This window comes from Pan paniscus, chromosome 1 (assembly GCF_029289425.2).
Source record: "Pan paniscus chromosome 1, NHGRI_mPanPan1-v2.0_pri, whole genome shotgun sequence".
Taxonomy (NCBI): domain Eukaryota; kingdom Metazoa; phylum Chordata; class Mammalia; order Primates; family Hominidae; genus Pan; species Pan paniscus.
This window is the reverse complement of record NC_073249.2, coordinates 199,455,000-199,570,662: the sequence shown is the minus strand read 5'-3', so window position 1 is coordinate 199,570,662 and position 115,663 is coordinate 199,455,000. Positions and strand designations below refer to the sequence as shown.

Genomic DNA, 115,663 nt, shown 5'->3' with positions numbered 1-115,663 from the left:
TGATTTTCATTTGCTTTTTATCACAGCAACCACTAAAGACCCAGCTTCTTTTTTTTTTTTTTTTTTTTTTTGAGGTGGAGTCTTGCTCTGTTGCCCAGGCTGGAGTGCAGTGGTGCGATTTTGGCTCACCGCAAGCTCCACCTTCTGAGTTCATGCCATTCTCCTGCCTCAGCCTCCTGAGTAGCTGGGACTACAGGCAGCTGCCACCAGACCTGGCTTATTTTTTGTGTTTTTAGTAGAGATGGGGTTTCACCACGTTAGCCAAGATGGTCTCGCTCTCCTGACCTTGTGGTCCACCCGCCTCGGCCTCCCAAAGTGCTGGGATTACAGGCATGAGCCACTGCGCCCGGCCAAGACCCAGCTTCTTAAAGATGACATCATCGAAAGGATTGTGGCATAATGTAATAATGGAACTGTGAACTACCTTGAGCTAATAGTTCTCTCATTAGCCAAAGATGTTGAATATCTTTCAAAATATCCTACTTTGCCCCCTGTGAATTTGCTGTGGGTGCCCTCAGGCACCTTGATGCACAGTTTGGGAACTATGGTTTAGTCTGTGGGAACAGCAGTTCCACTACTGAAACTACTGAGAGGTCCTGCCAGAAACACAATAGGTGGTATTATAAAACAGATACTGTGGGCTGGTATCATTCCTCTGTGTACCCAAATTAACATCTGCAGAAGCTTCTTGAAGGCATTTCCAGACCAGGCAAAGGAAGGACAATGTTCCAGACCAGGGAGTAGTGCAGAGTCTCAGGTTCCTTCATGAACCCTGAGTGACTCCATCTGGCTGGATTGTAGAGGGTAGACTGGAGGAGCAGTCAAACTGTGAAGGACTTCCTATGCCTGGTGAGAGACCACAGACTCGATCCTGTAGGCAAGGGAGGCATTGGAAGACTTCACGAGGGTCTCCATTTCATTTGGAGTTGGTACTCCATTTTAAAAAAAATTAATAGCCTTTACTTTCTAGAGCAGTTTTAGGCTTACAGAAAATTGAGCAGATAGTATAATGAGTTTCATATACCCCTCTTTCCCCAGCTCAATTTTCCCAATTATTAACATCTTGCATTAGTGTGTTGTTGTAATTAATGAACCAATATTGATACATTATGATAACTGAAGTCCATAGTTTACATTACGGTTCACTCTTTGTGTTGCAAAGTTCTATGGGTTTTGACAAATGCATGTCTCGTATCCACCATTACATTGTCATAGAGAATAGTTTCACTGTTCTAAAAGCACCTTGTCCTCCACGTATTCAGCCCTCATTAGCATCCCCCAAAAAAAGTACTTAGGAATAAATCTAACAACATATGTACAAGGTTTGTATGAGCAAAACTACAAAACTGATAAAAGAAACCAAGGAAGATCAAGTAAATGGAGAGATGGTCCATGTTCACAGATAGGAAAACTCAATATTAGGATGTCAGTTCTTTCCAACTTGATCTATAGCTTCAATGTGATCCTGGTCATAGTCCCAGCAAGTTATTTTGTGAGTATCACCAACTGATTCTAAAGTTTACATGAAAATGTAGCAGACCCAGAATAGTTCCACTGTTCCACCTCCTTCTGCCTCTCCTGGTGCCGTTTGTGTGCTCATTCATTCTGTGCAGACCTGGTGCCTCATTTGTGAAGCAGCAGCTGAGGAGACTCCAGCACTCGTGTGGCTGATGAAAAGCCCAAGGAAGGAGTCAAGACTGAGAATAACAATCTTATTAATTTGAAGGTAATGGGGCAGGATTGTTCCGTGGTGCAGTTTAAAATTAAAAGTCATATACCGGCCGGGTGTGGTGGCTCACACCTGTAATCCCAGCACTTTGGGAGGCCAAGGTGGGTGGATCACCTGAGGTCTGGAGTTTGAGACCAGCCTGACCAATATGGTGAAACCCCGTCTCTACTAAAAATACAAAAAAATAGCTGGACATGGTGATATGTGCCTGTAGTCTCAGCTACTTGGGAAGCTGAGGCAGGAGAATTGCTTGAACCCGGGAGGCGGAGGTTGCAGTGAGCCGAGATCGCGCCACTGCCCTCCAGCCTGGGTGACAGAACGAGATGCCATCTCATAAAAGAAAAAAAAAAAGAGTCATATACCACTTAGTAGAGTAATGAAAGTCTATTGTGAATGACAGAGTTTGTCAGTGAGGCAGATCAGATTCTAATTTGACAGGCAACCAGTCAATGAAACAGACACACCTGCACAGTTGGAAATGGAGTATGAAGATACAATTGATGTGTTTCAGCAACAGACAAGAAGTGTCTACTGAAAAAGGAACCTGCTTCTTTACTCTAGAACTTTGTTCTTATAGACCAAGATTACATTCTCAATTAGAAAACTGCAATTTGGTTCCACCACATCATGACTATTACTATAGTACAGTTTTCTCTGTTCTTTTATTTTTCCCTTACCCATTCCCTTATTGTACATAAAATAATGGGTGTATGTTCACAAGCATTTTGTTGTTTTAAATATTAAATGGCCAATGACATCCACTTGATGTCAATCAAAACATATCCGTGGGGAAAAATACCGATTCTTGAAAATTACCTCCCTTTCTCCATCAGTGGCATGCTCATTCAACTCTTATCTTACATTGCAATGTTATTTTGCTCTCACTATTTTAACAACAACAAAAAAATCCTTGCATACCTTATTCAATTGGAGAATTTTAATGTTTTTCATTTATCATTGTAAAACCAAGGACAATTTTATAACTTTTCGTGTATATAGCTCTTACATGTAGGGCAATCTGTCTTTAACTAGAGATAAATTACTCTTCACAAATACAGTCAGCTGATCTTTGACAAGGCAGTAAAGTCAATTCAATGGAGAAACGATAGTCTTATCAACAAACAGTGATGGAACAACTGGACATCCATATGCAAAAAAAAATCTAAACACTGACCTAACACTGTTTACAAAAGTTAACTCAAAATAGATGACAGACCTCCTAAATTTAAAATACAAAACTATGAAACTTCTAGAAGATAACATAGGAAAAAATCCAACTTGATCTATAGCTTTAACATAATCCGAGTTGCAGTCCCAGCCACTTATTTTGTTGGATTTGGCAATGAGTTTTTAGATACAACACCAAAACCTCAATCCATGAAAGAAAAAAATTGGCAAGTTGGACTTCATTAAAATAAAAAATTTCTCAGTTAAAGACACAGTGGAGAGAATGAAAAGAAAAGCCAAGGACTGGGAGACATATTTGTAAAACACAGATAAAGGATTTGTATTCGAAATACACAACTTTTTTTTTTTTTTTTTTTTTTTTGAGACGGAGTCTTGCTCTGTCACCCAGGCTGGAATGCAGTGGCACAATCTCAGCTCACTGCAAGCTCCGCCTCCCGGGTTCATGCTATTCTCCTGCCTCAGCCTCCCGAGGAGCTGGGACTAAAGGCACCCGCCACCACATCTAATTTTTTGTATTTTTAGTAGAGACGGGGTTTCACCATGTTAGCCAGGATGGTCTCGATCTCCTGACCTCGTGATCTGCCTGCCTCGGCCTCCCAAAGTGCTGGGATTACAGGCATGAGCCACCGCGCCTGGCCAAGAACTCATAAAACTCAACAATATGGAAACAACCCAATTTCAAAATGGGCAAAAGATCCAAACACCACACCAAAGATGACTTACAGGTGACTAGTAAGCATATGAAAAGATTTTTAACATTATGTCATCAGGGAATTGCAAATTAAAACAATGAGATACCGTTGCACATTGCACACTTACTAGGATAGCTAAAATGTTAAAACTGTCCACAGCAAATACTGACAAGGATGTAGAGGAACAGGAACTCTCATTCATTGCCAGAGGAAATGCAAAACAGTACAGCCACTTTGGAAGACAGTTTGGCAGTTTCTTACAAAGCTAAACATACTCTTACCATACAATGCAGCAGTCGCTCTGCTTGTATTTAACTAAAGGGGTTGAAAACATGACCATGTAAAAACCTGTACATGAATGTTTATATCAGCTTTATTCATGATTGCCAAAACTGGAAGCAACCAAGATGCCCCTCAAAAGGTGAATGGAGGCCAGGTGCGGTGGCTCACGCCAATAATCCCAGCACTTTGGGAGGCTGAGGCAGGTGGATCACTTGAGATCACGAGTTTGAGACCAGCCCGGCCAACATGGCGAAACCCCGTCTCTACTAAAAATACTAAGATTAACCGGGCATGGCGGCACATGCGTGTTATCCCAGCTACTTGGGAAGCTGAGGCAGGCAAATTGCTTGAACCTGGGAGGTGGAGGTCACAGTGAGCCAAGATCGCGCCACTGCACTCCAGCCTGGGCGACGACAGAGCAAGACTCCGTCTCAATTAAAAAAAAAAAAAAAGTGAACGGATAAACAAACTGATACAGCCATAAAATAGAATATTATTCATGATAAACAGAAATGAGCTATCAAGCCACAAAAAGATATGGAGGAAACTTAAATGTGTATTGCTTTGTGAAAGAAGCCAGACTGAACTGGCTACATCCTGTATGATTCCAACTAGATGACTTCCTGGAAAAGGCGAAACTACAGAGACAGCAAAAAGATCAGTGGTGCTCCATTTTTTAAGAGTGTCCACATGTGTGATTCATCCAAAGCATTCATGAGCCCTGCTGATAATAGAGTCTGGGGCTCAGATGAGCCCATACTGTGAATGTATAGTAAAGCAGAGATTAGAAATAGGGACTTCTGCATTTGTGGAGGGCAAGTGTGGCCCCAGAGGGCTGCTCCTGTCTCTGCTTAAGAGCATGCCCAAATATTGTTGCAGAACTTAAAAGGTGATGAGAAGTCATCTCGCTCAGAGGCTCTCAGCCCTAGCTATAAATCAGAATCACCCAGGATGCTTTTATAACTTTCCATGCCCCACCCCAGAGATTCTGTTTTAATTGGTCTGAGGTAAAGCCCAGGCATCTGTCCTTTTTTTTTTTTTTAAGAGGTGGGGTCTTGCTTTGCTGCGCTGGCTGGAGCGCAGTGGCTGTTCACAGGCGCTCCCACTACTAAACAGCATGGGAGTTTTGTCCTGCTCCATTCCTGACCTGGGCTGGCATGCATTGTTTTAAATCATCCCAGGTTCATTTTACTGTGCAGCCAGAGATGAGAACCACTGATCTAGCTCTATCTCCACATTGTACAGATAGGGACCATGAGTTTCAAAGAGGGGCAGGAAAAGGGATGGGCTTGCCTGAGGCACCCTAGTGAATTAGAACCAAAGTCAGGACTGGATTTCTGATCCCTAATTCCTAGTCCAATTCTTTTTTTTTTTTTTTTTTTTGAGATGGAGTCTCACTTTGTGGCCCAGGCTGGAGGGCAGGACGCGGTATTTCGGCTCACTGCAACCTCTGCCACCCAGGTTCAAGCAATTCTCCTGCCTCAGCCTCCCGAGTAGCGGGAATTACAGGCATGTGCCACCACGCCCAGCTAATTTTTGTATTTTTAGTAGAGATAGAGTTTTGCCATGTTGGCCAGTCTGGTCTCGAACTCCTGACCTCAGGTGATCGCCTGCCTTGGCTTCCCAAAGTGCTGGGATTACAGGCGTGAGCCATCACGCCCGGCCTAGTACAATTCTTTATAAACCATTTTCTTATAATAGGTCACAATACTTTTTTTTTTTTCTTTAAATAGAGACAGGGTCTTGCCATATTGCCCAGGCAGGTCTCAAACTCCTGGCCTCAAGTGATCCTCCCGCCTCAGCTTCCCTAAATGCTGGTATTACAGGTGTGAGCCACCATGCCTGGCCCATGATACTTTTGAGCTCCTACTCTGTGTCTGGCATTGGGCCAGGCATTGGCATAACAAAATTGTACACAACATATTCCTTGCCTTCCTGGAGTCTCCAGATTATCTGGAGGAATAGCAAATACAAGGATTGTACAAGGTTGCTGAACACTGGATTTTACTGTGAAATGTGAGTCCTCCCCAGTATATTCTGCCATCATTCAGTGCCCCACACGTGCCAGGTTCTTTGTCAGGTCTAGGGATATTAACATGTCTGGCAGGGGTGGCGGCCCGAAGAAGGAACGTGCCACTTGGTTGCTCTGCCTCCTGCTCCCACCCAGTTCTTTTTTTACATATAAAATAAGGTCCTGGTCCTAATGAGGCCATAGTTTACCCCTATTTTACAGTGATTTAGAGACTCTCACGCTGGTCTCCCCTCATCACTCTAGTAAGTCCTAAAAGGGGTCGTCACCAGGCCAAATGTAGTGGCTCACACCTGTAATCCCAGCACTTTGGGAGGCTGAGGCAGGAGGATCACTTGAGGCCAGGAGTTCAACACCAGCCCAGTCAACATGGTGAAGCCCCATCTCTACTAAAAATACAAAAATTATCCGGGCATGGTGGTGTGCGCCTGTAATCCCAGCTACTTGGGCGGCTGAGGCATGAGAATGTATTGAACCCAGGAGGCAGAGGTTGCCGTGAGCCAAGATTGTGCCACTGCATTCCAGCCTAGGTGACAGAACAAGACTTTGTCTCAAGAAAAAAAAAAAAAAAAAAAAAAACCTTAGGAACACAAAGAAGGAGACAGACACTGGGGTCTGCTGGAGGGTGGAGGGTGGGAGGAGGGAGAGGAGCAGAAAAAATAACTATCAACATCCAGGCTTAATACCTGGATGATGAAATTAATAATGGCTCACTGGCCAGGCGTGGTGGCTCACACCTGTAATCCCAGCACTTTGGGAGGCCGAGGTGGGTGGATCTCCTGAGGTCAGGAGTTCGAGACTAGCCTGACCAATATGGTAAAACCCCCGTCTCTACTAAAAATACAAAAATTAGCCGGGCATGGCGGCATGCACCTGTAATCCCAGCTACTTGGGAGGCTGAGACAAGGAGAATCACTTGAATCTGGGAGGCGGAGGTTGCAGTGAGCCAGATCGCGCCATTGCACTCCAGCCTGGGCAACAAGAGTGAAACTCCATCTCAAATAAATAAACAAACAAATAGTGGCTCACTGCAGCCCCCGCCAGGCTCAAGCAATCCTCCCGAGTAGCTGGAGTAGCTGGAATTACAGGCATGTGCCACAATGCCCGCCTAATTTTTTTTTTTTTTTTTTTTTTTAGTAGAGATGAGGTCTTGCTGTGTTGCCCAGGCTGGTCTCAAACTCCTGAGCTCAGACAATCCTCCCCTCTTGGCCTCCCAGAGTGTTGGGATTACAGGTGTGAACCACCACGCCTGGCCTATTTCTCATTTTAGAGAGAAGGAAACTGATGCCCTAACAGGTTCTGCTACTTTCCTAAGGTGCGACAGATATTGACAAAGCTTAAGTTCAAACACTGAGCTGGCTGACTCCTGAGTCCACATGTGTAGCCATCATGCTTTCCTGGGCACCCCAAAGTGGGAGACTTAGATTCTGGTCCTAGCTGTGCTTTCTATAACCTTGGGTAACTTAGCCCATCTATAAAATGGAATGGAGGCCGGGTGCAGTGGCTCACGCCGGTAATCCCAGCACTTTAGGAGGCCGAAGTGGATGGATCACTTGAGGTCAGGAGTTAAGGCCAGCCTGGCCAACACGGTGAAACCCCGACTCTAGTAAAAATACAAAAATTAGCTGGGGCCGGGCGCGGTGACTCACGCCTGTAATCCCAGCACTTCAGGAGGCCAAGGTGGGCGGATCACCTGAGGTCAGGGGTTCAAGACCAGTCTGGCCAACACAGTGAAACCCTGTCTCTACGAAAAATACAAAAATCTGTAGGCATGGTGGTGCACACCTATAGTCCCAGCTACTCAGGAGGCTGAGGCAGGAGAATCACTTAAACCTGGGAGGCAGAAGTTGCAGATTGCTGAGATAGTGCCACTGCATTCCAGCCTGGGCGACAGAGCAAGACTCCATCTCAAAAAAAAAAAAAAAAAATTAGCTGGGCGTGGTGGTGTGCACCTGTAATCCCAGCTTACAAAGAAGGCTGAGGCAGGAGAATCACTTGAACCCGTGAGGCAGAGGTTGCAGTGACCCGAGATGGCCCCACTGCACTCCAGCCAGGGTGACAAAGGGAGACTCCATTTCCAAATAAAACAAAAAAATGGAAAAGGAAGTCGTTTTGTGAACTCTGATGTCTAAAGGACCAGTGGGTTTGCTCTGAAATAGTTTATTGCACTGAGTTGGTCCCCTGAATCTCCTCCCCACCATGGGAAGGTTTGGAGTCATAATGGAAAGAGGCCCAGCTTCCAGGGGCCAGAGAGGGCAATGATGAAGCTGAGCAGAAGAGAGTACGCTGTCCTCCCACATGCTACATATACTGCAGCATGCCCCTGGCTCAGGCTCTTTCCCTGGATTGAGGTGATTCTTCCCCAGAGCCCTTAAGGAGACCATCTACAGTCAACAAATAACTCCAGTGACATTACCCGAGCACTTCCTCTCTGCCAGTTGCCTAGTTGGATACAGGGACCAATAGATCCAGTTAGTCCCCTTCTCAAGGAGTTCACAGTCTCTTGGGAGCGACAGACATGTAAACAGCTAATGCTAATGCAAGTACACATGAATATTCAATAGGTGGAAACACAGCCTTCGTGCTCTGGGAGCAAAGAGGGAGCATTTGCCTGAAACCTTGAAAGTAGTGTAGAAGAGGAAAGGAAGGACATCCCCGATGAGGGAATGGTGTGAGCAAACACACAGGGTATGAAGTGCAGGACTTGTTCTGTGAAGGGCAAACAGGCCAGTGAGGCTAACTCCAGGCAAGTCCCGAAGGAGACTGTGAGAAATGAGGCTGGAAGGAAAATTTGAGGGCATCATTAGGGGCCTTGAATGCCAGGAGCGAGATATCCTGAAAGAGGAGATTTGTGAGTCCTGGGGACTTATACATGGGGCCAATTGAGGGGGTGCGCTGACTCCCACCAAGAGAGGAAATGCCCCAAGCTCACCCTTCAAACAAGCAGCATCTTACCCTCAAAGGTTTCCCAGCTTGACAGTTTCAGCTCTGGCATCCTTCCCTCCCCCAGCCAAACCCATAAGTGGATCCAGATGGTCATTCCTATTTTAGGTTGGGGTGTGTGTTGGGGGAGGGATAGCTCTGAAACCTATCAATCCTGTCCCAAGCTCAGCCATAACAGGAGCTTCCTCCAGGACCCTGCTGTGATCCTGTGAGCCTGGAAGGAAATATTAGTCTTTGATGGAGATTTCCCATCTGTTTATGGGTGATAAGGAAGCAACAGCAGAGGAGTCCAGGGCACAGGCCAGACTCCTGGGTGAGAGAGCCAAGGTGTATATGTGAGAAGGAGTGTTCTGCAGGGATGAATCCATTATTTAAAAAAAAAAAAAAAAAAGGCCGGGCGCGGTGGCTTATGCCTGTAATCCCAGCACTTTGGGAGGCTGAGGCAGGTGGATCACAAGGTCAAAAGATCAAGACCATCCTGGCCAAACATGGTGAAACCCCATCTCTGCTAAAAATATAAAAATTAGCTGGGTGTGGTGTTGCGCACCTGTAGTCCCAGCTACTCGGGGAGGCTGAGGCAGGAGAATTGCTTGAACCCAGGAGGCAAAGGTTGCAGTGAGCCAAGATTGTGCCACTGCACTCCAGCCTGGTGACAGAGTGAGACTCTGTCTCAAAAAAAAAAAAAAAAAATCTTGTGGATGGGTTGTGGTGCGGGGCAAGCCTGTGGGACAGGCCCTAGAGGATCTGGCTTCTACCTCCAGGTACCCGGCCCTCCTCATGCCACGTTTCTGCAGCTGCCTAGGCCAAGGGTAGGATGACGTGGACCTTAGGAAAGGAGCCAGGGCTCTGTCGTCTGATCCTCTGCCTGAGCACTGTTCCCACCAACCCAAGCCCATTAAAAAGGTTTGGGACACCAAGAGGTAGCAGGTTCCTGCGTTTAGACTGTAACCAGCACGTGATACCAAGCCTGTAAGTATTTGCCTTTCATTCAATTTAACAAATATTGATTAAACAAATACCATGTGCTAGGCACTATACTGGGCATTGGGTATACACACGTTAGCAAGACAAATAGAGTTTCCAGTCAAGTGGGGGAGGCAAATAGTACATAGCTACAAAGAAGCTATGAAGAAAAAGAACAGGAGATTAACGGGGGCTTTCTCATTTAGATTGGGAGACCAGGGATGGGCTGAGAAAGTAATATTTGATCTGAGACTGGAAGAATGAAAGTTAGCCGCTTTAAGTAGGTAGGAGTAGTATTTCAGGCAGAGGGGAACAGTGTGTGCCAAGTCCCTGGAATATGAAGGAGTGCATGAGAGGAACTGAAAGAAAAGGCCAGGATGGCTGTAGTATAGTAAATAAGGAAGGGTCATGGGTCCAGATGGTGCAGGGCTCTGTGAGCCATAGTAAGATATTTGTGTTTCATACGAAGTGCAACGGGAAGCCATTGAAGTTTGGCAGATTAAATGTGGTAGGTGTATTAGTACTACCAAACTTGTGGCAGGCCCTGAGAGACTTACTTTGGTTGTTTATTCATCAATACCTACAATAAATGTTTAAAGGGTACCCAGCAACCCTGTGCTAGAATTATGGGCTGACAGTCATGGTAGGGAGATGTCTAAGGCACAGACCTTCCTCACAGCCTGTGGTCCAGAAGAGATTAGATAACTACAGTGATTGAATCAAGAAGTCATGTAATTTATTCTCAACAACTGTAAACTACACACCTAATCTATTCCAAACCCTGTGCTGGATGCTGGTTGTTGCCCTTCAGGGATCACACACTGCACAGGGGTCAAGGAGAGGTACAAATGTGCTCAAAGAATTTGGAGTGGGTTAGAATCATTTTCTAACCCACTGTAATCATTATCATGCCTGCGAATCTGTGAGGTCTTTATAAAACATCCATTTATTCAATCACCTAATAAATCAGTAAACATCTAGTGGGCATATGCTTTGCACCAGGAACTGTGCCAGCTACTGAAGTCAAGGACCTTAGAGTTCCATGGCAGAGACAGACATCCCCCACAAAAAAACATGAAAATATTAGGTGCTACAAACAGGACAGCAAGCTCTCCATAGATCAGCATTGAGGGAGGGTAATTCAGTGGAAGAAGGACCTTCCCCAAATGGGAAGCTCCTAACTTCCTGAGTGCATTTGTCCATACCTTCCTTTACCTGATTACTCTTTTTATTCTTTTTTTTTTTTCTTTAAGCCTGATTTTTAGTGGCAGCCTTCCTTCTGACTTTGGGCTGTCCCCCACTTCCCCTCCCCACCCCAGTAGACCCCAGTAGACTTCATTTTCTTTGTCTTGACATCCTTTAAAAAGCCAAAAGTCTCCAACATTTGAGCCTGGCTTCTCTCTAATTATGGTTGTGTGTGATCTCAAACAATTAACTTCCCTGAGCCCGTTTTCCCATTTGTACAATGAAGGGATTGGATCACATCTAAGGCTTATGATTTACTCCAGTAAGTATTCACACTTTTGCACACACTGCTCTGCACGACCTTCCTTTCTTTGTACCGCTGCACTCATACTTCCACTCCTGTGCCACATGGCAAACATCAAGACTCAACTCAATAATATCCTATCTTCCAGCAAGTCTTCCCTGTATATACAACAAAATACACACACACACACACGTGCGCACACACAACTGTGTGTGTCTTCCTTTATGCTACCACTACCTCGTGAGAGGGCCACAGAATGAAAAGGGCAAGGGAGGTATAAGACTTGGGTTTGGGCCAGGCGCGGTGGCTCACGCCTATAATCCCAGCACTTTGGGAGGCCAAGGCGGGCGGATCACAGGGTCAGGAGTTTGAGACCATCCTGGCTAACATGGTGAAACGCCACCTCTACTAAAAATACAAAAATTAGCCAGGCGTGGTGGCACGCGCCTGTTATCCCAGCTACTCGGGAGGCCGAGGCAGGATCGCCTGAACCTGGGAGGTGGAGGTTGCAGTGAGCCGAGATTGTGCCATTGCCCTCCAGCCTGGGCAACAAGAGAAAAAATTCCGCCTCAGAAAAAAAAAAAAAAAAAAAAAAGACTTGGGTTTGAATCGTGGTCTCTCACCTTTTGAACCTCAGTTTCTCACGTGTAACAGGAGGGAATACCTAATTTGGATGTCTAATTAGTTTATGGGGATTAGAAACAATTCATGTCAAGTGCTTGGCACCTAAGAAGTGCTCAATAAATAGCGACTGTACCACACCTCCTAGGAGCCCTCAGCGTACTGAATTAGAGTTCTTTATAAGTCTCCGGCGCTAGACTGCGAACTGCCTGAGAGCATCCCTTCTGCAGCCGCGGGGCGTAAGCGGCAAAGACTCGGGGCTGGCAGGCGCATAGGGAGTCGGGCGGGGCTGGCCGGGCCCAGAGGAACGCGGCTCGGATTCCCGGGGGAAGGCCAAGCGGGGCGGACCCCATCTCCGGGAAGTGACGCCATGGGGACGAGCGGCACCAGAGCCGGGGCCAGTCGGAGCGGGGCGCGCGCCGCGCGCCGCGCGCCGCATGGCGGAAGCGGAAGGGAGTTCTCTGCTCTTGTTGCCGCCGCCGCCACCCCCGCCCAGGATGGCGGAAGTGGAGGCGCCGACGGCGGCCGAGACGGACATGAAGCAATATCAAGGCTCCGGCGGCGTCGCCATGGATGTGGAACGGAGTCGCTTCCCCTACTGCGTGGTGTGGACGCCCATCCCGGTGCTCACGTGAGTCTCTTCCGGCATCCGCCTGGGGACGAGGAGGGCCCAGGGAGAGCCGGAGTCGGGCCAGGCTAGCCTCCGGCCCCGACGCGCAGCAAGCCTTTTCCTCGGGTCTGGCCCGCACGCCTCGCCCAGTCACCAGAACCCCGCCATCCATGTAGTGCCAGTTTGTGCACACGGCTGGGACACGCTGCCTGCTCTCAATACACCTGGTGTAGCCGGGGAGAGAGTTGTAGGCCAGCAGGAAAGGGCAAGTGGCTGGGAGACTCGAGCTGTGAGTGTGTAGAAGAGGGAGCCCCTTATCGGATCTGAGGAGACATTTTTATTAATTCACTGGTTTATTCTCTCATTGAGCAAATGCTTACTGGTCGCTTACCATATTCCAGACATACTGCTGGGTCTGGGAGCAAGAGTGGGAGTTTGGTTGGGACCACACGAGATCCTGGGATGTCAACATTGGAAGGGCCCCCAGAGATCTGAGAGTCCAACCCTTTGTCTCACGTGCCATCTCAGTTGCAAACTGGGTTTAGATCCCAGGTTGTCTGCCTCCCAGACCAAAGTTCTTTCTGCAACATCAGCCTTTGTCAGGGGAGAAGCAGGTGCTCTGGTACTACTTGGCGCCTTTTGGGAGGAGCTCTCACATGGGGAGAGGTGGTTTGCCCTCCTGCTTCAGCCTTGACAGCTGATAAACGTAACCCCTCCTCACCGTGCTGGACAGTTTGCCAAGCTCTTAAACACCCATTTTATCAGAATTAAACATCCATTTTCTAAGGTAGGTTATCTTCTCAGATGGTGAAGCTGAGCTGCTTGTAGCATTAAGTGTCTTGATCAGGTTCGCACCCCAATAAGCAAAGGCATGAAGAGCTCAGTCTTCTGATCTAACTTGCTCTTTGCACTACATCTTATCCACTCTCACCTGATGGGATAGCTTGTTCCGCTATCAATAACAGCCAGTGGTGATGTGGAGAAGGGATCATTTGGGGCCTTAGGTGTTGCTGATTCTAAAAAGATCGTAGTTTTTGAATTATGTTAAAATACTTGAATTATTTTGTGTTTTCAAATACTTATGCATATAAGAGCATCCAAATCTGTTCTTTAAAAATAAAATATTGGGACAGGCGCGGTGGCTCATGCCTGTAATCCCAGCACTCTGGGAGGCAGTGGAGGGTGGATCGGTAGGTAGTTCGAGACCAACCTGGCCATCGTGGCGAAACCCGTCTCTACTAAAAATACAAAAATTAGCTGGGCATAGTGGCACGTGCCTGTAATCCCAGCTACTCTGGAAGCTGAGGCAGGAGAATCGCCTCAATCCAGGAAGTGGAGTTTGCAGTGAGCCGAGATTGCACCACTGCACTTCAGCATGGGCAACACAGTGAAACTCCGTCTCAAAATAAATAATGAAATAAAATCTTAGGAAAATGTGTACATTAATTCATTCAGTGTTCTTCTAACACATGTGCTGAGTGACCCCTGTGTTCCCAGATAGTTCTAGGTGATGCGAATATACAGTGATGAATAAAGGAGATATGGTCTTTACACTTTTGAGAGTTTAAGTCATAGTGGAAGGAGATAGACAGTAAACAAGTAAGCTAATAAAAGAGCACCTGATAGTGATTAGTGCTGTGAAGAAAATAAAATATTAGTGTGAAAATAACAGGGGCCGGGCGTGGTGGCTCACGCCTGTAATCCCACACTTTGGGAGGCCCAGGCGGGCGAATCACCTGAGGTCAGGAGTTCAAGACCAGCCTGACCAACATGGAGAAACCCCATCTCTACTAAAAATACGAAATTAGCCGGGGTGGTGGCACATGCCTGTAATCCCAGCTACTCAGGAGGCCGAGGCAGGAGAATCGCTTGAACCCGGGAGGTGGAGGTTGCGGTGAGCCAAGATCGTGCTTTTGCACTCCAGCCTGGACAACAAGAGCAAAACTCCGTTTCAAAAAAAAAGAAAATAACTGGGTGGGATACTCAGGAAATGTATTAGTTTTCTTAAAACCTGTCTTGTGATCCTAAACTCTCTTTAGCCTTTCTTATTCTCAAAAACACCATCTGTGGCGTGGTCCTCTGCGGAGAATGGTAGCAGCGTGAGGTGGAGGCACCACAATCCCTTGTCACCTGGGCCAAAAGCAGCTCATAGCCCATTTCTATTCAGATCTGTGTACAGGTGTTCATAAGACCAAGATGAATAAGACACTGTGTTCCTGTCAAAGGGTTCATGTTCCCTTCTGTGTTAGTCCATTCTTGCACTAATACTTGAGACTGGATAATTTCTAAAGAAAAGAGGTTTAATTGACCCATGCTTCTGCAGGCTATACAGGAAGCATAGTGGCTTCTGCTTCTGGGGAGACCTCAGGAAGCTTCCAGTTATGGTGTAAGGCAAAGGGGGAGGGAGGCATCTCACATGGCGGGATTAGGAGCAAGAGGGAGTGAGGGGGGAGATGCTACACACTTTTAAACAACCAGATCTTGGGAAAACTCACTATCACAAGAACAGCACCAAAGGGATGGTGCTGAACCATTTATGAGAAAACCAGCCTCATGATCCCACCACCAGCCCCCACCTCCAATATGGGGACTACAGTTTGACAGGAGATTTGGCGGGGACAGATCCAAACCATGTCACCTTCAAAGGACTCACCTCCAGCAGGAGGGAGAGAAAGGTCAATTAGCCATCGTAGTATTACTGTATAGTGATGATTGCAGAGCTAGGCATAGATGTGGCGCAAGTAACTGTCACCTGTCTTTGGAGGAGAGACCAGAGGAGGAAATGGAACCCAAAGATCTGTCTGCCCCCTCAGAGATGTTGGTAATTCTGCATGAAAAACCAGTTTAGTGCTCGCCTCGGCAGCACATATACTAAAATTGGAACGGTACAGAGAAGATTAGCATGGCGCCTGCGCAAGGATGACATGCAGATTCGTGAAGCGTTCCATATTTTTGTCTCCCTGGACTTCGAGCAGGAGATGGCCACTACCACATCCTCCTCCCTGGAGAAGAGCTACAAGCTGCCGGATGGCCAGGTCATCACCATCAGCAACAAGCGGTTCCAGTGTCCGGAGGCGCTGTTCCAGCCTTCCTTCCTGGGTATGGAATCTTGCGGCATCCACGAGACCACGTTCAACTCCATCATGAAGTGTGACGTAGACATCCGCAAAGACCTGTACACCAACGTAGGGCTATCCAGAGGCACCACCGTGTACCCGGGCATCACCGACAGGATGCAGAAGGAGATTAACGCCCTGGCACCCAGCACCATGAAGATCAAGCTCATTGTGCCCCCAGAGTGCAAGTACTCTGTGTGGATCAGCGGCTCCATCCTGGCCTCACTGTCCACCTTCCAGCAGATGTGGATTAGCAAGCAGGAGTATGACGAGTCAGGCCCCTGTATCGTCCACCGCAAATGCTTCTAAATGGACTGCGAGCCGATGCGTAGCATTTGCTGCATGGGTTAATTCAGAAGTATAAATTGGCCCTGGCAAATGCATATACCTCATGCTAGCCTCACGAAAATGGAATAAGCCTTCGAAAAGAAATTGTCGTTGAAGCTTGTATCTAATATCAGCACTGGATTGTAGAACTTGTTGCTGATTTTGACCTTGTATTCAAGTTAACTGTTCCCCTTGGTATTTGTTTAATACCCTGTACATATCTTTGCTTTCAACCCTTAGTACACGTGGCTTGGTCACTGCGTGGCAAGGTAAGAATGTGCTTGTGGAAGACAAGTCTGACTTGGTGAGTCTGCATGGCCAGCAGTCTCCGATCTTTGCAGGGTATTAATATGTCATGGCTGAGTGTTCTGGGATTTCTCTAGAGGCTGACAAGGGCTCCTGAACCAGTTGTTTCTGTCCTGCTGGTCTGTCAGGGTTGGAAAGGCCAAGCCATAGGACCCAGTTTCCTTTCTTAGCTGATGTTTTCCTGCCAGAACACTGTGGGCTGTGACTTGCTTTGAGTTGGAAGCAGTTTGCATTTACACCTGTAAATGTATTCATCCTTTTAATTTATGTAAGGTTTTTTTTTGTATGCAATTCTCGATTCTTTAAGGAGATGAGAACAGATTTTGGTTTTCTACTGTTATGTGAGAACATTAGGCCCCAGCGGCATGTCATTGTGTAAGGAAAAATAAAAGTGCTGCTGTAACCAAAAAAAAGGGAAAAAAAAGAAACTAGTTTAATAGCTGCTGCTACTAATAAAAACAGCTAAGATTAGATGCTTACTCTGTCCTAAACATTGTATGTTCACTCACTCAATCCTAATGTCAACCTATGAAAGTAGATACTGTTGTCCCCATTTTATAGATGAGGAAGTAAGGCTTAGAAGCCAGTGTGGTGCGCTTTTGCTGAGTTAGCCTACCTTCCCAGATTGAGCTCCAGGATGAATGAGTCATTTATTCATTTATTGTATCTTTATAAAGCACCTATTATGTACTAGGTCCTGAATAGAAGGTAGTCCACAAAGCGGCTCTGGAGCTGCCTTCCTGGAGCTTCCAGGCTGACAAACCACTTTGAGGGTTTCTTCTCTGGGGCTTCCAGCCTTTACTCTGATTTCCATCCACTGCTGCCAGCACAGCTGTGGCGTGTGGAATCCTGGTTGGACCCAGACTTCCTCCCAAGCAGATGAAAGGATTAGGGGGCAGAGATGGGGGTGGAGGGCAGTCCTGAGATCAGGATGAGCTACTTTCCCATAATCCTGAATGTCCATCCTGTGGCCTATGGATCTTCTGCAACTTATTGTATGTTAGTGCAGTCAGTCAGATAGTGCTTATGTATTAAACACCTCAAGATGACAACATTGAGCAGCTGCCAAGTGGAAGGCAGAGTCCTAGGCACTGTGTAAATGGATAAGTCTATCCATTTAATCCTCGCAATAGCTCCTCATTAAGGTAATTTTTACTATCCACAGAGAGATGGGAATTAGTAACTTGCCCAGAACAAAGGCAAGCCTCAACCCAGATGATATCTGAGCATGACTTCACTCTTGGCATTTGTTTGTTGTTTTAAATTTTTATTTATTTATTTATTTAGAGACAGAGTCTTGCTTTGTCACCCAGGCTGGAATGCAGTGGCGTGATCTCAGCTCACTGCAGCCTCCGCCTCCGGGGTTCAAGTGATTCTCGTGCCTCAGCCTCTCGAGTAGCTGGGATTACAGGCACATGCCACCATGCCCATCTAATTTTTGTATTTTTAGTATAGACAGGGTTTCGCCATGTTTCCCAGGCTGGTCTCGAACTCCTGACCTCAAGTCATCCACTGGCCTCTGCCTCCCAAAGTGCTGGGATTACAGGCGTGAGCCACTGAGCCCAGCCTTGACTCACTGCAGCCTCAACTTCCTGGGCCCAGCCTTGGCTCACTACAGCCTCAACTTCCTTGGATCAAGTGATCCTCCAACTAATTTTTAGATTTTTTTAGATACAGGGTCTCACTGTGTTGCCCAGGCTGGTCTCAAATTCCTGGGCTCAAGCAATCCAACTGCCTTGGCCTTCCAAAGTGCTATGATTACAGGCGTGAGCCACAGCACCCAGCCCCAGACTCTACTCTTAAATGCAGGATGTTCATTCATTATTTAGTCAACAAATATTTAGTGAGTTGCAGCTATATACAGGCACTGCCGTAGTAAACAAGAAAAAATCCTGTCTCTCTTGGAGCTTATGTTCTAGTGGAGAGACAGCATGTAAATAACCAAGATAATTTTGGATGGTAGTAGATACTATGAGGGAAGTAAAGCATTGTAGTGGGATCTCGGATTGGGTGGCTGTGCTGGAAGACACCGTTCAGGCAAGACCTCCGAAGGTGACAGTGAGGCTGAGGCCTAATCAGTGAGGAGTCAGCTGTGCCATGCTCTCTGGGAAGAGTGTTCCAGACGGAGGAGAGGGCAGATACAGAGAAAGCATGGGGTGGGAGGGTTTGGCGTGTTTGAGGCCACAAGCAGGCAGTGTAGCTAGAGAGGGGACTGAGATGAAGTTCAAGGGATAATTAGCACCACAGTGTTGGAAGAAGTTCGAAGTGTATTATAAGTGTAGTAGGAAGGCATTAATAGGTGTTGAACAGGGGAATGATGGAATCTGAGTTCAATTCTCAAAAGACCACTCTGGCCCTACCATTGTCTCAAGCGCTCAAGCTGTAGACCTGGAAGACCCCCATCCTGTCAGTCGTAAACTCTCCAGTCTTCACTTGAAAGATCTTTTGAATCCATGTGCTTCTCACCACCCTGCCCCTGATCCTCTAGTCAGGACCTCCATCATCTCTTGCCAGTGGTACAGCAGTAGCCCCTGAGCTGGCCTCTCCCCCTTGCGTTCTTCCAGGCACATGTACCACTTTCTTGCTCTGCAGTGTTGTTTTCTGCCTGTTGATGTTGTGTCCTTTCACAGGTCAAGGTTAAAAGTCACCTCCTCTGTGAAGTCTTTACTGGCTCCACCCCAGCCCCCTGTAACTGCTTTTTTAAACTGCGTCTCTGGAGGCTTGGCCTCCACCCCTAGCCAGGTGCTTTATGCTCGTGCCCAGGCAGCATTGAGGCCAGGACTCGGCCACTGGCCCTGTGAGTTCTCCTTAAACTGGATCGGTCTCTCCAGCACCCAGGTCCTGTAGGGCCATGGTTCTCAGAACGCAGACAGGTCTAGGGTTCCTATGTGTGACATATTGGGGTGCATCTGAGATTTATTGTTGTTTTTTAATGCCCATGGTTTTTTAAAAAAGGAACTTTTATTTCCTGGCATACACCATGCTTCTGTTCCAATTTCTACCCTTGCACATTCTGTTTCTTTGTTATTTCCTCAGGGAAGCCTTTCCTGAACTCCCCCACCGACATTGGTGTCATGTCCGCCCACCTTTTTTTTTTTTTAACTTTCTTATTGAGGTATAACTTATGTACCAAACGGTGTGCGAATCTCAAGTATACAGCAGGAAGAATTTTTGCATATCACACACTCATGTAACCGCCACCCAGACGGGGGCTAGAAAGCAATGCTAAGACCCAGAGGACCGCCTTGTGCCCTCCCAGTCAGTTCTACCACAGATTCCACCCCGCTGTGGACCTCTAGCCATAGATCAGTTTTGCCTTTTCTTGGACTTCATGTAAACAGAGTGCTATGTTACGTACTCTGTGTAAGATTTCCTTCATTCACCCTTATGTCTGTGAAAGCCTGTGTTGTGTGTAGCAGAAGTGACACTGTTTTTCATTGTTATGGACTATTTCAATGTATAACTATACCACACTTATTCATCGTACTGTTGTTGAACATTTGGATTCTTTCTAGTTGTTTTTATCAATTTTATTGAATTATAGTTTACATATAATAAAATGTACACATTTTAAGAGTACAGTTCAATGAGTTTTGGCAAATGTTATTTCCCAGGGGTGAGGGCAAAGAAGGTTGCAAAAGTGAAACTGCTGAGGCATTTAGTATAGTGCCAAACTGTTTTCCAGAATGGTAGAAACAGGCCGGGTGCGGTGGCTCACGCCTGTAATTCCAGCACTTTGGGAGGCCGAGGCAGGCAGATGACTTGAGGTCAGGAGTTCGAGACCAGCCTGGCCAACATGATGAAACCTCATGTCTACTAAAAATACAAAAATTAGCCAGGCATGGTGGTGCACTCCTGTAGTCCCAGCTACTCGGGAGGCTGAGGCAGGAGAATTGCTTGAACCCAGGAGGCGGAGGTTGCAGTGAGCTGAGATTGTGCCACTGCACTTCAGCCAGGGCAAGAGAGCGAGACTCCATCTCAAAAACAAAATGGTAGGCCAGGTGCAGTGGCTTATGCCTGTAATCCCAGCACTTTGGGAGGCCAAGGCACGTGGATCACGAGGTCAAGAGATCGAGACCATCCTGGCCAACATGGTGAAACCCCATCTCTACTAAAAATACAAAAATTACCCAGGCGTGGTGGTGCACACCTGTAGTCCCAGCTACTTAGGAGGCTGAGGCAGGAGAATTGCTTGAACTCGGGAGGCGGAGGTTGCAGTGAGCCAATATTGTGCCACTGCACTCCAGCCTGGGCGACAGAGCGAGACTCCATTTGAAAAAAAAAAAAAGGTAGAAACAGTTTATCCCTCCCACCAGCAGTGAATGAGAGCTCTGGTTGTCCCTTGCCCTCACCTGCATTGGTGTTGCTGTCGTTTGAGTTACAGCCATCCTGGCGGGATGCTGAGGTATCCCATTGTGCTGTCGGTTTGCAGTTACCCTTGTCTGTGCTTCCCCAGCCTTCTGGACCACCCTAATGGCCACCTGTCAATGAAACGTAATATTCACATGCTTCTGTACTGTATGAAGGGTCCCCAGCATCCGTCTAACTGGCTGAAAGATCCCCTAAGCTCTGTCCCTTCCCCGTCCTTTTCCTCACAGGTGGTTTTTCCCCATCATCGGCCACATGGGCATCTGCACATCCACAGGAGTCATTCGGGACTTTGCGGGCCCCTACTTTGTCTCGGTGAGTCCCCATTCTGCCCACCCGGGGGGTTCCAAGGTTTAAGTGGAAGGCTGTCCTGTCTTGCCTGCAGGCAGGCTTCGTCTCCCCAGACCCAGGAGAACGTAGATAATCCGCAGTCCTGGCCCTGGCCCTCTGCCCCTCACCAGTGTTTGACCCCTTTCCCCCTTCTCTTGCCTCCAGGACAGGCCGGGAGGGCAGTGTGGCCAGAAGGATTCTTAAGTAACTGACCCAGCCCTTTGCCCCCACCCCTGGGGTACCGAGACATGGGTAGGGATTAGAGGCAAGAGTGGAGAGTCAGACCATCCAGGAACCACATCTCTGGACCTTCAGAAGGTGGGAGTCAAGGTGGGGGGACAGGGGAGGCTGATTCGGTTCCCTGGGTGTGGCCATGGAGAAGAGGGGGTGGGGCTTTAGAATGAAGCAGCTGTGTTCTCAGGTCTGTTCCCTGGGGCTGTGACCAAGACTGGTCCAGTGGGCTAGCAGCAGAGGAGCATGCATCATCCTGTCTCCAGGTGTCAGAGGCTGGACTGAAGGGGTGTGGTGGCACCAACCTGTTTATATTAATAGTTGTCATGATCATCTTAACACGACAAAGGTCTGTCACTTTGTACTTAAAAATACTTTCACATCCATTACTTTATCATATGTTTTTATGGTGATTAATCATTGACCAGGTCTGTCAGCAGGGTCTCCCTGATCTGAACCCAGAGTCTGTCTCTGTGTAAGTCCTGTACCCCAGGAATAATGTGATGAGTCTAGGACTTCACTGCAGTGTCTCCCTCACAGGAAGTCCCTCTGGGCCCAGCGCCCCCGCCCTGCTATGAATGCAGTCAGACTGCTGGGCGCGGAGATGGTCTCCATGTGGGCCACCACTGTTGAGTCAGGAGGCCAGACCATGATGGAAACCTCCTGCTGGTCCTCAGAGATCAGAGAAGACTGACCAGAGAACTTGGAGAAAATGAGGCCCAGAGAGGGCAAGAGAATTCCTGGGTGCCACACCAAGGGACAGTGGCAGCTGGAGCCCCAGGTCTTTGGTCTCTGATGCAGTGCTCTGTGCACTTGTGCCACACTGCCTTCTTCCTGCAGAACAGCTGCTAGCTCTTTAGATGCCATGCCAGCCCCGGGGCAGGGCCCAGGCCCCACTTCTGGCCCCCCCACCCCCGACATACCCTCTTCTAAGTCACTGCACTTCTGCCACCTACCCAGGTTTGTCATCTGACCCAAATGTAAGTTCGTCACTGACCTCTGCTTTTGTCCCTCAACAGGAGGACAACATGGCCTTTGGAAAGCCTGCCAAGTAAGTGATGAACACCCATGTGACTGGCTGTAGAGGCAGGTCGCTCCTGCCCTGGCGGGCCAGGCCTTCTGGGGCACAGGAGGGGCCAGCACCCTGAGAATAGAGTATTTGGGGTCGGGGGAGAGGTCAGCCAGGGTCCACCAGAGCATGGCAACCCCATACAGAGTGCCTACCGCACCAGCCCCTGGCTAGGGCCTTTACCTGTAGACCATCTGGGCCTTGCCACAGCTCTTCAGGTTTGTATTTTCAACTCCATGGCAAGGGTGAGGAAAGGGAAGGGACTTGGTCAAGGTCACACAGGAAGTGGCAGAGCTGGGACCCACACCCAGATCTGTCTCCCTCTAGACTCACTCTCCTGCCCTTTGGGAACAAATGAGGCATGGAAGGTAGAAGAGAGGCATTGTTTGGAGCTCTGCTGGAAAGTTCTGGTTGGAGAGAATAAAAACCGTTCAGCTTTCTGGGAGCTATTGCTGGTTTGGTTTGGGACATTTGGTCTTCATCTTTGCAGTCTCAGGTGCCCACCTCAGCTGTGGGCCTGGTGAGAGTGCCTCAGTCATCAGTGTCCTCAGGTGACCTGTTGCCCAAGGCTGCACTGGGAGGAGGGACTGGGCTGAGGAGGAGTTGGTGTCCCACACAGCTGTGATGGCCTGGAGCAGGGCTTCCTGCTGCCTGCTCTGGCTTCCTCCGGCAGGCAGCAGTGTAGTCCAGGAGTCTCTGGGCCACCAGGTGTTCGCTGCCAGACTGCTCTTCAAGGACGGTTTTAAGGGCATCATTTTCCAAGCAGTAGCCCCTAAGCGGCCCCAGTCCAGGCCATGGTCTCTAGACTCCTCCACCAAGCCATTCCCCTATACAACAGCCAGGGGGCGCCCTGACCTCCCAGCTCTCCTTGGCCTGAGACCCACCAGGCACTCTGGTGCTTGGAACAGCAATTCTCACCCACCTTGAGGTTTATGGGCTTTAGCACCATCAGCTTCCCTGCCACTCACCCTGGCAAGCTGCTTGGGAGACTAGGGGAGAGTGCTTGCTGCTGGGTAAACTCCCCGCATGATGTGGCCTCACCTACATCTCCAGCCTTAGCTGCCAGCATTCTATCACCGTGTTTCTCTTTCTGCATCCTCCAGGAGGGCTCAGTCACTTCAGTTATGGGACATGCTGCACAGTTTTATGCCTGTCACTTAGCTTAAGCTGTTCCCTCAGCCTGGAATGCCCACCTCTTCTTTCTATGCCTGCCTAACCCTCTTCCTTCAGACTGGACCCAGGTGTCACCTCCAGGAAGCCTTCTCACACCCCATCTTAGTCCATTCTGGCTGCCATAACAAAATCTCATCAATTGGGTATCTTAGAAACAACAGAAATGTATTTCTCACAGTTCTGAAGACTGGACAGTCCTGGGTGCAGGTGCTGGTAGAGTCAGTGTCTGGTGAGGGCCTGAGGTGCCTTTCCACTGTGTCCCCACGTGGTGGAGGGGTGAGGGGTCTCCCTCAGGGCTCTTTTATAAGGACACGGATCCCATTCATGAGAGCTAATCACCCCATGGCCTAATCACCTCCCAAAGGCCCCACCTCCTCATACTATCACCTTGAGGGTTAAGATTTCAACATATGAACTTGGGGACACAGACTTTCAGAGCATAGCACCCCCAATTTCATTCCATATCCCCCCAGGATGGGACCGGCCACCTCACCCTGTGTCACAGTTGACTGCTACATAACACTTGCCCCAGATCTGGCTTACTGTACACCTCAGCACCCAGCTCAGGCCCGGGCACAGGGCAGGCCTCAGAGGACGTGCATAGAGCTGAGGGCACAAAGGAGCCAAGCAAGTGTCCAGAGCCCTTCTCTCCCCCTAGGTACTGGAAGTTGGACCCTGCTCAGGTCTATGCTAGCGGGCCCAACGCATGGGACACGGCTGTGCACGACGCCTCTGAGGAGTACAAGCACCGCATGGTAGGTGGGCCAGGGCGGCACCAGCACTCCCCAGGTGGGGACCAAGGGGGAGGCTCCCCTGCAGCCCATCCTGACCAGCCCTTCTGGTGCCTCCAGCACAATCTCTGCTGTGACAACTGCCACTCGCACGTGGCATTGGCCCTGAATCTGATGCGCTACAACAACAGCACCAACTGGAATATGGTGACGCTCTGCTTCTTCTGCCTGCTCTATGGGAAGTACGTCAGGTGAGCTGCCCTCCTGCCCGCCCACCCACACACTGCCCAGAGGCTGCTCTCCCAAGGATCCTAGAAAGACCATTCCTAGCGTCCTTCAGTCAGCCGGGACAGTTGGAACAGATGCCAGTTGGAGCCATGGTGGTTCTAGAGTGACGAGCTGAGGGCCTGATGGAGAGGGAGGTGGCTGTGCTGAAGTCCAGCTCCACCTGGGCCCCAAATGCAGCTCTGGCACGTGCCCGCTGTGAGACCATGGGCAACTGCCTTGGTCTCTCTCAGCCACAGCTGTCTTTGGTGAAATGCGGGCAATGATTCCCGCTCCTCAGGGAGGCTTCTACGGATCCCTGTGCTCCGGTAAAGTGAGCAGATAGATCCTCTCATAATGACTGCCCCACAGGTCCCTTCCTAGGCAGAGAGATTGAGTGAGTCGCCCATGGTTGCCACAGCATGGACACAGCAGAGCCCAGACTCGTGAGCCAGCATAGGTTAGTGCTGATCTGGCCGCCTCTCCAAGCTTTCCTCTTAGCCATGTTCATCATTAAGAGCTTCTGAAAAGAAGACTTTTAGGGATATTTTTAAGTACTGCATGGCTTTTAGAAGTCCCCTGAGAATAACTGTGGTCACACAGAGGTTGAACCCAGACCCGTGGCTCCCAGCTGCTTGGCTCCAGCCACAACACTGCTGACCCTTGCCAGCCCCAGAGCTCCCAGTAGTCCCCATTATGAAGTCCATAGGCAGAGGGCACACGTGGCTTCCATACCCAAACTGCAATTCCTGGTCCTCTTGCTGGAGACCCTAGAGGTAGGTGGCTATAGATGGAGCCAGTGAGGCCTAGAAATGGGGAGCATGTCTCCTGTTCCCAACCAGCGAGGTGTCAGTAAACCACCAGGAGCGCGGAGCAGCCCCTGCCCGGGACCATAGCTGGTGATCCCCCATAGTGGGCAACCACGCCCAGCCTGCTTCCTTGATTGGCCAAGTTTGGGATGAGGGGGTGGTTGTAGGGTTTTCCTTAGGGATGGCAGCCCTATTGGGGTCTGTCGGTGCTCAGGGCTGCGGGCCGTATGCCTGCTCACCAGGCCCTGCCCACTTATGCTCGCTCCTTTCTCTCTGTCAGCGTTGGGGCCTTCGTGAAGACCTGGCTGCCCTTCATCCTTCTCCTGGGCATCATCCTCACCGTCAGCTTGGTCTTTAACCTCCGGTGATGGCTGCTCGGTGGCCCCACACCCACCAGGGTCCCGAGGAAACAGCCACCATCCCTTTTGGTTCCAGATTTTTTTCTTCTCACCCCAAAAGGCAGGGTTGGGCCTGCTGTTGTGGACCGGGGGTCGGGGCTGGCAGGATGGAAGGACTGAGGACCAGCATGAAGTGGGGGTTTGTTGTCTCCCTGCCTCTCAGAAGCACCCTGTCCCCTCCTCCCCAGGCCTGTGACTCCGGCCCTGGAAGCCCCTTTGTTCTTCTGTTGAAAGGCTTTGGCTTCCCTCTGTAGAGCTGCTCCCGCCACCACCTGCTGGGGTCCTGCCTCAGCACAGTGCCCAGTATGGGGAGAGGAGGACATTTGGGCTCACCTGTCAAGGTGGCCCTGGGACCAGAGCTGGTCCCAGCATGGGGTGCACCGGGTACACTTAACGTGTCTCTATAAGCCAAGTTGCTTCAGAACCTTCACCACTGGCCTCTAGAATGGTCCAGAGGGGCTGGCTGGGTCCCTTTGTCAGACTCCTGCCGGCAGCTGCCCTGGGGGACGTGTGTGCCCATCTGGCATCCTCCAGCCCGTGCAGTCCGCTCTTCACTGTTCCACGGCCTCTCAGTGCCTCCCAGCGCCTCCCAGCATTGGACCCATCTCCCCCTGCAGTTTGAGGCCAGAGAGGTGAGTGGACCTGACGAGTGCCAGAGTAACCGTGTAGACAGCACTCAGCCCCAGCCCCAGGTGTGGACCTCATGCTGGTGATGGCTCCCCTGGGTCCAAAATACGCTGGTGATGGCTCCCCTGGGTGGCCTGCCAGCACAGCCAGTGCCATCAGGGAGCTGAAGGGGCTGTCCCCCACCTAACTCCAGCTCCCCCTTACTTCACGTTGTCACCAAGGCCCTGTGCCGCCCGCCTCGCCCCCCTGCTCTGTGGATTCCTTTGGGAAGGGCTCCCTGGGCAGGACAATAAAGAGTTTTGACTCCAGTTGGTGCCCTGTCATTGTTTTCTCCCTCTCTGGGGCCCCCTTGCCCCTTAGCTCATAGCGTCTTGGTATTCTTGGGACCTTATTACCCTTGACAAGGGTCTGGTTGTCAGCGCCATGGTTGAGTCTGTGTCCAGTGCCTGGGGACATCAGCATCCCTCAGGTATATCCCGCCTCTGCAGTCTGGGGATTCCCTGCCATTCTCCATTCCCCATTCCAAAGGCAGGTGGGCATTGAAACCCCTTCCATCGTCCCTGTTGGGAAGGACTTGTAGGCTTGGGGTTAGGGCTGAGTAGAGCCTCCACTGCTGTCCCCACCCCCCCCCCGGGGTGCAGAGTTGGGGATGAGCCAAGAGCACTGCCAGCCTCTGGTCCCTGTATCCATCCAGCCTTCGCTTGCCTCCGATCCTTTCCTCTCCACCATCCCTCTCATGGCAGCCCTGCCTAACCAAGGCCCAGCTTAAAAGCCACTTCCTCCCTGAAGCCTTTCCCAACCCTGTCCATGCATCACTTCAGTTGAACTAGCCAAGGATTTGGTCTTGAACGTGGCCTTGAGGACATGCTCTAGCAGCTGGCCATGGGGTCCCTGGTCAGGCATCTGCCAGCTCACCCCAGATCCTGCAGTGCTGTGGTCTGCAAGCCTGGGACTTCTCCAGGGCAAGGCAGAGGTGCCCTCTCCCCACTTCAGAGCAGTTCCATTTACTTTTTTTTCTTTCTTTCTTATTTATTTATTTATTTATTTTTTGGAGACAGACTCACTCCGTTGCCCAAGCTGGAGTGCAATGGCACGATCTCAGCTCACTATAACGCCTGCCTCCTGAGTTCAAGTAATTCTCGTGCCTCGGCCTCCCAAATAGCTGGGATTACAGGTGCCCGCCACCATGCTGGGCTAATATTTGTAGTTTTAGGAGAGACGGGGTTTTACCATGTTGGCCAGGCTGATCTCGAACTCCTCAGATGACCCGCCCGCCTCAGCCTCCCAAAGTGCTGGGATTACAGGCATAAGCCATTACGCCTGGCCCCAGCAATTCCATTTTCAAAAACCTGTTTTGCATATTGGGTCCATCCGAGAGTTGGTTGAGGGGGACAAATTCAATACCGAAGACAGGCCGGTTGCGGTGGCTCACGCCTGTAATCCCAGCACTTTGGGAGGCTAAGGCAGGCGGATCACGAGGTCAGGAGAGCGAGACCATCCTGGCTAACACGGTGAAACCCCGTCTCTAATAAAAATACAAGAACTTAGCCGGGCATGGTGGCGTGCACCTGTAGTCCCAGCTACTTGGGAGGCTGAGGCAGGAGAGTGGCATGAACCCGGGAGGCGGAGCTTGCAGTGAGCCGAGATCGCGCCACTGCACTCCAGCCTGGGTGGCAGAGCAAGCCTCTGTCTCAAAAAATAAATAAATAAATAAATAAATAAATAAACCAAAGACAGCCACAGTAGAATAGATAGAAAAAAGGTTTAAGGCCCGCGTTAGCCTAGCAGAATTTAAAATTTGCCTGGGGGAAACAGGACATAAAATTGTGCCATAGAAGTCACCAACAGGGTCAGCCACAGTGTCCAGCACTTTGGGAGGCCAAGGCTGGAGGAGGGAGGGAGCCCAAGAGTTTGAGACCAGCCTCGGCAACAAAGTGAGACCCCATCTCTACAAAAAATTAAAAAATAAAATTAGCTGGGCATGATGGTGCGTACCTGCAGCCCCAGCTACTACTCAAGAGACTGAAATGGGAGGATAGCTTGAGCTCAGGAGGTCAAGGGTGACAGAGCAAGACCCCGTCTCTCCCTCTCTCTCTCTCTTTTTTTTTTTTTTGAGATGGAGTCTTGCTCTTGTCACCCAGGCTGGAATGCAATGGCACGATCTCAGCTCACTGCAACCTCCGCCTCCTGGATTTAAGCGATTCTCCTGCCTCAGCCTCCCGAGTAGCTGGGATTACAAGCACCTGCCATCATGCCCGGCTAATTTTTGTATTTTCAGTAGAGACAAGGTTTCATCATGTTGGCCAGGCTGGTCTCAAACTCCTGACCTCATGATCCGCCTGCCTCGGCCTCCCAAAGTGCTGGGATTGCAGGTGTGAGTCACCATGCCCGGCCCAAGGCCCCGTCTCTTAAAAAAAAAAAAAAAAAAAAAAAGTCACCAACAGTTAGCGAGTGCTTGTTCTGTGCTAGGCCTTGTAATAAAATACCATCTTAGCCTCACAACTGCCCTGCAACAAGGTAGGTGCCATCATCCCATTTTACAGATGAAGAAGTAAGCAGAGAAGTAGTGATTTGCTCCAGGTCACAGAGGTAGGAAGAGTGGAACTATGGTTCAAACCCAGCAGCTGGGCTCCAGAGCCCCCACTCAGAGCCACCCTGTGCAATGGCCTCACTGGAGCACAGGAGTGGAAATGAGAGGTGCTGTGATGCGAAAGGAGAATGGCTGCGGAGGTGAAAAACAAGCTCTCCTGACAGCAGCAGGCCTGTGAGATGGCTATTGTCCCCACTTCATAAAGGAAGAGAGTGAGGCTTACAGGGATTGTCATTGATCCCAGGCCACAGGGAACCATGCGGCAGAGCCAGATTTTAACCCAGATCTGCTGGCCTCTAGGACCCTGCCTCTTAATGTCCCTCTTAACAGAGGGATGTTGCCTAGAGACTGGCTGCAGCGCAGGGGCACTGAACTCTGGAGGAGGCTGAGCTAGTCCTGGAGCTGGGGAAAAGTATTCCCGCAGGGAGCACAGAAGGCCCAGGGGTGTTGAAGGACAGGAAATAGCCCACAGCTAAGGCTCTACGGGTATAGGTGACGAAGGGGAGAAAGCCAGAGTAAGGGCAGCAATCCTGAGGGTCAGGCTGAGGACCAGGCTGTCCTGGGAAGTGGTGAGACTTCCATCTCAGGACGTGTCTAAAGGGGCCTGGACTGGTTTAGAAATGTATGAATGGGCCCGAGGGATGGCCTGGCTGTCTGCTGGCACCTTCCAAACCAGAGGATGACAAAGAAAAGTACGTTTGAAAGTTGTGCAACATAGGGCCAGAGTGGCCTCGTGTGGCCGCAAGGAGGCAGGAGAAGAGGAGGCTTCCAGAAGAGGCTGAGCGGGGACTGAGACCTGGGCAGGGGGAGGACAGCAGAGACAGACAGATGGGAGGGCACCTGGAGTGAAGTGTGGACAGCATCTGGAGGTGGCAGGAAGCAGCAGGAGGCCAGGGGCCAGGATGATGGGGGCTGGTTACAGAGGTGGAAACTTGGAAATAGGTTTCAAGTGGGGAAGAGGCCAGAGGAATGCAGGTTGAGACACAGCAGGAGAGGTGGCTGGAAGTATCAGCGTCAGGGAGTCACAGCTATAGGAAGGACAGAAGAGCAGAGAAAGGAAGGGAAATTTAGAAACCCGAAGACCAGATAATGAAGTTTCATGCCTTCCAGGAGGAAGAGCTGCTAAGGAGGTGAGAGGAGGGCAGAGAAACATCCTTGGGGGCGCCAGGACCAGGATGGCAGGAAGGGGTGTGGATGTTGTTGGCCACTCTCCTTCCATTTGGAGGGCCTTAATGGAGGAGGCAGCATCACAGTAATAGTCCCACAGCAGCTGCTCAATGGGTATTGCATGTGTGGGTGCATAAATGCATTAATCAAGAGTACTGGGGTCTGGGCAAGGTGGCTCACGCCTGTAGTCCTAGCACTTTGGGAGGCTGAGGCAGGCAGATCACATGAGACCAGGAGTTCGAGCCCAGCCTGTCCAACATGGTGAAACCCCATCTCTACTCAAAATACAAAAATTAGCCAGGCGTGGTGGCGGGCGCCTGTAGTGCCAGCTACTCGGGAGTCTGAGGCATGAGAATCACTTGAACCCAGAAGGCGGAGGCTGCAGTGAGCCAAGCCAGCCTGGGCGACAGAGCAAGACTCCATCTAAAAAAAAGAAAAAAAAAAAGTCTGCAAGGATCTCACTGAATTTTAGTGAAAACCCTCTAAGGAGAGATTATTACCCCCATTTAACAGATGAGAAAAATAAGATTAATCTGCAAAAAATAAGTAGGGAAGCCTCCACTGTGGGCTGAGGTGGAGGAGGGTCCTCTGTCTCTCAGTGGTGGTGGGAGTCGGTTCTGATTACAGGAAGGAAGAGTGGGTGTTTAGTTTGCTTTTCTTTTTTTTTTTTTTTTTTGTGACAGAGTCACTCTGTCGCCCAGGCTGGAGTGCAGTGGTGCGATCTCGGCTCACTGCAAGCTCCACCTCCCAGGTTCACACCATTCTCCTGCCTCAGCTACTCGGGAAATAGCTGGGATTACAGGCGGCCGCCACCACGCCCAGCTAATTTTTTTTGTATTTTTAGTAGAGATGGGGTTTCACCGTGTTAGCCAGGATGGTCTCGATCTCCTGACCTCGTGATCCACCCGTCTCGGCCTCCCAAAGTGCTGGGATTACAGGTGTAAGCTACCACGCCCAGCCTTGTTTGCTTTTCTGAGATGGAGTCTCGCTGTGTTGCCCAGGCTGGAGTGCAGTGGTGCGATCTCGGCTCATTGCAACCTCCGCCTCCTGGGTTCAAGCGATTCTCCTGCCTCGGCCTCCCGAGTAACTGGGAGTGCAAGCACCTGCCACCATGCCTGGTTAATTTTTGTATTTTGAGTAGAGACGGGGTTTCACTATATTGGCCAGACTGGTCTCAAACTCCTGTCCTAGAGTGATCCGCCCACCTCGACCTCTTAAAGTACTGGGATTACAGGCATGAGTCACTGTGCCCAGACTGGTTTTGTTTAGAATCCACCCCTTGTCCTACCTCTCCCAGGGGTCTATGAAGAGCCCACTAATCTTTAATCCACGGCCCTAGGTTCAGGGGAGGGGGTCGGGCCAGGGCAGGCCATGGGAAGTGAAGTGGACTTGGGGGGAGTCAGAAAGCTTTGGTGTGGCCTCTTGTGCCCAAGACAACCCAGGAGGTTCATGGTCCTGAAGCCAATGTAATCTAGGGCCCAAACCTTCTAATCTCAGGGTGGGCAGAATCTAGGTATAGAATGGGGTGAGTTCAGGGGGGCTCCCCATAGACAGAGGGTGTGGGACCCTCACCTTGGCACTAGAAGAGTTCAGGCCTCCTCAAACAGATGGGGCTCAGGACAGCAGAGGGGACAGAGAGGGCTGCTCTGCCAGCATGTCCCAGAAGTGCATGTGGATATAGAGGGCAGCAGCTGCTGAAATGGCCGTGGGCATTAGACTATGCTGGAGTGGGGACACCTCACCCCGACTATGCCAGCTCGCACCGGGCACTTTCACTTCCCTTAGTATAGGCTCCTTGCACTCTGCTACCCACAGTTTGCATCAGAAGAAATGGAAGAGACCTGCTTAAGGTCACATCACACACCCACTGGCAGAGCAGGGACTCTGCGCAGGGTGGTCTAACTGCAAAGTCTGCCATCCTTCCATTCCCCTTGGGGCTGGAAAAGAAAGGTTTCTAACTTGCTTTCAAAGCGAGTTCCTATCAGCCCCGTTGTGGGCAAGGTGGGGCTGCTACCCATTCTAGAGGGCCTGCTCAGTGGAGCTGGGGCCAAGCTGGGCCTCTCCAGTCAGCTGCGGGGGCGCACCCCGGGGCGCTAGGAGTCCAGGCCCGGTTTTGCGTCAGGCCCTGCCGAGGTGTTTCCTCCTCCTCAGTGTGGGGCAGCTGCTGGCTGGGCTGCCTGTTGAGTCAGCCTTCTTCCCTCACGGCTCTTCTCCCAGTCCCTGAAACTCGGCTGCCAGGGGAGCTGGAGCCACCTGTGAAGGTGTCCTCCCATACTGGACCCCTACAGGTAACACGTGTCGGTGCCAGGGTCCCCTGCCAGGGTCCAGAGACGCAGGCACTGCCACCTGGTATCCTGAGCACCCTCCAGCACCTTGGGGTTGGGGGAGGTGGGCGCATGTCTGGAACTGGAACAGCTGGACAGATGGACAGACCCTCCTCTTGACCAATGGGTCTGTCCCACGGTGTCAAAACAGCAGAGAAGACCAAACACTTGATTCTGCCTCTGGTAGGAGAGGGGACTTCAGGGAGGGGGCACTGCTGAGGACGCTGGGCTGATGCCCATGGCCCAGCTCAGGCAGGCCTGAAGGACAGAAATAGGCTCAGTTCTGCCGAACGTCCCCCCGGCCTCCATCCACACTCAGACACACACACCTGGTGGCCCCCAAGGCACCAGGGGACACCCCACAGCACACAGCCCAGTCACACATACAGCACAGGAGGAAATGCACAATGCATACTGTACACACCCCACACGGCGCTGTCACCTAGAAAGTCACTGAACACACCGCACAGACAATATAGTCACCATGCAGCATCACACTGCAGCAGGACACAAAGACACACAGCAACTACACAGCTCACAGACTCACGCTACGCAGACATGCCCACCAGACTCGGACCCACACAGCCACACAACAGGGCACAGAGAGGGACGTGGGCTCACACCCCAATCCACGGGGGAGGCCGAACGTGGGCTCACACCCCAATCCACAGGGGAGGCCGAACTGTGCATTTGCAAGCCCCACACCTTGGCCACAGAAGTTCAGGGAAACTGCTGTTGCGGAGCACACAGGTATCCACAGAGTGAATGCACACCGTGCAGCCATGCTGAGGCCTTCTGCTTCTGAGGGTGTCAAGAGGGATCGCTGGGGCTCGGCCACTGACTCAGCTGGGAGGGGACAGAGCATAGCAGGCGGCGGACACAAGCCAGGACCTGCCGGCCAAGCTGCCTCCGCCGGTCTCAGCCCCACCTGGAGCCGTGGCATGGAAGGGGCGGGGAAGAGAGGAGAGGCTGCCCAGTGGGCTCAGGACACAGCCCTGACCAAGTCATGGGCCCCTTGCCACGTCTACATGCCCCTCAGCGCTGGGCAAATGTTTTCTTTTCCGGAGTCACTGTGGTACCTGAGCATGGGCTGCTGTGCTAGCCTAGGCCTCCACCGCCGGGACCCCAGCCTGGTCTGGGGAGAACTGTGTGGCCAGAACAGAGGGGCCCGGTGGCTCCAGGCAACGGGGCAGGGCTGGCGGCAGGGGCATCCCTGGGTTGGAGGCCTCCGTGGGAGTGGGTGCGGCAGTTACCTCAGGAGAGGAAGTTGGGGGTGTGGGCTGAGGAGGAGGTTGCCTCAGACAGGAAGGCCAAGTGGGCCAGGGCAGGGTGGAGGTGGTGGCAGGAGGGGACCCAGGCTGTGAGGTTCCTGGTGCGGGGGAGTGAGCAGATGTGTGTGTGTGTACGTGTGTGTGTGTGTCTGTCTGTCTGTCTAGGTGGGTGGTTGTATGTGTGCATTCCCATGTGTGTGCAGGCATATTTCTGCATTTAATTAATCAAACTTTTACCAACCATCTGTTGTGTGCAAAGTAATGGCTTTGAGGGTGACTCCCTCTCCCTGCCTCCAAGGAGCTCACAACCCAGTTAGCCGGGCAATGTATGTGTGCCAAAGTCTGTATGATTTTTATGTACATCTTTATCGAGGGACATATTTGTCCCCAGACTTGTTCTTGTCTAGGTGAACCCATCCGGGTGGGCCTATCCCCATTGGTGTGCATATGCTGTGTGCAGGTTTTTTTGTTAGTTTTTGTTTTGAGACGGAGTCTCACTCTGTTGCCCAGGCTGGAGTGCAGTGGCGCCATCTCAGCTCACTGCAACCTCCTTCTCTTGGGTTCAAGTGATTCTCCTGCCTCGCTTCCCAAGTAGCTGGAATTACAGGCATGTACCACCATGCCCAGCTAATTGTTCTTTTCTTTTCATTTTTTTTTTGGAGGAGTTTCACTCTTTTTGCCCAGGCTGGAGTGCAATGGTGTGATCTCGGTTTACCATAACCTCTGCCTCCCAGTTTCAAGCAATTCTCCCACCTCAGCCTCCCGAGTAGCTGGGACTAAAGGCATGCACCACCATTCCCGGCTAATTTTGTATTTTTAGTAGAGACGGGGTTTCTCCGTGTTGGTCAGGCTGGTCTCAAACTCCTGACCTCAGGTGATCTGCCCGCCTTGGCATCCCAAAGTGCTGGGATTACAGGGGTGAGCCACTGTATCTGGCCATAATTTTTGTATTTTTAGTAGAGACGGGGGTTTCACCATGTTGGCCAGGCTGGTCTTGAACTCCTGACCTCAGGTGATCGGCCCACCTTGGCCTCCCAAAGTGTTGGGATTACAGGCATGAGCCACCGCACCTGGCCACTGTGTGCAGACTTAAGCAAATGTGTAGGGCCAGGCGTGGTGGCTCACGCCTGTATTCCCAGCACTTTGGGAGGCTGAGGCTGGCAGATCACGAGGTCAGGAGTTCGAGGCCAGCCTGGCCAACATGGTCAAACCCCGTCTCTACTAAAAATACAAAAATTAGCTGGGCGTGATGGTGCGTGCCTATAATCCCAGCTACTCAGGAGGCTGAGGCAGGAGGTTTGAACACGTCAGGCGGAGGTTGCAGTAAGATGAGATCGTGCCACTGTACTCCAGCCTGGGCAACAAAGCAAGACTCCTCAAAAAAAAAAAAAAAAAAGAATGTGTGTGCATGTCTCTCGTGGGCATGGGTTCGGGTCTGTGTCTGCAGAGGGCCCTTTCTGGGGGAACAGCTGTGCATGCGCCTGTCTTTATGCAGGTGTCCGTGTGCATGTGCAACCATATCTATGCCTACATGGACCCGCGTGTGCACATGTGTCTGTGTGTTCCATCGCTGCAGTCCTGTGTGGCCCTACCTCAGGGTGTGTGCATGTGTATCTCTTGCTTCTTCCACTGTGTCCCTAAGTGTGTTCAAGGGCTAGTGTATGCATGTGTGCATGAGTGTCTCTCACCCCACCTTGAGCTCAGCCGTCCTGGGGTGGCACCCTACCCATACCCGGCCAAGTGTTTGGGGAGAAAAGGGCTGTTGGTTCTAGGATATGCCAAGCATTTGTGCAGGGCTTGACCTGACCCTCGGTCTGCCCCCAGGAAGCTCCGTGTGCCCAGCTGGGGCACAGCCCCAGCTGATGCCCCAGAGGGGCCACCCATCGCAAGAGGGGCTTTGGGCTCTGCCCTCCCTCCCCATGGCGCATGGGCCAAAGCCTGAGACTGAAGGACTGTTGGACCTCAGCTTCCTGACAGAGGAGGAGCAGGAGGCCATTGCTGGCGTCCTCCAACGAGATGCCCACCTGCGCCAGCTGGAGGAGGGGCGGGTCAGGTAAGGCAGGGCAGACCCTGGCCGGGGAGCACCAAGAGGCTTGAGTGGCCCCCATCCTGCTCCCTACCGACACCACTGCCTGTCAGATGTCTGCGTGGTTCTTGGTTTCGCCCTTTAGTCTCCTCTGGCCTTGGCCAGCTCACAGCTCATCACTTCTCCAGGGGTGACTGCACCAGCTTTCTCACCAGCCTCCCTGCCTCCAGGCTTGCCTCTTGGCCCCACCTCCTGCAGCTGGTGCTCCCCAGATCTGTCTTCTTTTTTTTTTTTTTTCTTGAGACAGAGTTTCACTTTTTCGCCCAGGCTGGAGTGAGGTGGCACAATCTTGGCTCACTGCAACCTCCACCCCTCCGGGTTCAAGCGATTCTCCTGCCACAGCCTCCCAAATAGCTGGGATTATAGGCACATGCCACCATGCCCAGCTAATTTTTGTATTTTTAGTAGAGATGGGTTTTCACCATGTTGGCCAAGCTGGTCTTGAACCTCTGATCTCAGATGATCCACCCGTCTCAGCCTCCCAAAGTGCTGGGATTACAGACGCGAGCCACCGTGCCTGGCCAGATCCGTCCTTAATATCCCCACTGAAAACTTCCCCTGGCTCCCCAGTATCAAGGGCAAGCTCCTAGGCATGGTCCACTGGGCCTCCCTGGGCGGTCCTTGCCAGCCCCCACCATCTCCTCTTTCACCATAACTCCGACCCGACACACAGACACAAAGTGACCCCTCCAGCCACTCAGGTGCTCCCCAGTCCCTGAACCCACTCTTCACTTCTATGCCTATGCTGGTACTTCTTCCTGGAAGAGCACAGTTGTAGAAGAGCATGGGCGTTACAAGCAATGTTTGGGGACAGACACTTCCTAGCTATGTAGCCTTGGCAACTCACCTGACCTCCTTGAGCACCATGCTCCTCGTCTGTAAAATGGGGCTAAGGAGTCCTACTTCACTGATTTAAGAGGAATTGGCCAGAGATAGTGGCAAAGCCTGTAATCCTAGCACTTTGAGAGGCTGAGACAGGAGGATTGCTTGAGCCCAGGAATTCAAGACCAGCCTGGACAACACAGTGAGACCCCATTTCTACAAAATATAAAAAATTAGCCTGGCATGGTGGTGTGCGCCTGTAGTCCCAGCTATTTAGGCAGCTGAGGTGAGAGGATTGCTTGAACCCAGGAGGTCAGGCTGCAATGAGCCATGATCATGCCACTGCACTCCAGCCCGGGCAACAGAGCAAGACCCTGTCTCAAAAAAAAATAATAAAATAAAAAGTATAATAATTATTATCCTTCTCTACCTGGAGAGTTCCAATTTGTCTTTTAAGAAGAAATTCAAGGCTGGGCACAGTGACTTACAACATTGTGGGAGGCTGAGGCAGGTGGATTGCTTGAGTCCGGGAGTTAGAGACCAGCCTGGGCAACATGGAAAAGCCCTGTCTATACAAAAAAATATATAAAAAATTAGCTGGGCATGGTGGCACGTGCCTGTAGTCCCAGCTACTCAGGAGGCTGAGGTGGGAGGATCACTTGAGCCTGGAAGGTGAAGGTTGCAGTGAGCCGAGATTGCGCCACAGCACTCCAGCCTGGGCATAGAGGGAGAGTCCATCTCAAAATAATTAAGTAAATAAATAAATAAAGGCAATTCAAATGTCACCTCCTCTGGGAAGCCCTCCTGGATTCTCACAGGCAGAGCTGGCTCTTCTTACTTCTATCACATCATCCACCTCACTATAGTGTACTTGTCTCTTCTGGACTTGGTCTCCCCAGCAGCCCGAGCTCCTCCACAGCACAGATCAAGTCTGATTTGCTGTTGGGTCCCTGGCCCCTGGTCCCAAGCCTGTTACAATGTGGGTGGCAGGAATGTTGCTTGGGTGAGTCATGACAGCCACACCCTCCCCCTTCCTCCAGCAAGCTCCGGGCCTCAGTGGCAGACCCTGGGCAGCTGAAGATCCTGACAGGGGACTGGTTCCAGGAAGCACGCTCCCAGCGGCACCACAATGCCCACTTCGGCTCTGACCTTGTCCGAGTGTCTATGCGCAGGAAGAAGAGCACCAGGGGTGAGAGGAGATCCTCGGGGCAGGGCAAGCCATGTGCCGTCCAGGGCGCTGGCTATATGTGGACAGGGAGAGAGGACCACTAGGGCTCCAGTCCTGGCTGCCCCCAGTACTGTGTGTCTTTGAGTGGGCAATGCCCCTCCGTGGGCATGGGGTGGGTGGGTATCTCCCAGGGCCTCTCCCGAGTCACAGCCAGGCTTCCTGAGCATGGGGGCTCACAGAACTTCTCACCTGCGCCCAGGAGACCAGGCTCCAGGCCACGACAGGGAGGCTGAGGCTGCTGTGAAAGAGAAGGAAGAGGGGCCAGAGCCCAGGTGAGGAGGAGTCTCAGGAAGGGGGAGACGGTGCCCACCAGTCACCAGGGTCCATCCCTCTGAGAGCGTCCTCTCCCTACTCCTAGGCTCACCATTGATGAGGCCCCTCAGGAGAGGCTCAGGGAGACTGAGGTAAGAGTGAATGAGCCAACATGTGAGTACAGTGTCCTTGGAGGGGAGGTGGAATGTGCAGGGGGCCGGGGGGAAAGAGCCCTAGCCTGGGAATGGGGAGACCCTGGAAATGTTCCTTCCTGTGTCTGCACCTCATCACCTCCTGGGTGGAACAGTGGTGAACGGTGGTGAACGGTGGTGAATGGTGGTAAACAGTGGTGAACGGTGGTGAACAGTGAGTGGTATATGGACCCAGCCTCTAAGGGAACTTCTGAATCTGGCTATTAAGGGGTGAAGTGGGGCCAGGCGCGGTGGCTCATGCCTGTAATCCCAGCATTTTGGGAGGCTGATGCGGGAGGATCGCTTGAGCCGAGGAGTTCAAGACCAGCCTGGGCAACATAGCAAAATGCCCCCCATGTCTATAAAAAAAAAAAAAAAAAAAAAAAAAAAAAAAAGGCCGGTCGTGGCAGCTCACGCCTATAATCCCAGCACTTTGGGAAGCCGAGATCACCTGAGATCAAGAGCTCAAGACCAGCCTGACTAACATGGAGAAACCCCATCTCTACTAAAAATACAAAATTAGCTGGGCATGATGGTGCATAACCTGGAATCTCAGCTACTCAGGAGGCTGAGGCAGGAGAATCGCTTGAACCCAGGAGGCGGAGGTTGCAGTGAGCCAAGATCACACCATTGCACTCCAGCCTGGGCAACAAGAGTGAAACTCTGTCTCAATTAAAAATAATAACAATAAATTAAAAAAAAGAAAAAAGGTTGTCTACCAATGGGTCAATATAAAAAATAAAAATAAAAAAAGGAGTGAGAAAGGAATGGGACTGGCCTGGCCTGGCAGAGGTGGAGGACTCAGGTACGAATGACCCCACCAATGGGAGCAGGGAGTCAGGCGGCACAAGCCCTGCGGGGTGGGCTGTGAAGCACTGGTCTCACCGCTCCTGCAGCTGGCTGCCAGCCCTGCCCGGAGGGCTGCCCTAAACCTGAAACTGGGGTAGCTGGCTGGAGCCCTATGACCTCTGACCCCAATATGACCTTTGACCTCTTCCTCACCAGCCCCCGTACTGTGACCTCTACCCCTTTCTTCCTTCAGGGACCTGATTTCCCATCGCCTTCTGTCCCCCTAAAGGCTTCAGATCCTGAGGAGGCGTCCCAGGCCCAGGAAGGTGAGTGGGAGCGCCTGTTGGGGAGCACGGAGAGGTTTCGCGGGTCAGAGGCAGCTCTAAGGGGCCCCAACCACCTGTGTTCACCCTCGTCACCCCCACTCCCACCCCGCGTCGGAGGTGGGGACGATCCCAGGGCAGCACCGGGGCCTGAATCTGCAGCTCGCTGGGGTTGTAAACCAGTTCCTACAAATTTGCTTAGGGGCGGGCAGGAGAGGGCTCGCTTAGCATCTCGTGCCCCACCCCAGATCCTGGCCAAGGAGACCAACAGGTCTGTGCCAAGGAGGCTGACCCGGAGCTGGAGCCCGCGTCGGGGGGAGAGCAGGAGCCGCGGCCCCAGCAAGCCCAGGTAGGCGGGAGTGGCCCGTGGCTGCTCTCAACATCCGGAGCGGACTCCGGGCGGGGAGCGCTCCTGCCCAGGGCTGCGAGCCGCCCGCGACCCAGGGCGCTCGGGGCAGGGGCGGGGAAAGAAGGGGCGCCCCGTCACTTGCCCCCTCTGCAGACCAAGGCCACGTCCCAGATCCTGGAGAATGGGGAGGAGGCCCCGGGGCCCGACCCCTCTCTCGACCGCATGCTCAGCAGCAGCTCCTCGGTGTCCAGCCTTAACTCCTCCACGGTGAGGCCGGAGGGAGGGGACCCGGGCGGCCGGGGGGTGGACCCGTTCCGATGCGTAGCCCCTGCCTGCCCCTCCCTCGCCGCGGGACCCAGCGCTGCAGCCCCCCAGCCTGCCACCTATGACCCGGGTCTGAAGCCTCTGCGCTGCCCCCGGCCCCGACGTGAGCCCTGTGAATGGCCCTGACTCCCACCCACTCCCGTCCGCAGCTGAGCGGCAGCCAGATGAGCCTGTCAGGCGACGCGGAGGCGGTGCAGGTCCGCGGCTCCGTGCACTTCGCGCTGCACTACGAGCCAGGCGCCGCCGAGCTGCGCGTGCACGTGATCCAGTGCCAGGGCCTGGCCGCCGCCCGGCGCCGCCGCTCGGACCCGTGAGTGCCCCGCCGGCCAAGCGGGGCGCGGCTGTCACAGCCCAGCCCACCATTCACAGGGTCTCGGCCTCCTCGTCCTCATCTTCAAAATGGGAACAACAGCGTTATTGGGAGGCTTGCGATTAAGCCAGACAATCCCTGTAAAGCGCTTAGCACGAGGCCTGGCACGTGTTCGGGGTGGTGGCTGGGGGAGCCCACAGGCAGGGGAGAAGGCTCTGGGAGGGCCCCTCCTCACCTCGGGTTCTCACCTCCCCAGCTACGTCAAAAGCTACCTCCTCCCGGATAAGCAGAGCAAGCGCAAGACGGCGGTGAAGAAACGGAATCTGAATCCGGTTTTCAACGAGACTCTCCGGGTGAGGCTGTGACCACGATGCGGTTCCCCGTTAATGAACTGGACGCCCCTTCCTGCGGGGCTAGGTGGCAAGGGCAGCCAGTAACGTCATTGCCCGGAGGATCGGCGCGGGGGGGCCCATTAACTCGTTATCCAGTGCTGTCAGCCTCGTGGTGGACGTGGTGATAGTGCAGGCCCCCATTAATGCCCTTCGGGGCTCCCCAGAATTCCATCATCGTAGGAACGCGGTAGGACCCGCCCCAGCCAACTCGCGCAGCCTCTACGCGGGCCACCAGCAGTGCTCCACTAAAGCGCACCTCCTGTCCTCAGTACTCTGTCCCGCAGGCCGAGCTTCAGGGCCGCGTGCTGAGCCTGTCTGTGTGGCACCGCGAAAGCCTGGGTCGCAACATCTTTCTGGGTGAAGTTGAAGTGCCCCTGGACACGTGGGACTGGGGCTCTGAGCCCACCTGGCTCCCCCTGCAGCCCCGGGTGAGGCAGCCAGGCCGCGCGGGGAGACCTGCGGCCCGGGTCTCCTGCATTTACCCCACCAGGCTCTCCCGCAGCCCCCTCACACCCCGCCTTCGACAGAGCCTCCCCTCAACCTCTTAACCTCACGGCCCCAGGCGAAGCCCGGCCGGCTACGGCCCCTTCCCCGAGGGCGCTAGGACCCCTAGGTTCTGCCCCTGCAGGCCCCGCCGTCTCTTCTAGCCGCACCCCATCCGGGTCTGCAGACCCCACCCTCCTGAGGCCCCTTTCCATTAGCCCCTGCTCCACGATAAGCCCGCCTCTCGCAGGTCCCACCCTCTCCCGACGACCTTCCGAGCCGCGGGTTACTCGCCCTGTCCCTCAAGTACGTCCCCGCCGGCTCCGAGGGTGAGTGACAGCCGGAGAGGCCAAGCTGGACACGCCCTGAAAAGCGGGAGACTCCTGTCCCCGGGTTTGGGGGCGGTGGACTCCATCAGTGTGCAGGCCTGAGCCGAGCCTCTCCGCAGGCGCAGGACTGCCCCCGAGCGGGGAGCTGCACTTCTGGGTGAAGGAGGCTCGGGACCTCCTGCCGCTGCGGGCAGGATCCCTGGACACTTACGTACAATGGTGAGGAGTGCTGGCCCTCCGGGCTTCCCCTTCTTTTGCCTGCAGTGGAGTGCCCAACCTCGACAAACCCTTACTAATCAACCTTTGATCACGCAGCCTGGGCTTTCACCACTGAGCAGGGGTGAAGGGGACGGTTTGAGCAAAGGCCTGGAGTCAGGGAAGTTGAGGACACCTTTGAGGAGCTGCATTTCAGCGTGACTGGCGCCTATAGGACTTGTTGAAAAGCTGAGGCTGAGGGCTGCAAGGGTCCTTCCATAGAGAACCTGGGAGGCCAGGCTGTGGGGCTTGGCTGGGAACTTATAGTTCAGTGTAAGCTTCTAGGGGACTTCTAGGGGTGCCTCCAGGTGCTGCCCCCACTCTTAGAGAGTGAAATGGAGGTGGGCGGGTCACTTCTGGGTGTCCACCCTGATGCAGCCAGAGGCTGCAGTACAGAGGTACTGTACTTCTGAGCAACACTGTATTTTTCAGAGGGGGTTCCCAGGCTTTGAAAACCTTGGAAACAGGCCAGGCACGGTGGCTTATGCCTGTAATCCCAGCACTTTAAGAGGCTGAGGCGGGTGGATCACCTGAGGTCAGGAGTTTGAGACCAGCCTGACCAACATGGTGAAACCCCATCTCTATCAAAAGTACAAGAAATTATCCGGGCGTGGTGGTGGGTGCCTGTAATCCCAGCTACTTGAGAGACTGAGGCGGGAGAATCACTCGAACCCGGAAGGTTGCAGTGAACCAAGATCACGCCACTGCACTCCAGCCTGGGCCACTGCACTCCAACCTGGGCAAAACAGAGCGAGACTCGATCTCAAAAAATAAAAAAAAACCTTGGAAACTGCTTGAGGAGGGGTGGTGGTGGAGCAACAGGGAGATAATAAAAGTCACTGAGCCAGCGAGAATAGCAGAACTGCATTTCAGAGACATTGCTCTGCAGCCCTGTGAATAGGAGTTGTAACTTATTATTATTATTATTATTGTTTTTGAGACGGAGTCTCGCTCTGTTGCCCAGGCTGGAGTGCAGTGGCACCATCTTGGCGCACTGCAAGCTCCGCCTCCTGGGTTCACGCCATTCTCCTGCCTCAGCCTCCTGAGTAGCTGGGACTACAGGCGCCCGCTACCACGCCCAGCTAATTTTTTTGTATTTTTAGTAGAGACGGGGTTTCACCATGTTAACCAGGATGGTCTCAATCTCCTGACCTCGTGATCCGCCCGCCTCGGCCTCCCAAAGTGCTGGGATTACAGGCGTGAGCCACCGTGCCCGGCTATTATTATTTTTTTTAAGATGCAGTCTCACTCTGTTGCCTAGGCTGGAGTGCAGTGGTGTGATTTCAGCTCACTGCAGCCGCAGTCTCCTGGGCTCCAGCGATTCTCCTGCCTCAGCCTCCCAAGTAGCTGGGATTACAGGTGCATGCCACCATGCCCAGCTAATTTTTGTATTTTTAGTAGAGATGGGGTTTCACCATGTTGGCCAGGCTGGTCTCGAACTTCCGACCTCAGGTGATCCACCCACCTCGGCCTCCCAAAGTGCTGGGATTACAGGCGTGAGCAACCTCGCCCGGCCAGAAGCTGTAACTTTTAAAGCCAGGAGACCTGAGAGGAGGCTGGTGCAAAGGTCCCAGGGCAGTGAGGGTCTAAGGCCAGGCAGGCAGGAGCCAGGGGACATGGACATATGTGAGGGAGAATGAGTGGGACGTGGTGACTGGATAACTCTAGGGAGTGTGAGGGGGGTCACCTGATGCCAGGCCACCTCCCGCACAGCTTCGTGCTGCCTGATGACAGCCGGGCCAGCCGCCAGCGTACAAGGGTTGTGCGACGCAGCCTCAGCCCTGTGTTCAATCACACCATGGTGTACGATGGCTTTGGGCCTGCTGACCTGCGCCAGGCTTGTGCCGAGCTCTCCCTCTGGGACCATGGGGCCCTGGCCAACCGCCAGCTGGGGGGCACACGCCTCAGCCTGGGCACCGGTAAGTGGGACAGCACCCTGAGACAGGCCCTGGGACAGGCCCTGGGAGATGGGGGCTCAGTGTGTGGCCCTGGATACCTCTCTGTCCTTTCCTGAGCTTTGATATCTACTGAGAACTGAGGGTGGTAACGGGGGACAGTGCATAATCTGGGACCAGGCAGGTGTTTGGGGGCCCCAAGGTGTCCAGTGTGATCATGCCCTCAACCCCTGCCCACCCACATCCAGGCAGCAGCTATGGGCTGCAGGTGCCCTGGATGGATTCCACACCTGAGGAGAAGCAGCTGTGGCAAGCCCTCCTGGAGCAGCCGTGCGAGTGGGTGGATGGCCTTCTACCCCTCAGAACCAACCTGGCCCCCAGGACGTAGCCCCACCAAGCCTCTCTCTCTGGACCCCCATCTCAGGGCCTGCCCTTGGCTAAAGTCAATAAAGTCTATTCTAAGAGCAATAAAAGGCTGGTGTCTGCTGGGGCAGGGAGGAAGAAAGGTGATTGTAGGAAAGAGCCAGGGAAGTAAGAGGGGCCAGATTAAGGAACTTCAGACTCTGCCACAAAGACTTCAGAGAAACCAGGCACAGTGGTTCAGGCCTGTAATCCCAATGCTTTGGGAGGCTGAGGCAGAAGGATTGCTTTAGCCCAAGAGTTCAAGACCAGTCTGAGCAACATAATGAGACCCCATCTCTATAAAATTTTAAAAATTAGCTGCAGGTGGTGGTGTCACATGCCTGTCAGTCCCAGCTACTCAGGAGGCTGAGGCAGGCAGATTGCTTGTGCCCAGGAGTTCGAGGCTGCAGTGAGCTATGCCACAAAGCGAGATGCTATTTCTACAAAAAAAAAGTTTAAAAACTAGGTGGGTGTGGTGGTGCACAGCTGTGGTCCCAGCTACTCAGGAGGCTGAGGAGGAAGGATCGCTTGAATCCAGAAGCTTGAGGCTGCAGTGAATATGACTATGCCACTGCACTCCAGCCTGGATGACAGAGTAAGACCTTGTCTCTAAAACAAGTTTTGTTTTTTTTTTTTTGAGACGGAGTCTCGCTCTGGAGTGCAATGGCGCGATCTCGGCTCACTGCAACCTCTGCCTCCTGGGTTCAAGCGATTCTCCTGCCTCAGCCACCTGAGTAGCTGGGATTATAGCCACACGCCACCACGCCTAGCTAATTTTTGCATTTTTAGTAGAGACGAGGTTTCACCATGTTGGTCAGGCTCTTCTCGAACTCCTGACCTCATGATCCACCCACCTCGGCCTCCCAAAGTGCGGGGATTACAGGCATGAGCCACCGCACCCAGCCTAAAAACTTTTTTTTTTCATTTATTTATTTTTTTTTTTTGAGACAAAGTCTCGCTCTGTTGCCCAGGCTGGAGTGCAGTGGCGCAATCTCGGCTCACTGCAAGCTCCGCCTCGCAGGTTCACACCATTCTCCTGCCTCAGCCTCCCGAGTAGCTGGGACTACAGGTGCTCACCAGCACGCCCAGCTAATTTTTTTGTATTTTTAGTAGAGACAGGGTTTCAGCATGTTAGCCAGGATAGTCTTGATCTCCTGACCTCGTGATCTGCCCGCCTTGGCCTCCCAAAGTGCTGGGATTACAGGCATGAGCCACCATGCCCGGCCAACAAAAAAATTTTTTTAAAAAAGACCTAGGGGGCTCTTCCCAGGATACCCCTCCCACCATACACCTCCAAAATTGCCAGGACAAAGGTTCAAAAGTGTTCTGTTTAATATGCTTTGTCTGGTAGTGCTTGGGTGCCTGTGGTTGGTTTCTCTCACTGGAACCAGTCCTGGGCCCCACTCGCCTGGCTTCCTCCAGTCGCCCCAGGTCCTGGGGCTGGTGTGTCAGAAGCTGCCTTTGTCCTCTCCATTCATCCATCCTTGGGCCTGTCTGGCCTATGATGCCCTCATTCAGCTCTCAGGGTCCAGGGGTGACTGGTGTGGATCCTGCTCGCTGTGCCAAGATGGCCCTCCAGATGCGGCATACCATCCCTCCCCTGGGGGTAATGGACTCAGTGTGGCTCAGCCAGAAGGTGGCCCTGGACTCTCTCTTGCACCCACTGTCTGCCCAGTGCCCCCTCTGTCCCTAGGGGACCCAGGTGCCCCTTTGGTTTCCAGGAAGGAACCTAGGCAGGCCTGCAGTTGGCCAGGATGAGGCCATATGCATGGTTCACACTTGGGGGGCCCAGGATGTACCTGATGCGGGTGTAGATGAGGTCATCTCGAGTGGCATAGGTGAGCAGAGTGTGGAGGGTGAAGCTATGGTTCAACAGCTGGATGTGGTCAAAGACCCGCAGAAACAGGGAAATAAGAAATTACAGAAAGATGTGTCGAGACCCAGGTACTAGCTCTGCTCTGTTGCCAAAATACTGAGGCAGATCACACCCTTCTGGGCCTCAGTTTTCTCATCCATACAATGGGACGAGAATACTAAGTGTTCTTCTGGTAGTGAGATTCTCTGCATCAGAGGGCACAGTGAGAAGAGCAGGAAGATGGACAGAGATGGAGGCTTTGGCTGGTGAGGTCAGGGATAGCCAAGCACTCCCCGACTCACCATTTGGATGGTGCCTGAATCCACATTCAGTTCCTGTAGCCACTGCACCAGGCCCTGGTCCGTTGAAAGAGCAGCTGTCAAGAAGCAGTCAGGTGATAAGCCCAAGAGTGCCTCCTGCTAGAAGCTGCCTCGAACCCACCGATAGTGTTCTCCAGCCAAGGCCCGCTCAGGTGATGAGCCCAAGTCAGGTGATGAGCCCAAGGGTGCCTTGTGCTAGAAGCTGCCTTGAACCCACCAATAATGTTCTCCAGCCAAGGCCCACTCACTTGGAGGCTCTGGGGCCAGGGCATAGGTCCGGGCTTCCTCATTCAGCCGCTGTAGAGCCCGCTGCACCAGGGCCTGGTACTCCCGTTCCTTCCCCGCCAGGATTTCGCGCAGCCTGTGGGGCGCAGAAGAGTAGAATGGAGCGGTGAGTGGTGAGTGGGTTGAAGCCCGGCAGAGGCTATGAGCGATTCCAAGGGGCTTTACCGATCAGTCTCTGCCCTCAAGAGGCTCAGCTGCACCATCAGAGGAGCGGGGCCCTGCTCGGGCTCCACCGGAAGCGGGCTCTGCTGGCCTGGGCTCTGCTGGGAGTCCCCTTCTTTACTCAGCTCCTCTGACCTCGGTGAGACCGCCTCCTTCTCCACCTCTGCAGCCCAGTGCGGTGAACTCAGGCAAGGCTACAACGCCCGTTTGGTAACCCCAGACCCCAAAGTGCGGGGGTAGGGTGCCCGGCTCTGGGCAGGCCCCAGGCGGTGCCGGTATGGGAGATGTCCATTTAGTCACGCCCCCACCGGCGCCTGCCTGCCCCTGTCCTGCCTGGCCCCCACCGGCCCATTCGATGTTCACCACGCCCAGCAAGCACCACACCCTCGCTGGCAGGAGGCCCGTGGCATTCCCCTCCTACCCGGTCCTAGCACAGCCAGGGCTGCCCGCACAGCACGGCTGAGCAGTGAGTCCAGAACGAACATCCAGTGTGGACGGATCTGGCGCTTGCGGAGGATCTGCTTCACCTGCAGGGGGAGGGAGGCGCCGCTGAGACAGCTGAGCCTCAACTAGAGGCAGGGCTTGAGTTGGAAAGGCCTAGAAAGTCTTCGGCGGGAGGCGAGTGGGGTGGGCGGGCTTGAGGTCCAGGGAAGGCCTGGGAAGCTAGGACTGGGCAGACGGTTTTTTGCTGCAGGCCTGATCTTCACAGAGGAGACAGGGAATCTTGGAACGTCAAGTCCTGGCACCTCACCAGGCACGGGGAGCTCACTACCTGTTGTTGGGCAGCTCTAACTACCAGAAGGCGCCCTCACCGCATCCGGGAAGGCAAACAGCGGTCTGTGCAGAAGCGCAGGCCCAAGGCCCTGGGCCCTCAGCCGTCCTTGCAGCGCCCGCAGCTCCTGGGCCAGCTGCCGGCGGTTGGGAGTGTGGATGTGTGCCCCGAGGCAGCGCAGCAGCTCTTCCACATGGTTTCTGCCCAGACGGGCCCCCTGAGAAGGAAGAGAGGGGTTGTCAGCGAGTGCTCCAGCCAAAAGAGACGCTGCCGCGGAGGTGGGGGGCGGAGACATCAACAGGTGTCCTGACCCTTTGCGACCACCAGGGGGCGCTAGGGTGGGCCGCCCACCTGCTCTTGCTCCTGCTCCTGGTGCAGATTCTCCGCCAGCGCTGGCAGCTCCTGCTCCAATACTGCGGCCAGCATGGCCCGACGCTTGCTCTCCTGGTGCAGCAGGCTCAGCCCCGAACTCTCCTCCGGAGACGCAGGCTCCTCGGCCGCAGGCTCCTCGGGCACCCTGGGCACAAGGGCGAGCTGCTGATTGAGGACGGGCAGCAACCGGCCAGTCACCTCTGTTGCCGGGTTTGAATCCTGGCTCTCCTACTTTTATGCCTACCTCACAGGCATGAACATAGATAAACCCCGCACTGAGAGGACACAACAAGTCCAAGTTACAGTTGCCAGAACAGGGCATGGGGAGGCACCAAATGCCACATTCACAAGTGGTCAAGGTGCCCAGGTCCCCAGGGAGGGCTTTTGTAGGAGAGGAGAAAAAGGCAAAACCAGGCAAAAGGAACCCATCCCAGGAGCCTAGGTCTCACCGGAGCTGGCTGGTGCCCCCATAACTGAGGCAGCGCTTCGGGGGGCTGGGTGGGTGCTGAGAGGGTGCCTGAGGGCACGGGAATGTCTGAGACTGGGTGGTTGAGTTGGCTGAAGGAGTGGGACTGGCGGAAGGGGCATCTGAGGGAGGGACAGAGCCATCAGCTGGGCTCTCCTCCACCCTCACAGCTCCACAACTCCTCTGCCCTCCAGTGTGCCCATCCCGCCACCCGCAAGCACCTGAGGGCCGTGGAGCATGTCGTGGGGAGCTGGGGCTGCGGCTCCTTTTCCCAGGCTGCAGGAAGGGGTCCCCCAGCAGTGTCTGGGCGCTGGCTCGGAGGCGGGGGTCTGGCTCAAAAGTTCGGAGGAGAAAGGCTTGGGCCTCGGCCGACAGAGAGCTGGGCATTGGCGGATGGACCTTGTACATACCCACCTGTGGGGGGAGGGTGAACAAGGGTGACATTCAGAGGTGTCCAAGGCCCAGGCTGGCCCTATGCCACTTCCATGGGCCAGGCCCAAAGAGGTCTCACCTGAAACATGGCAGCCTGTGGGCTCCCTAGCTCGTGGAAGGGGGGGCGACCTGTGGCCATCTCAATGACAGTGCAGCCCAGTGACCAGATGTCAGCTGCTTTCCCATACCCACGTGGGCCCTGGTCAATGATTTCTGGGGCCATATACTGCAGAGTTCCTAGGACAGAAACAGGAGCACCAATGCCCATCTAGGCTTCATCATGGGGTTGGAGCAGGGAGGGGAATGCCATCATCCTCAGGCCGACTGCACCCATACTGAATCTATCATCCAAAATATACCTCAACACCTATCCTGGTCATCAAACATCTATCCTGAGTTCCATCACCACCCTGGGCTCCATCGCCTGCCAAGGCTTCCGTCATTCATCCTGGGCTCCACCACATTCACAGACTCCATCACCCACAGTAGTGCTCCAGCACACATCCTGGATTGCCTTGTCCCCCTGAACTCCATCACCTGCTTTTTCCTCCAACTCCCACCTTGGCCTGCATCAACACTCCTCAAGTGCTAAAGTCAATTTCATCACTTCTCCAAGCTCCAGTTCCAGATGCCACCACCTCAGCCCTGGCCCAATCACTCACCCTGGGTTTCATTCCCCATTAGGACTCTAACTCCATGCCTAGGAGAAACCCCCTTCCCTGGAAAGTTCCAAGAGATCTTCTGCCCCAGGTCAGCATCCCCACTCACCACCCCCACACCTTGTTACCTGTGAAGGTCTCAGTGCAAGGTGTGATGCCTGCCAGCCGCTTGGAGGTGCCGAAGTCAGAAATCTTGAGCAGCCCACTGAAGGTGTTGATCAGCACATTGTCCCCCTGATTGATAGCCATTAGTGGACACTGGTCTGGGCCCCTGCCAGCAGAACTAGACCCTCTTTCTGGGATCCCATCTCCTGGAGATCCCAGCCTGGTCCTGCCTCTGTCAACACTCTCCCCTTGCCATCCCACTTATATGCCCCTCTGGGAGCTGACAATTGGTTTGGCTTCAGAGCTGAACCTTTCCCCTCCTTCTCTAAGGAGCCTCCCTGATGAATTCCCTACCCTTGGCAACAGGTCTGCTCACTTAATCTAAACTGCCAGCCTGCGTCTGGGACCATGTCTCCTTCCCCGCCACCCCCAGCAGATGAGGGCGGGCCAGCCCCAGGGCTTACTTTGATGTCCCTGTGCACGATGTGGTTGTCGTGCAAGTAGCCAAGTCCCTGCAGGATCTGGCGGGTGTAGAAACTGATGGTGCTCTCGTTGTCCTTCAGGGGTCCCCACACCGACCGCAGCAAGGAGGACAGGCTGCCTGGGTGGGGACAGTCCAAGTTCATTCTTCCCACCCACTGGCTCCAGCCCACATCTCTCTGCTCAAGGCCCAGACACACCCATGTTGTAGCCCAACTCCATCACCCAGCGCCACTCCTCAGCTAATTCTAGGCTACACCACCCACACGCACTAGGGTGCATTTCCCCCTAGGGCTCTCTACCCCTGCCTGCCTCGGTCCCATGCCCCACACCTCGGTTTCATTCCCATCCCACACAGGGCAGGTACCTCCAGGCACTTCCTCCATGAAGATCTTAAGGTAGCCGCCCTGGCTAGCTGAGCCCAGATAGCGCACTATGTTCTTGTGGCGCAGGCGTCTGTGAAGAGCGATCTCTTCATGCAGGGGCTGAGAGAACCTGGGGGGAGGTAAGGGAGAGAGGAAAGGGACCGAGGTGGGCAGAGAAGCCCCGCCCATCCCACGCCAGCCTGGCCCCGCCCCAAGGACCCGCCCCGCCCACAAGCCCTCTCCGACCTTCCCCACCCTTACTACCCTGCCCACAGGACCCTCCAGACCTCAATCCCGCCCGCACGGTCCTGGCTGTTCCGCCCACGGGCCCAGTCCACAGGGCTCGAACTCTCAGGTCCTACGAGCCCGCCCACTAGGCCCCGCCCACAGGAGCCGCTCCGCTCGTGGCCCGGCTCACTCGGCCCCAGCGAGCCCTCAGCCCCACCCGCGCTGCCACGCACCGCACCTGCTGTCCCGCTCCGGGATCTCCTTGATGGCGATGCGCACCCTCGTGTGGCGATCGCGGCCCGCGTACACCACCCCATACGTGCCCTTGCCCAGCACCAGCCGCTCGCCCGTCTCCGTGTACTCATAATCAAACTGCCGGGCGCGGGGTGAGATGGGAGTTCAGCAGGGCCCGCGGCCCCTCGCCCTCCGCGAGCTCCCAGTCCCGCGTCCTCACCTCCAACATCTCCCCCACGCCCTCCGCCTCCTCCGCGGGTGCCGTGGAATCCGGGTTCGTCACCCAGGCCTGGATCAGGCCGCAGAACCTGAAGGTGGGGGAGGTCAGACCCGCGGGAGGGGCATCTTGGTCCCCACCTAAGCCGGAGCATCCAACGGACGTCGTCCCTTTCTTTCCCCCACTCCCCCCCGGGCATCCCGGCCCTCAGAGTACCCCGACCATGAAAGGCTGCGCACCACTGGCAGTGCCCTACGCTGGGGAAGCACAGCTGGACGTCCTGAGCCGGGGGGAGTGCATAGAGGAAGCAGCAGCGCTCGTCGCGCTTTGAGGCGCTGGGAAGGGATGAAGAACCCAGTAAGCGTCAGGCTGGGTGGCAGCGACCCTCACCTCCCGTCTTTCCAGTCACCCCAGGTCCCGCCTATCACCTGACTCCGCATATGGAGGCGACTGGGAAGGTCCAGCTGGAGGGAATGTCCTGCAAGAAGAAATGGGGTGTGATGGGGCGTGCTGGTGACAGGAGAGGGGTCTGAGGATGGGAGAAAGGCTCCACAGAAAAGGTCGTAGCAAAGGTGAGTGAGGGGCCTCAGCAACGACTTCACCTGGGTCTCAGGCTCCAGCAGGCTCAGGGTCACTGTGCTTACTGGGTCAGTACCCCGAACCTCAAGCTTTGCAGGCAGCAGCACCTTGTTCATCTCCAGGACCAGCACCTGCAGGCAGTTGGGGAGTGGGGTCAGTCAGAAGGGGCTTACCCCTTTCCCGGGTCCACCACCCCTACAGGCCTCACCAAGCACTGGTCGCCCTGGGCACAGGCTGTCTTGAATGGTTGGCAGGACTGTAGCAAGAAGTGGAGCCAGAAGTGGGCACGGCGTGGTGGCCCTCCAGGGGGCTCTGGCGTGGGCCTGAAGTGCTGGTAGAGCAGGAAGGTCTCCATCACGGACACCAGGTACCTGCATGCAAAGCCACATCCTCAGTTCAGCCCAGGCACCAACCAGCACTGCCAGGGAGAGGAAACTGGCCTGGATATAGCTAGAACGTTGGCATGGGGTGCCACGGGCACTGGTCTAAAAGCAGCCAGGTCATTGGCTCAGGGTTCAGTCTAGCATGCCAATGGACATAGGTGCAGGAGCTGACAGCCCAGGTCAGGCCAAGAATGCAGAGGGGGCCACCTACCATATGGGGGCATTGAGCTTATACAGCTGCTCTGCAGCCAGCACCACCTGGGTGGGGTCATTGGCGAGGATCTGGGCTCCCAGGTAGAAACCCACATCCCAGTAATACTGCATCTTCTCCACACAGCCTTTGCGGGCCAGCAGGCAGCCCAGCTTCATGCCTGGGGGAGAGGGGCATGGGCTCCAGTGAGTGTGGGTGCAGGGGTGAGTGAGGCCCACCATTTCTGTGGGCCCGAGTGTGGACATGAACATAGATATGAGTAAACCATTGAGTATGGCAAGATCTTGGGTGGGAACAGGAGCTCAGGCACAGGTATATGTGGAATTCAGGATGTAATGGACACACAGATGTGAGTTTGGGAACATTTGTGGGTTTGAGGGCTCCTGAGGGCCCAGAACAGGTATTAGGACCCAGGTGTGGGTATGGGCAGGACAGTCCAAAATGGATGAGCTCATCCTAGCTCTTGCCCAGTGTGCTCTCTCCCTGCCCTCTTCCCAGGCCCCTCGGAACCCCTGTGGGTGACGAGACAAGAGCCAGGATCTGTGCTCACCTATTAGCCGGAGCTCCTTGGAATCCTCAAAGTGCTGCCCGGCAGCAATGAGGAGCACAGCTGCATTGATGCCTGAGTGGAGGCTGGGCTCTACGTCAAAAGCCTTGCGATACCTGGGGTGGGGGTAGGGGGCACAGGGCTGGACTGATGCCCACAGCACCACCCCTCATCTCACAGCTTAGCCCACCGGCCACTCACTGTGCTCTTTACCAGTGATAGGCCTGCTCCCGGTGCCCAGCATCCTGGAAACCCGAGCTGAAGAACATGTCCTTGTAGATACGGCCACACATGCAGTACAGATCGGGCGCCACAGAGCCCTCAAGCTGTACCAGCGGCAGCAGCACAGACAGGGCCTTCGCCCGGTCCCCAGGTCTGTTCCTCCTAGGGAAAAGATGGGCTCAGGCCCTCCCTGATGGCCCTGGCCTACTCTGTCCAGGGACCTCTAGACACTGAACAGCAGGGACCCTTCCAGGGGCCTGACAATAATGACCTCAAAATGATAGTGACCCTGGCCAGCACTGACCTCTCTAGTGACCTCAGATGGAAGTGATTCCTAGATGCGATGACTCTTAGGAGCAGTGATCTTGGACAGCGGTGACCATACCACAGGCAGCACCACCTCCCCCACCCCGACCCAGGCAGCAGTAACTCAGAACAACAGGGACCTATTGACATCAGTGACCCTGGTCAGCAAATTCCCCGAACAGCAGTGATCCCAGACAGTAATGGCTTTGCACGCAGAGACCTAGGTTTCGGAAACCTTTATGTGGCTATGACCTAACCCTTGCTCTGCCACTCACCGGTTGAGGGCAAAAGTGTAGTGGAAGCAGACATTATGCTGCTCGGCCACATCACAGGTGGGCAAGGCCTGCAGCGTCTCCACCAGCTCAATGATGGCCGAGTAGTCCTGCATCAGGGAACGGCAAGCACTGGCATCATGGGCCTCCAGGCCCCAAGGAACCTTGAGCCAGGGTCCTGTCCCACTCCTGACATCCCACCCAGCCACCATCTTCTGCACGCCTCCCTCAGGCCCAGCGGACACCACACCTCACAGGGAGAACCTACTGTATGCCCCATGCTGGGCGTTCCCAACCCCACAACTGCCCCAGGAGGCAGCGACATGCTCATCCTCTCTAACAAATAAGGAGGCCAACACTCAGAGACATTTGATAATTTGCCCAAAGCCACCAGTGAGCAAGTGGCCCAGCCAGGAACTGAACTTGGGTTTGTCTGACCTCAAATGCCAGCTGCCCTACTGCCTCTCTGAACACCACGCACCTGCACATCGCGGTAGGAGAGCAGCAAGTTCATGATGATGTCGGGGCTCAGCAGCTCCACGCTGTCCAGTCTCCGCTGCAGGCGAGCCAGCTCCTGCCGCAGCTGTGGCCCACTGAACCGCTCCCGCGCCTGCCGGATGTCCCGCCGAATGGTCTCCCGGAAATAGCCACTGATGCCCAGGGTAGGGGAGGCAGGGAGAGAGAATGGTGGGGCCTGTACCTCAGCCCCAGCCCACCGTACCCTCACCAGCCCCCTCCTGGAGCACCCTCCCTGGGGGCCCTCATTACCAAGAGTCTGTGGGTGTGGCCTCCAGCAGGCGGGCAAGCCGGCCCACCAGGGGAGTGAGCAGGGCCTCGGTCCCTACTCCAGCCTGTACCAGCCCATCAGCCAGGCCCCGCAGAAGGCCTGCATCACCACACAGCACCCGACCAGTGGCCGTCACCACATAGGGGATCAGTGTGTAGCTGCCAACGCAATCCTGGTGGGAGGGAGGCAGGAATCAGTGAGGTCAGAGGTCAGCACAGGGCTAGACAAGGGGAGTGAGAGCATCAAAGGTCAGCATCAGTGGGAATTGGAATCGCAGGAAAGGGGCACCCGTCATGAGAGGAGGCAACAGGAAACAGAGGAATACTTGGGATGTCGGGGGGGGGTTAGGTGACTGAGGAGGCCAGGAGGATTAGTGGAGGTCAGAGGTCATAGCGGAAGTCAAAGGGCACTTTTGAGTGAGAGGTGGATTCTGCTCACCGAGTTCTTCTGGAAAACATCCTCCTGCAGGAGGCAGACAGTCAGATACTGGTGTTCTGTGTAGGCCTTACCCCAGCCCTGTGCCTGCCTCCACCAGCCCCAGGCCACCTACCCGCAGGGCCTGCAGGTCAGGGAGGTCGGCCTGGGAGCAGAGGAGCACGTTGTTGGTCATGCTGAAGCTCTCACGCACACCAAGGTGGTAGAACAGGGAGGGCTGTACCAGCGAGCTGCTCACCTCCAGCACCACCACATCTGCAGGCACAGAGGGGGTGGCGCTGATCCCTGAAGCCCAGCTTGATGGGGAAGGAGTCGGGGTCCATCCTGGCTTGACCTGCCTTGCTGTGGGACTCCAGTAGGGTCTGGCTCTGCTTTGGGCTTCAGCCGGCCCTTTTTAGGGTTCCCCTGGCACTTTCACAGAACTGATCTCTGTAGTGTTGCAGGAGAGGAGTTGGGCTCACAGGGTTGGGACCCTCAGGCCACGGTTCAGAGCCTGTGAGCACCTGGCATGGGGGAAGGGAGGCTGTGGACCAGTTGAGTCTGTTACAGGCCATTTAGGAGGTGGGAGTTGCGCAAACATAGAAGTCCCCTCCCTTTGGTCTTCAGCACAGGCTCTTGAAAGGGGCTACCATCAGTGTGCATAGACAACGCTGTGCCTAAATGTATGTATGTGTATATCTGTGACATGTATAGCTTACTATGTCTGACTGTATCTGTGTGTGTGACAGCGTCTGCTAGGGCCTGCATGAGTCAACATGTATGCGATTTGTGTCTTTCGATAATTGTATCTTTGTGTCCGAGTGGTCGGGTCAGCCTTCATTTTAGGCTACGATTTCATGGACATCCAGGAAGCACAGCTACTGGACTCTAGCATAAGCAAGTAAGTATGGGGGCCGAGCATCCGGGCTGGCTGGAGGGAGGAGTGACTCGCGGGGGAATAGCCTCCTTCTGGCCCCGCCCCTGACCCATCCTTTCCCGCCCACTTCCCCGCCCCTTCCCCGCCCATTCTTTCTTGGCCGCTGAGGCCACTTAACCTAAGCTCCCTCACCCAGTATCCAGTCCCGTCGGGCCCCTTCGCTTCTCTTTTTGCCTCTCCTAGCCCGATCCTTGGAAGTAGTATGCTAGGACTCCTGAACTCCAGCCTCCCGGCCCATTTCCCTAAGTCCAAGCTCCTCTCCCAGTAATTGTCCTCAAGAGATCCGCGTGACATTCTCCTGAGGGTGAGGCTGAGTTCTCCAACCCCACCCCTGAGACACCACAGCCCCGCGCCGCTCCCCGCCCCGCCCCAGAGTTCCAAAGCCCCTCCCCATCCTTGCCCCGCTGGCTGGGCACCGCTCCGACTGAAGGGTGCCTAAGCCCCAACCTCGAGCCCTAGAGCCACGCCCGGATCCCTGTCTCGTCCCGAGCCCGGCCGCGCCCCAGATCCCCTAAATCCACTTTTTTCACGGCCCTGTCCCAAGCCCTTCAGCTTTAGCTCACTTTAAGTCCCCTAGACCCGGTACCCCTCTCGGCCCCTCCCTTGAGCCTTCGAGCCCGGCTTGGTCCCCTCCCAGGACCCTGAGTCCCGCCCGGATCCGGCCCCGCCCCCAGCGCTCTCACCCGCGTTGTAGAAGGCATCCAGAGCCGCGGTGTCGCCTAGCTCCAGCGTCCCGAAGGGCAGGCTGCGCAGCTGCGGGGGCGGCCGCGGCCGGGGGACCTGCGCGCAAGCCTCGCGCAGGCAGCGCAGGGGCAGCGGCTCCGCCTCGGTTCCCTCTCGAGGCTCGAGCCCGGGCTGCGGCTCCCGGGTCAGCACGTAGACCACGCTGAGCGGCCGGCTCCGCGCGCAGCCCCGGCCCGGGGGCGCCGCGAGCTGCCGGCCCCGGCTCAGCGCCACGGCCAGCGGGTCCTGCCAGCAGCTGCCGGCGCGCTCCGCCCCGGACCGGGGACACGGCCCCGCCATGCGGGGGCGCTCAGGCGCGGGGCGCCGCGCACTGGGAACCGGGGGCGGGGCAGGAGCCTGGGCCGGCAGATCAGGAATCTTGGGATCTGGAATCCGTTCGGAATCGGAGAATCTCCCACGAGATCTAGGGATCCGGAATACGGCCTGACGTCCCGTTCCAGGAATTTAAAGTCCAGGGAGAAATCCTAGCTCGGACTTGCAAGGTCCTGAGGTTCTGAAATCCGGGATTGGGTCCCAGGAATCTGGGGCATCCGGTGATCGGCAGCTCAGAGCCACTTGGGGGATCCTGGGAATCGGCCCGGAGGTGCCCGCCACCTGGACTTCTCAAGGGAGCGCCCGCCAACGCTGCCCTGCCTTCACTTGTAGGCTGAGCCCAGCCCTTTCCCGGCCGACCCAGAAAGCTCCACCCTCGGCCCTGGGGCAGAGCCGCTCCCTAGCGGCTTGAGACTCAGCCTCTCCCCTCCCTTCTCTCCCGCCAGAACTTTGGAGACTGGCGGCTTCCGGAACAGCCTGTGCCCCTGTGCACGCCAAAGACTGTGGACTGCTCACAGCAAGTGCACATAAAATGTGTGAGGAGGCCAGGGCTAGGGAAAAGGTTCGATATGCAGGCCCTGCTCTGCAGGTATCTGTTGAATGAATGGCTCTCTAGAGACATCAGGGTGCGCAGAGCATGATGAACAATGGGTGTCCTCCCGGGCCCAGTGAGCGCAGGCAGGGAGGGACTGGGATAGGGGAAACCTACACCCTAGGCCGCTTGCCCGAAAGCCTTCAGTCCTGGAGTGGGACTTGGCATCTGAGCCTTAACTGTCACTAGGGGGCTGCTTTCCCCAGGACCCAACCTGCTGTGGACCCCCGCTGACCTTTGACTTCTAGGCAGAACGTGGCCATGGGACCTGAGAAGCACTTCCTACTCTAAACAACTCTAAACATTTCTTTAGCCACCCCTTGAAGGAGTCAACCCCAGCCCTTTGCACTACAGCAGCTTCTCAGCTTCAAATCCCCAAGAGTCCCCAACTTTCTTGTGTGAATTAATGAGTGAGGCAGCAACCTGGTAGAAGCCTCAGTGGACCCTGAAACCAAGAACTGGGGACTTAAGTTGAATAACTTGTCCAGTATCACTCAGCACATGACAGCAGGGTGCAAACCCAGGACCGCCTGTCAGACTCTTAACTATTTAATTCTGCCACTTACTAGAATGTGGCTTTGGGCAAATAAACTGCTTAAATGCTACTCAATGGCTGTTTCATTGCTCTGTTGCCTTGTGGAAGAAAAATGTACCTTCCTTGGTTTGACCTTGGATTCGAACTGACACCCAATGAGACAGGCAGGAAGTGGTAGAGTTTGAGAACTTGGCCTGCAACAGAGGTTGGAGTGGAAAACAGACAACTTACAAAGGACAGGCATGGGCAACCGACAGGCTGAGAAAGCTGTGCAATTCCCAGCCGGGGCGGTGGCTCACGCCTGTAATCCCACTTTGGGAGGCCAAGATGAGTGGATCACGAGGTCAGGAGTTCGAGACCAGCCTGGCCAACATGGTGAAACCCCGTCTCTACTAAAAATACAAAAAAAAGTAGCTGGGTGTGGTGGCATCTGCCTGTGATCCCAGCTACTTGGGAGCCTGAGGCAGGAGAATCACTTGAACCTGGGAGATGGAGGTTGCGGTGAGTGGAGATCGTGCCATTGCACTCCAGCCTGGGCGGGGCGACAGAGCAAGACTCCATCTCAAAAAAAAAAAAGCTGTGCAATTGTGCAATTCCTGCCACAAAGCCATCCACTTGCAGGACCCAGAGGGCCTCGGGAAATTGTCAATGGATGCTTGAATCTCCTCTAATCCTTCCACTGTATGCCCCTCTGGCTCATTGCACTCCAGCCTGGGCGGGGCGACAGAGCAAGACTCCATCTCAAAAAAAAAAAAAAAAAAGCGGCCGGGCGCAGTGGCTCACACCTGTAATCCCAGCACTTTGGGAGGCCGAGGAGGGCAGATCATGAGGTCAGGAGATTGAGACCATCCTGGCTAACATGATGAAACCCCGTCTCTACTAAAAATACAAAAAAATTTGCCGGGCGTGGTAACGGGTGCCTGTAGTTCCAGCTACTCGGGAGGCTGAGGCAGGAGAATGGCGTGAACCTGGGAGGCAGAGCTTGCAGTGAGCCAGGATGGTGCCACTGCACTCCAGCCTGGGCGACAGAGCGAGACTGTGTCTCAAAAACAAACAAACAAACAAAAAAGCTGTGCAATTGTGCAATTCCTGCCACAAAGCCATCCACTTGCAGGACCCAGAGAGCCTCAGGAAATTGTCAATGGATGCTTGAATCTCCTCCAGTCCTTCCACTATATGCCCCTCTGGCCTTGTCTTGCACACCTCCAGAGACAGAAGCCTCACTACTTTAGAGGCTGTCCTTTCCATCTTCCTGACTGGAAGGAAATTCTTCCCTGAATGGAGCTGAAACTTGTGTCCCTGCTCTGCCCTCTAGGGTTTTTTCCCAGTAACTGGAAGAGTCTTGAAAGGGCTAAAATGATTTTATTTTTAAATGTGGGCAGGCAAGCAGAGGTGGTTGGCAAAAGCAAGGTGGCTGACGATCCGGAAGCTGTACAGGAGAGATAAGGGCACTGGCTGCCAGAGTGCCCTATCGAAGCATCATCTGAACCCTGCGGTAGGGGTGGCCCACACCACGGCCTGAGGCCCAGTCAATGCCATATTTGTGGGCGGCAGCCTCAGACACTGCATAGCGACCATTGAGATTTGATCGGTAACAGGATGCATACCACCAGGCACCGTGGACAATCACTGCACAGTTGCTGTTGCTTGAATCGTGGTCAGCGTCATAGGTGGTAAAGGGCCTCCCACTGTGGTGGCTCAGGGAATCCCCTAGCAGGGAAGGGATGGAAAGCACCTTGGTGCCCAGCACCATGCCTGGCACCTTTGGAGATATAATGCCATGGGAGTCTCAAAGCAACTAAGAGTTGAATTTTATCAGGCCCCACGAGCAACACCAAGGGGCCAGGTTGTTTGCGCAGGGTTACTCGGCTGGTTGAAGCAGCGGCAGGACTTGAACTCGGGACTGTCTGGCTCCAAAGCTCCCAGCTTTTCCCCCTGTCTTACCCCCTCCAGAATCCCCAGCCCCCCTCTAGCTCCTTTGTCTTCTCTCAGCTCCCATCCAGTCTGAGCAACTCTGCTAGGAAAAGCTGGGAGGAACCTCTTAGGTGCCTGGCCAGGAAAGGTGGTTCCCTGAGGCACTCCCTCATAACCACTTCCCTCTTTTAAATCTCTCCCCAACAGTCACTGTTTCTCTGAAAGAAGACTTCCGTGGTTCCTCTTCCAAAGCAGAGAACACTAACACTCAACAGAGCCTCAGGCAGCACCCAAAACTTCCTCCTTGCCTCCCTGTGCTCCCCCTGCCTTTTTTTTTTTTCTGAGATGGAGTCTCGCTCTGTCGCCCAGGCTAGAGTGCAGTGGCACTCTCTTGGCTCGCTGCAACCTCTGCCTCCCAGATTTAAGTGATTCTCCTGCCTCAGCCTCCCGAGTAGCTGGGATTACAGGCACCCTCCACCACGCCCGGCTAATTTTTTTGTATTTTTAGTAGAGACGGGGTTTCACCATGTTGGCCAGGTTGGGTTTGAACTCCTGAACTCAAGTTATCTGCCCGCCTCGGCCTCCCAGAGTGCTAGGGTTACAGGCATGAGCCACCGTGCCCGGCCTCCCTGCCCATTTTATAGAGGAGGAAACTGAGGCTCAGTGGAGGGGTAGGACTTGCCCAAGGTCACATAAGTACTAAATGGCAGAGATGGATTCAAACTCAGGTCTGTTTGCCTCCAGATCCCAAATTCTTCACTGTTGCACCATCCTGTTTCATGATTGCCATTTCTCAGATGCGGAAACTAAGGCCCACAGAGGAGACAGGATTGCCCTGGGTCATTCATGGGGGCAGTGGCAGCACTGGGAAAGGATCCAGCCTCCTTCCTCTGCTCCCCTTAGGCTCACTCACCTGCAGTGCCCTCTGAGAACTTGCCCAGTGCCAGCTGGTAGTGGTCTACCTCACCGAGGAGGCGGAAGGTCGCATAGTGGGCGAAAGTACAGTTGCCATTAAAGTCTTCCAGCTCTACCCGCAGCTCCCAGTTACCTGGAAAGAAGGGGAGGCAGGGATGGAGGAATCCTCAGATCTTGGGGGTGGGGCAGGGATTCAGGATGGCAGACAGTAACCCCCAGACTCCAGGACCCTGCTGGGAACTCACCCTGGAGAGTAAGCTGGTGCAAATTCTCATTTCCCAGCCAGAATTCAGACTCTTGGTTCCCAAAACCTGCTCTGTAGGAGGACCAAGAGCGGAAGAAATCCACAGAACCATCCTGGCGCCTCTGAAACACCTGGGGGAGGGGGGGCACAGCAGCTATTACTCCAGGCTGGGCACTGGCAGCTGAGGATGCAGGAACTGTGAGGGGTAGGTGGATACCCACTCTCTCTTTGGATTGGGGCCTGTTGATAAAATGGGGATCCTTCAAGTTAGCTTTGAATATTTCTATGAACTCTACATTCCCTTGTTAACTTTTACTGACACTCAACTTCATGCCACAGCCTTGCAAGCCCTGGGAAGACTGAATTGACAAAACACTGTCCCCACCCACAGGAGATGGCCAGCGCTGCTGGGTGTCAGTCAAAATAACCCAATTTCATTTACTATAAGAACCAAGATATTTGGCCACGCCTGGTGGCTCATGCCTGTAATTCCAGCACTTTGGGAGGCCGAGGCGGGTGGATCACTTGAGGTCAGGAGTTTGAAACCAGCCTGGCCAACATGGTGAAATCCCATCTCTACTAAAAATACAAATATTAGCCGGGTGTGGTGGCTCACACCTGTAGTTCCAGCTACTCAGGAGGCTGAGGCACAAGAACTGCTTGAACCTGGGAGGTGGAAGTTGCAGTGAGCCGAGATCACACCACTGCACTCCAGCCTGGGCAGCAGAGCAAGACTCCGTCTCAAAACAAACAAACAAACAGAAAAACCAAGATATTTTACATTAGAGGCCACCCCCACAGCCCAAGCTGGACCCCTGGCCTTACCCTGATGTCTTCCACCTCCCCCTCCAAGCCAAGCAGGCCCCAGGTCCTATAGAGTTGTCAACCTAAGTACTTCTATTTCCATTGCTCCACTGTCTTATTTTATTTATTTATTTTTTTGAGATAGAGTCTCACCCCCTGTTACCAGGCTGGAGTGCAGTGGTGTGATCTCGGCTCACTGCAACCTCTGCCTCCCTGGTTCAAGCAATTCTCCTGCCTTAGCTTTCTGCATAGCTGGGATTACAGGCACCTGCCACCATGCCCAGCGAATTTTTTGTATTTTTAGTAGAGACGGGGTTTTGCCATGTTGCCCAGGCTGGTCTTGAACTCCTGAGCTCAGGCAATCCACCCACCTCAGCCTCCCAAAGTGCTGGGATTACAGGTGTGAGCTACTGTGTCAGGCCTGCTCCACTGTCTTTACTGCCTGGCTCCTTGCTGTCTTCCTAAACTATGTCCCTGCCTCCACTGGTCCCCCAACGCAGTGCATCTTTCATGGTGTAGCCCAAATCATCTTTTTAAAACAGAAGTTCTACTTGGCCCCTCCCCTGCTTAAAACTCTCCTGGGGCTACCCATTGCCCTGCACACTCTTCTTTTTTTTTTTTTTTTTTAAGACAGAGTCTCACTCCATTGCCCAGGCTGGAGTGCAGTGACTCAATCTTGGCTCACTGCAACCACCACCTCCGGGGTTCAAGCAATTCTCCCACCTCAGCCTCCTGAATAACTTGGATTACAGGCGCCCACCATCACGCCTGGCTAATTTTTATATTTTTAGTAAAGATGTTGGCCAGGCTGATCTCGAACTCTTGACCTCAGGTGATCTGCCCGCCTTGGCCTCCCAAAGTGCTGGGATTATAGGCGTGAGCCACCACGTCCAGCCAACCACTGCGTCTGGGCGCCCTGCACACTTCTTAAGTTGATCATTTAGTGCCTTCCATGAACTGGCCTTTACAGAGGTCCTCAATCCATGTTCCGTCAGTGCCGGCAGACTTTAGCCGACACCCACGCCTGCTCTCAGCTCACTCACGCGTTCCCTGCAAACCTTTTACTCTGCTGCCTCCCTGAGTTTATCTTTACTTCTAGCTGGAATGCCCCTCCCTACCCTATTTTTTTTTTTATCTTTTTTTTTTTGAGACAGAGTTTCACTCTTTTCACCCAGGCTGGAGTGCAATGGCAAGAACTCGGCTCACTGCAACCTCCACCTCCTGGGTTCAGGCAATTCTCTTGCCTCAGCCTCCCAAGTAGCTGGGATTACAGGCGTGAGCTACTGCACTCAACTTAAGGTCTTTTCAAATGGCACCTCTTCTGTGAAGCCCTTATACTTCTTCAGGTCCCACTGGGGGCTCACTAAACATTTGTCAGTGAATTCCTCTAGGAAATGCCTTGCTCTGGTGGGTTCTGGCTCCCCTAGGGGCCAAGGGGGAGAAGTGACCAGTGGGCCTGGCCTGTTAGCCCATTTCTCAGACACTCACCAGCCAGCCACCCCCCTCGGTGTCCATGTCACAAAAGACTGGGAGGGCCCTGCCTTCAGGTAGGCACAGATGGTACCAGCCGCTCAAGGTGGCGCCCTGGCTCAACAGCTCCTGGCAGTTTCTGGGGCCTGGGAAAGGGGAGACGGACTGGGGGTGGTGCCCAGGTTATTCCCTGACCCCCACCCCCAGGCACTGGAACAAGTATGGGACCCTAGGGACCCTCTTGGCTCCTTCAGGTCCCTGAAGAAGGGTTCTGAGGAGGCTGTGGGGAGGATCTTGGCCACACTTGGGGGTCTGCCAACACCCAACACCATGTGATCCCAAGTTCCTGGTTCCTGCAAGGGCTGCCTCACCTTCCTGGCACCGGAGCAGGTTCACTGGATCTCCTGCCCCAGAGAAGGGATGAGTGTTGGCTCTGATGTCTCAGCACCCCAGCGCTGAGCCACCAGTGGAGCCGGTACCCAGGCCCTTTTCCGAATCCTTCCCACTCCTCCCAGCCTTCCACACCCTGTAGGAGGGCCATCATAGGGTACCCAGGCCCTTCTCCTAATCCTCTCCACTCCTCCCAGCCCTCCATCCCCAATAGGAGGGCCATCATAGGGTAGCCAGGCCCTTCTCCTAATCCTTCCCACTCCTCCCAGCCATCCATTCCCCTGTGAGAGAGCCATCATAGGGTAGCCAGGCCCTTCTCCTAATCCTTCCCACTCCTCCCAGCCATCCATTCCCCTGTGAGAGAGCCATCATAGGGTAGCCAGGCCCTTCTCCTAATCCTTCCCACTCCTCCCAGCCATCCATTCCCCTGTGAGAGAGCCATCATAGGGTAGCCAGGCCCTTCTCCTAATCCTTCCCACTCCTCCCAGCCATCCATTCCCCTGTGAGAGAGCCATCATAGGGTAGCCAGGCCCTTCTCCTAATCCTTCCCACTCCTCCCAGCCATCCATTCCCCTGTGAGAGAGCCATCATAGGGTAGCCAGGCCCTTCTCCTAATCCTTCCCACTCCTCCCAGCCATCCATTCCCCTGTGAGAGAGCCATCATAGGGTAGCCAGGCCCTTCTCCTAATCCTTCCCACTCCTCCCAGCCATCCATTCCCCTGTGAGAGAGCCATCATAGGGTAGCCAGGCCCTTCTCCTAATCCTTCCCACTCCTCCCAGCCATCCATTCCCCTGTGAGAGAGCCATCATAGGGTAGCCAGGCCCTTCTCCTAATCCTTCCCACTCCTCCCAGCCATCCATTCCCCTGTGAGAGAGCCATCATAGGGTAGCCAGGCCCTTCTCCTAATCCTTCCCACTCCTCCCAGCCATCCATTCCCCTGTGAGAGAGCCATCATAGGGTAGCCAGGCCCTTCTCCTAATCCTTCCCACTCCTCCCAGCCATCCATTCCCCTGTGAGAGAGCCATCATAGGGTAGCCAGGCCCTTCTCCTAATCCTTCCCACTCCTCCCAGCCATCCATTCCCCTGTGAGAGAGCCATCATAGGGTAGCCAGGCCCTTCTCCTAATCCTTCCCACTCCTCCCAGCCATCCATTCCCCTGTGAGAGAGCCATCATAGGGTAGCCAGGCCCTTCTCCTAATCCTTCCCACTCCTCCCAGCCATCCATTCCCCTGTGAGAGAGCCATCATAGGGTAGCCAGGCCCTTCTCCTAATCCTTCCCACTCCTCCCAGCCATCCATTCCCCTGTGAGAGAGCCATCATAGGGTAGCCAGGCCCTTCTCCTAATCCTTCCCACTCCTCCCAGCCATCCATTCCCCTGTGAGAGAGCCATCATAGGGTAGCCAGGCCCTTCTCCTAATCCTTCCCACTCCTCCCAGCCATCCATTCCCCTGTGAGAGAGCCATCATAGGGTAGCCAGGCCCTTCTCCTAATCCTTCCCACTCCTCCCAGCCATCCATTCCCCTGTGAGAGAGCCATCATAGGGTAGCCAGGCCCTTCTCCTAATCCTTCCCACTCCTCCCAGCCATCCATTCCCCTGTGAGAGAGCCATCATAGGGTAGCCAGGCCCTTCTCCTAATCCTTCCCACTCCTCCCAGCCATCCATTCCCCTGTGAGAGAGCCATCATAGGGTAGCCAGGCCCTTCTCCTAATCCTTCCCACTCCTCCCAGCCATCCATTCCCCTGTGAGAGAGCCATCATAGGGTAGCCAGGCCCTTCTCCTAATCCTTCCCACTCCTCCCAGCCATCCATTCCCCTGTGAGAGAGCCATCATAGGGTAGCCAGGCCCTTCTCCTAATCCTTCCCACTCCTCCCAGCCATCCATTCCCCTGTGAGAGAGCCATCATAGGGTAGCCAGGCCCTTCTCCTAATCCTTCCCACTCCTCCCAGCCATCCATTCCCCTGTGAGAGAGCCATCATAGGGTAGCCAGGCCCTTCTCCTAATCCTTCCCACTCCTCCCAGCCATCCATTCCCCTGTGAGAGAGCCATCATAGGGTAGCCAGGCCCTTCTCCTAATCCTTCCCACTCCTCCCAGCCATCCATTCCCCTGTGAGAGAGCCATCATAGGGTAGCCAGGCCCTTCTCCTAATCCTTCCCACTCCTCCCAGCCATCCATTCCCCTGTGAGAGAGCCATCATAGGGTAGCCAGGCCCTTCTCCTAATCCTTCCCACTCCTCCCAGCCATCCATTCCCCTGTGAGAGAGCCATCATAGGGTAGCCAGGCCCTTCTCCTAATCCTTCCCACTCCTCCCAGCCATCCATTCCCCTGTGAGAGAGCCATCATAGGGTAGCCAGGCCCTTCTCCTAATCCTTCCCACTCCTCCCAGCCATCCATTCCCCTGTGAGAGAGCCATCATAGGGTAGCCAGGCCCTTCTCCTAATCCTTCCCACTCCTCCCAGCCATCCATTCCCCTGTGAGAGAGCCATCATAGGGTAGCCAGGCCCTTCTCCTAATCCTTCCCACTCCTCCCAGCCATCCATTCCCCTGTGAGAGAGCCATCATAGGGTAGCCAGGCCCTTCTCCTAATCCTTCCCACTCCTCCCAGCCATCCATTCCCCTGTGAGAGAGCCATCATAGGGTAGCCAGGCCCTTCTCCTAATCCTTCCCACTCCTCCCAGCCATCCATTCCCCTGTGAGAGAGCCATCATAGGGTAGCCAGGCCCTTCTCCTAATCCTTCCCACTCCTCCCAGCCATCCATTCCCCTGTGAGAGAGCCATCATAGGGTAGCCAGGCCCTTCTCCTAATCCTTCCCACTCCTCCCAGCCATCCATTCCCCTGTGAGAGAGCCATCATAGGGTAGCCAGGCCCTTCTCCTAATCCTTCCCACTCCTCCCAGCCATCCATTCCCCTGTGAGAGAGCCATCATAGGGTAGCCAGGCCCTTCTCCTAATCCTTCCCACTCCTCCCAGCCATCCATTCCCCTGTGAGAGAGCCATCATAGGGTAGCCAGGCCCTTCTCCTAATCCTTCCCACTCCTCCCAGCCATCCATTCCCCTGTGAGAGAGCCATCATAGGGTAGCCAGGCCCTTCTCCTAATCCTTCCCACTCCTCCCAGCCATCCATTCCCCTGTGAGAGAGCCATCATAGGGTAGCCAGGCCCTTCTCCTAATCCTTCCCACTCCTCCCAGCCATCCATTCCCCTGTGAGAGAGCCATCATAGGGTAGCCAGGCCCTTCTCCTAATCCTTCCCACTCCTCCCAGCCATCCATTCCCCTGTGAGAGAGCCATCATAGGGTAGCCAGGCCCTTCTCCTAATCCTTCCCACTCCTCCCAGCCATCCATTCCCCTGTGAGAGAGCCATCATAGGGTAGCCAGGCCCTTCTCCTAATCCTTCCCACTCCTCCCAGCCATCCATTCCCCTGTGAGAGAGCCATCATAGGGTAGCCAGGCCCTTCTCCTAATCCTTCCCACTCCTCCCAGCCATCCATTCCCCTGTGAGAGAGCCATCATAGGGTAGCCAGGCCCTTCTCCTAATCCTTCCCACTCCTCCCAGCCATCCATTCCCCTGTGAGAGAGCCATCATAGGGTAGCCAGGCCCTTCTCCTAATCCTTCCCACTCCTCCCAGCCATCCATTCCCCTGTGAGAGAGCCATCATAGGGTAGCCAGGCCCTTCTCCTAATCCTTCCCACTCCTCCCAGCCATCCATTCCCCTGTGAGAGAGCCATCATAGGGTAGCCAGGCCCTTCTCCTAATCCTTCCCACTCCTCCCAGCCATCCATTCCCCTGTGAGAGAGCCATCATAGGGTAGCCAGGCCCTTCTCCTAATCCTTCCCACTCCTCCCAGCCATCCATTCCCCTGTGAGAGAGCCATCATAGGGTAGCCAGGCCCTTCTCCTAATCCTTCCCACTCCTCCCAGCCATCCATTCCCCTGTGAGAGAGCCATCATAGGGTAGCCAGGCCCTTCTCCTAATCCTTCCCACTCCTCCCAGCCATCCATTCCCCTGTGAGAGAGCCATCATAGGGTAGCCAGGCCCTTCTCCTAATCCTTCCCACTCCTCCCAGCCATCCATTCCCCTGTGAGAGAGCCATCATAGGGTAGCCAGGCCCTTCTCCTAATCCTTCCCACTCCTCCCAGCCATCCATTCCCCTGTGAGAGAGCCATCATAGGGTAGCCAGGCCCTTCTCCTAATCCTTCCCACTCCTCCCAGCCATCCATTCCCCTGTGAGAGAGCCATCATAGGGTAGCCAGGCCCTTCTCCTAATCCTTCCCACTCCTCCCAGCCATCCATTCCCCTGTGAGAGAGCCATCATAGGGTAGCCAGGCCCTTCTCCTAATCCTTCCCACTCCTCCCAGCCATCCATTCCCCTGTGAGAGAGCCATCATAGGGTAGCCAGGCCCTTCTCCTAATCCTTCCCACTCCTCCCAGCCATCCATTCCCCTGTGAGAGAGCCATCATAGGGTAGCCAGGCCCTTCTCCTAATCCTTCCCACTCCTCCCAGCCATCCATTCCCCTGTGAGAGAGCCATCATAGGGTAGCCAGGCCCTTCTCCTAATCCTTCCCACTCCTCCCAGCCATCCATTCCCCTGTGAGAGAGCCATCATAGGGTAGCCAGGCCCTTCTCCTAATCCTTCCCACTCCTCCCAGCCATCCATTCCCCTGTGAGAGAGCCATCATAGGGTAGCCAGGCCCTTCTCCTAATCCTTCCCACTCCTCCCAGCCATCCATTCCCCTGTGAGAGAGCCATCATAGGGTAGCCAGGCCCTTCTCCTAATCCTTCCCACTCCTCCCAGCCATCCATTCCCCTGTGAGAGAGCCATCATAGGGTAGCCAGGCCCTTCTCCTAATCCTTCCCACTCCTCCCAGCCATCCATTCCCCTGTGAGAGAGCCATCATAGGGTAGCCAGGCCCTTCTCCTAATCCTTCCCACTCCTCCCAGCCATCCATTCCCCTGTGAGAGAGCCATCATAGGGTAGCCAGGCCCTTCTCCTAATCCTTCCCACTCCTCCCAGCCATCCATTCCCCTGTGAGAGAGCCATCATAGGGTAGCCAGGCCCTTCTCCTAATCCTTCCCACTCCTCCCAGCCATCCATTCCCCTGTGAGAGAGCCATCATAGGGTAGCCAGGCCCTTCTCCTAATCCTTCCCACTCCTCCCAGCCATCCATTCCCCTGTGAGAGAGCCATCATAGGGTAGCCAGGCCCTTCTCCTAATCCTTCCCACTCCTCCCAGCCATCCATTCCCCTGTGAGAGAGCCATCATAGGGTAGCCAGGCCCTTCTCCTAATCCTTCCCACTCCTCCCAGCCATCCATTCCCCTGTGAGAGAGCCATCATAGGGTAGCCAGGCCCTTCTCCTAATCCTTCCCACTCCTCCCAGCCATCCATTCCCCTGTGAGAGAGCCATCATAGGGTAGCCAGGCCCTTCTCCTAATCCTTCCCACTCCTCCCAGCCATCCATTCCCCTGTGAGAGAGCCATCATAGGGTAGCCAGGCCCTTCTCCTAATCCTTCCCACTCCTCCCAGCCATCCATTCCCCTGTGAGAGAGCCATCATAGGGTAGCCAGGCCCTTCTCCTAATCCTTCCCACTCCTCCCAGCCATCCATTCCCCTGTGAGAGAGCCATCATAGGGTAGCCAGGCCCTTCTCCTAATCCTTCCCACTCCTCCCAGCCATCCATTCCCCTGTGAGAGAGCCATCATAGGGTAGCCAGGCCCTTCTCCTAATCCTTCCCACTCCTCCCAGCCATCCATTCCCCTGTGAGAGAGCCATCATAGGGTAGCCAGGCCCTTCTCCTAATCCTTCCCACTCCTCCCAGCCATCCATTCCCCTGTGAGAGAGCCATCATAGGGTAGCCAGGCCCTTCTCCTAATCCTTCCCACTCCTCCCAGCCATCCATTCCCCTGTGAGAGAGCCATCATAGGGTAGCCAGGCCCTTCTCCTAATCCTTCCCACTCCTCCCAGCCATCCATTCCCCTGTGAGAGAGCCATCATAGGGTAGCCAGGCCCTTCTCCTAATCCTTCCCACTCCTCCCAGCCATCCATTCCCCTGTGAGAGAGCCATCATAGGGTAGCCAGGCCCTTCTCCTAATCCTTCCCACTCCTCCCAGCCATCCATTCCCCTGTGAGAGAGCCATCATAGGGTAGCCAGGCCCTTCTCCTAATCCTTCCCACTCCTCCCAGCCATCCATTCCCCTGTGAGAGAGCCATCATAGGGTAGCCAGGCCCTTCTCCTAATCCTTCCCACTCCTCCCAGCCATCCATTCCCCTGTGAGAGAGCCATCATAGGGTAGCCAGGCCCTTCTCCTAATCCTTCCCACTCCTCCCAGCCATCCATTCCCCTGTGAGAGAGCCATCATAGGGTAGCCAGGCCCTTCTCCTAATCCTTCCCACTCCTCCCAGCCATCCATTCCCCTGTGAGAGAGCCATCATAGGGTAGCCAGGCCCTTCTCCTAATCCTTCCCACTCCTCCCAGCCATCCATTCCCCTGTGAGAGAGCCATCATAGGGTAGCCAGGCCCTTCTCCTAATCCTTCCCACTCCTCCCAGCCATCCATTCCCCTGTGAGAGAGCCATCATAGGGTAGCCAGGCCCTTCTCCTAATCCTTCCCACTCCTCCCAGCCATCCATTCCCCTGTGAGAGAGCCATCATAGGGTAGCCAGGCCCTTCTCCTAATCCTTCCCACTCCTCCCAGCCATCCATTCCCCTGTGAGAGAGCCATCATAGGGTAGCCAGGCCCTTCTCCTAATCCTTCCCACTCCTCCCAGCCATCCATTCCCCTGTGAGAGAGCCATCATAGGGTAGCCAGGCCCTTCTCCTAATCCTTCCCACTCCTCCCAGCCATCCATTCCCCTGTGAGAGAGCCATCATAGGGTAGCCAGGCCCTTCTCCTAATCCTTCCCACTCCTCCCAGCCATCCATTCCCCTGTGAGAGAGCCATCATAGGGTAGCCAGGCCCTTCTCCTAATCCTTCCCACTCCTCCCAGCCATCCATTCCCCTGTGAGAGAGCCATCATAGGGTAGCCAGGCCCTTCTCCTAATCCTTCCCACTCCTCCCAGCCATCCATTCCCCTGTGAGAGAGCCATCATAGGGTAGCCAGGCCCTTCTCCTAATCCTTCCCACTCCTCCCAGCCATCCATTCCCCTGTGAGAGAGCCATCATAGGGTAGCCAGGCCCTTCTCCTAATCCTTCCCACTCCTCCCAGCCATCCATTCCCCTGTGAGAGAGCCATCATAGGGTAGCCAGGCCCTTCTCCTAATCCTTCCCACTCCTCCCAGCCATCCATTCCCCTGTGAGAGAGCCATCATAGGGTAGCCAGGCCCTTCTCCTAATCCTTCCCACTCCTCCCAGCCATCCATTCCCCTGTGAGAGAGCCATCATAGGGTAGCCAGGCCCTTCTCCTAATCCTTCCCACTCCTCCCAGCCATCCATTCCCCTGTGAGAGAGCCATCATAGGGTAGCCAGGCCCTTCTCCTAATCCTTCCCACTCCTCCCAGCCATCCATTCCCCTGTGAGAGAGCCATCATAGGGTAGCCAGGCCCTTCTCCTAATCCTTCCCACTCCTCCCAGCCATCCATTCCCCTGTGAGAGAGCCATCATAGGGTAGCCAGGCCCTTCTCCTAATCCTTCCCACTCCTCCCAGCCATCCATTCCCCTGTGAGAGAGCCATCATAGGGTAGCCAGGCCCTTCTCCTAATCCTTCCCACTCCTCCCAGCCATCCATTCCCCTGTGAGAGAGCCATCATAGGGTAGCCAGGCCCTTCTCCTAATCCTTCCCACTCCTCCCAGCCATCCATTCCCCTGTGAGAGAGCCATCATAGGGTAGCCAGGCCCTTCTCCTAATCCTTCCCACTCCTCCCAGCCATCCATTCCCCTGTGAGAGAGCCATCATAGGGTAGCCAGGCCCTTCTCCTAATCCTTCCCACTCCTCCCAGCCATCCATTCCCCTGTGAGAGAGCCATCATAGGGTAGCCAGGCCCTTCTCCTAATCCTTCCCACTCCTCCCAGCCATCCATTCCCCTGTGAGAGAGCCATCATAGGGTAGCCAGGCCCTTCTCCTAATCCTTCCCACTCCTCCCAGCCATCCATTCCCCTGTGAGAGAGCCATCATAGGGTAGCCAGGCCCTTCTCCTAATCCTTCCCACTCCTCCCAGCCATCCATTCCCCTGTGAGAGAGCCATCATAGGGTAGCCAGGCCCTTCTCCTAATCCTTCCCACTCCTCCCAGCCATCCATTCCCCTGTGAGAGAGCCATCATAGGGTAGCCAGGCCCTTCTCCTAATCCTTCCCACTCCTCCCAGCCATCCATTCCCCTGTGAGAGAGCCATCATAGGGTAGCCAGGCCCTTCTCCTAATCCTTCCCACTCCTCCCAGCCATCCATTCCCCTGTGAGAGAGCCATCATAGGGTAGCCAGGCCCTTCTCCTAATCCTTCCCACTCCTCCCAGCCATCCATTCCCCTGTGAGAGAGCCATCATAGGGTAGCCAGGCCCTTCTCCTAATCCTTCCCACTCCTCCCAGCCATCCATTCCCCTGTGAGAGAGCCATCATAGGGTAGCCAGGCCCTTCTCCTAATCCTTCCCACTCCTCCCAGCCATCCATTCCCCTGTGAGAGAGCCATCATAGGGTAGCCAGGCCCTTCTCCTAATCCTTCCCACTCCTCCCAGCCATCCATTCCCCTGTGAGAGAGCCATCATAGGGTAGCCAGGCCCTTCTCCTAATCCTTCCCACTCCTCCCAGCCATCCATTCCCCTGTGAGAGAGCCATCATAGGGTAGCCAGGCCCTTCTCCTAATCCTTCCCACTCCTCCCAGCCATCCATTCCCCTGTGAGAGAGCCATCATAGGGTAGCCAGGCCCTTCTCCTAATCCTTCCCACTCCTCCCAGCCATCCATTCCCCTGTGAGAGAGCCATCATAGGGTAGCCAGGCCCTTCTCCTAATCCTTCCCACTCCTCCCAGCCATCCATTCCCCTGTGAGAGAGCCATCATAGGGTAGCCAGGCCCTTCTCCTAATCCTTCCCACTCCTCCCAGCCATCCATTCCCCTGTGAGAGAGCCATCATAGGGTAGCCAGGCCCTTCTCCTAATCCTTCCCACTCCTCCCAGCCATCCATTCCCCTGTGAGAGAGCCATCATAGGGTAGCCAGGCCCTTCTCCTAATCCTTCCCACTCCTCCCAGCCATCCATTCCCCTGTGAGAGAGCCATCATAGGGTAGCCAGGCCCTTCTCCTAATCCTTCCCACTCCTCCCAGCCATCCATTCCCCTGTGAGAGAGCCATCATAGGGTAGCCAGGCCCTTCTCCTAATCCTTCCCACTCCTCCCAGCCATCCATTCCCCTGTGAGAGAGCCATCATAGGGTAGCCAGGCCCTTCTCCTAATCCTTCCCACTCCTCCCAGCCATCCATTCCCCTGTGAGAGAGCCATCATAGGGTAGCCAGGCCCTTCTCCTAATCCTTCCCACTCCTCCCAGCCATCCATTCCCCTGTGAGAGAGCCATCATAGGGTAGCCAGGCCCTTCTCCTAATCCTTCCCACTCCTCCCAGCCATCCATTCCCCTGTGAGAGAGCCATCATAGGGTAGCCAGGCCCTTCTCCTAATCCTTCCCACTCCTCCCAGCCATCCATTCCCCTGTGAGAGAGCCATCATAGGGTAGCCAGGCCCTTCTCCTAATCCTTCCCACTCCTCCCAGCCATCCATTCCCCTGTGAGAGAGCCATCATAGGGTAGCCAGGCCCTTCTCCTAATCCTTCCCACTCCTCCCAGCCATCCATTCCCCTGTGAGAGAGCCATCATAGGGTAGCCAGGCCCTTCTCCTAATCCTTCCCACTCCTCCCAGCCATCCATTCCCCTGTGAGAGAGCCATCATAGGGTAGCCAGGCCCTTCTCCTAATCCTTCCCACTCCTCCCAGCCATCCATTCCCCTGTGAGAGAGCCATCATAGGGTAGCCAGGCCCTTCTCCTAATCCTTCCCACTCCTCCCAGCCATCCATTCCCCTGTGAGAGAGCCATCATAGGGTAGCCAGGCCCTTCTCCTAATCCTTCCCACTCCTCCCAGCCATCCATTCCCCTGTGAGAGAGCCATCATAGGGTAGCCAGGCCCTTCTCCTAATCCTTCCCACTCCTCCCAGCCATCCATTCCCCTGTGAGAGAGCCATCATAGGGTAGCCAGGCCCTTCTCCTAATCCTTCCCACTCCTCCCAGCCATCCATTCCCCTGTGAGAGAGCCATCATAGGGTAGCCAGGCCCTTCTCCTAATCCTTCCCACTCCTCCCAGCCATCCATTCCCCTGTGAGAGAGCCATCATAGGGTAGCCAGGCCCTTCTCCTAATCCTTCCCACTCCTCCCAGCCATCCATTCCCCTGTGAGAGAGCCATCATAGGGTAGCCAGGCCCTTCTCCTAATCCTTCCCACTCCTCCCAGCCATCCATTCCCCTGTGAGAGAGCCATCATAGGGTAGCCAGGCCCTTCTCCTAATCCTTCCCACTCCTCCCAGCCATCCATTCCCCTGTGAGAGAGCCATCATAGGGTAGCCAGGCCCTTCTCCTAATCCTTCCCACTCCTCCCAGCCATCCATTCCCCTGTGAGAGAGCCATCATAGGGTAGCCAGGCCCTTCTCCTAATCCTTCCCACTCCTCCCAGCCATCCATTCCCCTGTGAGAGAGCCATCATAGGGTAGCCAGGCCCTTCTCCTAATCCTTCCCACTCCTCCCAGCCATCCATTCCCCTGTGAGAGAGCCATCATAGGGTAGCCAGGCCCTTCTCCTAATCCTTCCCACTCCTCCCAGCCATCCATTCCCCTGTGAGAGAGCCATCATAGGGTAGCCAGGCCCTTCTCCTAATCCTTCCCACTCCTCCCAGCCATCCATTCCCCTGTGAGAGAGCCATCATAGGGTAGCCAGGCCCTTCTCCTAATCCTTCCCACTCCTCCCAGCCATCCATTCCCCTGTGAGAGAGCCATCATAGGGTAGCCAGGCCCTTCTCCTAATCCTTCCCACTCCTCCCAGCCATCCATTCCCCTGTGAGAGAGCCATCATAGGGTAGCCAGGCCCTTCTCCTAATCCTTCCCACTCCTCCCAGCCATCCATTCCCCTGTGAGAGAGCCATCATAGGGTAGCCAGGCCCTTCTCCTAATCCTTCCCACTCCTCCCAGCCATCCATTCCCCTGTGAGAGAGCCATCATAGGGTAGCCAGGCCCTTCTCCTAATCCTTCCCACTCCTCCCAGCCATCCATTCCCCTGTGAGAGAGCCATCATAGGGTAGCCAGGCCCTTCTCCTAATCCTTCCCACTCCTCCCAGCCATCCATTCCCCTGTGAGAGAGCCATCATAGGGTAGCCAGGCCCTTCTCCTAATCCTTCCCACTCCTCCCAGCCATCCATTCCCCTGTGAGAGAGCCATCATAGGGTAGCCAGGCCCTTCTCCTAATCCTTCCCACTCCTCCCAGCCATCCATTCCCCTGTGAGAGAGCCATCATAGGGTAGCCAGGCCCTTCTCCTAATCCTTCCCACTCCTCCCAGCCATCCATTCCCCTGTGAGAGAGCCATCATAGGGTAGCCAGGCCCTTCTCCTAATCCTTCCCACTCCTCCCAGCCATCCATTCCCCTGTGAGAGAGCCATCATAGGGTAGCCAGGCCCTTCTCCTAATCCTTCCCACTCCTCCCAGCCATCCATTCCCCTGTGAGAGAGCCATCATAGGGTAGCCAGGCCCTTCTCCTAATCCTTCCCACTCCTCCCAGCCATCCATTCCCCTGTGAGAGAGCCATCATAGGGTAGCCAGGCCCTTCTCCTAATCCTTCCCACTCCTCCCAGCCATCCATTCCCCTGTGAGAGAGCCATCATAGGGTAGCCAGGCCCTTCTCCTAATCCTTCCCACTCCTCCCAGCCATCCATTCCCCTGTGAGAGAGCCATCATAGGGTAGCCAGGCCCTTCTCCTAATCCTTCCCACTCCTCCCAGCCATCCATTCCCCTGTGAGAGAGCCATCATAGGGTAGCCAGGCCCTTCTCCTAATCCTTCCCACTCCTCCCAGCCATCCATTCCCCTGTGAGAGAGCCATCATAGGGTAGCCAGGCCCTTCTCCTAATCCTTCCCACTCCTCCCAGCCATCCATTCCCCTGTGAGAGAGCCATCATAGGGTAGCCAGGCCCTTCTCCTAATCCTTCCCACTCCTCCCAGCCATCCATTCCCCTGTGAGAGAGCCATCATAGGGTAGCCAGGCCCTTCTCCTAATCCTTCCCACTCCTCCCAGCCATCCATTCCCCTGTGAGAGAGCCATCATAGGGTAGCCAGGCCCTTCTCCTAATCCTTCCCACTCCTCCCAGCCATCCATTCCCCTGTGAGAGAGCCATCATAGGGTAGCCAGGCCCTTCTCCTAATCCTTCCCACTCCTCCCAGCCATCCATTCCCCTGTGAGAGAGCCATCATAGGGTAGCCAGGCCCTTCTCCTAATCCTTCCCACTCCTCCCAGCCATCCATTCCCCTGTGAGAGAGCCATCATAGGGTAGCCAGGCCCTTCTCCTAATCCTTCCCACTCCTCCCAGCCATCCATTCCCCTGTGAGAGAGCCATCATAGGGTAGCCAGGCCCTTCTCCTAATCCTTCCCACTCCTCCCAGCCATCCATTCCCCTGTGAGAGAGCCATCATAGGGTAGCCAGGCCCTTCTCCTAATCCTTCCCACTCCTCCCAGCCATCCATTCCCCTGTGAGAGAGCCATCATAGGGTAGCCAGGCCCTTCTCCTAATCCTTCCCACTCCTCCCAGCCATCCATTCCCCTGTGAGAGAGCCATCATAGGGTAGCCAGGCCCTTCTCCTAATCCTTCCCACTCCTCCCAGCCATCCATTCCCCTGTGAGAGAGCCATCATAGGGTAGCCAGGCCCTTCTCCTAATCCTTCCCACTCCTCCCAGCCATCCATTCCCCTGTGAGAGAGCCATCATAGGGTAGCCAGGCCCTTCTCCTAATCCTTCCCACTCCTCCCAGCCATCCATTCCCCTGTGAGAGAGCCATCATAGGGTAGCCAGGCCCTTCTCCTAATCCTTCCCACTCCTCCCAGCCATCCATTCCCCTGTGAGAGAGCCATCATAGGGTAGCCAGGCCCTTCTCCTAATCCTTCCCACTCCTCCCAGCCATCCATTCCCCTGTGAGAGAGCCATCATAGGGTAGCCAGGCCCTTCTCCTAATCCTTCCCACTCCTCCCAGCCATCCATTCCCCTGTGAGAGAGCCATCATAGGGTAGCCAGGCCCTTCTCCTAATCCTTCCCACTCCTCCCAGCCATCCATTCCCCTGTGAGAGAGCCATCATAGGGTAGCCAGGCCCTTCTCCTAATCCTTCCCACTCCTCCCAGCCATCCATTCCCCTGTGAGAGAGCCATCATAGGGTAGCCAGGCCCTTCTCCTAATCCTTCCCACTCCTCCCAGCCATCCATTCCCCTGTGAGAGAGCCATCATAGGGTAGCCAGGCCCTTCTCCTAATCCTTCCCACTCCTCCCAGCCATCCATTCCCCTGTGAGAGAGCCATCATAGGGTAGCCAGGCCCTTCTCCTAATCCTTCCCACTCCTCCCAGCCATCCATTCCCCTGTGAGAGAGCCATCATAGGGTAGCCAGGCCCTTCTCCTAATCCTTCCCACTCCTCCCAGCCATCCATTCCCCTGTGAGAGAGCCATCATAGGGTAGCCAGGCCCTTCTCCTAATCCTTCCCACTCCTCCCAGCCATCCATTCCCCTGTGAGAGAGCCATCATAGGGTAGCCAGGCCCTTCTCCTAATCCTTCCCACTCCTCCCAGCCATCCATTCCCCTGTGAGAGAGCCATCATAGGGTAGCCAGGCCCTTCTCCTAATCCTTCCCACTCCTCCCAGCCATCCATTCCCCTGTGAGAGAGCCATCATAGGGTAGCCAGGCCCTTCTCCTAATCCTTCCCACTCCTCCCAGCCATCCATTCCCCTGTGAGAGAGCCATCATAGGGTAGCCAGGCCCTTCTCCTAATCCTTCCCACTCCTCCCAGCCATCCATTCCCCTGTGAGAGAGCCATCATAGGGTAGCCAGGCCCTTCTCCTAATCCTTCCCACTCCTCCCAGCCATCCATTCCCCTGTGAGAGAGCCATCATAGGGTAGCCAGGCCCTTCTCCTAATCCTTCCCACTCCTCCCAGCCATCCATTCCCCTGTGAGAGAGCCATCATAGGGTAGCCAGGCCCTTCTCCTAATCCTTCCCACTCCTCCCAGCCATCCATTCCCCTGTGAGAGAGCCATCATAGGGTAGCCAGGCCCTTCTCCTAATCCTTCCCACTCCTCCCAGCCATCCATTCCCCTGTGAGAGAGCCATCATAGGGTAGCCAGGCCCTTCTCCTAATCCTTCCCACTCCTCCCAGCCATCCATTCCCCTGTGAGAGAGCCATCATAGGGTAGCCAGGCCCTTCTCCTAATCCTTCCCACTCCTCCCAGCCATCCATTCCCCTGTGAGAGAGCCATCATAGGGTAGCCAGGCCCTTCTCCTAATCCTTCCCACTCCTCCCAGCCATCCATTCCCCTGTGAGAGAGCCATCATAGGGTAGCCAGGCCCTTCTCCTAATCCTTCCCACTCCTCCCAGCCATCCATTCCCCTGTGAGAGAGCCATCATAGGGTAGCCAGGCCCTTCTCCTAATCCTTCCCACTCCTCCCAGCCATCCATTCCCCTGTGAGAGAGCCATCATAGGGTAGCCAGGCCCTTCTCCTAATCCTTCCCACTCCTCCCAGCCATCCATTCCCCTGTGAGAGAGCCATCATAGGGTAGCCAGGCCCTTCTCCTAATCCTTCCCACTCCTCCCAGCCATCCATTCCCCTGTGAGAGAGCCATCATAGGGTAGCCAGGCCCTTCTCCTAATCCTTCCCACTCCTCCCAGCCATCCATTCCCCTGTGAGAGAGCCATCATAGGGTAGCCAGGCCCTTCTCCTAATCCTTCCCACTCCTCCCAGCCATCCATTCCCCTGTGAGAGAGCCATCATAGGGTAGCCAGGCCCTTCTCCTAATCCTTCCCACTCCTCCCAGCCATCCATTCCCCTGTGAGAGAGCCATCATAGGGTAGCCAGGCCCTTCTCCTAATCCTTCCCACTCCTCCCAGCCATCCATTCCCCTGTGAGAGAGCCATCATAGGGTAGCCAGGCCCTTCTCCTAATCCTTCCCACTCCTCCCAGCCATCCATTCCCCTGTGAGAGAGCCATCATAGGGTAGCCAGGCCCTTCTCCTAATCCTTCCCACTCCTCCCAGCCATCCATTCCCCTGTGAGAGAGCCATCATAGGGTAGCCAGGCCCTTCTCCTAATCCTTCCCACTCCTCCCAGCCATCCATTCCCCTGTGAGAGAGCCATCATAGGGTAGCCAGGCCCTTCTCCTAATCCTTCCCACTCCTCCCAGCCATCCATTCCCCTGTGAGAGAGCCATCATAGGGTAGCCAGGCCCTTCTCCTAATCCTTCCCACTCCTCCCAGCCATCCATTCCCCTGTGAGAGAGCCATCATAGGGTAGCCAGGCCCTTCTCCTAATCCTTCCCACTCCTCCCAGCCATCCATTCCCCTGTGAGAGAGCCATCATAGGGTAGCCAGGCCCTTCTCCTAATCCTTCCCACTCCTCCCAGCCATCCATTCCCCTGTGAGAGAGCCATCATAGGGTAGCCAGGCCCTTCTCCTAATCCTTCCCACTCCTCCCAGCCATCCATTCCCCTGTGAGAGAGCCATCATAGGGTAGCCAGGCCCTTCTCCTAATCCTTCCCACTCCTCCCAGCCATCCATTCCCCTGTGAGAGAGCCATCATAGGGTAGCCAGGCCCTTCTCCTAATCCTTCCCACTCCTCCCAGCCATCCATTCCCCTGTGAGAGAGCCATCATAGGGTAGCCAGGCCCTTCTCCTAATCCTTCCCACTCCTCCCAGCCATCCATTCCCCTGTGAGAGAGCCATCATAGGGTAGCCAGGCCCTTCTCCTAATCCTTCCCACTCCTCCCAGCCATCCATTCCCCTGTGAGAGAGCCATCATAGGGTAGCCAGGCCCTTCTCCTAATCCTTCCCACTCCTCCCAGCCATCCATTCCCCTGTGAGAGAGCCATCATAGGGTAGCCAGGCCCTTCTCCTAATCCTTCCCACTCCTCCCAGCCATCCATTCCCCTGTGAGAGAGCCATCATAGGGTAGCCAGGCCCTTCTCCTAATCCTTCCCACTCCTCCCAGCCATCCATTCCCCTGTGAGAGAGCCATCATAGGGTAGCCAGGCCCTTCTCCTAATCCTTCCCACTCCTCCCAGCCATCCATTCCCCTGTGAGAGAGCCATCATAGGGTAGCCAGGCCCTTCTCCTAATCCTTCCCACTCCTCCCAGCCATCCATTCCCCTGTGAGAGAGCCATCATAGGGTAGCCAGGCCCTTCTCCTAATCCTTCCCACTCCTCCCAGCCATCCATTCCCCTGTGAGAGAGCCATCATAGGGTAGCCAGGCCCTTCTCCTAATCCTTCCCACTCCTCCCAGCCATCCATTCCCCTGTGAGAGAGCCATCATAGGGTAGCCAGGCCCTTCTCCTAATCCTTCCCACTCCTCCCAGCCATCCATTCCCCTGTGAGAGAGCCATCATAGGGTAGCCAGGCCCTTCTCCTAATCCTTCCCACTCCTCCCAGCCATCCATTCCCCTGTGAGAGAGCCATCATAGGGTAGCCAGGCCCTTCTCCTAATCCTTCCCACTCCTCCCAGCCATCCATTCCCCTGTGAGAGAGCCATCATAGGGTAGCCAGGCCCTTCTCCTAATCCTTCCCACTCCTCCCAGCCATCCATTCCCCTGTGAGAGAGCCATCATAGGGTAGCCAGGCCCTTCTCCTAATCCTTCCCACTCCTCCCAGCCATCCATTCCCCTGTGAGAGAGCCATCATAGGGTAGCCAGGCCCTTCTCCTAATCCTTCCCACTCCTCCCAGCCATCCATTCCCCTGTGAGAGAGCCATCATAGGGTAGCCAGGCCCTTCTCCTAATCCTTCCCACTCCTCCCAGCCATCCATTCCCCTGTGAGAGAGCCATCATAGGGTAGCCAGGCCCTTCTCCTAATCCTTCCCACTCCTCCCAGCCATCCATTCCCCTGTGAGAGAGCCATCATAGGGTAGCCAGGCCCTTCTCCTAATCCTTCCCACTCCTCCCAGCCATCCATTCCCCTGTGAGAGAGCCATCATAGGGTAGCCAGGCCCTTCTCCTAATCCTTCCCACTCCTCCCAGCCATCCATTCCCCTGTGAGAGAGCCATCATAGGGTAGCCAGGCCCTTCTCCTAATCCTTCCCACTCCTCCCAGCCATCCATTCCCCTGTGAGAGAGCCATCATAGGGTAGCCAGGCCCTTCTCCTAATCCTTCCCACTCCTCCCAGCCATCCATTCCCCTGTGAGAGAGCCATCATAGGGTAGCCAGGCCCTTCTCCTAATCCTTCCCACTCCTCCCAGCCATCCATTCCCCTGTGAGAGAGCCATCATAGGGTAGCCAGGCCCTTCTCCTAATCCTTCCCACTCCTCCCAGCCATCCATTCCCCTGTGAGAGAGCCATCATAGGGTAGCCAGGCCCTTCTCCTAATCCTTCCCACTCCTCCCAGCCATCCATTCCCCTGTGAGAGAGCCATCATAGGGTAGCCAGGCCCTTCTCCTAATCCTTCCCACTCCTCCCAGCCATCCATTCCCCTGTGAGAGAGCCATCATAGGGTAGCCAGGCCCTTCTCCTAATCCTTCCCACTCCTCCCAGCCATCCATTCCCCTGTGAGAGAGCCATCATAGGGTAGCCAGGCCCTTCTCCTAATCCTTCCCACTCCTCCCAGCCATCCATTCCCCTGTGAGAGAGCCATCATAGGGTAGCCAGGCCCTTCTCCTAATCCTTCCCACTCCTCCCAGCCATCCATTCCCCTGTGAGAGAGCCATCATAGGGTAGCCAGGCCCTTCTCCTAATCCTTCCCACTCCTCCCAGCCATCCATTCCCCTGTGAGAGAGCCATCATAGGGTAGCCAGGCCCTTCTCCTAATCCTTCCCACTCCTCCCAGCCATCCATTCCCCTGTGAGAGAGCCATCATAGGGTAGCCAGGCCCTTCTCCTAATCCTTCCCACTCCTCCCAGCCATCCATTCCCCTGTGAGAGAGCCATCATAGGGTAGCCAGGCCCTTCTCCTAATCCTTCCCACTCCTCCCAGCCATCCATTCCCCTGTGAGAGAGCCATCATAGGGTAGCCAGGCCCTTCTCCTAATCCTTCCCACTCCTCCCAGCCATCCATTCCCCTGTGAGAGAGCCATCATAGGGTAGCCAGGCCCTTCTCCTAATCCTTCCCACTCCTCCCAGCCATCCATTCCCCTGTGAGAGAGCCATCATAGGGTAGCCAGGCCCTTCTCCTAATCCTTCCCACTCCTCCCAGCCATCCATTCCCCTGTGAGAGAGCCATCATAGGGTAGCCAGGCCCTTCTCCTAATCCTTCCCACTCCTCCCAGCCATCCATTCCCCTGTGAGAGAGCCATCATAGGGTAGCCAGGCCCTTCTCCTAATCCTTCCCACTCCTCCCAGCCATCCATTCCCCTGTGAGAGAGCCATCATAGGGTAGCCAGGCCCTTCTCCTAATCCTTCCCACTCCTCCCAGCCATCCATTCCCCTGTGAGAGAGCCATCATAGGGTAGCCAGGCCCTTCTCCTAATCCTTCCCACTCCTCCCAGCCATCCATTCCCCTGTGAGAGAGCCATCATAGGGTAGCCAGGCCCTTCTCCTAATCCTTCCCACTCCTCCCAGCCATCCATTCCCCTGTGAGAGAGCCATCATAGGGTAGCCAGGCCCTTCTCCTAATCCTTCCCACTCCTCCCAGCCATCCATTCCCCTGTGAGAGAGCCATCATAGGGTAGCCAGGCCCTTCTCCTAATCCTTCCCACTCCTCCCAGCCATCCATTCCCCTGTGAGAGAGCCATCATAGGGTAGCCAGGCCCTTCTCCTAATCCTTCCCACTCCTCCCAGCCATCCATTCCCCTGTGAGAGAGCCATCATAGGGTAGCCAGGCCCTTCTCCTAATCCTTCCCACTCCTCCCAGCCATCCATTCCCCTGTGAGAGAGCCATCATAGGGTAGCCAGGCCCTTCTCCTAATCCTTCCCACTCCTCCCAGCCATCCATTCCCCTGTGAGAGAGCCATCATAGGGTAGCCAGGCCCTTCTCCTAATCCTTCCCACTCCTCCCAGCCATCCATTCCCCTGTGAGAGAGCCATCATAGGGTAGCCAGGCCCTTCTCCTAATCCTTCCCACTCCTCCCAGCCATCCATTCCCCTGTGAGAGAGCCATCATAGGGTAGCCAGGCCCTTCTCCTAATCCTTCCCACTCCTCCCAGCCATCCATTCCCCTGTGAGAGAGCCATCATAGGGTAGCCAGGCCCTTCTCCTAATCCTTCCCACTCCTCCCAGCCATCCATTCCCCTGTGAGAGAGCCATCATAGGGTAGCCAGGCCCTTCTCCTAATCCTTCCCACTCCTCCCAGCCATCCATTCCCCTGTGAGAGAGCCATCATAGGGTAGCCAGGCCCTTCTCCTAATCCTTCCCACTCCTCCCAGCCATCCATTCCCCTGTGAGAGAGCCATCATAGGGTAGCCAGGCCCTTCTCCTAATCCTTCCCACTCCTCCCAGCCATCCATTCCCCTGTGAGAGAGCCATCATAGGGTAGCCAGGCCCTTCTCCTAATCCTTCCCACTCCTCCCAGCCATCCATTCCCCTGTGAGAGAGCCATCATAGGGTAGCCAGGCCCTTCTCCTAATCCTTCCCACTCCTCCCAGCCATCCATTCCCCTGTGAGAGAGCCATCATAGGGTAGCCAGGCCCTTCTCCTAATCCTTCCCACTCCTCCCAGCCATCCATTCCCCTGTGAGAGAGCCATCATAGGGTAGCCAGGCCCTTCTCCTAATCCTTCCCACTCCTCCCAGCCATCCATTCCCCTGTGAGAGAGCCATCATAGGGTAGCCAGGCCCTTCTCCTAATCCTTCCCACTCCTCCCAGCCATCCATTCCCCTGTGAGAGAGCCATCATAGGGTAGCCAGGCCCTTCTCCTAATCCTTCCCACTCCTCCCAGCCATCCATTCCCCTGTGAGAGAGCCATCATAGGGTAGCCAGGCCCTTCTCCTAATCCTTCCCACTCCTCCCAGCCATCCATTCCCCTGTGAGAGAGCCATCATAGGGTAGCCAGGCCCTTCTCCTAATCCTTCCCACTCCTCCCAGCCATCCATTCCCCTGTGAGAGAGCCATCATAGGGTAGCCAGGCCCTTCTCCTAATCCTTCCCACTCCTCCCAGCCATCCATTCCCCTGTGAGAGAGCCATCATAGGGTAGCCAGGCCCTTCTCCTAATCCTTCCCACTCCTCCCAGCCATCCATTCCCCTGTGAGAGAGCCATCATAGGGTAGCCAGGCCCTTCTCCTAATCCTTCCCACTCCTCCCAGCCATCCATTCCCCTGTGAGAGAGCCATCATAGGGTAGCCAGGCCCTTCTCCTAATCCTTCCCACTCCTCCCAGCCATCCATTCCCCTGTGAGAGAGCCATCATAGGGTAGCCAGGCCCTTCTCCTAATCCTTCCCACTCCTCCCAGCCATCCATTCCCCTGTGAGAGAGCCATCATAGGGTAGCCAGGCCCTTCTCCTAATCCTTCCCACTCCTCCCAGCCATCCATTCCCCTGTGAGAGAGCCATCATAGGGTAGCCAGGCCCTTCTCCTAATCCTTCCCACTCCTCCCAGCCATCCATTCCCCTGTGAGAGAGCCATCATAGGGTAGCCAGGCCCTTCTCCTAATCCTTCCCACTCCTCCCAGCCATCCATTCCCCTGTGAGAGAGCCATCATAGGGTAGCCAGGCCCTTCTCCTAATCCTTCCCACTCCTCCCAGCCATCCATTCCCCTGTGAGAGAGCCATCATAGGGTAGCCAGGCCCTTCTCCTAATCCTTCCCACTCCTCCCAGCCATCCATTCCCCTGTGAGAGAGCCATCATAGGGTAGCCAGGCCCTTCTCCTAATCCTTCCCACTCCTCCCAGCCATCCATTCCCCTGTGAGAGAGCCATCATAGGGTAGCCAGGCCCTTCTCCTAATCCTTCCCACTCCTCCCAGCCATCCATTCCCCTGTGAGAGAGCCATCATAGGGTAGCCAGGCCCTTCTCCTAATCCTTCCCACTCCTCCCAGCCATCCATTCCCCTGTGAGAGAGCCATCATAGGGTAGCCAGGCCCTTCTCCTAATCCTTCCCACTCCTCCCAGCCATCCATTCCCCTGTGAGAGAGCCATCATAGGGTAGCCAGGCCCTTCTCCTAATCCTTCCCACTCCTCCCAGCCATCCATTCCCCTGTGAGAGAGCCATCATAGGGTAGCCAGGCCCTTCTCCTAATCCTTCCCACTCCTCCCAGCCATCCATTCCCCTGTGAGAGAGCCATCATAGGGTAGCCAGGCCCTTCTCCTAATCCTTCCCACTCCTCCCAGCCATCCATTCCCCTGTGAGAGAGCCATCATAGGGTAGCCAGGCCCTTCTCCTAATCCTTCCCACTCCTCCCAGCCATCCATTCCCCTGTGAGAGAGCCATCATAGGGTAGCCAGGCCCTTCTCCTAATCCTTCCCACTCCTCCCAGCCATCCATTCCCCTGTGAGAGAGCCATCATAGGGTAGCCAGGCCCTTCTCCTAATCCTTCCCACTCCTCCCAGCCATCCATTCCCCTGTGAGAGAGCCATCATAGGGTAGCCAGGCCCTTCTCCTAATCCTTCCCACTCCTCCCAGCCATCCATTCCCCTGTGAGAGAGCCATCATAGGGTAGCCAGGCCCTTCTCCTAATCCTTCCCACTCCTCCCAGCCATCCATTCCCCTGTGAGAGAGCCATCATAGGGTAGCCAGGCCCTTCTCCTAATCCTTCCCACTCCTCCCAGCCATCCATTCCCCTGTGAGAGAGCCATCATAGGGTAGCCAGGCCCTTCTCCTAATCCTTCCCACTCCTCCCAGCCATCCATTCCCCTGTGAGAGAGCCATCATAGGGTAGCCAGGCCCTTCTCCTAATCCTTCCCACTCCTCCCAGCCATCCATTCCCCTGTGAGAGAGCCATCATAGGGTAGCCAGGCCCTTCTCCTAATCCTTCCCACTCCTCCCAGCCATCCATTCCCCTGTGAGAGAGCCATCATAGGGTAGCCAGGCCCTTCTCCTAATCCTTCCCACTCCTCCCAGCCATCCATTCCCCTGTGAGAGAGCCATCATAGGGTAGCCAGGCCCTTCTCCTAATCCTTCCCACTCCTCCCAGCCATCCATTCCCCTGTGAGAGAGCCATCATAGGGTAGCCAGGCCCTTCTCCTAATCCTTCCCACTCCTCCCAGCCATCCATTCCCCTGTGAGAGAGCCATCATAGGGTAGCCAGGCCCTTCTCCTAATCCTTCCCACTCCTCCCAGCCATCCATTCCCCTGTGAGAGAGCCATCATAGGGTAGCCAGGCCCTTCTCCTAATCCTTCCCACTCCTCCCAGCCATCCATTCCCCTGTGAGAGAGCCATCATAGGGTAGCCAGGCCCTTCTCCTAATCCTTCCCACTCCTCCCAGCCATCCATTCCCCTGTGAGAGAGCCATCATAGGGTAGCCAGGCCCTTCTCCTAATCCTTCCCACTCCTCCCAGCCATCCATTCCCCTGTGAGAGAGCCATCATAGGGTAGCCAGGCCCTTCTCCTAATCCTTCCCACTCCTCCCAGCCATCCATTCCCCTGTGAGAGAGCCATCATAGGGTAGCCAGGCCCTTCTCCTAATCCTTCCCACTCCTCCCAGCCATCCATTCCCCTGTGAGAGAGCCATCATAGGGTAGCCAGGCCCTTCTCCTAATCCTTCCCACTCCTCCCAGCCATCCATTCCCCTGTGAGAGAGCCATCATAGGGTAGCCAGGCCCTTCTCCTAATCCTTCCCACTCCTCCCAGCCATCCATTCCCCTGTGAGAGAGCCATCATAGGGTAGCCAGGCCCTTCTCCTAATCCTTCCCACTCCTCCCAGCCATCCATTCCCCTGTGAGAGAGCCATCATAGGGTAGCCAGGCCCTTCTCCTAATCCTTCCCACTCCTCCCAGCCATCCATTCCCCTGTGAGAGAGCCATCATAGGGTAGCCAGGCCCTTCTCCTAATCCTTCCCACTCCTCCCAGCCATCCATTCCCCTGTGAGAGAGCCATCATAGGGTAGCCAGGCCCTTCTCCTAATCCTTCCCACTCCTCCCAGCCATCCATTCCCCTGTGAGAGAGCCATCATAGGGTAGCCAGGCCCTTCTCCTAATCCTTCCCACTCCTCCCAGCCATCCATTCCCCTGTGAGAGAGCCATCATAGGGTAGCCAGGCCCTTCTCCTAATCCTTCCCACTCCTCCCAGCCATCCATTCCCCTGTGAGAGAGCCATCATAGGGTAGCCAGGCCCTTCTCCTAATCCTTCCCACTCCTCCCAGCCATCCATTCCCCTGTGAGAGAGCCATCATAGGGTAGCCAGGCCCTTCTCCTAATCCTTCCCACTCCTCCCAGCCATCCATTCCCCTGTGAGAGAGCCATCATAGGGTAGCCAGGCCCTTCTCCTAATCCTTCCCACTCCTCCCAGCCATCCATTCCCCTGTGAGAGAGCCATCATAGGGTAGCCAGGCCCTTCTCCTAATCCTTCCCACTCCTCCCAGCCATCCATTCCCCTGTGAGAGAGCCATCATAGGGTAGCCAGGCCCTTCTCCTAATCCTTCCCACTCCTCCCAGCCATCCATTCCCCTGTGAGAGAGCCATCATAGGGTAGCCAGGCCCTTCTCCTAATCCTTCCCACTCCTCCCAGCCATCCATTCCCCTGTGAGAGAGCCATCATAGGGTAGCCAGGCCCTTCTCCTAATCCTTCCCACTCCTCCCAGCCATCCATTCCCCTGTGAGAGAGCCATCATAGGGTAGCCAGGCCCTTCTCCTAATCCTTCCCACTCCTCCCAGCCATCCATTCCCCTGTGAGAGAGCCATCATAGGGTAGCCAGGCCCTTCTCCTAATCCTTCCCACTCCTCCCAGCCATCCATTCCCCTGTGAGAGAGCCATCATAGGGTAGCCAGGCCCTTCTCCTAATCCTTCCCACTCCTCCCAGCCATCCATTCCCCTGTGAGAGAGCCATCATAGGGTAGCCAGGCCCTTCTCCTAATCCTTCCCACTCCTCCCAGCCATCCATTCCCCTGTGAGAGAGCCATCATAGGGTAGCCAGGCCCTTCTCCTAATCCTTCCCACTCCTCCCAGCCATCCATTCCCCTGTGAGAGAGCCATCATAGGGTAGCCAGGCCCTTCTCCTAATCCTTCCCACTCCTCCCAGCCATCCATTCCCCTGTGAGAGAGCCATCATAGGGTAGCCAGGCCCTTCTCCTAATCCTTCCCACTCCTCCCAGCCATCCATTCCCCTGTGAGAGAGCCATCATAGGGTAGCCAGGCCCTTCTCCTAATCCTTCCCACTCCTCCCAGCCATCCATTCCCCTGTGAGAGAGCCATCATAGGGTAGCCAGGCCCTTCTCCTAATCCTTCCCACTCCTCCCAGCCATCCATTCCCCTGTGAGAGAGCCATCATAGGGTAGCCAGGCCCTTCTCCTAATCCTTCCCACTCCTCCCAGCCATCCATTCCCCTGTGAGAGAGCCATCATAGGGTAGCCAGGCCCTTCTCCTAATCCTTCCCACTCCTCCCAGCCATCCATTCCCCTGTGAGAGAGCCATCATAGGGTAGCCAGGCCCTTCTCCTAATCCTTCCCACTCCTCCCAGCCATCCATTCCCCTGTGAGAGAGCCATCATAGGGTAGCCAGGCCCTTCTCCTAATCCTTCCCACTCCTCCCAGCCATCCATTCCCCTGTGAGAGAGCCATCATAGGGTAGCCAGGCCCTTCTCCTAATCCTTCCCACTCCTCCCAGCCATCCATTCCCCTGTGAGAGAGCCATCATAGGGTAGCCAGGCCCTTCTCCTAATCCTTCCCACTCCTCCCAGCCATCCATTCCCCTGTGAGAGAGCCATCATAGGGTAGCCAGGCCCTTCTCCTAATCCTTCCCACTCCTCCCAGCCATCCATTCCCCTGTGAGAGAGCCATCATAGGGTAGCCAGGCCCTTCTCCTAATCCTTCCCACTCCTCCCAGCCATCCATTCCCCTGTGAGAGAGCCATCATAGGGTAGCCAGGCCCTTCTCCTAATCCTTCCCACTCCTCCCAGCCATCCATTCCCCTGTGAGAGAGCCATCATAGGGTAGCCAGGCCCTTCTCCTAATCCTTCCCACTCCTCCCAGCCATCCATTCCCCTGTGAGAGAGCCATCATAGGGTAGCCAGGCCCTTCTCCTAATCCTTCCCACTCCTCCCAGCCATCCATTCCCCTGTGAGAGAGCCATCATAGGGTAGCCAGGCCCTTCTCCTAATCCTTCCCACTCCTCCCAGCCATCCATTCCCCTGTGAGAGAGCCATCATAGGGTAGCCAGGCCCTTCTCCTAATCCTTCCCACTCCTCCCAGCCATCCATTCCCCTGTGAGAGAGCCATCATAGGGTAGCCAGGCCCTTCTCCTAATCCTTCCCACTCCTCCCAGCCATCCATTCCCCTGTGAGAGAGCCATCATAGGGTAGCCAGGCCCTTCTCCTAATCCTTCCCACTCCTCCCAGCCATCCATTCCCCTGTGAGAGAGCCATCATAGGGTAGCCAGGCCCTTCTCCTAATCCTTCCCACTCCTCCCAGCCATCCATTCCCCTGTGAGAGAGCCATCATAGGGTAGCCAGGCCCTTCTCCTAATCCTTCCCACTCCTCCCAGCCATCCATTCCCCTGTGAGAGAGCCATCATAGGGTAGCCAGGCCCTTCTCCTAATCCTTCCCACTCCTCCCAGCCATCCATTCCCCTGTGAGAGAGCCATCATAGGGTAGCCAGGCCCTTCTCCTAATCCTTCCCACTCCTCCCAGCCATCCATTCCCCTGTGAGAGAGCCATCATAGGGTAGCCAGGCCCTTCTCCTAATCCTTCCCACTCCTCCCAGCCATCCATTCCCCTGTGAGAGAGCCATCATAGGGTAGCCAGGCCCTTCTCCTAATCCTTCCCACTCCTCCCAGCCATCCATTCCCCTGTGAGAGAGCCATCATAGGGTAGCCAGGCCCTTCTCCTAATCCTTCCCACTCCTCCCAGCCATCCATTCCCCTGTGAGAGAGCCATCATAGGGTAGCCAGGCCCTTCTCCTAATCCTTCCCACTCCTCCCAGCCATCCATTCCCCTGTGAGAGAGCCATCATAGGGTAGCCAGGCCCTTCTCCTAATCCTTCCCACTCCTCCCAGCCATCCATTCCCCTGTGAGAGAGCCATCATAGGGTAGCCAGGCCCTTCTCCTAATCCTTCCCACTCCTCCCAGCCATCCATTCCCCTGTGAGAGAGCCATCATAGGGTAGCCAGGCCCTTCTCCTAATCCTTCCCACTCCTCCCAGCCATCCATTCCCCTGTGAGAGAGCCATCATAGGGTAGCCAGGCCCTTCTCCTAATCCTTCCCACTCCTCCCAGCCATCCATTCCCCTGTGAGAGAGCCATCATAGGGTAGCCAGGCCCTTCTCCTAATCCTTCCCACTCCTCCCAGCCATCCATTCCCCTGTGAGAGAGCCATCATAGGGTAGCCAGGCCCTTCTCCTAATCCTTCCCACTCCTCCCAGCCATCCATTCCCCTGTGAGAGAGCCATCATAGGGTAGCCAGGCCCTTCTCCTAATCCTTCCCACTCCTCCCAGCCATCCATTCCCCTGTGAGAGAGCCATCATAGGGTAGCCAGGCCCTTCTCCTAATCCTTCCCACTCCTCCCAGCCATCCATTCCCCTGTGAGAGAGCCATCATAGGGTAGCCAGGCCCTTCTCCTAATCCTTCCCACTCCTCCCAGCCATCCATTCCCCTGTGAGAGAGCCATCATAGGGTAGCCAGGCCCTTCTCCTAATCCTTCCCACTCCTCCCAGCCATCCATTCCCCTGTGAGAGAGCCATCATAGGGTAGCCAGGCCCTTCTCCTAATCCTTCCCACTCCTCCCAGCCATCCATTCCCCTGTGAGAGAGCCATCATAGGGTAGCCAGGCCCTTCTCCTAATCCTTCCCACTCCTCCCAGCCATCCATTCCCCTGTGAGAGAGCCATCATAGGGTAGCCAGGCCCTTCTCCTAATCCTTCCCACTCCTCCCAGCCATCCATTCCCCTGTGAGAGAGCCATCATAGGGTAGCCAGGCCCTTCTCCTAATCCTTCCCACTCCTCCCAGCCATCCATTCCCCTGTGAGAGAGCCATCATAGGGTAGCCAGGCCCTTCTCCTAATCCTTCCCACTCCTCCCAGCCATCCATTCCCCTGTGAGAGAGCCATCATAGGGTAGCCAGGCCCTTCTCCTAATCCTTCCCACTCCTCCCAGCCATCCATTCCCCTGTGAGAGAGCCATCATAGGGTAGCCAGGCCCTTCTCCTAATCCTTCCCACTCCTCCCAGCCATCCATTCCCCTGTGAGAGAGCCATCATAGGGTAGCCAGGCCCTTCTCCTAATCCTTCCCACTCCTCCCAGCCATCCATTCCCCTGTGAGAGAGCCATCATAGGGTAGCCAGGCCCTTCTCCTAATCCTTCCCACTCCTCCCAGCCATCCATTCCCCTGTGAGAGAGCCATCATAGGGTAGCCAGGCCCTTCTCCTAATCCTTCCCACTCCTCCCAGCCATCCATTCCCCTGTGAGAGAGCCATCATAGGGTAGCCAGGCCCTTCTCCTAATCCTTCCCACTCCTCCCAGCCATCCATTCCCCTGTGAGAGAGCCATCATAGGGTAGCCAGGCCCTTCTCCTAATCCTTCCCACTCCTCCCAGCCATCCATTCCCCTGTGAGAGAGCCATCATAGGGTAGCCAGGCCCTTCTCCTAATCCTTCCCACTCCTCCCAGCCATCCATTCCCCTGTGAGAGAGCCATCATAGGGTAGCCAGGCCCTTCTCCTAATCCTTCCCACTCCTCCCAGCCATCCATTCCCCTGTGAGAGAGCCATCATAGGGTAGCCAGGCCCTTCTCCTAATCCTTCCCACTCCTCCCAGCCATCCATTCCCCTGTGAGAGAGCCATCATAGGGTAGCCAGGCCCTTCTCCTAATCCTTCCCACTCCTCCCAGCCATCCATTCCCCTGTGAGAGAGCCATCATAGGGTAGCCAGGCCCTTCTCCTAATCCTTCCCACTCCTCCCAGCCATCCATTCCCCTGTGAGAGAGCCATCATAGGGTAGCCAGGCCCTTCTCCTAATCCTTCCCACTCCTCCCAGCCATCCATTCCCCTGTGAGAGAGCCATCATAGGGTAGCCAGGCCCTTCTCCTAATCCTTCCCACTCCTCCCAGCCATCCATTCCCCTGTGAGAGAGCCATCATAGGGTAGCCAGGCCCTTCTCCTAATCCTTCCCACTCCTCCCAGCCATCCATTCCCCTGTGAGAGAGCCATCATAGGGTAGCCAGGCCCTTCTCCTAATCCTTCCCACTCCTCCCAGCCATCCATTCCCCTGTGAGAGAGCCATCATAGGCGCAGCAGCCAAGCAGAGATCCCAGCCTAGAGTCCAGGGACAGAGGCAAAGAAAGCGGGGAGGCCTCCAGCCCCACTTACTCACCTGGCTCACCCTTGGGGCCCATCTTGCCTGGTGGTCCAGGTGGCCCTGAAATCACAAAGGCAGAGATTTCCTGAGTCCCACCCCATGCCCAGGACCAAAAAGAAACAAGAGACTTGGAGCCAGAGGTTCAAATCCCAGTTTTACCCTTCACTCACTTTGTGATTGCGGGCAAATATCTTATCCTCTCTGAACCTCCCTTTCCTCCTCAGCATAATGGGGATGAAACCACTTACCTGGCAGAGTTGATCTTAGGATGCCGGGTGCCCAGCCTGGAGCTGGCACAGAGTAGGTTCCTTGCTCCTTTGTCGTGGCCCCTCAGCACAGACAAAAATTGCTACATTCCTGCCTTCCCCATTCCCAAGATCCCAGCCCGCTCCCCAGCCCCTCTCACCTTGAGGACCTGGGGCTCCCTTCTCCCCAGGACTTCCTGGAGCTCCGGGACAACTGGGCAGGAGGACAACTTTGCTGGCTTCCAGTTCCCTGGGTCCTACAGGGAGACACAGGCAGGGTGGGCACAGGGTAGACTGTCTCTTCCAGACCCCTCTTCAGTTCTCTTCCTGTCTCCCAGATTCCCACTGTCAGGATGCTTGTCTCCTGAGCTGGCAAGGTTTCGTGTGCTTTGCATCCATTTGCATATATTTACATGCAGAGCCCAGATTATGAAACTCCCACCCTGGTCCTTGAGGTTGATGAGCCTTGGTGGGGGGACACCCAGCGAGGGAATGAGGAGTGGGTTGGTGAGGAGGGCACCCTAGGTGCCCACCCGGGCAGCTGGGGTGTTCCTGGGTCTTCAGGCAGGCAGGCCCCCCAAGCAGGAGAAGCCACAGGGAGGGCAGGATCCACCGTAGATCCATCTTGCTGGGCCCACCAGGGGAAGGATGCCAGATTATAAGGGGGCCAGGCTGGCGGGAGGACATGAAACAAGACTTCCTCCCATTGTCCCCCAGGGACACCCCACCCAGACTGGAGCCAGCAGGGGGTGGGAGTATTTCCTCCCTCAGCCCCAGAGAGAAAGGGCATTATCCCTGCCCTATCCAACCAGGATGGAGTCCAACATCTTTTTGTTTTTTGTTTTTTGTTTTTTTGTTTTTTTGAGACGGAGTTTCACTCTTGTTGCCCAGGCTGGAATGCAATGGCGTGCTCTCAGCTCAATGCAACCAATGCAACCTCTGCCTCCCGGGTTCAAGTGATTCTCCTGCCTCAGCCTCCCAAGTAGCTGGGATTATGGGTGCACGCCACCATGCCCAGCTAATTTTTTGTATTTTTTTTTTTTAGTATAGAAGGGGTTTCACCGTGTTGGCCAGGCTGGTCTCGAAATCCTGACCTTAGGTGATCCACCCACCTCGGCCTCCCAAAGTGCTAGGATTACAGGTGTGAGCCACTGCACACTGAAAGAGTCCAACTTCTGATCCTGGCTTCCAGGGCTCCCCAGCCATCTCTCCAGACCTCTACATTCACAGTCGTCTCTACCTGTGAAGCCCCATCTGTCCATGAAGGTCTAGCTCTACAGCCATCTCCACTGGGAATCCTTCCCTGATCCTTGTCAATGCTATGAATAGTGACAACTGCTACCATTTCCTGGGCATCTACTGCATTCCAGCGTCATACTGACGTCACCTCCGATCCTCGCATGGACTTGCTATTAATCCTTATTATTGCATTATGGGCCTGGTACAAAATGGGTGCTCAGTAAGAAAGAGTTAAATGAATAAGGAAAGAGAAACTGAGGCCCAGTGATGGGACGTGACTTCTGTTCTCTTGGCCACTTATATGCTGAGAGCAACAGAGTTTTACCCAAGCCCCATGCCCCCGCCAGGGAAAAGCACCATTAAGAAAGTGATTCTGGGCCGGGCGCGGTGGCTCACGCCTGTAATCCCAGCACTTTGGGAGGCCGAGGCGGGCGGATCACGAGGTCAGGAGATCGAGACCAAGGTGAAACCCCGTCTCTACTAAAAATACAAAAAGTTAGCTGGACGTAGTGGCGGGCGCCTGTAGTCCCAGCTACTCGGGAGGCTGAGGCAGGAGAATGGCGTGAACCCGGGAGGCGGAGCTTGCAGTGAGCCGAGATCGCGCCACTGCACTCCAGCCTGGGTGACAGAGGGAGACTCCGTCTCAAAAAAAAAAAAAAAAAAAAAAAAAGAAAGTGATTCTGGCTGGCTGCGGTGGCTCATGCCTGTAATCCCAGGACTTTGGGAGTCCGAGGCAGGCAGATCACCTGAGGTCAGGGGTTCGAGACCAGCCTGGCTAACACGGTGAAACCTCGTCTCTACTAAAAATACAAAAATTAGCCGGGCTTGGTGGCATGCACCTGTAATCCCAGCTACTCAGGAGGCTGAGGCAAGAGAATCACTTGAAACCCGAAGGCAGAGGTTGCAATGAGCCGAGATCGCACCACTGCACTCCAGCCTGGGCGAAAGAGCAAAAACTCCGTCTCAAAAAAAAAGAAAGTGACTCCATGCTCAACCTTGAGTCCCGTGAGGCTTAGGAAACAGCTGCTAATGTAGGCCAATTGAGCGGGAAGCCCATGTAGAAAGGCCTGGAGGCCGGGAAGCCAGGGAGGACGCAGCAGCCAGGGTCCAGATGTGAAGGATCAGGCCTGAGCTGGAGAGGGACCTCAGGTGATAAGGGAGGAGAGGCAGGGCTCATTCATTCACTCATTCAGCAAACCCTCCCTCAAGGCCTCCTCTGCACCTCCCCGGTGCTTATGGAGAGGGCTGAGGTGCAAGTGGTATCAGGGGAAGTGGAGGCAGTGTTTGCCTGACAGGATGTGTCCGCGAGAGGGATATCCTGAGACCGCAATTCCAGTTCTAGGAATCTGTCTTCCCCAGACTGTCCCACGAGTATGCCAAGATCTGCAGACAAGCCTGTTTACCATGGCGCTGTTTGTAAGCATCAATGTGGAAATGACCCAACCAGTCATTGATGGCATTCACATGAATTAGGACCATTCAGACAACTCACAGGGTGAATCTGATCTAAAATGAGAGGGGCAAAAATGCAAAACAGTATGCACAGCATTATCCCACTTTGTATTTTTAAAATGCTAGAGGTGTGTATATATGTATTTTGTAAATTCACAGAAAAAGGTCTGACACAGACCTTGTGAACTGTGGTTATTTCTGGAGAGTAGGACCAGGGAAGGAGTTGTTCTCTCTTTTTTTTTTTTTTTTTTTTTTTTTTGAGACAGGGTCTCACTCTCTCACCTAGGCTAGAGTGTGGCGGTGTGATCATAGCTCACTGCAGCCCCGACCTCCTGGGCTCAAGCAGTCCTCCCACCTCAGTCTCCCGGTAGCTGGGATGCCAGGCAGAGCCACCACACCGGGCTAAATTTTTATTTTATTTATTTATTTTGAGACAAAGTCTTGCTGTGTTGCCCAGGCTGGAGTGCAGTGACTTGATCTCAGCTCACTGCAACTTCCGCCTCCTGGATTCAAGTGATTCTCCTGACTCAGTCTCCCAAGTAGCTGGGATTACAGGTGTGTGCCACCACGCCCAGCTAATTTTTGTATTTTTAGTAGAGATAGGGTTTCACTATGTTGGTCTGGCTGGTCTCAAACTCCTGACCTCAAGTGATCCACCCGCCTTGGCCTCCCAAAGTGCTGGGATTACAGGTGTGAGCCACTTTGCCCCGCCTAAATTTTTATTTTTTGTAGAGATGGGTTCTCACTATACTGCCCAGGCTGGTCTCAAACTCCTGGCTTCAAACAATCATCCCGCCTCAGTCTCCCAAAGTGCTGGAATTACAGATGTGAGCCACTATACCTCCTGGCCAGTTTTTTATTTTTTAATATATACAGGGTCTCACTCTGTCACCCAGGCTGGAGTGCAGTGGCATGATCTTGGCTCACTGCAGCCTGGACCTCTCGGGCTCAAGTGATCCTCCCACCTCAGCCTCCTGAGTACTTGGGACTACAGGCGTGCACCACCACACCCAGTTAATTTTTGTATTTTTAGTAGAGATGGGGTTTAGCCATGCTGCCCAGGCTGACTAGGCTGACTCCAACTCCTGAGCTCAAGCAATCCTCCTGCCTCGGCCTCCCAAAGTGCTGGGATGAGCCACCGCACCCAGCCCAGCTCTCACTCTTCTGTATAGTCCTTTTTCAAACCCTCACAGGCATTTACTACTTTTGCAAAAAAAGAAAGCATCCAATAAAGGAGGAGGGTGAAGAAGAAAACTCATGCTGGGGGAGAAACAAGGGCAGGGTGACCCAGGCAGGAGGAGCTGCTCATGCAGAAGCCTAGAGAAGAGAGAAGGCAAGGCAGATGGGGTGTTATCATATCCCATACAGGGGAAGCAGCAGGGGCTCTAGGGAGACCGGGGAGTGCGCAAAGGGGAGGCTGATTTCCAGAGGCTTGGAGCTTTGGCGGAAGTGAAGGTGCAAGGGAGGGGTGAGGAGGTGGACTGTGGTTGGCAGGGGGAGGTGGATGTTGCAGTGAGCCAAGATCTCACCACTCTACTCTAGCCTGGGCGACACAGTGAGACTCTGTCTCAAAAAAAAAAAAAGAAAAGAAAAAAGAAAAAAAAAAAAGAAAAGAAAAGAAAAAATAAAATAAAATAAAAAGTTATAAAACTCACAGCTACATGCCTGGCTCCTGGCAAGCGCCCATCCATGGGCGATGTTACCGTCAGGGAAGACTTCGGTGCCTGGGGACAGAAGGCAGGCCTTCCCAGGAGAGCCTGAGAGAGGAAGGCCAGGAATGGCTGCGTGGAGTCCCTGGGGCCCTTTCCCCCTTGGTGCGGGGGCAGAGACCTAATTTTGGAGGCCGAGAGAGCCTGGAGATGCCTCTGGAATGCTGTTCTGCTCACTCTGGAGTCAGAAAAGCCTGAATTCATTTTATTTTTTATTTTAATTTTACTTTTTTTTTTTTTTTTAATCGATGGGGTCTCAACTATGTTGCCCAGGCTGGTCTCCTGGACTCAAGTGATCCGCCCACATCAGCCTCCCAAAGTGCTGGGATTTTAGGCATGAACTATGATGCCCAGCCCAGAAAAGCCTGAATTGAAACCCCAGCCCTGCCCTGTCCAGCTGTGTGACTTCAGCATGTGTACTTACCTGAGTCTCCGTACCCTCATCTGTAAAGGGGCAAGGGGTGGGGGTTAAGCAGGTGTCAAAGATGAACACTTTTTTTTTTTGAGACAGAGTTTCACTCTTGTTGCCCAAACTGGAGTGCAATGGCACGATCTTGGGTCACTGCAAACTTCGCCTCCTGGGTTCAAGTGATTCTCCTGTCTCAGCCTCCCAAGTAGCTGGGATTAGAGAGGCATGTGCTACCACGCCCAGCTAATTTTGTATTTTTAGTAGAGATGGGGTTTCACCGTGTTGGTCAGGCTGGTCTTGAACTCCTGACCTCAGGTGATTCACCTGCCTCGGCCTCCCAAAGTGCTGGGATTACAGGCGTGAGCCACTGCGCCTGGCCAGATGAAAATATTTTAAAAGGTAACAGCGACAGTCCTAGCTGGAATTCCCGTTAAGAAGAGGACAATGGCCGTACCCTCACCCCATCCAATCCACACACAGCCCAAGACACAGGACATGAAGCGCAGTGCAGAGTTCCTTTATTTGGGGGCAGTGCCCAGGCCAGTTGGTGGAAAGAGGCAGGCATACAACCCACTGTCAGGCTGGGGGGCCCAGCAGGGGCGATGGAGGAGACGAGGCGGTTGAGGGATGTTCTCAGCTGCAGGTTCCAGGCCCAGGACAGGAGGAGATGTCAGGCATCAGACACTGAGCCTGCTTGGTGCCCGCAGGAGCCAAAAACTGGCGGCCAGAGTTTTTCCCGCCCCCGCCCCCCGCTTACCCACAAGGGTGCCCAGAGGCCAGCCTCTGCATCCTCCTTTCCCCTCAGGATGGAGTCCAGGCCCAAAGGGGTCAGATTCTGCAGAGGCCAAAGAGGACACTCAGGAAGGTGACCCTGCCTCAGCCAGCCAAGGACCCCCTGCCTCGAGAGGAGGCAGCAGAGGAAGAGCAAACACTTTAACACAGGCTGCGGCAACCCGCCCCACAGCACACACGGCACACAGAGGGCCTCAGGCACAGCTCCCCTTCTCAGAGCAAAACCCAACTAGACACAAGGCCCAGCTCCTGCCCACAGCCACAGAAACGCAGGCCACAGGCTTGCCTGGGCTGGCACCTACTGGTTCTCTTCCCTGCTGGCAGCATGAAGGGAAAAGACACAGGAGGGCTCAGCTGGGCTCCTAGACTGGCCCAGGCTGAGTCCTGGTCCCAGCCAACATCTGACAGAGGAGACAAAAGGGGTGTGGCTCACATGGAGCATGCTGTCACTGTCCTGAGGGCTTGCCCATGGAGAAGACAGCACCCTGGGTACTGAAGGGGAACGGTGGGGCAGGAACCAGGAGGTGAGCTGGGACTCAGGTACTTGCTGCTGGCCAGGTACTCACAGCGTCTGGTAGGTGCTGTCCTTGGTCTTGAGGAAGTGCAGCACGAAGAAAGCCACCGCCTGTAGGCTCAACACCAGCACGACACCTCCAATAAAGCTGGCCCCGTCAAATCCAGGGCTGTGGGCCTCAGGGACTGGGGGGCTCCCTGCAGGGGTGAGGCAGGGCAGGGGTCATAGCAGTCACTGTGAACCAGGATCCCAGTCCTACCCTCATAACCCGCACAAGTAACCTGGAGGCCCCGGTCCTCAATATGGGGTGCTTAAACCCTGGGCTCAGTTTAGTCCAGATCCCGCAGGCAGTTGGGAAGCGCCTGGTGGGAGGAACAGTGGCAGGGGAGGGTGGGGTGCTGTCCAGCCCTGGCTCTGCTCCTGGCTTGCTCTGTGGCTTTTATGCCACCCACATTCTCTCTGGGCCTCATGATCACATGGTCCAATTGGTGGCTTAGACCAGTGACTGGGCTCCCACCCTCCCTGGGCCTCACTAGCCCAATAGGGTGAAGACAGAGCCAGAACTCAGACCCTCCCCTGCTCACAATTCCTTTCAGCCTTGGACCTCAGGGTTCAGAGCCAAGATGCAGACGATACAGTCCCTTTTCAGGACTCCTAAGCCCTAAGACCTCAGTGTCACCCAATGTCAGAGCCCTCAGAGAGGGAAGGAGCAGGGGGAGAAGTGGAGGCCCCAACTGTCACCCTGCTAAGTGGGTAAGCGAGGACTGGACAGTGTGTGTCGGGGGGAACATGGCTGAGGGACAGGCTTGGCCAAAGTCACCTCACAGGACATAGCCAGACTCACACAGGGTCCCCTGACCATCTCCTCTGCCCCTTAGAAGGTAGGGCTTTAGGGCCATGGTTGCCAGGCTATGCCTGGGTGGCTCCCAGCTGTGCCACGGTACCTGTCCACTCCTAGCAGGGATTTGATTTCAGGCCCTGGGCTGGGTGCCCAGAACAGGGCAGGGCTGGTGGATGGAAGATCATTCTGGGACAGTGGAAAGGGGCCCAGCCTGAACTGGGTCTCCCTCCCAGAAGGTGTAAGGGGTGGAAGGAGTCTGACAATACGAAGGGCAAACAATGGTCCCAGCTCCCGCTCAGGGAGCCCCAGAGAAGGAAGCTGGGGGATGAGGAGCAGAAGAGGGGAGAAATGAGCCACATGAGGCTGATCCGGGGCTCCAGCTGAGGGAGCTGAGCCATCAATAATTCAGCTTCTGAGATCGGTTTCTGGCTTTAATTAACCAAGGGCCTCTTCAGCCATCCCTGCCAAGTCTGGTGACCTCCAGCCCCTGAGAGGGAGTGGGAAGCAAAGGGTGGCATTCTTGCCTCTACTCCACCAGGAACCCGCCTTGTGACCCTCTCTGGGCCTGGAAGGTGCAGTAGGCAGGCACTGAGGATGTCTCCTGAGCAACTCGAGCCACACACCCTCACCTCCAAGGACAAGTCCCGAGGGGTGACCTTGAGTTCCCAGAACTGGCAATGGGGAGGAGGGATGGGAACTGTCATTTCTTGATTGCCTTCAGTGAGTCAGACACTGAAGTGGGCACTGTACAGCTTCTCATAAAACCTGCAGAGCAACTCTATGAGAAAGGCATCATCCAACCCATTTCACAGATGCAGAGACAGGCTCCGAGGGAGAAGGCGCAGGGCCGAGGTCACAGAGCATGTCAGTGCCTGAGCCCAGAGCTGTCTTCCCCTGCACCTCTGCTCCTCCCACTGCCCCGTCTCCAGGGAGTACTCACCTGTTGTGACTGTCTTCGGTTCATAGGTGGGGTGGTGGTGAGCAGCTGAGGAGACAGGTGATCCATAGCAAAGCAGCCTTCCCACCCCCTGACTCCCATCAAGACCCCAGCCCCCACTCACCGCTAAACTTCCGATTCAGATGCAGCCCTGTCCCTGCTCTAGACATCCAACATACTTGCAAGCCCCAGTCACATAGTTCCCTCCACCAGATGTGCTCTCTCTCCATCTCTACCTTCCAGGCTCATTACTGATGCCACCTCCTCCAGGAAGCACTCCCTCTCATTCCCTCTGAACTTCCAAAGTCCTTGCTACGCCTTAAACTAGAAGAAGAGCTAACACTCCCATCCCCTCCACACACCTGTACTAATTTTCAGATGAGGAAATAGGCAGAGAGAGGAGGGGACTTCTCAGTGAGCTAAAGGCAGAACTGATACCGGGCCCAGGTATGGGTGAGCAAAATCCACCGCCTGAGAGAGGCTGTTTCCTCCTGGGGGGCAGGCTATGGCTGGGGAGACCCATGCAACTTGGCTTAGGTGCAAGAACCCCCTTACCTGGACATGCCTCTGAGCGGTTGTAGATGGAGCAACCTTCCTTGACCACCTCAGATTGGGCCACACAGTGTCCTGGTGAGAGAAGGTGCAGGGGGGAGGTTTGGGGAGAGGGGCCAGGGCCTTGGGGTTCAGAGCTGGGGGCACTCAATCTGGGGAGGGCTCAGCTCCATACCTGGCTCCTCTGGCCGGCACTGCTCCCACACGCAGCTGGAGAGATTGCGCGCTCTGTCTCCCTCCACGCAGTGCTCACAGACCTCCAGCTGTTTGCAGGCCCCTTGGACCGCCGGCCAGATATTCAGGCGGATCAGGGCTCCCCTCCCAAAGCCTCGAGCTCCTTTACCTGGTAGTGCGGTGGAGTGGGAAGGGAGAATTCCTCGAAGCCAAGCTGTGGCACCCGCCCACCCTCCCACCCAACACTCCAGTGGCCCTCGCCCCTCTGCACACATCTGGGCTCTCACACTCACCCCTGGATCCCCAAGCCCCAGCGCACACCTGGAGCTTCCACAGCAGAGGTCTACACACACCTAGAGCCTCCCCACATTCACCCAGAGCCCCTCCCTTTGCATACACCTGGGGTTCCCAGATTCAGTTGGAGCCACCTCCCCCAGACCACCTGAAGCTCCCTAGGCCCCCACACCTGGGGCCTATATTTACACACAGGGCTCCACACAGAGCTGGAGCCCCCTCTCCCACCCCTGGAGGCCTGCACTTGGCCGGAAAGCCCCCTCCCCTCAAGCCCAGGCTGCTCCTGGGGAGACGGCTGGCTGAGGTGCAAGCTCCATCCGTCCCCGTCGAGCCCCTAGCCAGACCCTGCCGCGAGTTACCAGCCACAGCCAGCTGGGCACATAGGAGGAGGCAGCAACAGCCGCCACAGAGCGCAGTCCGCAAGGCGCGGGGTCCCGGAGCCTCCATGGGCTCGCAGGGGGCGGTGGCCGGGGGCGGTGGCCGGGAGCGGTGGACAGCTGCCGGGCGCGTCCCTCCCAGACTGGGCTCGGCTGAGCGTGTGCGGAGCGAGACCCGGGCAACCGGGGCGTGGCCAGGTGGGGGCGTGGCCAGTGGGAGCGGCAGGTGGGGCGGGGCTCGTCGGTCGGGGCGGAGCCAGGTGAAGGCGGGGCCAGTTAGGGGCGTGGCTAGTGTGCGCGGCCAGGTGAGTTCGGGGGTCTGGGGCGGGGCTTGGACTAAAGCAGGTGGGGTCCAGGACTGGTGGCTGGCGTGGTTACTATGTGCCTCCAAGGGCAGCTTCTTGAAAATTCTGGTAAGTACCGACTGCTTTGATCCTTACTTCACAGGTGAGGAAACTGAGGCTCAGACAAGATGAGTGACTCGTTCGAGGTCACGGAGAGAGGCAGTGGCAAAAATCTGGATTCGAGACGAGGTCACTTCCCTGCCTTCAGGGCTCGGTGCAGGCCCCGCTTTGTACACCCTCCACCCAGGCCCCATGACCGCTGGGCCGGGCCCTAGCTGGCCCCTGCCCTCTGGCTGCCCAAGCTCAGCTTCGGTGCTCCCTCTCCATTCACTGCACCCCTCCACCCGCCTCCCTTCTGCCCCTCATCCGCTGTGTCTGCCTCCGGCCTACCACACCCTCTGGCCAGGTCAGGGGTGACGCCATTACTAGGCCAACTGGGCCTCTCCGCAGCCTTCCCCACGGCTACCACTCCTGCCCTGGCACCAGCCTCTTTTGGTTCTCCTCAGGCTCCTTAGGGGGCACTTCCTCTCCTTCCTCTTCCTCCTCCCCTCCTCTCCCCTCCTTCCCCCATCTGCTTCTCCTAACCCTCTCTTAATCGATGGTGGCCCAGGTTAGTCCCAAGCCCTGTTCCACACTCTCCTGGGGTCATCCTGGACATTCCACTGCCATCAGTCCCCATTTGAAACCCAACAGCTGAGGCAGGAGGATCGCCTGAGCCCAGGGATTTGAGGCTGTAGTGAGCTGTGATCATGGCATTGCACTCCAGCCTGCGCAACAGAGTGAAACCCTGTTTTAAATGAATGAATGAATGAATGCCAACAGGTCACGTATCCCAATAAATATATACACCCACTATGCACCCATTAAAAATTTTTTTTTGAGCCAACAGATCTCTTAATCATCTCCAGGCCAGTTCTGACTTCACAACTGCCACACCTGTAACTGACAATATATAGCTAGCAATTATTGACCCCTTACTAGCCGAATGTACATTTTGAGAGCTTTTACATGCAACTTCCCATCTAATGTCCACAGCTACCCTCTAGGCATGAGTTTTGTCATTTCCCATTTGCAGGCTGCTCAGGGGCACAGGGTTTCAATGCAGCAGGCCAGGATGTAAAGCTAGGATTGAATGATGCTGGAGGCCATGCTCCCTCTGCTTTGCCTCCCATGGGTCCACGGCACCTCCACCTGAGTGTCCCTGAGGCCCCCAAAACTGCCCACTCAGGGGAAAAGAGACCCTTCGGGTTCTGGGGGAGGGAGAAGGGATAGCATTAGGAGATATACCTAATGTAAATGATGAGTTAATGGGTGCAGCACACCAACACGGCCCATGTATACATATGTAACAAACCTGCACATTGTGCACATATACTCTAGAACTTAGAGTATAATAAAATATATATATTATATATATAAAAAAAGAAAATGTGGCACATATACACCACGGAATACTATGCAGCCATAAAAAAGGATGAGTTCATGTCCTTTGCAGGGACACGGATGAAGCTGGAAATCATCATTCTCAGCAAACTATCACAAGGACAGAAAACCAAACACTGCATGTTCTCACTCATAAGTGGGAATTGAACAATGAGATCACTTGGACACAGAGGGGGAACAGCACACACCAGGGCCTGCTGGGGGGTGGGGGGCTTGGGGAGGGATAGCTTTAGGAGAAATACCTAATGTAAATGATGAGTTGATGGGTGCAGCAAACCAACATGGCACATGTATACCTATGTATCAAACCTGCAGGTTGTGTACATGTACCCTAGAACTTAAAGTCTCATAAAAAAATAAAATAAAAATAATAAAAAATAAAATTAATTAATTAATTTTAAAAAGTCCTTCAGGTTCTGTCCCCTTGTATTCCCTCTGTACGCCTCACTGCATCTCAGCAGCTTCCAGGCCCCTCCTATGCTGGCCCTCACCAATCATATATTTGACCATATCTCTTCCAGTTAGCAACTTTTTTTTTGAGCCTGAGTCTTACTCTGCTGCCCAGGCTGGAGTGCAGTGGCACAGTCTCAGCTCACTGCAACCTCCACCTCCCAGGTTCAAGGGATTCTTGTGCCTCAGCCTCCCAAGTAGCTGAGATTCTGAGATTATAGGCACCCACCACCATGCCTGGCTAATTTTTTGTATTTTTAGTAGAGACAGGGTTTCACCATGTTAGCCAGGATGGTCTCGATCTCCTGACCTTGTGATCCGCCCGCCTCGGCCTTCCAAAGTGCTGGGATTACAGGCATGAGCCACCGTGCCCGGCCAATTTTCTGTATTTTTAAAGTTGAGACAGGGTTTCACCATGTTGGTCAGGCTGGTCTCGAACTTTTCTTTTTTGAAAGGGAGTTTCGCTCTTGTTGCCCAGGCTGAAATGCAATGGTGCAATCTCAGCTCACCGCAACCTCTGCCTCCCGTGTTGAAGCAATTCTCCTGCCTCAGCCTCCCAACTAGCTGGGATTACAGGCATGTGCCACCACGCCCAGCTAGTTTTGTATTTTCAGTAGAGACAGGGTTTCACCATGTTGGTCAGGCTGGTCTCGAACTCCTGACCTCAGGTGATCTGCCTGCCTCGGCCTCCCAAAGTGCTGGGATTACGGGCGTGAGCCACCGTGCCCGGCCAGTTTCGAACTTTTGACCTCAAATGATTCACCCACCTTGACCTCCCAAAGTGCTGGGATTACAGGTGTGAGCCACCATGCCTGGCCCCACTTAACAACTTTTCAACAATGGCTTGACCTCCACAACCCTTTGATTTCTGGCTCTAGAAGTCTCTCTATCCTGGCCTTGGTGCTTCCCATCACCTTCCTACCCTCTAAGAAGATAGAACAGAGCCTTCCGCCTATACCTCTCTTCCTCTATCCTAGCTGTTCTCTCTCCTAGAGGGTCCTCCTCAACCTTGGACTTCATTTGCCTGGCAAACTAATTCTTCAAGACACCACTACAAGACCACCTCCTGCAGGAAGCCTTCTGTGACTGTCACAGATGAGGCTGAGCTGCTGCAGCACTTAGCTAGAGATCTAAATCCATCCGCTTTTTCCACTTCAGAGCCCTCCCCATCTCTTGCCTGAATGACTGCAGTGGCCTTCTAGTGGGGCTCCTGCTCCCCATTGCAGTCTGTTCTGCACTCAGCAGTCAGAGTGACCCTTTGATAACGTGTCAGTTCAGATCATAACACTTCCCTCCCACCAATGGCGTCTGTCTCACTGATCTGGGATTTCAGGCGCCCGCTGCCACACCTGGCTAATTTTTTGTATTTTTAACAGAGACGGGGTTTCATCATATTGACCAGGCTGGTCTCGAACTCCTGACCTCAGGTGATCCACCCGTCTTGGCCTCCCAAAGTGCAGGAATTACAGGCATGAGCCATTGTGCCCAGCCAGATGTTTATTAAGTAACCTTACTGTACCATGTTGTGACAATCTGTGTACATGTTTGTCTGTCCCACTGGTCTGTAAGCCCCCAAGAGCTCCTTTCTGTCTCACATGATCTTGCCTCTGCCCACCTCGCCTCTCCTCCCTCTCCCCTTTGCTGATTTAGCTGCAGACACACTAGCCTCCTCTCTCTGGTCCTCACACCCTTCAATGCTTTCTCTTCTTGGGGACTTTACACTTGTCGTGTCCTCTCCTTAAGACTCCTGTTCTCTCTTCACGTGACTTGTTCCATGACCTCCCTCCCTAAAAGAGGCCACCTGGTGATCCTACATCCCAACAGCTGCTCTTTTCTTCAGAGCAGGTAGCTAATGTATAATCAATTACTCATTTGTTTCCTAGGCTGTAAGCTTCATGAAGGCAGGAACCATGTTGATCTTCCCTCCTTAGTGAACTCCTTGCACACAGTAAGGGCTGAATAGATGTTGGGGTTTTTGTTTGTTTGTTGAGACAGAGTTTCGCTCTTGCTGCCCAGACTGGAGTGCAGTGGTGATCTCGGCTCACTGCAACCTCCGCCTCCCAGATTCAAGTGATTCTCCTGCCTCAGCCTCCTGAGTAGCTGGGATTACAGGTGCCTGCCACTATGCCTGGCTACTTTTTTGCATTTGTGGTAGAGACAGGGTTTCATCACGTTCGCCAGGCTGGTCTCGAACGCCTGACCTCAGGTGATCCACCCACCTCGGCCTCCCAAAGTGCAGGAATTATGGGCGTGAGCCACCATGCCCAGCCAGATGTTTATTAAGTAACCTTACTTACTATGCCATGTTGTGACCATCTGTGTACATGTTTGTCCCACTGGTCTGTGAGGCCCCCAAGAGCTCCCTACTTGAATAGATTTTAAGGATCTATTTGTAGATTGTCCATCCCTCCGGATTAAAACTGAAGCTTGGCCTGGCACAGTGGCTCATGCCTGTAATCCCAGCACTTTGGGAGGCCGAGGTGGGCAGATCACCTGAGGCCAGGAGTTCGAGACCAGCCTGACCAACATGGTGAAACCCTGTCTTTACTAAAAAATACAAAAATTAGCCAGGCGTGGTGGCATGCACCTGTAGTCCCAGCTACTCGGGAGGCTGAGGCAGGAGAATCGCTTGAACCCGGGAGGCGGAGGTTGCAGTGAGCTGAGATTGCACCACTGCACTCCAGCCTGGGCAACAGAGCAAGACTATGTCTCAAAATAACTAACTAAATTAATTAATAAAACTGAAGCTCATTGAAGATGGCAGGGATTTTTGTTCACTGCTGTATTCTCCGTGCCCGGGAAATAGTAGATGCTCAATAAATGTGTCTATTGACTGTTGAAAAGGCAGGAATTTGGCCAGATCATCTTTCTGTCCCTAGCACCCACTGAACAAACCCTAAGCCCAGGGGAACTGCCAGTAAATAATGGCTGAATGAATGGGTCTATGCTAAGAATATGGGCACTGATGATGCCTAGACCCTTGGGTCTTAGACAAGGGACTCAGGTGTGGAGATTATCTATGACTGACACACACACACACACACACACACACGCACACACGCACGAACACCCCCTCCCCGCCAATTCCTCCCTCCCCAAGGGATTTCTCCAACTGGTGAAGACAGAAGAGGCAAGGAAAAAAGTCTCACCTGGAAGTGAGTCCTCACAGCCATCTGGTGGTCACCTGGAGAACTGCAGATATTGTCAGCCCTAGTCAAACTTTAGCCTCAGCCCCTTCTGGGAAGAAGGTGACATCTAGGTCAGAATGGAAGGCACACTGGACTTGGTGACAGATGGACCTGGCTTCAGATCCCAGCTCTGCCATTTACTATGTGATTTGGGGCAAGTCCCTTGGCTTTCCTGGGCTTCACCCAAGAAATGGAGACATGGTCCCTCACTTTTGCAGGTTGTTGTAAGCCTTGGGCTCTGGCTGGGCACCTGGTTGGTGGGAAGGGTTGGAGGAGGTGTCAAGGAGGTAGGGACAGAGGGCATGAGGAGAATAGGAGAGAAGGAACTATCTCTTCCTTTAGAGAGCAAGTATGCAGGGAATGGAGACCTGATTGGTATGAGCACTTTTGGTGCGTGAGGGAGAGCACATGAGGTTCACGTGAAAACCCATAGCCCCCCTTTAGTCTCTTGGCTCTCCTGGGTTTCTCGGGGTTAGAAATGTCACTGCATGCTGGGTGCGGTGGTTCATACCTGTAATCCCAGCACTTTGGGAGGCTGAGCAGGGTGGATCACCTGAGGTCAGGAGTTCAAGACCATCCTGACCAATATGGTGAAACCCTGTCTCTACTAACAATACAAAAAAAAAAAAAAAAAAAAGCTGGGCATGGTGGCGGGCACCTGTAATCCCAGCTACTTGGGAGGCTGAGGCAGGAGAATCGCTTGAACCCAGAAGGCAGAGGTTGCAGTGAGCCGAGACTGCACCACTGCACTCCAGCCTGGGCAACAAGAATAAAACTGTCTCGGAAAAAAAAAAAAAAGGAAAGAAAAGAAATGTCACTGCACTCTCTTTTCCTCTCTGGCTGCCTTAGGATCAACTTCCCTTGCAAACAACAGGATAACTATCAGGATCAGGAAGTTCATGACCAATACTTCAGTGGAAATGATGGTCTTCCGTGTCCTTCACCCTGGGAAGACAACAATACCTAAGACAGAAAACTAGTCAAAAAGTAGAAGACCACTCTGGATTTCATCTTTGTATTTAGAACCCATTTTGGGCTGGGCACAGTGGCTCATGCCTGTAATCCCAGCACTTTGGGAGGCCAAGGTGGGCAGATCACTTGAGCCTACGAGTTCAAGACCAGCCTGGGCAACGTGGTGAAACCCTGTCTCTACAAAAATTACACGCCTTAGCCAGGCGTGGTGACATGTGCTTGTAATCCCAGTTACTGTGGAGGCTGAGATGGGAGGATTGCTTGAGTCCAAGAGGTTGAGGCTACAGTGAGCAGTGATTGCACCACTACACTCCAGCCTGGGCGACAGACTGAGATCCTGTCTCAAAAAACGAACAAACGAAAAAAAAAGACAGAACCCATTTTGGTGGTGTTAAGACAACTGGCTTGGTTATGATTTATGATTCCTTGGATTATGCAAAGAAAAATTAATCCAAACACAGACTTGCAAGACATAAAAGAAAAAGACCTCAAGAAAACAGCTAAAGGAACTCAAGAACAGAATGACGACAGCCAGGGAGTCACAAGAGTGTGGTGCTGGTGCTGGCAAACAGGAATGGCTTTATCTGCAGCAATGGTGCAGATTTTTCACCAGAGGATTAATAAACTATGAAAACTTAAAAAATATATAATTGCCATTCAGAGTAGTAGAAGATAGTCCCTGATACCCCCCTTTGATGCCAACCTCCCAGCAGCCTTCACCCATCGCAGAGACCAGAACTCTGTAGGGACCCAGCTCTGATGGGGGAGTAAGTGGATCCCTGACCCTGAGTCTTGGGGCCCTGATGCCCTTGGATCCTCTCTCTGACACCCCCACCTTCCTGGGCACCAGGCATATTACTATTCTCTCTGTTTTCCTTTTTTCCTCTGGTTGTTCCCTTTTAGGTCAATCATCCAGTCCATGATTATTTCTTCAACACCTATTACATATCAGGCACTGTTCTCTAGCAGAAATGGGACATAGTCAGTATCCTCTTGGAGCTTAGATTCTAGTGGGGCTGACATGTAGTAAAACAAACAAACATGAATTCATTTATAATTTCAAGAGTGCTTCATCCTCCAAAAATGAATAAATCAAGAGAAGGGGAGGGAGAGTGATGGGGAGGCCAGTGGCAATCTGAGAGTTCAGAGCAGCCTGTTTCAGAAGTAATTCGGGAGCAGAGACCTGGATGAAGAGAAGGGTTGTTGTCAGAGGGGTCAGGTGCAAGAGCCCAGGAGGAGGAGCCCCTGAAGCCACTCCTCACTCTCTGCTCCCGCCCCTGGGTGACATTATTTACCCCTAAAACATCAGTTGCCACCTGCATGCCTACACCTCCCAGGTGTCCCTCATTAGCCAGCTGTAACATTGATGGCCAATGGCAAGTAGAACCCACTCAACAACCCCATGAGGCCGGTACTAATATTATCCCTGTGTTTTAGATGAGGAAATAGGCACAGAGAGCTGAAGAAACTCTCCGAAGTCACCCAGCTAGGAAATGGAGAAACTGAGATTGGACACTTCCGCCCCCTAAGCCCCCTAAACTCACCACATCCAACCTGAAATGAATCCTCTTCTCCAGCTCCGACCCCCTCCTCTTCCCATGTTCCCTGCCACTTGACCTTCTGCTGCCTCACACTCAAACCCAAAACCTGCCTGGTGGAGGCTGACCATGGGGGCTGCAGTGATGGTGCTGTGATGGGGGTGTCCAGTGGGGCCTGGGATCCTCAGGCCTCTTAACCTCATCTTCCCCTCCCACAGGCCTGCATGATTCCAGGGAGCATCAAGGCAAGAGACACAGGGAGAAGGAGCAGCCAGTCCCCCTGCCGCAGGACTGGCCACATCTGTCACATCTGGAGAAGTCTGCCCAGAGTGGTTCCCCTGGACTAAGGGCAGATGGCGTTGGGGAAGAGGGAGCTCTTTCTCCTTGCTCCACCCATCAGGATGCCTAAAATAGGAGGCTGAGAGGGGCCTGCCCTGAGGACTGAGCTGCCAGGCTTTCTGCTTCCAAGTTCTTCCCGGCTCCCCATCTCCTCCTGCTTCAGGGAAGTGCACCCCTCACCCCCTCCACGCTGGCTTTCTAGATCCTGGAATAAATAATTCAGGTTTTGAAATCTTGCCAGGCCCACCCCTCCGGTGCTGTGAGGGCGCTATTGGGCTGACATGAGTGACGTCACCCAGCTCTTATCCCAGCCCCGGCATCACGGGACCTGCCCTGGCAGCAACTTACCTGCCTGGTCACTGTCTGTCCAGACCCTCTACCCTGTGCCCCTCACCCTGGAGCCCACTCACCACAGCCACCTGCTATCTTCGTTCCAGGGCCCCACAGTCCTCATGGCTTAGCATTGTCGCTTCAGTACCCCAGCCATTCTGACAGGGTAATGGTGACCTGAAGTCACCTGGACACTCCATGTTCCCAGGCCACTGCCTCTGCCATCCCGGGGTCCCTGAACTCCGCCCTGCTGCATAGTCACCCTGACACTGCCATGGTTGCCCTGAGGGCTTCCCCTCTACCGTTAGCGTCCCATGGCCATCACCCCCCACCCCAAGATTCTGTCACCATGCTAATGTCGTCACTGCCACCCACCTCCCCGCTCCCTCGTGCTCCCTGTCATCGTCACCTCAGGGCCCCATCATCTTGGAAACCCTGTCATTCTCACCAGGGAAGCCCAACCAGCCCCATCACAAGCTCTTCCTTCGTCACCTGGATCTCGTCAGCCTCTCTGCCACCCAAGGGTCCCATCACCCCACAGCCTAGCCGGGCCCCCTTTCCACTCTTCCACCACGTTCCCTGCAGCCTCTCTGAGACTTCAAGGCTCTCTCACCGGCGCCTCTGAAACCCCCGGCCCGCAGAGGGCGCCGCGTCAAGGACAGCGCGGGCCGACTCGGGAGGGGGCGGGGCCGCAGCCACGGTCGCTTTTTATGAATGGGGGAGCGGGCGGTGCGAGGCCTTATTACTATGCCGCGCAACGCGCGCTGCGCCCCAGCGCGCCGCGCCCATTGGCTGATCGGACCGCTGACGTCACCGAACCGGTGGCCGGGGGCGGGGCGGGGTGACTCACGCCGCTTCTCCCGCGGCCGCGGGGGCTTCTCGGGGTCCACGCACGCCCTGCGCCGCCAGGACCCGAGCGGAGCCTCCCCGCGGCCCGGCCGCGCCTGGTCCTGAGCGGTGAGTAGCGGGCCCCGCCGCGGGCACCAGGGGTCCTGAAGGGCACGCAGGATGCTGGGGCACTGGGCCGGCGGAAGGCTCCTAGTGGCCGGCCGGGGTTCGAGTTCGAGGTGGGAATTCTGGGTTTAGGCGATTCTGGGTTAGCAGGCTTGGGCCCAAGTGCTCGAGTGCTGGGGTTGAGTTGGATGACCCGGCGAAGGGTAAGCATTCCTGCAGGGACCCGAGGCCCTGGAGGGACTGATGGTCATCTGAGGTTAAGCCGGCAGGAGGCGTCTGGGGCAGGGACCTAGGGGTCCGAACAGCAGGAGGTGTCCAATTTAGGAATCCAGGTATCCAGGCAGGAGGCAGAGTCAGTCCCAAAATCCAGGTGTCCGGGCAGAAGGAGGCATCTGACTCAGGGATCCAGTCTTCCAGCAGGGGGGTCTGCCCAGAGACCTAGAGATTCAGACGGAAAGAAGGGTCCAGCCAGGAACAGAAGTCTGGGAGGGTGGGAGGTGGGGAGCTGAGTTCCCAGGTGTTACCGCGGGAGTGCGGGGTGATGGCTGGCGGGAGCTTCACGCGCATTCCCTGGGGGCGGAGTCTAAGGCTGGCAGTACTGAAAATCGTGAGGGGTCTGGGAGCCTCAGGCACGAGCTAGCATCATCATCTCTGATGGGAGGGAGCGGAGCTGCTCAGTCTCCCTGATGGGGTAGATGTTTCCCTACCCCAATCTTGAGCCTTCGGGGGCATCCCCTGGATCCTATGGCCCTCTTCCACTTATAGTACCCCTTCTTCTGTCTCTCCTCTGGTCACACACGTGGGAAAAAGAGACCTGCAGGACCTAGGACAGGGATCCCCAGGAAGAGACCCCTGTTTAGAGGCCTGGGGGCATTGGAGGGGACAGCGGTATCCTGGGAAGAGCCCCAGGGCATGAATGTGGGGATAAGGCATTGGGACCCTATCAGGTATCCTGAGGAGAGACTCCCACCACGTATCCTGAGAGGCACCTCACCCCCTCCAGACCCCAACTCCCATCACCCAGCTTGGTCAGCTTCTCACAAGGCCTTTCTCCTGCAGGTACCATGATGTGGGGTGCAGGCAGCCCTCTGGCCTGGCTCTCAGCTGGCTCAGGCAACGTGAATGTAAGCAGCGTGGGCCCAGCAGAGGGGCCCACAGGTCCAGCCGCACCACTGCCCTCGCCTAAGGCCTGGGATGTGGTGCTCTGCATCTCAGGCACCCTGGTGTCCTGCGAGAATGCGCTAGTGGTGGCCATCATCGTGGGCACTCCTGCCTTCCGTGCCCCCATGTTCCTGCTGGTGGGCAGCCTGGCCGTGGCAGACCTGCTGGCAGGCCTGGGCCTGGTCCTGCACTTTGCTGCTGTCTTCTGCATCGGCTCAGCGGAGATGAGCCTGGTGCTGGTTGGCGTGCTGGCAATGGCCTTTACCGCCAGCATCGGCAGTCTACTGGCCATCACTGTCGACCGCTACCTTTCTCTGTACAATGCCCTCACCTACTATTCAGAGACAACAGTGACACGGACCTATGTGATGCTGGCCTTAGTGTGGGGAGGTGCCCTGGGCCTGGGGCTGCTGCCTGTGCTGGCCTGGAACTGCCTGGATGGCCTGACCACATGTGGCGTGGTTTATCCACTCTCCAAGAACCATCTGGTAGTCCTGGCCATTGCCTTCTTCATGGTGTTTGGCATCATGCTGCAGCTCTACGCCCAAATCTGCCGCATCGTCTGCCGCCATGCCCAGCAGATTGCCCTTCAGCGGCACCTGCTGCCTGCCTCCCACTATGTGGCCACCCGCAAGGGCATTGCCACACTGGCCGTGGTGCTTGGAGCCTTTGCTGCCTGCTGGTTGCCCTTCACTGTCTACTGCCTGCTGGGTGATGCCCACTCTCCACCTCTCTACACCTATCTTACCTTGCTCCCTGCCACCTACAACTCCATGATCAACCCTATCATCTACGCCTTCCGCAACCAGGATGTGCAGAAAGTGCTGTGGGCTGTCTGCTGCTGCTGTTCCTCTTCCAAGATCCCCTTCCGATCCCGCTCCCCCAGTGATGTCTAGCTGAGTCTTCATGACCCTTCAACCCTGATTACTACAGAATTCCAGAATGTTAGGCTCTCCAGGGCTTCTTTCCAAACCCCCAGCTCCACACCCCCCAGACCCAGCTGGTTCTGGAGTTCTAGGACATTGGGTGTTTCAAGGTTCTGTTCAGATCCCTATGGGGGCCCAGCTGGCTCCACGGTTCCAGAATGTTCAGGTGGTCAGTGTTCTACTCAGATATGTCTCACAGCCCAGCTGGGTTGCAATTCCAGAATGCTGGGAGTTTTACAGTGCCATTCCAAGTCCCAGATGTCCCTCTTCCCCCAAACTTGACCTTGACCATGTCACTTTACGTTTGAATTTCTGAGCTAAAGAGTCAGAGAGATTAGTCACATAGTTGCCTAAATAGGAGAGAGAAAGATTATATATGCATATATACAAAGAGAGTGTCTATTTATGATTTATTTATTTATTTATAAATTTACTTATGGCTGGTAAGGGGCAAAAAAGAGACCCACACCTTGATATCCAGGCCATACCAGGGTATCCCTTGTCCCTTCACCCCCATTTCTGACCTCAGTTCCTGGAGGGGGGAAAGGGAGAAAGATAAACCACGTATTTTGTTATTATTTTGGATTATTTTTTATCGAAGAGAGCATAGAAACCAGAGCCTTCTCCCCAGGCCTGCCCTCCTCGGGTTTGGAAGGGGAACACACCAGCCTCTGGTTTTTTATTTTTTTAAGAAGCCATCACCTGAGCAACCAAAAATTCCTCTGCGCTGGGGTCCGACTGCCCTCTGGTGGCCATTTGGGGAAAACTGCAGCCCGGCCAGGCAGCTGGGACCAGAATGCAACCCCAGCTCCACTCCAGCCTGGCGTCCAGGGCCACAGCCATGGCCTGGGGGCCAAGCCTCACCCTGCGGTGCCCTAAAGGAGGGGGGGCACGAGCCAACACCCCACCCCTCTGCCAACCGGGGTATGGCCCCCAGTGCATTCCCTGTTCCCGTCTCCAACCCAACTCAATAAAAAATGATTTTGTCATAAATATGTTTCCCTATGTGTGTGTGGAGGGTATGGAGTGGGGCCTGATGGGGGATGGCCTGGAATGAGAGGGTCAAGCCAGGCCTGGGGGGCCTGTTGGGGGATCTGGGGAGCTGGACAGAGGGTGGAGGGTGGCTGGCAGGTGACTCCTTCTCAGATGTCAGTGCCCCTCTGCTCAGACCTGGGCACTGACTGTCAAGGACCTTACCTCCTCCTGGTGACAGGAACCTAGGTGCTTGGCTCTTCCTGGGTCAAGGATGCTCACATCCTGCCCACACCGGCCACTGTGGGGCTTAGACATGATGAATATGCTCAAAGCATGTCAGTTTCCTTAATAATAATAGGTCCTACTTTTTTTTTTTTTTTTTTTTTGAGACAGAGTCTCGCTCTGTCCCCCAGGCTGGAGTGCAGTGGCGCGATCTCGGCTCACTGCAAGCTCCACCTCCCGGGTTCACGCCATTCTCCTGCCTCAGCCTCCCGAGTAGCTGGGACTACAGGTGCCCACCATCACACCCGGCTAATTTTTTTTGTATTTTTAGTAGAGACGGGGTTTCACTGTGTAAGCCAGGATGGTCTCGATCTCCTGACCTCGTGATCCACCCGTCTCGGCCTCCCAAAGTGCTGGGATTACAGGTGTGAGCCACCGCGCCTAGCCAATAATAGGTCCTTCTAATCATGGGTGCCTACTGTGTGTCTGGCACACATGCTACCTCGCTTATGCCTAATAAGCATCCCATGGCACCGGTAGTGTCTTCTCCATTTTACAAACGAGGGAGCTGAGGCTGAGTGAGGGACAGCAGCTGGCCCAAGGCCATACAGCTAAAAAATGGTAGAGCCAGGAACATCTGTTTCCAGAATCTGTGCTGTGTAGTGAGTGATTTCCCTCCTTCCCAAGCCTGGAGCTTAGGACATTCTGGACCCTGATTTTTTTTTTTTTTTTTTTTTTTGAGACGGAGTCTTGCTCTGTTGCCCAGGCTGGAGTGCAATGGCACGATCTTGGCTCGCTGCAACCTCCACCTCCCGGGTTCAAGCGATTCTCCTGCCTCAGCTTCCCAAGTAGCTGAGATTACAGGCACCTGCCACCACGCCTGGCTAATTTTTGTATTTTTAGTAGAGACTGGGGTTTCACCATGCTGGCCAGGCTGGTCTCGAACTCCCGACCTCAGGTGATCCATCCGCCTCAGCCTCCCAAAGTGCTGGGATTACAGGCGTGAGCCACCGCACCCAGCTGGACCCTGATTTATTTTGGGGTTCATTTTTAGGGCCACATTTGGGAAGTGGTCGGAGGGGGTCTGGTCATTTTGGAGTCAGAAGAGCTTTTCTACGCAAAGGTGAGTG

At 54.8% G+C, this 115,663-nt stretch overlaps 7 protein-coding genes and 1 non-coding gene across 15 annotated transcripts; 5 read left to right on the top strand and 3 right to left on the bottom strand.

Annotated features, from left to right (window-relative positions):
* Positions 1-12,311: 12,311 nt before the first annotated feature.
* Positions 12,312-26,603, top strand: TMEM222 (transmembrane protein 222). Of its 2 annotated transcripts, XM_003809422.5 has the most exons (6): positions 12,312-12,567; positions 20,894-20,978; positions 22,244-22,275; positions 24,125-24,221; positions 24,318-24,448; positions 25,551-26,603. In XM_003809422.5, exons 1-6 carry the CDS (start codon positions 12,374-12,376, stop codon positions 25,636-25,638), a joined length of 627 nt encoding a protein of 208 aa, XP_003809470.1. In that variant the 5' UTR covers positions 12,312-12,373; the 3' UTR covers positions 25,639-26,603. The 2 variants fall into 2 exon arrangements, with proteins under 2 accessions (XP_003809470.1, XP_063449827.1); XM_063593757.1 differs by having other exon boundaries at positions 12,323-12,567; positions 24,125-24,448.
* LOC103784606 (actin, alpha skeletal muscle-like) lies at positions 12,567-16,686 on the top strand. The gene has a single exon (XM_008961642.4). It carries the CDS (start codon positions 15,378-15,380, stop codon positions 15,969-15,971), a length of 594 nt encoding a protein of 197 aa, XP_008959890.1. The 5' UTR covers positions 12,567-15,377; the 3' UTR covers positions 15,972-16,686.
* LOC112438267 (U6 spliceosomal RNA) lies at positions 15,394-15,500 on the top strand. The gene has a single exon (XR_003026720.1). It is a non-coding gene; the product is annotated as a U6 spliceosomal RNA (small nuclear RNA).
* A 5,505-nt stretch (positions 26,604-32,108) lies between the features above and the next one.
* SYTL1 (synaptotagmin like 1) lies at positions 32,109-44,148 on the top strand. 2 transcript variants are annotated; one of them, XM_057299532.2, is made up of 15 exons: positions 32,109-32,340; positions 35,472-35,700; positions 37,596-37,744; positions 37,983-38,055; positions 38,142-38,187; positions 39,269-39,341; positions 39,587-39,687; positions 39,841-39,954; positions 40,161-40,321; positions 40,578-40,674; positions 40,983-41,141; positions 41,447-41,525; positions 41,645-41,744; positions 43,494-43,699; positions 43,924-44,148. In XM_057299532.2, the coding sequence occupies exons 2-15, from the start codon at positions 35,510-35,512 to the stop codon at positions 44,061-44,063; spliced, it is 1,689 nt and encodes a 562-aa protein (XP_057155515.2). In that variant the 5' UTR covers positions 32,109-32,340; positions 35,472-35,509; the 3' UTR covers positions 44,064-44,148. The 2 variants fall into 2 exon arrangements, with proteins under 2 accessions (XP_057155515.2, XP_034815052.3); XM_034959161.3 differs by lacking the exon at positions 32,109-32,340 and having other exon boundaries at positions 33,200-35,700.
* A 1,239-nt stretch (positions 44,149-45,387) lies between these two features.
* MAP3K6 (mitogen-activated protein kinase kinase kinase 6) lies at positions 45,388-58,765 on the bottom strand. Of its 2 annotated transcripts, XM_003809416.6 has the most exons (29): positions 56,371-58,765; positions 54,887-55,026; positions 54,775-54,798; positions 54,318-54,508; positions 54,031-54,199; positions 53,553-53,659; positions 52,963-53,133; positions 52,753-52,865; positions 52,203-52,362; positions 51,817-51,979; positions 51,632-51,739; positions 51,458-51,507; positions 51,269-51,364; positions 51,033-51,120; positions 50,817-50,950; positions 50,353-50,480; positions 49,970-50,106; positions 49,529-49,634; positions 48,821-48,978; positions 48,531-48,723; positions 48,293-48,431; positions 47,823-47,988; positions 47,512-47,688; positions 47,121-47,226; positions 46,703-46,862; positions 46,501-46,613; positions 46,235-46,308; positions 45,877-45,953; positions 45,388-45,677 (listed from the first exon to the last, which is right to left on the bottom strand). In XM_003809416.6, the coding sequence occupies exons 1-29, from the start codon at positions 56,708-56,710 to the stop codon at positions 45,599-45,601; spliced, it is 3,867 nt and encodes a 1,288-aa protein (XP_003809464.3). In that variant the 5' UTR covers positions 56,711-58,765; the 3' UTR covers positions 45,388-45,598. The 2 variants fall into 2 exon arrangements, with proteins under 2 accessions (XP_003809464.3, XP_003809465.3); XM_003809417.6 differs by lacking the exon at positions 54,775-54,798 and having other exon boundaries at positions 56,371-58,762.
* A 422-nt stretch (positions 58,766-59,187) lies between these two features.
* FCN3 (ficolin 3) lies at positions 59,188-97,617 on the bottom strand. Of its 2 annotated transcripts, XM_003809479.5 has the most exons (8): positions 92,935-97,617; positions 92,563-92,658; positions 92,172-92,216; positions 63,589-63,621; positions 63,236-63,363; positions 60,945-61,074; positions 60,698-60,832; positions 59,188-59,580 (listed from the first exon to the last, which is right to left on the bottom strand). In XM_003809479.5, the coding sequence occupies exons 1-8, from the start codon at positions 93,086-93,088 to the stop codon at positions 59,339-59,341; spliced, it is 963 nt and encodes a 320-aa protein (XP_003809527.3). In that variant the 5' UTR covers positions 93,089-97,617; the 3' UTR covers positions 59,188-59,338. The 2 variants fall into 2 exon arrangements, with proteins under 2 accessions (XP_003809527.3, XP_063449788.1); XM_063593718.1 differs by lacking the exon at positions 63,589-63,621.
* An 89-nt stretch (positions 97,618-97,706) lies between these two features.
* CD164L2 (CD164 molecule like 2) lies at positions 97,707-103,221 on the bottom strand. 4 transcript variants are annotated; one of them, XR_004671225.3, is made up of 6 exons: positions 101,022-101,648; positions 100,850-100,921; positions 100,298-100,342; positions 98,569-98,713; positions 97,968-98,045; positions 97,707-97,847 (listed from the first exon to the last, which is right to left on the bottom strand). XR_004671225.3 is itself a non-coding variant. In XM_014344137.3 (6 exons), the coding sequence occupies exons 1-6, from the start codon at positions 101,759-101,761 to the stop codon at positions 98,039-98,041; spliced, it is 525 nt and encodes a 174-aa protein (XP_014199623.2). In that variant the 5' UTR covers positions 101,762-103,221; the 3' UTR covers positions 97,707-98,038. The 4 variants fall into 4 exon arrangements, 3 of the variants coding, with proteins under 3 accessions (XP_014199623.2, XP_034815107.1, XP_034815112.1); XM_014344137.3 differs by adding an exon at positions 101,674-103,221 and having other exon boundaries at positions 97,707-98,045; positions 101,022-101,189; XM_034959216.3 differs by having other exon boundaries at positions 97,707-98,316; positions 101,022-101,649.
* A 3,902-nt stretch (positions 103,222-107,123) lies between these two features.
* On the top strand, positions 107,124-114,329 carry GPR3 (G protein-coupled receptor 3). Its single transcript, XM_003828069.7, has 2 exons — positions 107,124-111,252; positions 112,309-114,329. Exon 2 carries the CDS (start codon positions 112,314-112,316, stop codon positions 113,304-113,306), a length of 993 nt encoding a protein of 330 aa, XP_003828117.1. The 5' UTR covers positions 107,124-111,252; positions 112,309-112,313; the 3' UTR covers positions 113,307-114,329.
* The last annotated feature ends 1,334 nt before the right edge of the window (positions 114,330-115,663 follow it).

Excerpts from the sequence above, each read along its gene's own strand:
- MAP3K6 (XM_003809416.6), bottom strand. The coding sequence starts at position 56,710 with ATGGCGGGGCCGTGTCCCCGGTCCGGGGCGGAGCGCGCCGGCAGCTGC. Across the intron at positions 51,980-52,202 it reads AAGCTCAATGCCCCCATATG|GTACCTGGTGTCCGTGATGG; the intron begins GTAGGTGGCCCC and ends CTTTGCATGCAG. Across the intron at positions 47,989-48,292 it reads GGGGGCACCAGCCAGCTCCG|GGTGCCCGAGGAGCCTGCGG; the intron begins GTGAGACCTAGG and ends CCTTGTGCCCAG.
- CD164L2 (XM_034959216.3), bottom strand. The coding sequence starts at position 101,295 with ATGTGTGCAGAGGGGCGAGGGCCACTGGAGTGTTGGGTGGGAGGGTGG. Across the intron at positions 100,343-100,849 it reads CCGCTCAGAGGCATGTCCAG|CTGCTCACCACCACCCCACC; the intron begins GTAAGGGGGTTC and ends CTGTCTCCTCAG. Across the intron at positions 98,714-100,297 it reads ACCGAAGACAGTCACAACAG|GGAGCCCCCCAGTCCCTGAG; the intron begins GTGAGTACTCCC and ends TCACCCCTGCAG.
- GPR3 (XM_003828069.7), top strand. The coding sequence starts at position 112,314 with ATGATGTGGGGTGCAGGCAGCCCTCTGGCCTGGCTCTCAGCTGGCTCA.
- LOC103784606 (XM_008961642.4), top strand. The coding sequence starts at position 15,378 with ATGAAAAACCAGTTTAGTGCTCGCCTCGGCAGCACATATACTAAAATT.
- FCN3 (XM_003809479.5), bottom strand. The coding sequence starts at position 93,088 with ATGTCCTCCCGCCAGCCTGGCCCCCTTATAATCTGGCATCCTTCCCCT. Across the intron at positions 63,364-63,588 it reads CCTGCTCCGGTGCCAGGAAG|GCCCCAGAAACTGCCAGGAG; the intron begins GTGAGGCAGCCC and ends CCCCTTTCCCAG. Across the intron at positions 60,833-60,944 it reads GCACCAGCTTACTCTCCAGG|GTAACTGGGAGCTGCGGGTA; the intron begins GTGAGTTCCCAG and ends CCTTCTTTCCAG.
- SYTL1 (XM_034959161.3), top strand. The coding sequence starts at position 35,423 with ATGCCAAGCATTTGTGCAGGGCTTGACCTGACCCTCGGTCTGCCCCCA. Across the intron at positions 41,526-41,644 it reads CGTCCCCGCCGGCTCCGAGG|GCGCAGGACTGCCCCCGAGC; the intron begins GTGAGTGACAGC and ends GCCTCTCCGCAG. Across the intron at positions 41,745-43,493 it reads CTGGACACTTACGTACAATG|CTTCGTGCTGCCTGATGACA; the intron begins GTGAGGAGTGCT and ends CCTCCCGCACAG.
- TMEM222 (XM_063593757.1), top strand. The coding sequence starts at position 12,374 with ATGGCGGAAGCGGAAGGGAGTTCTCTGCTCTTGTTGCCGCCGCCGCCA. Across the intron at positions 20,979-22,243 it reads CGGGCCCCTACTTTGTCTCG|GAGGACAACATGGCCTTTGG; the intron begins GTGAGTCCCCAT and ends GTCCCTCAACAG. Across the intron at positions 22,276-24,124 it reads GCCTTTGGAAAGCCTGCCAA|GTACTGGAAGTTGGACCCTG; the intron begins GTAAGTGATGAA and ends CTCTCCCCCTAG.